At 38.9% G+C, this 118,107-nt stretch overlaps 2 protein-coding genes and 1 long non-coding RNA gene across 5 annotated transcripts; 2 read left to right on the forward strand and 1 right to left on the reverse strand.

The window, feature by feature from the left end:
• The first annotated feature begins 20,102 nt into the window (after positions 1-20,102).
• LOC128992671 (U6 snRNA-associated Sm-like protein LSm6) lies at positions 20,103-23,156 on the forward strand. The gene is made up of 3 exons (XM_054416369.1): positions 20,103-20,212; positions 21,396-21,502; positions 22,928-23,156. Exons 2-3 carry the CDS (start codon positions 21,412-21,414, stop codon positions 23,077-23,079), a joined length of 243 nt encoding a protein of 80 aa, XP_054272344.1. The 5' UTR covers positions 20,103-20,212; positions 21,396-21,411; the 3' UTR covers positions 23,080-23,156.
• Positions 23,157-55,536: 32,380 nt separating this feature from the next.
• LOC128992367 (uncharacterized) lies at positions 55,537-61,361 on the reverse strand. Of its 2 annotated transcripts, XR_008490711.1 has the most exons (4): positions 61,293-61,361; positions 60,200-60,420; positions 58,377-58,519; positions 55,537-56,016 (listed from the first exon to the last, which is right to left on the reverse strand). It is a non-coding gene; the product is annotated as an uncharacterized LOC128992367 (long non-coding RNA). The 2 variants fall into 2 exon arrangements; XR_008490710.1 differs by lacking the exon at positions 61,293-61,361 and having other exon boundaries at positions 60,200-60,579.
• Positions 61,362-63,137: 1,776 nt separating this feature from the next.
• Positions 63,138-117,253, forward strand: LOC128991564 (putative sodium-dependent multivitamin transporter). 2 transcript variants are annotated; one of them, XM_054414558.1, is made up of 14 exons: positions 63,138-63,367; positions 63,448-63,659; positions 90,066-90,510; positions 104,394-104,515; positions 107,359-107,580; positions 107,950-108,174; positions 110,123-110,238; positions 111,992-112,096; positions 113,424-113,561; positions 113,885-114,059; positions 114,396-114,620; positions 115,133-115,302; positions 115,555-115,753; positions 116,426-117,253. In XM_054414558.1, the coding sequence occupies exons 3-14, from the start codon at positions 90,066-90,068 to the stop codon at positions 116,480-116,482; spliced, it is 2,199 nt and encodes a 732-aa protein (XP_054270533.1). In that variant the 5' UTR covers positions 63,138-63,367; positions 63,448-63,659; the 3' UTR covers positions 116,483-117,253. The 2 variants fall into 2 exon arrangements, with proteins under 2 accessions (XP_054270533.1, XP_054270534.1); XM_054414559.1 differs by lacking the exon at positions 90,066-90,510 and having other exon boundaries at positions 63,138-63,659.
• Positions 117,254-118,107: the final 854 nt, after the last annotated feature.

The raw sequence follows: 118,107 nt of genomic DNA on the forward strand, positions 1-118,107 counted from the left end.
CCCGACGATGAACCAGTATCGCCGAGCCACCACTGGGACGTTGTTGCAGAGGCCTGTCTGTCCGGTGAGTGTAGTAGTTTCGGACGTTGAACCTGTCCCCACCGCGCAGATGCGTCTCCTGGATGAGGGCAACGTCAACGTCCATGTCAGTGAGGAGTTGTGTCAGCTCGTAGCGTCTGTCGGCAAGCCCGTCGGCGTTCCACGTGAGGATGCGAAGTCTACGCATGATGTTGGGTCAACTGGTCAACAAGTCGCTCGACGACGACCAACATGCTCCTCAGCGTGGAGATGAGTTGAGCCAGCTCAGACTGCTGCGACGGGCTCTTAGACGACTGGGCCGGGGTTGAGGCCGGCTCGATAGGCTGGGCAGGGCGGCTGGGCTACGGGGCAGGGCTGCTGGGCTGCGGGGCTGGGCTGCTTGGCTGCGGGGCTGTGCTGCTGGGCTGCCGGGCAGGGCCGCTGGGCTGGCGAGGTGGGACTTCCAGGCGAGGGCGGGGAGTTCGCCTCACTCGAGGGTTCGGGGTCTCGGCCGGGGCGGCGGACTGCTCCACAGGAGGGGTGGGTGTTCGGGGTCTCGGGCCGGAAGCTCTGCCGCGGTTGTCCGGGTTCCGAGGAGCTCGACGACGTCTTCTCCGCTGTGTCCGGAAGCCCTCGTCATCGACCTCGGGAGCCCTAGGCGCCTCTTCGTCCACTGGGTCAGGTCTCGGAGCCGGTGGGTCGACCCGGCGCGGTTGACGGCCCGACGGTGCCGTGGACGATTTCGCCGCAGCCGCGTACGAAGCCCGTTGCAGATTCTTGTAGCAAGCGCAGCCCCTGTAGTTGGCAGTATGGGCCTCACCACAGTTGCAGCACTTCGCCTGGGCTGCTGGCTCCTTGGGGCACTCGGTCGCTGGATGGGTGTCCCCGCAGCGGACACAGCGGACCTGGCGGTGGCACTGGCCCGATCCGTGGCCGAAGCCCTGGCAACGGTGGCATTGAATGGGTCCGTTGGGCCGCTTGTACTGCCGTACTTCCACCTTGCAGTAAAAGGCTCGCCGTATTTCATAAACAGTGGACGGCAGGGAGTATCCTTCCGTCCTGCGGATCGTGAGGAGCCAGAGACCAGTCGGCATCCCCCGGCGAGTCTTCATCATTTTGACCTCGGATATGTCGAAATCATGAAATTCCGCCATAATCTCATCTGGTGCTAGTGTCGGCGGTAGGCCCTTTACCACCACCTTGAGCAGCCGCTCGGTGCGTAGGGCGAAGGTGTGGAAAGGTACTCGCTCTTGCTGCAGATACCGCTGGACTGCGCGGAAGTGGGGCACAGTGTCCACCCTGATCCGCAGATTCTTCCCCGTGCACGAGGCGTCAAATTGGCCACCAACCAGTTGCCCGATGGCGACGGCGTGGGCAGGCCAGCTCCGCGGCATGTCCAGGAGTATAGGCGGAGGCCGCGGCTCGTTCCGCGTCGGGGCCGGATCATCCTCCATGTCCGAGTCAGCGGTGGTCTGGGAGGTGTCTTGACCGGTTTTGCGGGCCTTCCGCTCGGCAGGAGGAGTCGGAGACGCTCGCCTCTTGTTGGTGGTCTGGTGGCCTTGATAAACGCCGTTTTCTCCAGACGACGGGCAGGGGTTCGCCTGGCAACTGTTCCCTCGCCGCCAGTGAAGACGAACGGGCCTCCGCCAGGGGTGGCAGTGGCGCACCGTCGGTCGACACCCGCTCGGGTCACCGCAGCAGCGGTCTTCCCCCAGGCACTGATCTCCGTCCCCGTGAGGGGAAGTCCCGGGGGGGTGGAGTTGCTGGGCCGGGCGGCGACAGAGTTAGAGGGTCGGGCGGCGGCTAGGCCGGGGTGAGCTCCGCCGGGGGCTAGAGACATCTGGTGGCCTTTACTAAGGCCGTTTTTCTGGTCAGCGGGTGTTTGTGAAGCGAAGCTCCACACAGAAGCTGGGGGTCGGTCCGTCTCCGAAGTCGAGTCCGTGGGCGATTGCAGGGTCGTTGTCGGGCCCGACGCGCGAGGTAGGGCTGCAGAGCCAGAAGGCAAAGCAGCGGGCGCATCGGGGTGGCCTTGTAAAAGGCCGTTTTGCGGCTGGTCGCAGCTCTCGGGTTGTAAATCCGGAGGGGTCCCAGTAGTCCCGCCTGTGTCTTCCTCTTCCATCGTGTTGTCTAGAAGTTCAAACTGTTGCTGCGCTCCGAGATGTTTACTCTACGAAGGTTGGCGATCGAATGTGTGACCTGTTGGATGTTAAATTTACATTTCATAGATGTCATGTTTTATTTTATTTTATTTTATTTTTTTTTTTTTAAAAAAAAAATAAAAAAATAAATAAATAAATAAAATAAAACATGACATCTATGAAATGTAAATTTAACATCCAACAGGTCACACATTCGATCGCCAACCTTCGTAGAGTAAACATCTCGGAGCGCAGCAACAGTTTGAACTTCTAGACAACACGATGGAAGAGGAAGACACAGGCGGGACTACTGGGACCCCTCCGGATTTACAACCCGAGAGCTGCGACCAGCCGCAAAACGGCCTTTTACAAGGCCACCCCGATGCGCCCGCTGCTTTGCCTTCTGGCTCTGCAGCCCTACCTCGCGCGTCGGGCCCGACAACGACCCTGCAATCGCCCACGGACTCGACTTCGGAGACGGATCGACCCCCAGCTTCTGTGTGGAACTTCGCTTCACAAACACCCGCTGACCAGAAAAACGGCCTTAGTAAAGGCCACCAGATGTCTCTAGCCCCCGGCGGAGCTCACCCCGGCCTAGCCGCCGCCCGACCCTCTAACTCTGTCGCCGCCCGGCCCAGCAACTCCACCCCCCCGGGACTTCCCCTCACGGGGACGGAGATCAGTGCCTGGGGGAAGACCGCTGCTGCGGTGACCCGAGCGGGTGTCGACCGACGGTGCGCCACTGCCACCCCTGGCGGAGGCCCATCTGAATAATATTTCTTTCTAGTAGCTGACACTCATTCGATCGCCAACCTTCGTAGAGTAAACATCTCGGAGCGCAGCAACAGTTTGAACTTCTAGACAACACGATGGAAGAGGAAGATACAGGCGGGACTACTGGGACCCCTCCGGATTTACAACCCGTGAGCTGCGACCAGCCGCAAAACGGCCTTTTACAAGGCCACCCCGATGCGCCCGCTGCTTTGCCTTCTGGCTCTGCAGCCCTACCTCGCGCGTCGGGCCCGACAACGACCCTGCAATCGCCCACGGACTCGACTTCGGATACGGACCGACCCCCAGCTTCTGTGTGGAGCTTCGCTTCACAAACACCCGCGGACCAGAAAAACGGCCTTAGTAAAGGCCACCAGATGTCTCAAGCCCCCGGCGGAGCTCACCCCGGCCTAGCCGCCGCCCGGCCCTCAAACTCTGTCGCCGCCAGCACCAGATGAGATTATGGCGGAATTTCACGATTTCGACATATCCGAAGTGAAGATGATGAAGACTCGCCGAGGAATGCCGACTGGCCTCTGGCTCCTCACGATCCGCAGGACGGAAGGATACTCCCTGCCGTCCACTGTGTATGAAATAAGGCGAGCCTTTTACTGCAAGGTGGAGGTACGGCAGTACAAGCGGCCCAACGGACCCATTCAATGCCACCGCTGCCAGGGCTTCGGCCACGGATCGGGCCAGTGCCACCGCCAGGTCCGCTGTGTCCGCTGCGGGGACACCCATCCAGCGACCGAATGCCCCAAGGAGCCAGCAGCCCAGGCGAAGTGCTGCAACTGTGGTGAGGCCCACACTGCCAACTACAGGGGCTGCACTTGCTACAAGACTCTGCAACGGGCTTCGTACGCGGCTGCGGCGAAATCGTCCACGGCACCGTCGGGCCGTCAACCGCGCCGGGTCGACCCGCCTGCTCCGAGACCTGACCCAGTGGACGACGAGGCGCCTGGGGCTCCCGAGGTTGATGACGAGGGTTTCCGGACTCAGCGGAGAAGACGTCGTCGAGCTCCTCGGAACCCGGACAACCGCGGCAGAGCTTCCGGCCCGAGACCCCGAACACCCACCCCTCCTGTGGAGCGGTCCGCCGCCCCGGCTGAGACCCCGAACCCTCGAGTGAGGCGAACTCCCCGCCCTCGCCTGGAAGTCCCTCCTCGCCAGCCCAGCGGCCCTGCCCGGCAGCCCAGCAGCCCAGCCCCGCAGCCCAGCAGCCCAGCCCCGCAGCCCAGCAGCCCTGCCCCGCAGCCCAGCCGCCCTGCCCGGCCTATCGAGCCGGCCTCAACCCCGGCCCAGTCGTCTAAGAGCCCGTCGCAGCAGTCTGAGCTGGCTCAACTCATCTCCACGCTGAGGAGCATGTTGGTCGTCGTCGAGCGACTTGTTGACCAGTTGACCCAACATCATGCGTAGACTTCGCATCCTCACGTGGAACGCCGACGGGCTTGCCGACAGACGCTACGAGCTGACACAACTCCTCACTGACATGGACGTTGACGTTGCCCTCATCCAGGAGACGCATCTGCGCGGTGGGGACAGGTTCAACGTCCGAAACTACTACACTCACCGGACAGACAGGCCTCTGCAACAACGTCCCAGTGGTGGCTCGGCGATACTGGTTCATCGTCGGGTCACCCACAGGCCGATCGTCAGGAACCTCCCGCCTGGCATCGAAGTGACGACCATCGCCCTCCAGCATGACGGTGCAGAGCTGGAAGTCTCCTCTGCCTACAACCCCCCAGCGAGACGCCTCGACCCCGGACTCCTGGACGTGCTGCTGCCCCCCGGCACCCCGGCGCTTCTGGCAGGCGACCTCAACGCGAAGCACCTAGACTGGGGTTGCAGGAGAGGCAATTTCACTGGAGCCGCTCTCAGGCGCTACCTCACTGCCCACCCTCACATCAACGTGGTTGCCCCGGCCGACCCCACACACTACCCCCGTGCTGGATACCCGCCTGACATCCTGGACATCGGTCTGGCTGGCTCGTTCGATGGCCCAGTCGAAGTCTTCGTCGTCTCCGACCTCTCCTCCGACCACGTCCCGGTGATCATCGATCTGCCACAGGGAGGAGTCCCCGACCGCCCTCCAGTCCGCAGGAAGAGGGTGAACTGGGCGAAGTTCGCCAACCTCCTGGCCAACGCCCCTCGACCGCCTCCCCCGCCACCTGAGACGGCAGATGAGCTCGACCAGCAAGTCCTGGACCTGTCAACGCTGCTGCAGGACACTGTGGTTGCCGCCAGCTCTGACGTTGACCCGAGGGCCCCCCCACCACTTCCCCAGGGGCTGCGGGAGGAGATCACCCTGCGACGTCGCCTGAGGAGGGCGTACCAACAGTCCCGCTGCCCTCGAGCGAAGGCGGACTTCAACCGGCAGGCCAGGAGGTGCTCCCGACTGCTGGCTGAGCATCGGTCCCAGGAGTGGGAGGACTTCGTCGAGGGCCAGGCTGACACCAACGACGGGATCTGGAGGATCGCCAAGGCTCTGCGCGGCACGAAGACCCACAACAGGCCGCTGCATGGGGGACGCGGGCTCGTCTACTCGCCCGAAGACCGTGCAGAGACCTTCGCAGACTCGCTGGAAGACCAGTTTTCCCCACACCCGGACGTCTACGACGAAGACTTCTGCGAGGTTGTTGACGACTTCGTAGAGACCTACGAGCCGGACTCTGACGAAGAGGACATCCCCCACGTGACCGTCAGCGAGGTGAAGGGCCACATCGCTCGACTCCGTCCGAAGAAGGCCCCTGGACCGGACTCCCTCGGGACTCCAGCGCTGAAGAACCTGCCGGCTTGGGTGATTGTTGTCATCACCTGCCTCTTCAACTCCTGCGTGAGGCTGGCCCACTTCCCCGACACCTGGAAGCTGGCAAATGTCATACTCATCCCCAAGCCCGGCAAGGACCACATCTTCCCCGAGAACCACAGGCCGATCTCCCTCCTGCCTGTGCTCTCCAAGATGCTGGAGCGAATCGTCCTGGCGAGGTTCCCCGAGGAGTTCTTCACTTCGATCAGGACCGAGCAGTACGGCTTCAGGCGGGGCCACTCCTCCACCCTCCAGCTGCGGCGGGTCCTCAACACCATCGCTGGAGCGATGGAGCGGAAGCACCACTCGACCTCGGTCCTGATCGACGTGAGCAAAGCCTTCGACCGGGTCTGGCACGAGGGGCTTCTCTACAAGCTGGCGTCCTCCCCTCTACCCGGCTCGATCTACAGGCTCGTCAAGAGCTACCTGACCGCTCGCCGCTTCAAGGTCTCCGTTGGACGGGCGACTTCCACACCACGGCCAGTCTCTTCGGGTGTGCCACAGGGGTCGGTTCTCGGGCCGATACTCTACCTGTGGTACACCAACGACATACCCCTGGCGCCGAGAGTGCAGCTCTCGCTCTATGCAGATGACGCGCTCTTCACTGCCACCTCCGCCAACCTGAGGATGTCCAGGGTGTATGTCCAGCGACAGCTGGACCTGTTGCTGCCGTGGCTGACGAAGTGGCGAGTCAAAGTCAACGCTGACAAGAGTGAGGCCATCTCCTTCACGAGGTCGAGGAGGCAGGACGATGGTCAACACCTCCACCTGGACGGGGCCGACATCCCATGGAAGCGCCGGGTGAAGTACCTCGGCGTCCTGCTGGATCAGCGACTCACCCTGACTCCCCACGTCGAGAGGGTCTGCGACCTCGCCAGGAAAGGTCTTGGCGCCATCCGCCCGCTGCTCAAGTCACGGAAGTTGTCGACGGCTGCAAGAGTCCGACTCTACACGGCCCTGCTTCGGCCTGTCCTCACGTACGCAGCCCCTGCATGGTACCACCTCACCTGCAGAACCGCTAGACGGAGGCTGCTCGTCGTCCAGAGCAAGGCTCTTCGGCAGGCGACAGATTCACCCTGGTACGTGAGGAACTCCGTCATCAGGGACTCCACAGCAGTGACAACTCTCCGAGACTTCGTAGACGGCCTTCGAGCGAGACTTGAAGAGACGGCGGATGTTTCTCCGTGGGAACATATCAGGGACCTGGTCGCTGAGGATGTTCCGCAGCTCCGCCCCCAGATCAACGAATAACCCCCAGGAACGACGTTGACGTCTACAGGTAGCTGAGCTACCAGGGCTTGGACCCACAGCAGACCGGAAGTATATGCTCCCAGCGAGCAGGCACTTCCCCCAGACGTGGCGCTAGTCGCCACAATCATATGAACTTGGACTTGGCCCAGCCCAGCAACTCCACCCCCCCGGGACTTCCCCTCACGGGGACGGAGATCAGTGCCTGGGGGAAGACCGCTGCTGCGGTGACCCGAGCGGGTGTCGACCAACGGTGCGCCACTGCCACCCCTGGCGGAGGCCCGTTCGTCTTCACTGGCGGCGAGGGGAACAGTTGCCAGGCGAACCCCTGCCCGTCGTCTGGAGAAAACGGCGTTTCTCAAGGCCACCAGACCACCAACAAGAGGCGAGCGTCTCCGACTCCTCCTGCCGAGCGGAAGGCCCGCAAAACCGGCCAAGACACCTTCCAGGCCGCCGCTGACTCCGACATGGAGGATGATCCGGCCCCGACGCGGAACGAGCCACGGCCTCCGCCTATACTCCTGGACATGCCGCGGAGCTGGCCAGCACATGCCGTCGCCATCGGTCAACTGGTCGGCGGCCAGTTCGACGCCGCCTGCACAGGGAGGTCCCTGCGCATCAGAGTCGACAATGTACCACACTTCCGCGCCGTCCAGCGCTACCTTCAAAACGAAAAGATAGCCTTCCACACCTTCGCCCTGCGTCCAAGTGTATATGATTGTGGCGACTAGCGCCACGTCTGGGGGAAGTGCCTGCTCGCTGGGAGCATATACTTCCGGTCTGCTGTGGGTCCAAGCCCTGGTAGCTCAGCTACCTGTAGACGTCAACGTCGTTCTGGGAGTTAGTCGTCGATCCGGGGGCGAAGCTGGGGAACATCCTCAGCGACCAGGTCCCTGATGTGTTCCCACGGAGAGTCATCCGCCGTCTCTTCAAGTCTCGCTCGAAGGCCGTCGACGAAGTCTCGGAGAGTTGTCACTGCTGTGGAGTCTTGATGACGGAGTTCCTCACGTACCAGGGTGAATCTGTCGCCTGCCGCAGAGCCTTGCTCTGGACGACGAGCAGCCTCCGTCTAGCGGTTCTGCAGGTGAGGTGGTACCATGCAGGGGCTGCGTACGTGAGGACAGGTCGAAGCAGGGCCGTGTAGAGTCGGACTCTTGCAGCCGTCGACAACTTCCGTGACCTGAGCAGCGGGCGGATGGCGCCAAGACCTTTCCTGGCGAGGTCGCAGACCCTCTCGACGTGGGGAGTCAGGGTGAGTCGCTGATCCAGCAGGACGCCGAGGTACTTCACCCGGCGCTTCCATGGGATGTCGGCCCCGTCTAGGTGGAGGTGTTGACCATCGTCCTGCCTCCTCGACCTCGTGAAGGAGATGGCCTCACTCTTGTCAGCGTTGACTTTGACTCGCCACTTCGTCAGCCACGGCAGCAACAGGTCCAGCTGTCGCTGAACATACACCCTGGACATCCTCAGGTTGGCGGAGGTGGCAGTGAAGAGCGCATCATCTGCATAGAGCGAGAGTTGCACTCTCGGCGCCAGGGGCATGTCGTTGGTGTACCACAGGCAGTGTTGCCAATCCACTAAGGCCCAATTACCCCCTCCAAAGCAAAGAATTACCCGCTTTTTCTAAAAATTACCCTCAACAAACCAAAAATTCCCTTTTAACACTCTTGCCTGTCTAAAAGTAACGAATAAAAACCCTGATAAATTAGTTTTGAGTAATCCCACAAATTAAGATGTAGTAAAGAACTAAATATAGGACTTGAGACTTGTAATTAACCTTCATAATGAAATTTCCAATCTTACTGACCTTAAAAAAATAATTACATTAGTCCTACAATGATTTGGTTTTTTTATGATAGCCTATGTCATATACTTGTTTAATAATGAGTAAGTAGTGTTAAAAATTTTATTTTTTATTAGTTTTAGGGAGAAAATAGTTATTATAACCGATCAACATTATTATTCCCCTGTTTTATGTTTTTCATCGTCTTTAGAAATAGACTAGTACGGTATTTTCCTTCACCATGGTATCAGCGTTGACTGTAGTATAGTGAGAAGTGAGATCAGGATCACGGATCAGGCATTTAAGGCCAGGCAACCAAAAGTTTTTCCACTCCAATCCAAAAGAAAAGACTACAAACAACCGTACTGACTGAAACTGAACCGAACCGAACCGACTGAACGCTGTAGCCTACTCGCATTGACTTTATATCTACACTACTAGTGACTGAGTGAAAGAGAACTGAACCAAACTGATGAAGATTAAGAGAAGTAGTGTAAAACAATAAAAAGTCTGTGAAATAACTTTAATTGAAAAAAAAAACACAGGGAAATATTTTTCTTCTAGTGAAATAATATAAGTAATAATACGAAAAACAAATAATATTTGATCAGTTGTCATTTACCCGCTTTTTACCCGCATATTTGCCATTACCCGCAGCATTACCCCCAGGTAACTAAATTACCCGCTTTTCGGGTAATTACCCGCTTTTTGGCAACACTGACCACAGGTAGAGTATCGGCCCGAGAACCGACCCCTGTGGCACACCCGAAGAGACTGGCCGTGGTGTGGAAGTCGCCCGTCCAACGGAGACCTTGAAGCGGCGAGCGGTCAGGTAGCTCTTGACGAGCCTGTAGATCGAGCCGGGTAGAGGGGAGGACGCCAGCTTGTAGAGAAGCCCCTCGTGCCAGACCCGGTCGAAGGCTTTGCTCACGTCGATCAGGACTGAGGTCGAGTGGTGCTTCCGTTCCATCGCTCCAGCGATGGTGTTGAGGACCCGCCGCAGCTGGAGGGTGGTGGAGTGGCCCCGCCTGAAGCCGTACTGCTCAGTCCTGATCGAAGAGAAGAACTCCTCGGGGAATCTCGCCAGGATGATCCGCTCCAGCATCTTGGAGAGCACAGGCAGGAGGGAGATCGGCCTGTGGTTCTCGGGGAAGATGTGGTCCTTGCCGGGCTTGGGGATGAGGATGACGTTCGCCAGCTTCCAGGTGTCAGGGAAGTGGGCCAGCCTCACGCAGGAGTTGAAGAGACAGGTGATCACAACAATCACCCAAGCCGGCAGGTTCTTCAGTGCTGGAGTCCCGAGGGAGTCCGGTCCAGGGGCCTTCTTCGGACGGAGTCGAGCGACGTGGCCCTTCACCTCGCTGACGGTCACGTGGGGGATGTCCTCGTCGTCGGAGTCCGGCTCGTAGGTCTCTACGAAGTCGTCAACAACCTCGCAGAAGTCCTCGTCGTAGACGTCCGGGTGTGGGGAAAACTGGTCTTCCAGCGAGTCTGCGAAGGTCTCTGCACGGTCTTCGGGCGAGTAGACGAGCCCGCGTCCCCCATGCAGCGGCCTGTTGTGGGTCTTCGTGCCGCGCAGAGCCTTGGCGATCTTCCAGATCCCGTCGTTGGTGTCAGCTTGTCCCTCGACGAAGTCCTCCCACTCCTGGGACCGATGCTCAGCCAGCAGTCGGGAGCACCTCCTGGCCTGCCGGTTGAAGTCCGCCTTCGCTCGAGGGCAGCGGGACTGTTGGTACGCCCTCCTCAGGCGACGTCGCAGGGCGATCTCCTCCCGCAGCCCCTGGGGAAGTGGTGGGGGGGCCCTCGGGTCAACGTCAGAGCTGGCGGCAACCACAGTGTCCTGCAGCAGCGTTGACAGGTCCAGGACTTGCTGGTCGAGCTCCTCTGCCGTCTCAGGTGGCGGGGGAGGCGGTCGAGGGGCGTTGGCCAGGAGGTTGGCGAACTTCGCCCAGTTCACCCTCTTCCTGCGGACCGGAGGGCGGTCGGGGACTCCTCCCTGTGGCAGGTCGAAGATCACCGGGACGTGGTCAGAAGAGAGGTCGGAGACGATGAAGACTTCAATCGGGCCATCGAACGAGCCAGCCAGTCCGATGTCCAGGATGTCGGGCGGGTGTCCAGCACGGGAGTAGTGTGTGGGGTCGGCCGGGGCAACCACGTTGATGTGAGGGTGGGCGGTGAGGTAGCGCCTGAGAGCAGCTCCAGTGAAGATTCCTCTCCTGCAACCCCAGTCCAGGTGTTTGGCATTGAGGTCGCCTGCCAGAAGCGCCGGGGTGTCGGGGGGCAGCAGCAAGTCCAGGAGTCCGGGATCAAGGCGTCTCCCTGGGGGGTTGTAGGCAGAGGAGATTTCCAGCTCTGCACCGTCGTGCTGGAGGGCGATGGTCGTCACCTCGATGCCAGGCGGGAGGTTCCTGACGATCGGTCTGTGGGTGACCCGACGATGAACCAGTATCGCCGAGCCACCACTGGCACGTTGTTGCAGAGGCCTGTCTGTCCGGTGAGTGTAGTAGTTTCGGACGTTGAACCTGTCCCCACCGCGCAGATGCGTCTCCTGGATGAGGGCAACGTCAACGTCCATGTCAGTGAGGAGTTGTGTCAGCTCATGGCGTCTGTCGGCAAGCCCGTCGGCGTTCCACGTGAGGATGCGAAGTCTACGCATGATGTTGGGTCAACTGGTCAACAAGTCGCTCGACGACGACCAACATGCTCCTCAGCGTGGAGATGAGTTGAGCCAGCTCAGACTGCTGCGACGGGCTCTTGGACGACTGGGCCGGGGTTGAGGCCGGCTCGATAGGCTGGGCAGGGCGGCTGGGCTGCGGGGCAGGGCTGCTGGGCTGCGGGGCTGGGCTGCTGGGCTGCGGGGCTGGGCTGCTGGGCTGCCGGGCAGGGCCGCTGGGCTGGCGAGGAGGGACTTCCAGGCGAGGGCGGGGAGTTCGCCTCACTCGAGGGTTCGGGGTCTCGGCCGGGACGGCGGACCGCTCCACAGGAGGGGTGGGTGTTCGGGGTCTCGGGCCGGAAGCTCTGCCGCGGTTGTCCGGGTTCCGAGGAGCTCGACGACGTCTTCTCCGCTGAGTCCGGAAACCCTCGTCATCAACCTCGGGAGCCCCAGGCGCCTCGTCGTCCACTGGGTCAGGTCTCGGAGCAGGCGGGTCGACCCGGCGCGGTTGACGGCCCGACGGTGCCGTGGACGATTTCGCCGCAGCCGCGTACGAAGCCCGTTGCAGAGTCTTGTAGCAAGTGCAGCCCCTGTAGTTGGCAGTGTGGGCCTCACCACAGTTGCAGCACTTCGCCTGGGCTGCTGGCTCCTTGGGGCACTCGGTCGCTGGATATGTGTCCCCGCAGCGGACACAGCGGACCTGGCGGTGGCACTGGCCCGATCCGTGGCCGAAGCCCTGGCAGCGGTGGCATTGAATGGGTCCGTTGGGCCGCTTGTACTGCCGTACCTCCACCTTGCAGTAAAAGGCTCGCCTTATTTCATACACAGTGGACGGCAGGGAGTATCCTTCCGTCCTGCGGATCGTGAGGAGCCAGAGGCCAGTCGGCATTCCTCGGCGAGTCTTCATCATTTTCACTTCGGATATGTCGAAATCGTGAAATTCCGCCATAATCTCATCTGGTGCTAGCGTCGGCGGCAGGCCCTTAACCACCACCTTGAGCAGCCGCTCGGTGCGTAGGGCGAAGGTGTGGAACGGTACTCGCTCTTGCTGCAGATACCGCTGGACTGCGCGGAAGTGGGGTACAGTGTCCACCCTGATCCGCAGATTTTTCCCCGTGCATGAGGCATCGAATTGGCCACCAACGAGTTGTCCGATGGCGACGGCGTGGGCAGGCCAGCTCCGCGGCATGTCCAGGAGGATAGGCGGAGGCCGTGGTTCGTTCCGCGACGGGGCCGGATCATCCTCCATGTCGGAGTCAGCGGCGGTCTGGAAGGTGTCTTGGCCGGTTTTGCGGGCCTTCCGCTCGGCAGGAGGAGTCGGGGACGCTCGCCTCTTGTTGGTAGTCTGGTGGCCTTGATAAACGCCGTTTTCTCCAGACGACGGGCAGGGGTTCGCCTGGCAACTGTTCCCCTCGCCGCCAGTGAAGACGAACGGGCCTCCGCCAGGGGTGGCAGTGGCGCACCGTTGGTCGACACCCGCTCGGGTCACCGCAGCAGCGGTCTTCCCCCAGGCACTGATCTCCGTCCCCGTGAGGGGAAGTCCCGGGGGGGTGGAGTTGCTGGGCCGGGCGGCGACACAGTTAGAGGGCCGGGCGGCGGCTAGGCCGGGGTGGGCTCCGCCGGGGGCTGGAGACATCTGGTGGCCTTGACTAAGGCCGTTTTCCTGGTCCGCGGGTGGTTGTGAAGCGAAGCTCCACACAGAAGCTGGGGGTCGGTCCGTATCCGAAGTCGAGTCCGTGGGCGATTGCAGTGTCGTAGTCGGGCCCGACGCGCGAGGCAGGGCTGCAGAGCCAGAAGGCAAAGCAGCGGGCGCATCGGGGTGGCCTTGTAAAAGGCCGTTTTGCGGCTGGTCGCAGCTCACGGGTTGTAAGTCCGGAGGGGTCCCAGAAGTTCCGCCTGTATCTTCTTCTTCCATCATGTAGTCTAGAAGTTCAAACTATTGCTGCTCTCCGAGGTGTTGCTCCTACGAAGGTTGGCGATCGAATGGTGATCGCCCTGCGGACTGAGCGGCTGCTCAAGGTGGTAGTGAAGGGCCTCCCACCGACGCTGACCCCGGAAGAAATCATGGCCGAGTTTCACGACTTCGACATTTGCGAGGCGAAGCTCATGAAGACCCGCCGGGGGATGCCGACCGGCCTCTGGCTCCTCACGATCCGCAGGACGGAAGGTTATTCCCAACCGTCCACCGTCTACGAGATCAGGCGTGCCTTTTACTGCAAGGTGGAGGTGCGGCAGTATAAGCGGCCCAACGGTCCCATCCAATGTCACCGTTGCCAGGGCTTCGGACACGGGTCGGGGCAGTGTCACCGCCAAGTCCGCTGTGTCCGCTGCGCCGACAACCATCCAGCAACTGAGTGCCCCAAGGAGCCAGCAGCCCAGGCGAGGTGCTGCAACTGTGGAGAGGCCCATACCGCCAACTACAGGGGCTGCACCTGTTTCAAAACTCAGCAACGGGCTACGTACGCGGCTGCGGCGAAGTCGTCAACGGCACCGTCGGGCCGTCAACCGCGCCGGGTCGACCCGCCGGCTCCGAGACCTGACCCTGTGGACGAAGAGGCGCCTGGAGCTCCCGAGGTCGATGACGAGGGCTTCCGGACTCAGCGGAGAAGACGTCGTCGGGCTCCTCGAAACCCGGACAACCGTGGCGGAGCTACCGGCCCGAGACCCCGAACACCCACCCCTCCTGTGGAGCAGCCCGCCGCCCCGGCTGGGACCCAAAACCCTCGAGTGAGGCAAACTCCCCGCGCTCGCCTAGAAGTCCCTCCTCGCCAGCCCAGCGGCCCTGCCCGGCAGCCCAGCAGCCCAGCCCCGCAGCCCAGCAGCCCGGCCCCGCAGCCCAGCAGCCCTGCCCCGCAGCCCAGCAGCCCTGCCCAGCCCATCGAGCCGGCCTCAACCCCGGCCCAGTCGTCCAAGAGCCCGTCGCAGCAGTCTGAGCTGGCTCAACTCATCTCCACGCTGAGGAGCATGTTGGTCGTCGTCGAGCGACTTGTTGACCAGTTGACCCAACATCATGCGTAGACTTCGCATCCTCACGTGGAACGCCGACGGGCTTGCCGACAGACGCCATGAGCTGACACAACTCCTCACTGACATGGACGTTGACGTTGCCCTCATCCAGGAGACGCATCTGCGCGGTGGGGACAGGTTCAACGTCCGAAACTACTACACTCACCGGACAGACAGGCCTCTGCAACAACGTGCCAGTGGTGGCTCGGCGATACTGGTTCATCGTCGGGTCACCCACAGACCGATCGTCAGGAACCTCCCGCCTGGCATCGAGGTGACGACCATCGCCCTCCAGCACGACGGTGCAGAGCTGGAAATCTCCTCTGCCTACAACCCCCCAGGGAGACGCCTTGATCCCGGACTCCTGGACTTGCTGCTGCCCCCCGACACCCCGGCGCTTCTGGCAGGCGACCTCAATGCCAAACACCTGGACTGGGGTTGCAGGAGAGGAAACTTCACTGGAGCTGCTCTCAGGCGCTACCTCACCGCCCACCCTCACATCAACGTGGTTGCCCCGGCCGACCCCACACACTACTCCCGTGCTGGACACCCGCCCGACATCCTGGACATCGGACTGGCTGGCTCGTTCGATGGCCCGATTGAAGTCTTCGTCGTCTCCGACCTCTCTTCTGACCACGTCCCGGTGATCTTCGATCTGCCGCAGGGAGGAGTCCCCGACCGCCCTCCGGTCCGCAGGAAGAGGGTGAACTGGGCGAAGTTCGCCAACCTCCTGGCCAACGCCCCTCAGCCGCCTCCCCCGCCCCCTGCGACCACGGAGGAGCTCGACCAGCAAGTCCTGGGCCTGACAACGCTGCTGCAGGACACTGTGGTTGCCGCCAGCTCTGACGTTGACCCGAGGGCCCCCCCGCCACTTCCCCAGGGGCTGCGGGAGGAGATCGCCCTGCGACGTCGCCTGAGGAGGGCGTACCAACAGTCCCGCTGCCCTCGAGCGAAGGCGGACTTCAACCGGCAGGCTAGGAGGTGCTCCCGACTGCTGGCTGAGCATCGGTCCCAGGAGTGGGAGGACTTCGTCGAGGGCCAGGCAGACACCAATGACGGCATCTGGAAGATCGCCAAGGCTCTGCGCGGCACGAAGACCCACAACAGGCCGCTGCATGGGGGACGCGGGCTCGTCTACTCGCCCGAAGACCGTGCAGAGACCTTCGCAGACTCGCTAGAAGACCAATTTTCCCCACACCCAGACATCTACGACGAGGACTTCTGCGAGGTTGTGGACGACTTCGTAGAGACCTACGAGCCGGACTCCGACGAAGAAGACATCCCCCACGTGACCGTCAGCGAGGTGAAGGGCCACATCGCTCGACTCCGTCCGAAGAAGGCCCCTGGACCGGACTCCCTCGGGACTCCAGCACTGAAGAACCTGCCGGCTTGGGTGATTGTTGTCATCACCTGCCTCTTCAACTCCTGCGTGAGGCTGGCCCACTTCCCTGACACCTGGAAGTTGGCGAACGTCATCCTCATCCCCAAGCCCGGCAAGGACCACATCTTCCCCGAGAACCACAGGCCGATCTCCCTCCTGCCTGTGCTCTCCAAGATGCTGGAGCGGATCATCCTGGCGAGATTCCCCGAGGAGTTCTTCTCTTCGATCAGGACTGAGCAGTACGGCTTCAGGCGGGGCCACTCCACCACCCTCCAGCTGCGGCGGGTCCTCAACACCATCGCTGGAGCGATGGAACGGAAGCACCACTCGACCTCAGTCCTGATCGACGTGAGCAAAGCCTTCGACCGGGTCTGGCACGAGGGGCTTCTCTACAAGCTGGCGTCCTCCCCTCTACCCGGCTCGATCTACAGAATCATCAAGAGCTACCTGACCGCTCGCCGCTTCAGGGTCTCCGTTGGACGGGCGACCTCCACACCACGGCCAGTCTCTTCGGGTGTGCCACAGGGGTCGGTTCTCGGGCCGATACTCTACCTGTGGTACACCAATGACATACCCCTGGCGCCAAGAGTGCAGCTATCGCTCTACGCAGATGATGCGCTCTTCACTGCCACCTCCGCCAACCTGAGGATGTCCAGGGTGTATGTCCAGCGACAGCTGGACCTGTTGCTGCCGTGGCTGACGAAGTGGCGAGTCAAAGTCAACGCTGACAAGAGTGAGGCCATCTCCTTCACGAGGTCGAGGAGGCAGGACGATGGTCAACACCTCCACCTAGACGGGGCCGACATCCCATGGAAGCGCCGGGTGAAGTACCTCGGCGTCCTGCTGGATCAGCGACTCACCCTGACTCCCCACGTCGAGAGGGTCTGCGACCTCGCCAGGAAAGGTCTTGGCGCCATCCGCCCGCTGCTCAGGTCACGGAAGTTGTCAACGGCTGCAAGAGTCCGACTCTACACGGCCCTGCTTCGGCCTGTCCTCACGTACGCAGCCCCTGCATGGTACCACCTCACCTGCAGAACCGCTAGACGGAGGCTGCTCGTCGTCCAGAGCAAGGCTCTTCGGCAGGCGACAGATTCACCCTGGTACGTGAGGAACTCCGTCATCAGGGACTCCACAGCAGTGACAACTCTCCGAGACTTCGTCGACGGCCTTCGAGCGAGACTTGAAGAGACGGCGGATGACTCTCCGTGGGAACACATCAGGGACCTGGTCGCTGAGGATGTTCCCCAGCTTCGCCCCCGGATCGACGACTAACTCCCAGAACGACGTTGACGTCTACAGGTAGCTGAGCTACCAGGGCTTGGACCCACAGCAGACGAGAAGTATATGCTCCTAGCGAGCAGGAGCTTCCCAAGACGTGGCGCTAGTCGCCACAGCCATATACACCTGGACCTGGAGTAGCTGACTGTGTACGAGACTGTGTATGAGCCAGAGGTTCGCGGGTTCGATCCTTACCAATCACAATTACAATCTTTGCTGAGTCTTATTTACATACACCTATAATATACTGCAGTCCATTAAAATGACAAAACAAATGATAATTCACGTATCCAATGTTAAAAACAACTGAAAGAAGGCTTAAACGGAACTTTACCATTGAGCATAAAAAACGGCCTTTGTAAAGGCCACCAAAATGTTGGATGTTAAATTTACATTTCATAGATGTCATGTTTTAATTTTTTTTAATTTGGGGATGATGGGTAATCTGAATAATGTTTCTTTCTAGTGGCTGACTGTGTATGAGCCAGAGGTTCACGGGTTCAATCCTTACAAATCACAATTACAATCTTTGCTGAGTCTTATTTACATACACCTATAATATACTGCAGTCAATTACAATGACAAAACAAATGATAATTCACGTATCTAATGTTAAAAACAAGTGAAAGAAGGCTTAAACGGAACTTTACCATTGAGCATAAAAACGGCCTTTGTAAAGGCTACCAAAATGTTGAATGTTAAATTTACATTTCATAGATGCCATGTATTTTTGGGGTGATGGGTAATCTGAATAATGTTTCTTTCTAGTAGCTGACTGTGTATGAGACTATGTATGAGCCAGAGGTCCACGGGTTCGATCCTTACCAATCACCAAACGTTTTATTTCTGGTCGGGGTGAAATGTTGATTTTTGTTATGGTGATGTATCATAGCGGGAGTAGTGTTAGTCGTTGATCCAAGAGGTTCACAGGTTCAATCCTTACCAATCACATTTACAATATTTGCATTGGGAGATGAGGTTACGTTATTTGGCGGGAAAATAAAAGTGAGGTTAGAACACGTGTGAGGATAGACCACGTGGGACACCAGGGGGCATGGCTTAAGGGAAATACTGCTCTCTGATTGGCTGGGGGAATGCTGATCTCTGATTGGCTAGGGGGCGTGGCCTAGGTGGAATGCTGCTCTCTGATTGGCTAGGGGGCGTGGCCTACGGAGGGGTGGGGATGAAATGCTGCTCTCTGATTGGCGGGCCCAAGCGCTGGGTAGCCTACTGATGAGGCTCCATAAACAATGACGCTTTCAGTACCTAAGCTTAAATTTCTACAGCTACATGGCATACAATGTTGCCTCGAACACATTCATAAAGAACAAGATCAACATTAAAAAATGTATCAACATTCAACAGGACCGATACCGAGTGGCGAGAGAGTGCCGGCAAAACCAGCGAGCCTTTCAAGACCGGAAAATGCCGCGCTTCTGCGCATGCGCTAGTACTGGTGGCGTAGCAGCAGCTATTTCAGAAAGTCACAGTCACTAACCACTAACTAGCGTCGTTGTCGTAGTATTTATCTTGACTGCACTGCAACTGCAACTAGTTCCTCATAATTATTACCTATTCATATCGTTTGTTATTCTTTATGTTATGATCGAGTTATGTCTGAGTTGAAGTTGGGGTTAATGTTATTGATAGATTTTGATTGCTGCTGTGTTGCGGAGGTCATTTATTATCGATGATGTGCTCCTTCTTCAATGCGAAAATTCTGAGAAATACGAGTAATGGAAGACATCAATAACACTGGAGTACTTTGTAGTTTATGTGGAAAAGTTTATTTTTAGTTTATGGACGAGAAGTACAAGTACAGAAGGATTCCAATTAATAAGCCAGCTATGTTCAACAAGGCAAGGCCAATAAAATAATTTGTTTTATTCACTAGCGCTTTTGAATGGAAACCTAGTTTCTGAAAGCGCTAGTGAATAAAATAAATTATTATGTATTAGCGTTGTTGAACATTTAGATTTTGTTATAAATTTCATTGTAAGCAAGATTCCAATAATGAATAATTCTCAAAAAGCTTAGACCATTAAAAATGAAATGAGAATTGGGATCTTCTCTTTTGGAAAACATGTTTGGGTACAATTGAAGATAGATGAATAGATGATAACGGTAACGTAGCCCACCCAAGTTACTTAAAATTTGTTTTATAAAATAAAGGAGGTGCCAGAGGTTACAGTAAGTAAAGGAACACATACATAAACATAATCTGTAAAATTCTTCATTCAGTTACAGTAATTAAATGGTTTGGAGTTAAGCGCGGGAGAACCGTTCCAGTTTCAAGTAGATTGTTGCAAGAGTTGCAGTGAAGATACTAGTGTGATTTTCTGAAACAGCTGCAGCTGTTACAAGTGCTACGAATAACGCTTACTTGCGCATGCGCAGACGCGCGGCATTTTCCGGTCTTGAAAGGCTCGCCAAAACCATTGGCAAAACCGGTATTTACTCAGGGGAGGTATAGGGGAGGTATACGATGACAGCTGTGGGCTTCTTATTAGCTGAGGGAACGCTCAATACGGGTTGTGGACATCGGTCTCGGTGGTCTTGAGGTTAGCGTGCCGGGCTGTTGTGCTGAACGTCTTGGGTTCGAATCCCGCTGATAATATTAACTTTTTGTCTAAGATTTTTTCATTATCAGCAAGTTTGGTTGGTTTGGTTTGTTTATGACAGTTTAATTTTATTATTAAGTCATTATACAATTTTAGTTGAGCAATTTCTAGTTTTATTTAATAAACATAATTATTTTTTCTATTAGTAAACGTTTTTATATTATTTAATTATCAGCAAGTTTGAGGTTATGATAGTTTAATTTTCAAAAATTAAAAAATATAAAATTGAATTTGAGGCATTTATAATTTTATTTTATGAACAGAACTATTTTTGCGATTAGTAAACCTTCATTGCCAAAGTGCTCTCTACTACAGCGCTGTTCACGGAGGAATTTTGAGCTAATGCCTCATTTGTACCTCCCCTAAGTCAGACCCGGCAAAACCGGCATTTTAGTATTTTTATTTATTATTTTGTCATTTTGTGTGTTTTTTTACAGACGAACTGTGTGTGTAATCGAAATCGTACCGTTCGCGAAGTGAAGTTAGGTTAATTTTGACTTTATTAAAAGGTAAGTTACAATTAGTCAATTAGGGTACTGTAGTTCAAAATAAAAAAATTGTAAGTTAACAATAGTTTTTCTGTCACTAAATAAGAAAATATGGTTTAACGGGTTTTCTGATTAACTTAGTTATTATTTCGTTTTAACCACGTCAAACTTGTTTACCAAACATCGTTCTGCTGGGTTCCAGATTATTTTCCCTAGGCCTATAAGAAGTCAAGTAATAGGTATTTACCTACTGTAGCCTACTCAAAGTCTGCACTCGTCATTCTTAAAACGTTTTTATGATTAACAAACTAAAATGTAAAAGTTAGGCCTAACTTAAGTTTAGGTAAACTTAGTGGTAGGTAACTCTGAAGTTAGGCCTCCTATAGTGTAATTAAAGCGGCTTAATTTTCAACTCAAATACTGTAGTCTTTATCATTATTTTTACAAAGATGATAGGCCTAGCCTTAAAAAAACTGTTGACTAATAATACAACTAACTTAAACATTCTATCCCCATATTAAATTTGTAAGATTTTTTTAATCAAAATTGTCATAGTTGATGTGACCCTCCCTCCGACAGATTGCGTTGATCTAAATCACTAATTTCTGTTGAATACACAATCTTTATTACCAATTCAAACTAGCCTAATGGAATGACTTATTGTGAGCAACTGTTATGACCCATCAACTTTCATTATTATTTGACAACGTAAATTTAAGAATGAACGTTGCTGTTTCTTAAGTATACACGTATAGCTGCTGAGTGTGGTGAGTTAGTAAGGCAAGTCAGTAGCATGACAAACTATATTCAATTTTTATTTATGTCCATACAGTATCCTTAAGTGCTGAATCAAAAAACAATCAGTTTTTTATAGGAAAAATCTTAGTCAAGTGTCTGAAAAACAACATCAAAGTTTTAAGTTACGATCCAATGCACAATGGAATCATTCCAATACTGTAACGTTTAGGATAGGCCAGAAGATGCTTTATTAGAGGTTAGGAGATTATGAGAAGAAAATTCATTAAATCAGTACTAGGCCTAGGCTACCGGTAGGCTACCTTAAGTTAAATACAAAGGATTTTACAATGGCAGATTTCAAAACTTCAACGGAAATCTGGATTGAAATAACGTTGGAAAACAAGACAAGTAACAATGTAGTTGGTCCCTCTTCAATGTTTGTTTTAATGAAACTGACCTTTTTCAGATAAATTTGATTCAACATGAGCCGTAAAGAAGTTTTTTCTCAATTCATTCAGCAGATCCATGGAAGACCAGTTGTAGTGAAACTTAACAGTGGTGTTGATTATCGAGGTAAATAAGTAGGCATTCTTAAGTTACCTAGTGCATTAATTGTTTATTTTATTTATATTGCATAGTTTATTGATATTGTTATTGTTAAACATATGATTTTAGCCTATATTTTATGCATAGAATCATTGACCATTGATAGAACTAAACATTCTGTCACTGAGTAAAATTTTTGCTAGTTTTTAAATAAAATCTGTAGTAGTAAAATTAAGTCCCCCTACAGATACCAATATGGAATAGGCTAGAAAGTATGGCTGATTTGTGTGGTGATGCACATTTGTAGTCGTGGAGTGACTTAGATGAATTGGCTGGCTAGTAAAGGGGATTGTGGTGTTGCCTGATTATTAATCGCTGCCTTGTATTAGAGAAGTCCATGACGGAACAAATGCCAAAAGAGTCTTCAGAATTTTAAATTTGATAAGGAGGTTTTGCTGGATATAACTTATTCTATAGGTATGCTGTTTTTAAAAATATTTTTCATCTATCAAACATCTTCAGTGCCTAAAAATATCTCTTTGAATGTTTGTTTGACAATTTTACAACTTTAAACTATCTCGATCTCTAAGTTTTAACTTTTTTACGAATACCCTAAACCTAGGTTTACTTGGCACGAAAGCGGGATTCAGTTCTCCTCTGGTCATACGTAATTTTAAATGGTAATTTTTCCCTAGAATCGCAGTGGACTATGCTGAACATGCGGAAATTGCTCCTCCATGTTCCTCTGCTCCAAGAGGAATATATACCGAAACCCTACAAGGCTGACGCTAACCAAAACCCCCGGTCTGTGAGACCCCATTTGAAAACAATGGACCACGCTTAGAAAAACACAAAACAAACCCTGGGCCTGTGAGATCCCGCTTTAAAATACACTAACGCTGGGCTTCTGAGACGGTCATATTATGAACAGTTGACCTGTCAAGGTCCCGGCACCCACGCAAAATTAACAAACAATATATCAAGAGGTAGGGGAGGAAAAGGGGGAAAGGTATTGGGGGAATGGAATTCCCCAAGTATATATATATATATTATATATATACACGCAGTTACTGCATGTAATACAGTTAGTGGTAGTGCATACACATTGTGTAAGATAATTTGTCACACTAACTTATCTTAATGGTATAAAACTGCTATTTTGGAGACTTAGTTTATACCAATTTTTCCCAAACCCCCCCCCCCCCCCTTGTGACTGTTCTATATTCGCCACTGACTGCAAAGAGAAACAACTTTCTGAGTTGATCTCACCACATCTCTCCCAGTATACAAATGAGGGACTGTCTCGCTCTCCGAGATAAAGTCTGTGTCTAGGAAATCTTAACGTCGCCGATTAATCCCAATGAGTCACTTACACAGAGCCAACTTCATGTTCCACTACCGTGTCTAGGAAAACCTAGTTTGAAATATTTCAACGATGATTTTTCTTTGCAGGCGTATTGGCTTGCATCGACGGATACATGAACATTGCATTGGATCAGACGGAGGAGTATGTCAATGGCCAACTCAAAAACAAATACGGAGATGCCTTCATCAGAGGAAATAATGTCCTGTATATCAGCACGCAGAAAAGAAGAGGAGCTTAATGTCTTAACATTTTACTTTAAGAATTTCATTTTGTTACCTACAATTTATTTCCGCTAATTAAAGAATAAGATTTTTATATTTTGTTAAATTTCCTTTGTGTTGAACAGTTCTGTAATGCTTGGATTAGAATGATTTTGTTTACAATGATGCACTTTTATCATCTAATATTTAACATTTTATGTTTTCTTAAATAATTAATTTTTTTAAAAGATCAGTGATTTATTTAATTTCCGTGGAATCAAATCCATTATTGTTAAATAACAAAACAGGAGTCGGTCTGTAGCTATCTTTATGTAAAACTTTAGCACAATTAGTTCAATAATTGTTTGCATACCAATGCAAGGATTGGTCTGGCCATGGATATCATCAAGGGTCATTGCTAGGTCCGTCATTCTTCCTGTCTCTTCTAAATGTTCTTTTCCAACACCATATTACAGGAGTGTACAGATGAGGTAGTGTCTTGTGCAGATGATACTCTGTTGGGAGAAACAAAATATTAGTGAGTGGAAATATCATATGACAGATGATTAAAGTTGACATCCCATTCTCTTGTTAAAGCCAATTAATACAAACCCTTTAAGAAGCGAAATGCTTCTGGAGAATAGTCAGACTGGAATTTTGCCGCCTAAATGAGCTTCGCGTGACCGCCGCTACGATCGCTCACATGGCAGCCTCGCTACTCTATCTCTCTCTTTCTTTCTAAGCAGATTCTTTGTCTCACTCAGCTGACTTGGCCGCGGGCTCGCTATAGTCTACCTAGTGGCCGCCGCGGGAACTATAAAAAATTTAAATATTTTGACAGTGGCGCACTCGAGGAACTCGCTCAACTATAACATAAAAATTTGCTATATCTGGTACATAATATAAATGGGAGTTCTACTTAGTTTTCAAATGTCAATGAGTTTATTTCATGTGGATTCAAGACAAGTTGTTCTCAGATTGCATAGAAAATTTGAAACCCATTAAGGTTGCGCTATGGAATTTGAAAACTAACCCCATGAGAGTGAGTATCTATTAAGTCATAACTATGTCATGTAAAAAATTGACATAGCAAACATTTAATTTCACACTTTTTTATTTTAAGGCAAATTAGGCTACGTCATTTATTGAGTATTTTCAAGAAATGCATAATAGTAGATTGTAGGAAATTTTATTCTCTTTCGGAATATTGCCTTCCACTTTGGTCGATTTCCTCACCATTTAAAAGTTATTTGCAAAAACGTCAAGCAACCTCAAAATTTCTAGTGGTAAAAAAGTTGGAGATTACTACTTTTTAACTTTGTACAATTAAATCTACAGTTCTGCTGGATCGATTTAGTTAAATAATGTGCCCTTGGAAGGCATAATCTCTTTGAGTTGTTTTTTCGTTTGATGTGTATTTTATAGCGGTAAGTTTAATAGTATAAAAGTTATAAAGTGTTAAAACCGGGTCATTCATTTTGAATCACCTGGTACTATTAATTTTAACAATCATTATCATTATTAATATAATCGCAAAGTGTAGAATGGTGTGAGATGACCTGTCTGTGTGTGTAGCTTTGTTACTGACCATAAGAGTTTTTTTTTTAGTTTCAGTAGCCAGGATAGTTTTAAAAGCCCAATGATCAGGGAGAGCTGGGTCCAGATGAAAACTACAGTATCAAAAAGCTACTAACTTTTCTCTGGATCGAACCAGCATTTTTGATTGATAGGCCCAAAAATCCATTATTTTACTAACTGTACTACTATTTTGACTGTATGGGTACTAACAACAACTCACAATCACTGCTTACTGCTGTTCAATGGAGTAATCTAATCTTTTTACTTTTTTCCAGTTATTTAGTTGTTTTATATTGTCTTCCATTGTAGGTATGATCTTCCAACAATTCGTTCCAAGTTGTAGGGAAGGGGCGTTCCATGATAAATTGTTTAGTTAAATGGAGAATTTTCTTGTATCTTGAATATTTTCCAAGGCGGTTTGGTAATAATTTGTATAATTTTATACCTCATCCATATGTTGGGGTTCTGGAGTTTTTTATTTAGTTTATGTTGGGGTAGATTTAGGTCGTTTTTCCTCCTGGTGTTATGGGTTTCAAATCGTTTTGATGTAGGATCCAATTTTATTGTTGGAGTGTTATTACTTCATTAGATATAAGGATGTTACTGCAACAAAATGCTTTTAAAGCAACGTTTGTAACGTTCTTATGATAATTGAGCTTATTTATGGTTCTTATTGCTTATTTATGTAGTACGAAAATTGATTGGGAGAGGTCTGCACATTTTGTGCAGATTCCCCGGCAATAATACCTCTAAAGACATGTGTGATTCGCAATAAGAGCGTGGTAAGCAATTTTGGTTATAGCAGAGTCTTTAAAGTTGTTACTCTTCTAAGGGTGTAAATTTGGTGTAGATAATACATGCGTAATTAAATATATGGCAGTTCTATTTTAGATTGTCATCTGGATTCCTAGAAATGTAGTATGGTCTGATTTGTTTAGGTTTTATTTATCTTTTGGAGCTTTGTTTGAGTTCGGGTTGCAGAAGATTCAATCAAAATGTTTTTTTATTGTTGATTTTTATGTCCATTGAGTTGCAAAATTCTTCCATGTATTTTAGAATATTTTATATCTCCGTTTTTAAGAGTCGTCTTCACCCCTGCGAAAACAATACAAACAAGCCTTGGACGTCCCTCGCTCCAGAAGGAATTTGTGAAAATATGTTAAAATTTTTCCCCTCACAGATTTAATGCTAGTTCTAGGGCTCTCATACATGATATATCCAAGAAAATCAATACAGTAGTATTTACAAAAAATCTTAAAGTAAATAAATTGAGTCACTTTTAAACCCTGATAAAACCAATTATTTTTATTTTCAATTTTTGAGGTATAAAAAGAGCTCTAATATAACTATTCAACTACATTGATACAAAATTTCAAGAAAATCTGTTGAAAAACGGCCACCGAAACGGGGGACAAATATACGAAAGTATCATTTTTCGTCGGAGGCTACTGCGCTACTAACCTTTTACAAAACTTGTCTCGGCAGCAGGTGATTCACGGACGTGTCTTAGTACTTAGTAGTCGTGTGTTTACAATGTTTTCAGAAAGGCGCGCATAGTGACCCCGAGCTACCCTCCTGTCCTTAACTCCTTACCCCTAAAACGCAGGGTGATGAAGACTTAAAAGAAGGTCCGATCTTGAGGGATTAGTACTCTTGTCGTCATCGGCACAAATCATACAATATACAATCCATTCCTTTCTGAAGGGTTTCAAGAAAAATCGTTTTAGGCCCCCTATATTTGATAAAAAGAAGGGGTCAAGGTTGCTTCCTTGAAGTGATTCTTTTTGGGTTAAATTTTGAAGCTTTGATTTGGTTTTTTAGTTCGATGTTGTTTTTAATGTAGCATATTATTTTATTTAGTTTTTTATGTTAAAATGTTGCAACCCTACTCAATGACCATGGTCAACTGAGCTAAAATGACTGTACAACTCATAGATATGAATGAATACTCTAAAATATCTTTAGCAGCAGTGCTTTAGCGCTATAATCTATGCAGGTGCTCAGTGCTCAGTGCCAGTGCAAAAGTCAAGTCAGTCTCAGCCACTGTCTCAGCACACTCAGCCTCTGCTTAGTACTCTCACTCACTCAATCTTAGTCCGTTGAAGAAAGTTCTATCATTGATTAAGCATACTCCCTAAAGCTGGGTTTTCCTAGACGCGGAGTCGGCCAGCGGAGAGCGGACAACGGAGAGCGGAATTAAAATTAACATGGCATTCCGCTCCGCTGCTAGGAAAACAGTAACATTAAATTACCTAAGACAAGCTGAGTCCGCTCGTGGGGTCCCAGTTTATCGACATCCCAAAAGATCGACACTGAAATAGTCCCACTTTGTCGACAACTCAAAATGTCGACAGTGTCGGTAATATGGGATGTCTGTAAAGTGGGATGTCGGTTATGTGGGATGTCTGTTATGTGGGACGGTTGTGTAAATTTTCCCACTTTATCGACACGCAAAATGTCGACAAGCAAAACAGATCGAAAAAGAGCGGGAGATTCAAATTGAAGGTGAACAGCTCTTGCTGAACAGATCAGTTGAGTATAATGAGAGTCGTTCTTTTTTTAACTCCGAACGACTTCTATTCACGACGCTTGCAGTCTCCTTCAAATTTGTCAATGCTATATCAACTATCTTGTGTATATAATATGTGTTCTGCCGTTTGAAGGCTTTACAATAATTTGACATTTGTTACACTTGTATTATGATTCGTTATACTGTTTTTTTTCGTGTAAGAAGGTACCTAGTTAAAACTTGCTACCTAGGCCAAACTTAGCTTGAGGATGAATATGGTATCCATCTAAAGTGTTTTCAATCATAAATTTATTTGAAATATACAGGTGTTCATTTGAAAACTTTCCATATCTCTTGTGTGCAAAGGTAAGGCGTTTAACACTTGTTTGTTCTCATTTCCCCCTAATTTGGACATGCAAAATCCAATAAAATAATTTTTAATTTTGAAAAATGCCCCAAAGGGCCCAATTTGGGGGGTAGGGGTGCTTTTTGAGAAATTTTCAAATATAAACATGGGTTGTGTGATACATCAATTTAAAGGTCTAATCACCCCGATCATTTTTGTGCAAACAAATTTAATTATCTTTAACCGTATTTACAGGGTGGATCAAAACGTTTTACAAAAGGACTATGAAGTTAATAGCCCAGTAACTTAAGTTAAAAATCAAGGCCAACAAAGACATGAAAGATGTAAAGCTGATTTTTTGCATGGTGATAGTGTATGATAGGAAGGGTGTTTTCTGAAAGTTTCCCGAATTTCCCCCCCCCCTTGCTCCCCTTAAAACCCCCCCCTCCCCCAAAACACCAGGTTGAAAGTGTAGTGTTTTACTAAATAGCCTATATCTTTTGATGTAAACGAGCTATCAGCATAATTATTTTTTCTTTGAACTCCCCATTAAATTTACTTTAATAAAATTACCTTACATGTAGCATTATCTTTATTGGGTGGGTTTATATCTGTAATATAACAAAAAATATTATTTTTTAACATAAAATTGTAGATTAGGTCAAACCCTGGTTTTTGCAGTAGGTCGTACGTCAATGTGTTTGAAACAAAACTTTTTACCTATTTTATGAGCTTTCCAAAAATGTATAACAATATATATTTTAATTTAAGTTGTTACCGAATGAAGCTATTTAAATCCATGCTTTACTTAGCACATCATTCCAAATTGTTCAGTAAATATTACTAAACGTGAGTAACAACAAAACTTTATTTATACATTTCAAACAATTCAACATATGACTATGATTTTCAATCAAATATAAATGTTTAAAAAATAAAATGAAAGCTTTCAAACAGTGTTTCAAAAAGATCTTTAAGAAGACAGGTTTTCTACAAATAAGTATTTTATACATTATACCTCTATATTATTAATAACTCTCACAACTTAAAATCATCTAACCTCAAATATTCATTTTATTTGTTTATAATACTGATTTCAAAAGTTTTTTTATTATGTAAACATTACCAATCATTTTGTTCACATCTATTCCACAATTTTAGGAATTGAACTATTTTAATATAATTTATTTTTATTGGACCAATGAAGTAAAATGACTTTAACATTTAAAAGACAAAATGTACTAGGTGACGGCAATTGTCTTTTTAGATCTTTGAGTATATTCTTATTTCAATCTCAAAATCAGTTTAAAAAACTTAGGTTAAATACTGTCGAACATATGTATACAAACTGGAAAGAATATGAACGTTTTATCATGTATGATGACCAAACTGAGATTGATAAAGAAAAATACTGCCAGGAAATGAAAAAAGATGGTACTTATGGAACTAGTGTTGAATGTATGGTTATATCTGACTTGTTTAAAATCAACATTAACATCTTTTATCAAGCTAAACATTTTAAAACTAGAATCATCCATTTGGAAAATAAACCAACATTAATATCAAGATCCTCTCATAAAATTACAGCGGACCTACTTTTAACCGGCCGTTTGGACTGTGGACATTTTGAACTTTTAATTCCAAATGAAAGTATAGTCAGCCAAATAAATCGAAAAGATAAAATATGTGATGAGATGATTACTAATAGTAAAACTTCTAAAAGCATTTCCAGAGAAGTGAAATTTAGGACCTCAAAAGTAAAAACTAAAGCCAAACCAACTCCAATTTCCGATAATACAAATAAAGCTGTATACAATGAATGCTATGACAACGGAAGTGTTCAATTTCTTGTAACAGCAGACGATGTCAATCAAGATGATATGATTAAAGACAATTTTATGAACAAGTTATTTACCAGAGGATTCGGAGTTCCACTTCTTAACTCTGTAAGTTCTCAAGAAAACAATGAATGGCACAAACGGTGGCTTTGTGCAATGAAATTAAAAGGAAGACAATATACAATACCACAAGGTTCAATTGGAAGGCAATTTGTAGATGTTCTAGCCAAAGAGATCCAAGCAGTCCCTAATGGTATAAATTCAACCGAAAGAATATTTTTCTTATGTGCTACCATTCTTCAAAAAGATAAAATGATAAAAAATGGGTCTGACATAAGACGTTTGATGAAGAAAAGAATGGAAATGTGGGAAAATGATCAATTTGATGAATTAATACGTGAAGCTGAGAGATGTGATCGGCAAATGAAAACATCACAAGAACACCAAGAAGAAGACCAGAAAATAAGAATCTTCACAAGATTGGTATTACAAGGAAAATTGCGTGAAGCTACAAGATGGCTCACAGATCGCTCCGGCGATGGAGTACTCACACCTGACGATATCCTTCCTGATGGTCAAAATGTTTTTCAAGTTTTAAAAAATAAGCATCCACGTCAAATGGTTCCGAATGACAATACATTTCTAGCTGATGAGAACTTACCATTGATGGTAGATGTAGATATATCCAGTGACCACATAGAGAAGATGGCTAGACGTTTGCATGGAAGTGCTGGCCCTAGCGGAACAAATGCTGATCAATGGAAGAATATGTTGCTGCGCTATGGAGCACATAGCACTCGTTTAAGGGAAGCAGTTGCATCGTTAACTCGATGGATGGCAAACGGGATAGTAAACTGGAACTCGATCAGAGCTCTGTTAGCTAGAAGAGGATTAGCACTGAACAAATACCCTGGTATTCGCCCAATAGGAGTTGGAGAAGTTTTGCAGAGACTATGTGCAAAAACCATGGCTTTTGTAACAGGTGACGATGTTCAAGAAATATGTGGATCTGACCAACTCTGCGCCGGAACGAAAGCTGGAATAGAAGGTGCTATACATGCTATGACGGACCTATTCAATGAAAATAACCAAAATTGTATTTTACTTGTAGATGCTTCAAATGCGTTCAACGCCTTGAGCAGGCCTTTAACTCTGTGGAATGCTAGGGTGCTTTGGCCTCGTTGCGCTCGTTTCCTATTCAATACATACCAAGGCTATGCAACCATTATGTTTAGAGGAAGCAATAAAATCATCCTTAGTCAAGAAGGAACCACTCAGGGAGACCCTTTAGGCATGCTAATGTATGCAATTGGCATATTACCTTTGGTAAAAAAACTAAAAAGCCTAAATTGGAAGCAAAACTGGTACGCTGATGATTCTGCATGTTTCGGTGAAATACTTAAAGTTAGAGAATGGTTTAATGCTTTACGTGTTGAAGGGCCAAAATGGGGGTATTACCCAGAACCCAAGAAAAGTGTATTGATAGTAAAACCTGAATATAAAGAAAAAGCAGAAGAAATTTTCAGAGACCTACAAGTGAAAATTGTAACATCGTACAGGTTTTTAGGGGGTATTATTGGTAGCTCAGAAGAAAAGAAGGAATTCGTGAAAGAAAAGGTAAAAAATGGGTTGATTGTATAAAGAAATTTGGCATAGCTGCACATAAAAGTCCTCAAGCAGCGTATACTGCCTTTACTAAGTCATTACAAAATGAATGGGCATTTCTCCAAAGAGTAACAGAGGGATTTAGTGAAGAATACGAAGACTTAAAAACTGCCATACATCGCCATTTCACTCCCAACCTTTTCGAACAAGAGATTTCTGAACTTGAACATGACTTGTTCTCTCTCCCTACTCGTTTTGGAGGCTTAAATATTCAGGACCCGACAAAGAACGATGGTATTTCATTTAAAACATCAAAACAATGCACAGAAAAATTAATATTAGCCATTAAAAATGGACAACCATTAAAGATTAATGATCATGTATCAACACTACAAGATGTAAAAAAGAAGAGAAAACTAGAAAAAGACACGTTGGCTAAAGCAAATAATGAACGAATTATGGAATTACTTCCTGAAACTCAAAAGAAGCCAATAATTAGAATTGTAGCAGGGAATACTAGCCAATGGTTAACTGTGACACCATGTGCATCTGATCATACGGATTTGTCCCCGGATCAATTCAGAGATGCTTTGTCAATTCGCTATGGCCGCACACTAAGAAATTTACCAGTACGATGTGATGGTTGTGATCAACCTATGAATCTTACCCATGCTTTAAATTGTAAAAAAGGAGGATTGATCAAACATGGGCATGATCAACATCGAGACCACTGTGCTGCGATAGCAAATATGGCCTGGAAAGGGGTTGAAGTCGAGCCTATTATGAGAGAAGCTGACCCTGCAAACAATGTGCCTGCTTTAAAAGCTGATTTTAAAGTTAATGGTATTTGGGAGGCTGAGAGAGTAGCGTTTTTTGATAATCGCATTGTTAATGCTGACGCTCCCTCTTACGCCAACCAAGAATGGGGAACAATATCTCGAAACCATGCTGTTCAGAAACACAATAAATATGACAAAGCAGCCGAAGACATCAGAGGAAGCTTCACACCATTAATATGTTCCACGGAAGGAGTCCCCCACAAAGAATATGAAGCGTTTCAGAGGAGAACAAGCGAAGCCCTGGCTTTAAAATGGAGAAAACCATACTCCCAAATTATCGGATGGTTGAGGATCCAAAGCCAGCTTTCCATCATTCGAGCGGTTTCGCTTAGGCTACGGGGAACTAGACGAAAAATTCGTAGTATTCAATTTGAAGATGGTGCCGCAATTCCCCCATTGCTCTATTGAGCTTTCATTTTATTTTTTAAACATTTATATTTGAGTAAATATTACTAAATGATTACTTTTTATTTATTTATTGTTTACACACCCTGTGTGAATGTTTAACAAGCAAAAAAAGAACAATGAATTACAAAAATAGTAAGAAAATAAGTACTCACAAGGATTAAAAATTAAGTAATCGGTAGTTATAAGAAAAGGCAAATATATGCTCAACAGGTTTATTTAATTAGCCTACAGTTAAAAAACACTTAAGTAAGGCATAAACAATACAGTACATATCAACTTTCTTTACCCTCATCATCGTCAGTTCCTTCGTCAATGAAGGGTGGGAGTGAATTTATACAATCAATGCTTTATACAATCATTTATCCAATCAATTTAGCTGTACAAAGTTTAAAAAAAACAATTTAGTATTTTCTCACCACTTAAAATTTGTAGATCACTTAGCTTATTACCAATAACATTTAAATGGAGGGAAAATCTACCAAAGTGGGTGTGATATTCTGAAAGAGAATACAATTAACTACAAATAACTACTATGCATTTTTTGAAAATTCTTAATAAAGGCAGGCAAAAGCTGGCTACAAATAGAAACTTGAAAACAGAAACTTGAAAAAAGAAACTTTCACCACAAATATTTGATAAAATCACACTTTCATAATTATTTGCAAATCTACATGAATTAGGCTTTCCAATGACCCATTAATTAACAAAATCTAGTAGAAGTCTAGATTTAGTTGTACAAAGTTTAACGAAAATATCCCTTACTCAGTATTTTATCATTACTATAAATTCAGAGGTTGCTTAGCCTTTTAGCAAATAACTTTAAAATGGTGAGGAAATCCACGAGAGTGGAAGGTGATATTCTGAAAAAGAATAAAATTTCCTACAAATTGGTACCATGCACTTTTTGGAAATACTCAAAATAAGTAGCCAAAAGTCGCACCCAAATAAAACGTGTGAAAAACACAGTTTTCAATGTATTTCTTATGGAAAACATTTTTTTCACAAACAAAAACAAACTTTCATAATTATTTGCAAATTTACATGAATTAAGCTTTCCAACGACACAATAATTAATCAAATCGGTCCAGTAGAAATCTAGATTTAGTTGTACAAATATTTTTAAAACTGAATTATACAGGGTTAGTAAAAAGTGTGGAGACCCCCTGTTATTTTTTTTAACGGCCCATACTAGAAAAACTAAACTGGGCACACCTTGATGGCATGTTATGAAGTACTTTTTGGGCATAACCACCACTTGGTGTACATCCCAAAATGGGGGATTTTGGGGGAAACTCAAACAACCCTTTAAAAACTACATTTTAAATGTTAAGCCCCATTAAGTGGCCCCTCATTTTGAAGGTCCTGGTCAAAGAAAACTAACAACGCAAACTAGAGGTTTCTATCTCAATACAGTAAAAAATGGAAGCTGATTGAAATCTTTAGAAATCAGAAATAACTTGCAATTTAATATTAAATTGGCTGCCATATTTTACTGTGTTAAGATAGAGACCTCTAGTTTGCTAGTTTTCTATTATTATGATCTTCAAAATGAGGGGTCACTCGATGGGGCTTATCATTTAAAGTTTTTGAGTTTCCCCCAAAATCCCCCATTTTGGGTTTGGTAACCAAGTGGCTATTAGGCTTAAAAAGTGGCTATTAGGCCATAACATGCCAAAAAGGTGTGTAGAGTTTAGTTTTCCTAGTGTGAGCCATTACAAAATTTACAGGGGGTCTCCAGACTTGAAAAGCTGTAAGTTAAATTTAACTTCTGAGAATTTCAATTGGCTGCCATTTTTTACTGGATTGAGGTAGATACCTCTAATTTGCGTTGTTGGCTTTCTTTTACCAGGACCTTCAAAATGAGACGTCACTCAATGGGGCTTAAAATTTGAAATTTTGGAGTTTCCCCCAAAATCCCCCATTTTGGGGATGATCACCAAGTGGCGGTTATTCCCAAAAAGTACTTCATAACATGCCATAAAGGTGTGCCGAGTTTAATTTTTTTAGTATGGGCCGTTAAAAAAATTAACAGGGGGTCTCCACACTTTTTACTAACCCTGTATATACAGGTGTCCCGGAACTCTCTACCAATATTTTAGGGCATTGCTCCTGGGTAAGAAACATAACTAAATATAATATTTAAACTGTCCGGAAGTCCTTAGTTACTCACACAGCCGCCATTTTGTTTTTTTCAGTTATTCATTTTTTTCTAAAGAATGGTTAAACATACGAAATAGAAACTTTGCACAAACATTTATGACAACTAGACAAAGCTACCAAAAAATTATCACGATTTTTCAAATTCATAAAACAAAATGGCGGTCATTTAAAATTTTTGTAAAATCAATGGTTTTTGAGTTATTTAAGAAAGAAAATTTTAAATGGCCGCCATTTTGTTTTATGAATTTGAAAAATCATAATTTTTTTGCAGCTTTGTCTAGTTGTCATAAATGTTTGTGCAAAGTTTCTATTTCATATGTTTAACCATACTTTAGAAAAAAATTAATAACTGAAAAAAACAAAATGGCGGCTGTGTGAGTGACTAAGGACTTCCGGGCAATTTAAATATGATATTTAGGTATATTTCTTACCCAGGATCAATGCCCTAAAATATTGGTAGAGAGTTCCGGGACACCCTGTAGAATAGATATTTACTGGACAAGTTGGAATGGTGCGCTAAGTGCGCTTTGTGGCTGTTTGAAGCATGGATTTAAATGGCTTCATTCGGTAACAATTTCAATTAAAATATATATTGTTATACATTTTTGGAAAGCTCATCAAACAGGTAAAAAGTGTTGTTACATTGACGTACTACCTACTGCAAAACCGACTTTTGGCCTAATCTACAACTTCACGTTTTAAATAAAATAATATTTATTTTGTATCACATATAAAATCCCACCCAATAGAGATAATGCTACGTGTAAGGTTATTTTATTAAAGTAAATTTAACGGGGAGTTCAAAGAAAAAATAATTATGCTGATAGCTCGTTTACATCAAAAGATATAGGTGATTTAGTAAAACACTACACTTTCAACCTGGTGTTTTGGGGGAGGGGGGGGTTTTAATGGGAAGCAAGGGGGGGAAATTCGGGGAACTTTCAGAAAACACCCTTCCTATTATATACTATCACCATGCAAAAAATCAGCTTTACATCTTTCATGTCTAGGTTCTTACCTAAAGTGACTGGGCTATAACTACCGTAATACCCTAACTACTGAACGGAACAGCGCCAAATTTCTTTCCAATCTTATTCATGAGCTACTCTTTAAGATAACTTGTAGTAAGGGCATTTTCCATGTTATTTTCTAATTATAAAAAAAAATCTCGAATTTGAAGAATAAAAGAAAGCTGAAAACTCAAAACTGTTAAATAGCAAGCTAGGCCTATAACAAATCTTCTATATATATAATATCCAATGTATGTTTGTTTGTATGTATGTATGTTTGTTTGTCCTTTGTGGACTCCGAAACCGATCGACAGATTGTAATGAAACTTTCAGTTATTATTAAGCATTATTCAAGGATGGTTTGTGTGAAGTTTGGTGTAGATCCGTCAAAAGGGCTCCGCCCCAGTGGCTCTGGAGTTTCCCACGTTAACCTTATGAGTACTCATATTTAAATGGAATTAAAGATTCTTAACAGCTGGTTCAACTAAAGAATTTAATTCTATGATGTTCAATAGCATTAAGAAATTAATAGGTTTACCAACAGGGTGCAGCACTATTATTTTTTTTCAATTTATGACAACAGCTAATTTGCAACCAAAAGGTGAGTGAGCGTAGCGAACGAACTTCAACCAAGACGTGATTGAGCCATGCGAACATGCTCATCTTGAAAATGAACGAACATTTGACATAAAACCACATTAGGACAGGACGACGTCTGTCGGGCCAACTAGAAATATATAAAAGAAAGTTGTGTTAGTTACAGCGTTTATAACTAGAAAACTACTGGACCAATTGGCATGAAAATTTACAGGGATATTCCTTAGGTACTAGAATAACATAATAGCCTGTTTCCGTTTCAAAAACCCTTAAGGGTAGCGTCCTAAGGCCCTTTGCAGTTTACATGTTAATCTTATGGAAGAATGTTTTATTTTGTTTACTAAGCCATGTTTGTCATTTCTTGATTAAATTAAATTAAGGAAACAGCTGTTGTAATGATAACCTAACTTTTAAAAACAAATCTATGCATAAAAAATGAGAGCTATCAAATAGGTTTCTATTCCATTTGTTTTTTACGAATATTTGTTGTCAAATGTAACATAAAATATTACATTATGTTGTTCAATATTACATGTTGTTCCTTGGAGGCAATTCTGGAAGCAACCACCCCCTTCATACATTGCAATGTAATTACTAACGTTGATTGTTATAACTCTTATAAGCCTTGACTGAGCTCCAATATTCGCTTAAAAAGTGGAGGATAAAAGTCAACGAAAACAAGTCCAAACATATTGTTTTTACTCTGAGAACAGAGTACAATCCTCCAGTAACCATTAATAATATGTAGCCTTAACGGAGGCAGACAGTGTAAAATATTTAGGTCTAACTCTTGACAAAAAATTAAATTGGAAATCTCATATCTGGTGCAAGAGACAGCAAATGGAATTAAAAAATTTGTAAACTCAATTGGCTACTAACTAGGTACGAATTCAAAATTATCATTGGCTAACAAAATTTTACTGTATAAAATTATGATCAAACCAATTTGGATATACGGAATTCAACTTTGGGGGCTGGACAATAGTCAGTGCATTACCAGATTAAAAAGTGTTATGCATGTGCTGGACCTAAGCTACAGATTTCTGTAAATATTTATGATTGATCCAATTTTTGGCAAGACTTGTTGATGAACAGGTGCTTGCTTCCTGAGATTGTTTTGATAAATGTTTTACTTATTGTTCTCATATTTATTGTTTGACCAGATTGTAATAGTATATTTCATTACTAGGACCGAAAGTGGCATTTTCCGTCGCGCGCCCAAGTTTTTGTGTGAGACGAAGCCTACACAGGGAACCCCAATTTCACGTGCGAGGCGAAGCCGAGTAAATGAGAGCTATTTTCAGGACGGGAATAATGGAGCAAGTGCCGGATAATAACTTTCGGTACGAGTTATGAACGATACTTTTCATCACGACGCAAAAATACACAAACACAGAATAGCAGACCTCAGTATATTAAAACAATTTGATTTCTCAATTAATTTGATTGAACATCAAAATAAAATAAAATCTTCTAAAAAGAAACCTACGTATATTTCTCAATAAATTTTGTTTAAACATCAAAATAAAAGAATAACACAACTTTTAAAAATACATACAGCTGATTAAAATCATTAAATTAAACCGTAACAAAACACTGGCGCGCGTAGTGAATAAATGGAGAACTAATTGAGAGCGAGGGAAAGTAAATTTAGAGCGAGGGAAAATCAGCTGATCGATTTTCCCTCGCCCTAAATTAGAGCTAGGGAAACGACTACTTTCATTGATATCAGCTGTTATCGAAAATAGTTACTTTCGTTAAGGAGCGATGAAAAATAAATTCTGATAAAAAAATGTAACTGAAGGCAAGTGAGCGCAGCGAACGAGCTCATCTTGAAAATGAACGAGCATTTGACATAAAACCACATTAGGACAGGACGACGTCTGTCGGGCCAGGTAGTTAAATATAATGTGAAATGTCCTTTTTAAACAAACATTTTACGTATTTAAGTTTTCTTTCTATCTCTTACCGTTTCTATCTCTTACCGTAAAAATTGCAGTAGAAAAACATAATCTTCTATGGTAAAATTATAACTAGTTGTCTAATAAAACACATTGCATTTGCTCAACGATGTAGTAGGATTAATTACAAATTGATCTACTATTTTTAATTGTGTCAGTTCATCTTAGACCATTCATCCTGTCCCTTTGTCATTGGTAACTGAGAGTAACTGGAAAACTTCCTAATTTAATCATTTACAGCTATTATGACTTCAATAATCTCGTTTAAGTGACTAATTGAATGATATACGGTTTAAAGAAAAATAAAAAGTGTTTGTCAAATGACTTAGAATAGGCTATATGAGTTCCTGTTAGGAAATGTAAATTAATTAAAAGTGTTAATCTATTTCGATTATTTTATTTAAAAATCTAAAGATCAACTGTTGTATGAAACATTTGTACATATTCATAAACAGGCTGTTATTGCCGTAATGTCTTATTTGAACCGTTTACCTATTAACTTTTAAAATTATTGTAATAATCATGTGATTGCGTTTACCAAAGTTTGTTTAGTGCCTAAGCTAAGTTAGACAATAAACAACGATGAATTTTTAAATTTTAGCTAATAATCTAGCTCATAGAATACTTTTTCGATTCTCATTTTTTACTATGTTATAATTGATGATTAATGTCTCATGGCACACTCTCTTATATGTCGCTCTAAACACAGATTGTTTAAATTCCTCTTAACGCTGATGTTTTGACACTAAATACACAATTTAAGCTAGTCGGACGGTAATAACCCATTAAATTTAGTAAATAAATTAGCTTTGATGGACGAAGCAACCAACCCCTTCATACATTGCAATGTAATTACTACCGGTAACGTTGATTGTTTCAACTCTTATAATTTAAACCAAACAACTGTAATGCTATATATGATTTTAAAATATTACACCAAAACATAAGAAGTTACCGGTATGGTAAAAACATTGACGAATTTCTAGTTTTATTACAAGGTATTAAATGTAGATTTAATTGTATTATTCTAACGGAAGCATGGTTGAATCATCAGGGTGATCTTATGCATGGTTATAATACTTTCAGAACCTATAACAATCTGAATCAAAGTGACGGTATCGTTGTCTACATCGATGACTCGTTATCAGTGTCCTGCAATCAGCTGCTGCTCGCTGGCATGGCTACGAGCTCGTCCTTGACCTTCGACTGGGCCGGAGCTACATGTAACCTGCTTTGTGTATACCGTAGTCCGAATACATCTTTACAGATTTTTTAACGACAACTTGAAATAATTTTTAGAACTTAACACAATAAGTTCTCAGATAAATGTCTACGCAGGGGATTTGAATTGCGATATCATTCAAACTAATTTTAACTCACAAGAAGAGCGGTACCTCGATATCCTGTCCGACTTAGGATTCATTGCTTGCATTGATAAAGTAACACGTCCTGCTAGTAAGACATGCATTGACCATTTTTTCATAACTTTGCCACCATCTTTCACAGCTTCCTCGGCTGTGTTGGGGACAGAAATAACAGATCATTTTAAAACCTATCTGGAATTGCAAAGCACCAGGTCGAAAAATATAGAAATAAAAAATTGTACTTCAAAGACAATCAATTGGCAAAGCATTGGCGTGGAACTAAATTCATCCAATTGGAACAATAGGAATTAAATTCGGTAGACGTGGACGAAGTTTCAGAAATGTTTAATAAGATTTTAGGGCAAATTTTAGATAAATATACAATTATTGAAAATAAATCAGCCAAAGCCTCTAAACTAAAACCATGGATAACTAAAAATGGGCTCCTAAAGTCAATACCGGTACGCTATCGAGATAAGTTAAGTAAGCAGCTCCGACATCATCCTTTCACCACGCATTGCGGACAAGGTTTACTAGATACCGGAACATATTAATATAATTGATAAAGAAAGCTAAATACAGGTTATATAACACTAAAATTTATTAAGCTAACGGTGACTCAAGAAAGTTCTGGAACATTGTGAATGAGGTCGCGGGCCGCCCAAGTAGAAAGGAAAATGTCCCAGTTGAGGGTTTCTGCGCGCACGGTGACTCTGCTACAGCTGTTTTCTGTGACCTGACACAATAAAAATTGTCAGCAAAAATTTCAATAACTACTTTGCCTCAGTTGGCGCGCAACTTGCGAGTACAATTAAGACGGACGGGCCAGCCGAGGTCGTGACGCCATTTACGCCACAGATAAGGTTTTCTCCCCGAGACATGTCAGCGAGAACTCTGCGATGTTGTGAGAACTATAAAGAGGCAATTAAGCTGCCGGATGGGATGACATTCCATCGAAGCTTGTTAAATATAATATTGAAACTTTGAATAAACCACTTTTACATATACTTTCTTTATACTTTTCTTTGAAATGGCGACCAAACTACGAAGGTATTTTAAGCCAAGTATGAATGGAGATCGGAGATGAGTGTATGATGAGTGGCGCGATCTTGTAGTCTTGTTAGTGACTAAGGTCGACATATTCCTTAGACACAGCTGTTAATTAATAGCCTAAACAGCTAATGGCGACTAAGGGACCTACAGATTTATAGTGGAATCCGAACCACTTTTTTCCTTGGTATATACGAATTGGTCTAATTATCAGGATAGTACTGCGGATAGTGCGTAGTTGCCACCCGTCCCAGTCTATAGGTATATAGTAATACAGTAATAGGTACACTATAATACAGTATAATAATGGTGTTTTTGGCCTCTGGGGTAATCAAAATGAAAAAGTAGATCGGTCCCGGGCCTAGGTCTTACCATGAGACCTAAGGTAATAGCTACTTCCCTATAGGGAAATTCGCTAATATATACAAAATTCCTTATCCTGCATGCCATAAGCTATTTACATTTGGTTAACATTTTACATTTTGTTTGGAAATTCACTCATTATGCTCATGTAAAAATCTTTATCTCTTATTCTTATTACCTCCATAAACTCCCGTTCACATTCACGTATTCCAAATGTGTTGGTTCGCGGACTCATTCGTTGTAGGTTTTCACGACACGTTTGTACAAATTTCATCAAGATCGGATTATTTTTGCCATGAGACCATGAGAGATTTTTCGCATATGGTAATAGCGTATTACCTATTTGGAACAGTCACCAAAATGTTTTTTACAATATCTTTTAAAGAAACCACATTGAGAACTCAGAGCAGCCATTTTTGGCAAAGGGTATGGTATGGTAAAATGGAAAACTCTATTAAATTCATTTACATAGCTAATGTGTTTATCAAAATATATCCATTGATATTTAGTGGTATTTCTCATGGCTAAGTAGTTTATTTAATAATAATTAGTGAATCCGTTTGCTCAGAACAGTCTTCAATTTATCAAAGCTTGCCTCCTTGTATTACAAATCAAAATAAAATCAAATCAAATATCATTTAATCCATAAAAATTAAATGGTTACAGAAATTACAATAATTCTTAAAAATAATGGAAGATCCCCACATATGCAAAGCCTGTGCGTTAGGAACGAGTACATCAGTCCATCCATATTCTATAGTCGAAACATTGTTACATAGACAAGTTGCATTTACAAAAGGAGGAGAAAAATAATTTTACCAGGAAGCCACAGCGGATAACGTTAACACTATGAAAAATACCTAGCAAATTTAAATAAAAATAAAAATAAAATTAAGAAAGTGCAAGGAAGTATAGAGCTGGCAAAATCGGAAATAGGGAACATATGCTACAAGCTAAAATAGTACGATTTTATTAATGCTACAAGTTTCACAACTCCATTAACGCTCTATTATAAATACTCGAATAAATTATAGATTTGATTGGTTTAACCCATAATAAACCTAACAAATATGCATGAAACATTAAGTTTCATTCAAAAGTGTTTTAGAAATATAAGAGATTACGTTAGATTAGAACGTTAACCAGAAACGTTTACCAATTCTTGGACATGAAAGTACATACAGTAGTTGTACAAATCCATCCCTGATGTTAGGCCCCATTTGATATGGATCCATATATTATGTTCATTGCAGCAAGTGTTGCAAAAGTTGTAATACCGGTTAAGCGCATTTTGCTGCATAGTACAGTATTACATTTTGTGTAACAACAAATTTTTTTCTTTCTACCACCTAGACTACTGCATAGTTTTACCATGTTTGACAGAAAATGACCCGCCAGTCATTTATATATATGTCAACGATAAAATTATTTAAATTTATAAATACGTATGTTAAGCCTATATTGACTATAATATCGTGGTATAATTACCTTTTATATTGCCCAAATAAACAACAAAATAATAAAATACATGCATATTTTATTTCGTGCAACATGGGGTCACCACATTTGATAATTATTGAGCGAAGCGAGCGAAGCTCTTATACGTCGACTTTTATGCATTTCGTAATACGCAAACTCCTCCTAAACGGCTGAATCAATCGTTTTCAAATTTTGCATGGTGATAAAGACCATATCGGTGAGTGCCAACATCTATATGGCGTTAAAAAAGTCTCTCAGGAATCCGCCCCACTGGGTCTCAAAGTTTCAATGTAATCCTTATGGAAGCAGTTTTTGACACATAAACAAAGACATATGATCAGCTGTTGACTTTTGAATGCAGTAAATACATAAATAGCTGATAGCATTATTCCACAGATATTAGAACATAAACGGTGGTATGGATCATAAATATAATCAAATGACGACACTAGCTTGAGGTCCGTGACGTAGGAAGTGGTGAAGGAAGTAGTAAAGGTGAGCTGTCTGGAGCGTGGAAACTGTTTAAGACGATAAGATTTAGGTAGGTATCTGCATTCCTAAAATTCTATGGGAAGGGAGGAAAACGGGTCCGTTACGTAGGAAGTGGTGAAGGGAGTAGTCAAGACGAGCTGCCCGGAGTGTGGGAGCTGTTTATGACGATTCGATTAAGGTATCTGCATTCCTAAAATTCTATGGGAAGGGAAGAGGAAACAGGTTCGCGAAGTAGGAAGTGGTGAAGGAAATAGTCAAGGCGAGCTGTCCGGAGTGTGGAAACTGTTTATGACTATTAGATTAAGGTATCTAAAATCCTAAAATGCTATGGGACGGGAGGAAAACAGGTCCGCGATGTTCGAAGTGGTGAAGGAAGTAGTCAAGGCGAGCTGTCCGGAGTGTGGGAACTGTTTATGATCAATAGATTAAGGTATTTGCATTCCAATAATGCTAAGAGAAGGGAGGTAAACAGGCCCGTGACGTAGGAAGTAATGAAGAAAGCAGTAAAGAAAAGATTTTTGGAGTGTGGGAACTGTTTATGACGATTAGATTGAGGTATCTGCAATCCTAAAATGCTATGGAAGGGAGGGAAACAGGTCCGTGACGTAGGAAGTGGTGAAGGAAGTAGTACAGGCGAGTTGTCCGGAGTGTGGGATCGGTTTATGACCAATAGATTAAGGTATTTGCATTCCAATAATGGTAAGAGAAGGGAGGTAAACAGGTCCGTGACGTAGGAAGTAATGAAGGAAGCAGTAAAGAAAAGTTTTTCGGAGTGTGGGAACTGTGTATGACGATTAGATTAAGGTATTTGCAATCCAATAATGCTAAGGGAAGTGAGGTAAACAGGTCCGTGACGTAGGAAGAGATGAAGGAAGTAGTAAAGGCGAGTTTTTCGGAGTGTGGGAACTTTTTACGACGATTAGATTATGGTATCTTGGTATCTACAATCTTAAAATTCTATGGGAAGAGAGGGAAACAGATCTGCGACGTTAGAAGAGGTGAAGGAAGTAGTAAGGTGAGCAATGTGGAGTTTGGGAACTGGAAACCGTTTGTAGCAGTTAGATTAATGTATCTGCAATGCTGAAATGATATGAGAAGGGATGGAAGCATGCCCATGACATAGAAAATGGTGAAAGAAGTAGTAAAGGCTAGCAGTGTGGAGTGTGGGCAATGGTTGTGGCAATCCTATATATAATACGAGTAAAGTTTGAATACTTGTCAACTCGATCTGGGAATCGGCTCTAACAAAAACGTTTATATTTACGGAATAACTAAGTTCTGTGTCAAAAATAAGTTCTAGACCAGTGGTATAGCCAGGAAAAATCTATTTTCGCCATAATATGAGTACAAACTTTTGAAAATTTAACATGGGCCTTATGAGAAAACATTCTGCCATTATTGTTATTTTGTTTACATTTTAAGACATAACGTGACGTTCTGTACCCACGGGCACCTCAGCTTGCGCATGCACATATGGCCTATTTACAAAAGACAGTACAAAAGAAAAGGAGTCCGATGAATACCATTAAGCGTTGATTAACAATACACCGATTCGCATAATTTCTGGCGGCCTTACTGAATTATTCCAAGCAGATTATTTCGTTTAATTGTTGTTATTAGTTTTGTGGTAAATATTAGTCCGGAGTGTGGTAACTGTTTATGACGATTAGATTAAGGTATCTACAATCCTAAAATGCTATGGGAAGGGAGGGAAACAGGTCCGCGACGTAGGAAATGGTGAAGGAAGTAGTAAAGGTAAGAAGTCCGGAGTGTGGGAAATGTTTATGACGATTGGATTAAGGTATCTACAATCCTAAAATGCTATGGGAAGGGAGGAAAACAGGTCCGCGGCGTAGGAAGTGGTGAAGGAAGTAGTAAAGGCGAGTAGTCCGGAGTGTGGGAACTATTAATGACGATTAGATTAAGGTATCTGTTATCCTAAAATGCTATGGGCTGGGAGGGAAACATGGTCCGTGACGAAGGAAGCGGTGAAGGAAGTAGTAAAGGTGAGTAGTCCGGAGTGTGGGAACTGTTTATGACGATTAGATTAAGGTATCTGTTATCCTAAAATGCTATGGGAAGGGAGGGAAACAGGTCCGTGACGTAGGAAGTCGTGATGGAAGCAGTAAAGGTGAGCGGCCCGGAAGGTGGGAACTGTTTATGACGATTAGAAAAAGGTATCCACAATCTTAAAATGCTATGGGAAGGGAGGGAAATAGGTTCGCGGCGTAGGAAGTGGCGAAGGAAGTAGTAAAGGCGAGTAGTCCGGAGTGTGGGAACTGTTAACGACGACTAGATTAAGGTATCTACAATCTTAAAATGCTATGGGAAGGTAGGAAAACAGGTCCGAAACGTAGGAAGTGGTAAAGGAAGTAGTCAAGGCGAGCAGTCCGGAGTGTGGGAACTGTTTATAAGGATTAGATTAAGGTATCTGCAATCTTAAAATGCAATGGGAAGGGAGGGAAACAGGTCCGCGACGTAGGAAGAGGTGAATGAAGTAGTAAAGGCGAGCACTGTGGAGTCTGGGAACTGGAAACCAATTGTAACAGTTCGATTTCTGTACCGTATCTGAAAGTGAAATACTGAAATGCTATGAGATGGGATGGAAAGATGTCCAAGACATAGGAATTAGTAAATGCTAGCAGTGCGGAGTGTGGGAAATGTTGTTAGCAATTAGATTAATGTATTTAAAATACTAAAATGCAATGGAAAGAGATGACAACATGTCCACAACGTAGGAAGTAGTAAAGTTTAGCATCGCAGAGTGTAGGAACCGTTTGTGTCAGTTAGATTAATGAATCTCTAACGCTTAAATGCTATGAGAAGGGAGGGAAACAATGACGTAGGAAATGGTGAAGGAAGTAGTAAAGGCTGGCATCGCAGAGTGGGGGAATGATTTTCCCCGAGCAAAGCTCGGTCTCCAGGTACTTAGATTAACGTATCTAAAATACTAAAATGCTATGGAAAGTGATGAAAATAGGTCCACGATGTAGGAAGTGGCTTAGGAACTAGTAAAGTATGAACATATTGTGAGAACCATCTGTGGCAGTTAGATTAATGTATCTAATACTTCAATGCTATTTTAAGGGAAGGAAACAGGTCTATGACGTAGGAAATGGTGAAGGAAGTAGTAAGGCTTGCAGTGCAGAGTGTGGGAACTGTCTTTGGCAATTACATTAATGTATCTGCAATCCTAAAATGCTATGGGAAGAGAGGGAAACAGGTCCACGACGTAGGGGGGGTTGAAGGAAGTAGTAAAGGTGGGCAGTGTTGAGTGTGGGAATGGATTAATGTATTTGCAATGCTGAAATGCTATGGAAAGAGACTGTAGACTGCAGGTTAAAATGATATGAAGCACGAATCGTTACATATTTCGATACGTATTCAATCGTTTACAATAGAAATTTACAACTGAGTTGACAACAGCTGAGTTTTACTCCATAGAGGCTAAAAAACGAATTTTATCCCCTAAAGAGTAAAAATGCTACTTTAGACCCGCAACGCATGCATCAATGACGACTGTTTCTACTGCAGTATGACAAAGCAATATAAAATAAACCCTTGATGACTCCGCTCAATTTTGTGGATGCATCTGCGAACGCCACCTAGTATAGTTGTTAAAACGACGGATAGTTACTGAAAAATGTGGATTCCACTATAAACGGTGGGTCCCATAGTTGCCATTGGCTGTATGGGCTATTAATCAACAGCTGTCTCTTTAGGAACTGTTGTGAGAACAGTTTATTCCATAACACCTGTTAAATTCTGTTAATTATAATCATATGTTTTTTCGTTATTCTATGTTTTGAAAAAAGGTAAATAAAGTTAGTTACATGATATGACTATTTATTTTCCCAAGATTTTTCACTGGGGAGATTCTTGGTCAAAAGATTTACTTATATTATGCATTTTACTAATTGTTCACAGTTGTACTGAACAGATTGTAAAATAAAATAAAGTTAAAAAAAGAGTTTAAGTTATGACATAAAACAGTGCATCCACTTAATTCTTAGTAAAATATGGAGGTACATGAACAAGTCGGCATTTTAGTCATTGACAAGACTACGAGATCGCGCCACTTCCTACACTCATATTTCGGTTAAATTAAAATACGCACAGCGACTTCCTCGTCTTAAATAATTGATCATCGATAATTGATAATTAAAGTTAGAATGTGCTTCAGCTTCACTGACCACTAAATGTGTATAGTTTTTTTAAACTTCTATCTTTACAAGTATAGTTAGTTAAATCTTCCCCATAATTTGAGCCGGACTTCCAATTATAATCAAAACAGTCAGCGTTTTGTCATCGCATTGGAAGCCGGGCTCGAACGGGAAATTTCGTTCCAACATACTGACTACATCACTGCATTTACCTAGCAGTGTAGCCATGCTGCGGGAGGAAAGTTGAAATCAGGGGCGTAGTCTCGCTGAATTGAATTTAAAATCATTATTTAGCCTTAGCCAATCCATTACCGTCATCGTCCTACCGTCATTATAATCATCGTACCAAAGCTTACAAAAAAGGTTTCCACTCATTGACGGTGCTTCAAGGACAGTTGTGTAAAGTGCAAAGTAAAAAAATCACAACTGCAGTGGGTGATCGTAGATGTTGCTGCGATCTTGGAAGATCTTTCTGATTTCGCTGTGGTCGTAGCTAAACTCGCTTTTCCAATGTGTCACTTTGGTTTCTACTTACGGTACTTACATTTCGACAACGATATCGGTACTTTTCCTACTGAAGAAGTAAAACTACAAACGTCCAAACCCCCAGATTTGTGCGTTTTTTGTCACATTTCCTCCGAATATTTGCTAGATATATGTACCGATTATCGTTTGGAGATTACATAATCTTTTAAATGAGAAACCTTTGTTTGGATAAAGGTGGTTTCTTCAAACTGTCATTAATATGTTAACATTAAAAGTTGCTTACAAATAATGCTATTAATGGAAAATAACTTTGATTTTCGAAAACTAAAAAAAAATTCATATTAATAACTTTGGTACTGCACCATATTAAGTGAACAGAGTGAGCAAACCATAGTGAGTTAAAGCTTTACATTGTTAACGTTACATGTTACATGTTTTGTGGCCTGTGTATTTATTTATTTGCCAACGGATTACCACCTATAATACAGTTTGATTAGAAGGACAGTTTGAATTGGTTGTAAGTACTAGCCTATAGTTCTTTTCTTAAATGTAAACGTTGGTTTTTGTACTGCTACTTTTCCTTAGAACCGGTGGTAGCATTAAGAATCATTTTTACGTACAAACACATCACTATTTTCAACTATAGTTATCGTTTGTGCTGCACCTTATTTCTTATTAAATTTAATTGATGTCTTACTGTATAATTTTTGCATTTTCTGTCTGGACCCCAAAATGTTAGTTTATGCTATGAAAATGATAAAACACTAGTGAAAGATTTGTTTTAGCAAACCATCATGAATTTAACGTATCAATGTTTTGTGGACTGTGTATTTATTTACTTATTTATATATTTGCCAACGGATTTACACACCAATTTTACAGTTTGATTAGGCCTAAAGACGATTATCATAAAATTTGATGACACTATCAAACATTTCAAATAATTATTTTGTTTGTAATTTGCTTTGGTTAAAGCGTAGCAAATCCCCTAATTCAATTTTGTATTTGTGTGTGTCTATTGGTAACGCATTAATGTCCTTATTTCTCAGTGTTTCGTGGAAAAGACAAGAAAATTTCAACCCGAATAAAGTGAGTCGGTGGCTCAGTCGGTAGCGTCGCTGACTTCGGGCCCAAGGCAGCGATGTCGTAGGTTCGGGTTCAGATCCTGGTCACTGCCACTAAAATTTATCAGTACAGTCCACCTTTGTACTGTACTACCTTGCTTTGCTGTAAACGTTCCAAGCACGGGCGGTTAGTCTATGTGGACGAGCAAATGCAAGGTTAAAAGAGGCCGCCAACCTCTTTCTCTTTTTAAAAAGTAAAGTAAAGTGTGCAGTAGTGAGGTTGAGGTAGTATTTTAACTACTTTTAGCCAGTGTCAAAAGTAACTTTCAATTACAGGCCTACCTTAGGGCTATGCCTCATAGATCTATAAAGCAATTCCTTTTGTCATTAGATATATATTTTCTATATATATTTTCTTGTTGTCTTTGTTATATTTAAGTTTAGTGAAGATTCCATGTTATAGACCATGTTATACTATCTAGAATCTATGGCCCTTTTTTTGTTAACGAGGTCTATTGTAACATATGTTATTTAATGACCAATAAAGATTTATGATTTATGATTTATATGGACTAACACGATCGGGTGACATTTAATTGCGAAGCATTCGTTTTGGCTTTGAAACTGTCAGATATTGTATTTGCGAAGGTTTAAAGGTATTCCTATACAGTAATAGTTTTGCCAGCATATCTGAAAAAAATGCACACTAAATATGCAAACCAACTCCTGTTCTGAATATAAGGTTTCAAAGATTCCCGTACGTAGAACGGGCAAACAGCTAGTTTATAATATTTAGTAAGATTATTTATATCATTTGCTCTTTGTATTATTGTTCAACTTGAACAGATTGTAAATTAAGTAATAGCTATTTACCTTACAAGTGTAGTAAGAGCGTTTTTACATCACGCAGGTGTCTGTTGTGCAACGAGCGGAAGCGAGTTGCATAATTCACCTAAGAGATGTAAACACGCTCTTGCGTAACGTGTAACGTACAAGATTTTACCTGACCCGACAATATACATGGGGTTACGTACAATATTTTTCATTATCCATTTCACTCATCGTCTAACAGTAACGTTCTTTTACAAACAAAAGCAAGGTTAGGAAAATACTTTAAAGCATAACAATAACATTCAAGCGCACAGCTGGTTTTTAGCGTTGAACGTCGATGCCTCCATAGAGGTATATTTTTTAAGTTAAGCTCTCAATGTTATTTAAATGGGTTTCATTACATCACCGAGTGAGTTTTTTTCAACTTTACATCACTCGAGAAGTAAGGAAGTTGTATACATCACGCTTGGGATAGGGAAGTTTAACATGGCGGGTTAGGTAAAGTAAAAAACTGCATATGGGCCATAATATGGTTTGCCGTGCTGGTGACGAAATAACAACGAAATATAATCAGAAAATCAAAACAAATGGAAGAAATTCCAATCGAATGTTTTATTTACAGTGCGGGTGGAAATATAGAACTCTGTACCTTATAGATTATTTTGGTCGAGTTTTTGGCCACTGAACGACCTCTCTCGTATATGGTATACATTATATGGTAGGATAGTTGTAAAGTTGAATTAACGTAACACCATCGACTATTTAACACTTAAGTTTTACTCAAATTATATTCATATATTACGCGTTTTTCACAAAGGCCATTCAACTTATAGTTCTTGGACCAGAAGAAAAATTAGAAAGAAGCTCTCTGTTTACGTACGCCTGTATGTGGAGTCTGTGACTTACCCAAAATTCCCTGATGAAGGCCTTATTCAACCAAAAGGCCTTCAATTTTAATAAGGATAGGTACTAATTTTAATATTAGTTCATCTATGGCTATAGTTCGCTGACGCAGAATTTCCAGACATGTGTATAAGCTTGGTGTGTATTTGGCGAGAAGCAATTTAGGTTCTATGTATTTTTCATGCAATGTATAATCAACCTTGACAATGTTTGTTATTTAACAAATAAACAAAGTTTTACCGCGTTGGATAATTTAAATACCGTACTTAAAGATTAAAAGTATGCAAACATTAGTATTAACGGGTACCCCAAAAAAGGGCTGTCGGTGCAATCGTAGGTACTAATCCCTGACCATAGGTGCAATCGGACAACTACAGGAGGAATAGTACACTTACTATATTGTTAAATGAAAGCAATACAGATTACGCTAACTGCGTGTTTTATTGATTTGGCGAATAAACCCATCCTGACCTTTTTACTGACACAATTCTTTATATGGAGCTTTAATTATATGTTGTAATTGATAATTGATAATAATAATTGTATTGCTGTATTTTAAATGTACAATTATTAAGGGGTTTCGAAATTATATCACTCTTCTTTTCGTTGGACAAAATATTTCATATTGTAGGGTGTAATATTAAATTTGTTCTTTACTGAAGTAGAGTTATTATTTCGACGCCACCATATGTGAGTATTTTAAGGAAAAGATAAGGGAACAACTATATATATACAATACAATTGACTAGTCAATGACAATACATGCTCATATCCTGCGTACAGTCGGGAAACGGTCCTTACTAGACCTAGACAATTTGAATAGTACAGTACTGAATATACATAATATACTGAATAGTACAGAAAAGTACCAGTACGCCGTTGGGAGGCTCGCGCTCACATCGTTGGGTGAGCTTTTATGATATCAATGGTATTTCCGTTCGGGCATTGTATAGTGCTGGAGAGATAGACAGCAATTGAGATAAGGCTTGTTTGAGTTGTTTCGGCTTCTCTAATGTATAAAATGTAAAAATAATCAAAAATATATAATTCTGAGCAATGTACAGACTAAACTCTAATTTTATTTATGAAGATTTATTGTTTGTTTGTTTAGGCCTACTCTATTACCTTTGACTCACGATATTTAACAGTGCTTTGAAATAATAATTATTAGAAAAATCTTTATTGTTTCAATATTACATAGAACTGTACAATTCAGAAATATTACAGTACACGAAACAATAACCACCAAGGTTAATCAACCTGATTTGGTGGATTTGCACAATCTACTTTGATACAATAAACTCAAAGAGTAATGGTGGGCGGCACACGGTCAAATATTATTCTATTTATTTATAAACACACAAAAAAAAACATGAAAACTTCTGCACATTATCTGATTTTTTAAACATAAACACTATTGTAAACATTTCCAAGATTTATAAATATTTCTATCTACATATTATTAAAACTATTTATTCTATTAGGTCCTACACAACAGAGTAAAAGAAATAATCAATATTTTCTATTTCTAAAAGATAATTCCATAAATCGCCAATAAGCTTGTTTTTGTTTTCACATTTTTTAAGTCTTGTAGGCAAACTATTAAAAAAATTCGGGGCTAAGTACAAGTAAAACTTTTTAAAATGAGTTAAATTTGGTCTGGGGATTGCTATGTCATAACGGTTTCGTAAATTCACAGATCTATAAGTTTCCTGAATAAGCGCTTCTTGTAAAAATATTTTAGCATTTTTTGGACCCGGCCTTATTTTTTTGTGTTTTCCACAAATGTTTCCCGAATTATTAAAGCTGTTACCAGTAAACATTTCTTGCGCGTATTTATTTGATCTGACTTTAGGTAGGTTTACTAAAGATTACCTTGGTGACAGATTGTTACCACTGTGACAACATGATGTGTATATTCTTCATGGTTTTTTTTTAGTTGCTTAATATATCTGGCAAAAATGATTCATCTCCCGAAGTATGATTGTGTACCTGGATTTACTGTGAGACCAGGCATCTCCTCTACTCATCTAATACGTATAATATTTCCTATTAATTGTCTCCTCCTCCTGTTTTCAATATTTCTCCTTTAAACTCCAAAAATTTTCTGTTCTTCCAGCAAAACTGATTGACTGTTTAGATTCGTCTATAACCGCAATCAAGAATCAAGAACTTTTATTTCCACAAAATGGCATTTTGAAAATGCAGTTATATTACTGGAAAACGTCAGTACAACTACAGCTAAAATAAAACTAAAATAAGAGAATGGTACAAGGTTTCTTACCAATATCCTATCCTAATGAACAATGTTTGCTTGTATGTATGTATGCATGTATGCTTGCACCAAGATGTCAAAAACGGCTCCGACGATTTTCTTCAAATGTTGTAAATAGTTTATTACTGGCCTAAAAACGAGTTTACTGCAGTTAGAACTACCAACAAAAATCTAACTACGTAGAAAAATGAAACTGAAAGTCACATTTTTTTAACATTAGTCTTATGGGTTGCTTAGTAACCATCTTGGCTGAATTAAATAACAAGGAAAAAGTAAACAAAAGACTTGTAAGTAGTCTATCCACGGGTCTGACTTAGGGGAGGTACGAATGAGGATTTAGTTCAAAATTCCTCCGTGAACAGCGCTGTAGTAGAGAGCACTTTGGCAATGAAGGTTTACTAATCGAAAAAATAGTTCTGTTCATAAAATAAAATTATAAATGCCTCAAATTCAATTTTATTATTTTTTAATTATAAAATTAAACTATCATAACCTAACCGAACTAACCAAACTTGCTGATAATGAAATAATATAACAAAAGTTTAGTCATAGAAAAAATAATTCTGTTTATTAAATAAAACTAGAAATTGCTCAATTAAAATTTTATAATGACTTAATAATAAAATTAAACTGTCATAACCGAACCAAACTTGCTGATAATAAAAAAATCTTGGACAAAAAGTAAATGCTACCAGTGGGATTCGAACCCGAGACCTTCAGCATATCAGCACGGCACGCTAACCACTAGACCACCGAGGCCGCTGGCTACAATTTGTTTTGTTACGGTAATGGCGTTCCCTCAGCTAATAAGAAGCCCACAGCTGTCATCGTATCCTCTTCTATACCTCCCCTGAGTAAATACCGTCTATCCACAGTACTAGCAATTACAAAATACAGTAAAAAAGGAAAAAACATCAGTTGTTACTATTAAGCAAAGATTATACGATACATTGTAGTCAAGGGTAGCAGTGTGGAGTGTGAGATCTATTTATGACGATTAGATTGCGGTATCTGCAATCATTAAATGCTATGGAAAGGGAGGGAAACAGGTCAGCGACTAGGAAGTGGTGAAGGAAATAGTAAAGGCGAGCAGTCCGGAGTGTGGGAACTGTTTATGACGATTAGATTAAGGTATCTTCAATCCTCAAATGCTATGGTAAGGGAGGGAAACAGGTCCGCGACGTAGGAAGTGGTGAAGGAAGTAGTCTAGGTGAGCAGTCCGGAGTGTGGGAACCGTTTATGACGATTATATTAAGGTATCTGCAATCCTAAAATGCTATGTAGAAAAGGTGAGCAGCGTGGAGTGTGGGAACTGGAAACAGTTTGTAGCAGTTAGAATAATGTATTTGCAATACTGAAATGCTATGAGAAGGGATGGAAACATGTCCACGACACAGGAAATGGTGAACGAATTAGTGGCTAGCAGTGCAGAGTGTCTGGGAATGGATTCATATCTGCAATACTAAGACTGCTTTTAGAGTAAACTAATGATTTTCCCCGAGCGGTCTCCAACAAATATTCTTCACATTTTAAGTAATTCAATCAGCTGATTTATTTATAAGGATTCTTCTAAACAAACTGGAAGTGTGGAGAATCTTCTTTTGTAAAGTAGCTCATGAGTAATATTTATAAAATTTATATATTACTATTCCATATTATTCTATAGACTACTAGCTGTTGTACGTTGTACCCGTGCTTTGCAACGGGAAGAGGATACAGAACAGAAACATTTTAATCTTTACATCTGTTGCATATAATAGTTACACATCCCCCAACGCTTTTAGAAACAAAATTCAACGTTTAGAAACATTTAAGTTATGACTTTTAAATCTGGTAAGTAGTGGATACCACCATTATTTTGGTTTTGATTAATTTTAAATCTTGTGTTGGCTGATATGCGGAAAACTGACCAAATCCTCAAATAAAACGTTGACATACATTATTTACCTTCATCTCCCTATAGTTACATATATCTTTCAATTTATTATTGACATTTTCAATTTCAACTTTGAAGTTGCAAAAAAACTAATTATTAGATTTAAATGACAATTTTTTAAAATTTAACTCTTCTTTATATTAAATCACAAATCCTTCCATCTTCAGTTTCTTCTCTCACAATAAATCATTAGCAGAACTAAGTAAGCTGTTATAAACTTTAGAAATATTGCTGTGCCTTATCAATACAGTCTTTTGAAATATTAAAGAAACTATATATATAGGTACTATAAAAAATGTTAAACAAATAATTTAGTGTTAAAGACAGCAGACAAATTAATATGATTATCAAAGCATCAAGGACTAAAAAATGTAATAGCAAATACAGTATATGTTTCATTGCATCTCTGATTCTACTCTAAAAATATCAAAAACCAACTTAATATACAAACCAGTTCCATCATCCATTGCCTTTACATTTTCACACTTACCATTAAGTAAACATAGTAACAGATATTTCATAGATTTTTAGAAAAAAAAGAATACTGTGTACTGCAGTTTTATAATACCGGTATTTTCCTTGGTTTAATTTAATCAGTGTTGTTGCAAAACACTAATAATAAATGTATCAAATAAAGTAAATATGAGCTGAAAGCTATGCTAAGATAAAATAAGAGTATGTTGTATTATTAAATTCAAATTGTAAATATTTCATTTCAACCAAGTCAGCAAATATTTGTAGCAAACTGTTTTATTAGCAAACTTATTGACTGTTTACAATTAACCTATGCTCTTCTTCTCACTTTTGATTTCTGACAACAGCTGGAGTTTCATAACAATTTTTGTTTCCCATGTTAATCTTATGGAGAAATAAGAAACTTTAAAGGGCTACAGGGCCTCACTCTCTCATTATTTCCCTAAAAAGAAAGTTTCCTGCACAACTTCACGCTACGCTCTTTCCAATGACACCAAAATCATGACAATCGGTTCAGTAGTTTCGGAGGAGTAATTGTCACAAAAGACCTGCTTGCGTATTAAATAAGTAATAAGATATAGATAGACTTTAAAAAATTAGGAACATCAATCTCCTTAAAACCAAATCACCACAAATCCTTCAACCACTCAAAAGTCACAATACAATAAATCATTAATAAAAACACAAACATCAGCTGTTATAAACTTTAGAATATTGTTATGCCTTATCAATAGTGTTTCATCAGAATATATAAAAAAACAACATTTAATTTCATATAATTTTATTCATTTCAGTACATCAATACAGAAATAGCGATCTATACTATATAAAGTTGGAAATGATTAATTTACCAAATATCGAAATATAAGAAGGTTTCAACTGACTTATACGATCCCCGCCCATAGATAGAACAGGCACCCTGCTAGTTAAATATCAAGATATCTCTTTTCACCCAAGACAAGGTCCATTAGTGGAAGTAATCATTTTAACAAACATAATAAACAGTTTTGTTTTTTACCAGACAGAAGTACAAACAGATATTAAAAATTTAAGAAAACATCTTTATAACATTTTCTTAATTAAATAATCTAAATGAGAAAAAAAATGTAAATAAAAGTATACTGGTATTCAAAATAAATATTAAACTAATCATTATAATGAATCTAAACTGATTTGTCTTCACTTCTTCAGCCTTCTCTCCCCCAACCTCCATGCCTCCATCGCCATCCACCCTGTCATCAGGCCTGGAATATAACAGAACAAAAATTAATACAATCTAACCTTGATATAATGAACCTCGATATAACGAATTCCTTGATATAACGATTTTTTTTTAAATCCCCTATAGAACTCTCCATAAGACACAATGTATATTTTACCTCTACATAACGAACAAACCATAACAACGACAACGATTTTGATGAAATTTGGTACAAACGTGTAAACCTACGTTTATTTGAACGAGTTCGCGATCCAGCATGATCGGACCATGGGAACGGGGGTTTTTATGGGGTAAGAATAGGTTTTTCCCATTTTTTACCCAAAAAACATAAAATTTAGCAATTTCTTTCCAAACCATTTTGTAGAGCTTAAAAAAAAGAAATAATTTAGTATATTGAAGCGTTATTATGCGCCTAATGGTTACGGAGAAAATTCCAAAAAATTGTAAATTTAAAATTCCCATGTTATTCTTATGGAGAATAAGTAAACTGTTGTAGTTTGCTTGTTTATGAACATACTTTTATCAAATTTGGAAAATGTTTTTATTTTTTACTAACTATTAACGTTTTACAAAAAAACAGTTTTACCCTCCCTGATGCAGCAAACCTAAGTACTTGTTAAACTAATTCTATTTAAATCGGGAATAAATGTTATATTTGTAAGTAGACATTTCAGTGTAAATCAAATCAGTCAAATGGAAATTCGCTTAGTCTGCAGGTTTGCTGCGGTGGGGGTATTTTATTGTTGTTTTTAAATTGAAATATTTGTATATCAGCTTAGAATTAGGAAATTTAAAGTCATCAAACAATGTTTATGTTGAGGGTAGGTTAAGTTAAGAGGAACTTGGTTGAAAATATACATATCATGACCATGAAACGCTCATAAAAAGTTATTCATTGAATAGAATGTGAAATCTACAGAAAGTGTCAAAAGTTATAATATAGATAGGTAGTAGCTACCTCTGGATTAGAAAACATCATAACTAATCTATGGGTAGTAATATGAAATTAGGATTTAAAAATTTGTGAAAAGGCAAATGGTGTAAACAATATTTCTCTCAAAATTGCAAAAATATACAATTAATTATCTCCTTGAGAAAAAGTTTCAATTTTTAAGGTGTGTACCCTACTCTTAACACATGTTAATTGTTCCAAAATTTTAAAATGATTCAAGTAAATGTGAACTTTATAATTTCACTATTTTTTACACCAAAATCTTTCAATACAATTATTCACATTAGCGAAATTTTTAATAATTAATCAGGGTTAGATACAACAACAGATATACAATCTCACTTATTTCATAAAATCAATAATCAATGAACCATCAAATATAAGAATAAATAAACATGTCACATTTTATTTATATCCCTTACAGACAGTTAATGAATCTAATCAAAAGAATAGTCCCTGCTCGTATTGATTCATTGTACTTGTTAACTGCCGATGAAATAACCAATATTTATACAATCAATATTCAAAAGTAGGCCTAAAAAGCAGATATTCTAAAATGTCTTTGAATATTAGCTTTGTATTCTACAAGCAGAAAGACAACAATTAACGTGCGGGATACTACCTGACCGAGGGTAGAACGAAACTTGTTCGCAAACGGGACTCCTTCCCAGGTACCTCACCCCACAGCCAAAAATTTGTTTGCAAACGGGACTGTTCGCAAATGGGACTGTTCGCAAATGGGACGACACCATTCCCACCACCCTCCAACACTCACTCGCTTGACAGGGTGGCAAAGAAACCCGTCAAATAATTTTGTTTGTCAAACGCCCTGAATGACCTTTTTTATTTCTTAAGATAACAAATTGGCCTGGTGGGCAACGTTTTATGTCAAATGATGAGGTCATCACTGAAACAGAAGAGTATTTTTGAAGGCTTTTCATGTTTGTAGGGTGCTATTTATTTGGACAGCATTTGAAGGAGGTTTTGCGAAACTTTAAGATAAGAGTATAGAGCTAAATAAAAGGAGATTATAACAAAATAAATCGAATTTATCACAAAAAATTGTGTTATTATATATTTTTCTAAGGTCTTATTGAACCACGCTTGTACTAAATACCTTATTGATGTATGAGAATTTTTTGTTTCAACTGCTTCTGTTGACAGGGGCTTTTCCATTTGTCTTAAAATGATTGTTGTTTCAGTACTTACCAAATGTAAAAACTATGACATATTCAGAAAAATTATAATTATGGTGTCAAAAAATATAGCCTACATTTCCTAAAAAACAAAAGCAAATTTTTGGGCACCTCTCGAGTTAAAATGCTGGTTAAATACTAGTAATTCAGGAGGGTTATGCGACATAGGCTTGGGGGCAATGGACACGGCCCTGGATTTATAAGTATTAAATTTAAGTAAATGGCAAAACTTACCATTAGTTAGTTCTCTTCAATCTTAGTCTTTACTTCGCCCCATCCTCGATCTCCTCTTCCTCTGACACCTCTCCCCTGTATTCTCCAATGTTGGAGGATATTAATTACAACGCCCCCATTTTACTTACTGGTAGGCTTCAGTTCTGTACAGAAATATTGCAAAAAATAGTGTTATACAAATAATTTTAGTCCAACAAATAATACAAGTGTGTACACTCCTTTCTATATTTGCGATATTCAAATAGGTACAGCTAATAGGAAAATGTTTGAGAAAATCTGGGTCAAGTTAGTACAAATATTAGAATTTGTAACAATAATTAGGTTTAGACAAAATAAATTGGTTTAACTTGTTCGCTACCACAATTATATGGAATTTACGTTCGCATAGACCACCGACGCATATTTGCGTCAGCTGATCACATTGAAATAGACTAACGATGCACACTTGCGTCTGTGTTCGATGTTATTAATCAGCGTATTTCTTAGCAACGGTCTATTTTAAAGCCCTGATTTTATCGTATCGGTCTAGAGGGATATCTGCCGCAAATGTGCGTCGCTTGGTCTGTGGATATGACGATTGGTTACGTCACACAACAGTTGGCAACATTGTTGTTTACATCGTGCATTCCGCGACATCTCAGAACAGATGTAAACGTTATAACCTTTGCAGTTTTGGCGAGTGGTGGAGTTTCTTTATTTGTTTGTGTAAAAGCTTGAAACAACCAAATTTACAACGACGCTTAAACGTGTGTCGCCTGGTCTATTGAAACGAAAATGTAGGTAATCTTTTTATCTAGATTTCATTAAATAAACTGACCGACGCATATATGCAGCGTTTTAAAAGTTGCTCCAAACGATAATTAAAAACAATATTTATTGCTTACTAATTCACTTAAGGTTAATATGAAGTCAATTCGTCCATTTAAACGATATTTCTCTTTTGGTCTGTTGGCAATGTTATTCCTATATCACTTGGTCTGTAAGCAACGTCATGATCATTCCTTTTGGTCTGTAGGAGTGACCGGACCAACGCATATGTGCGTCGCTCGGTAGCGAAGGTGTTAAACATTAATTATTTGTTATTTCCCAATTTGCAAAAATGCAAGCTCTAGCCTAATTAAGACATTTCCAAACAACATGTTTCGAGATGTATCCAAATACATTTTAAGTAGGGGCCTAGTTTTAAATTTTTATAAAAAAACTATAAATTTGCATAAAGATTATAATTAATTATCCTTATGTTCCACCAAAAACTATTAATAATAGTTTATTTGTGTAGGTAACTAGTGGGCGAAGTGGCACTTTGCTACACATAAGAGAAATGTTTACGCACGAGCCGTAGGCTAGTGTGGAAAGTTTCTCGAGTGCAGCAAAGGCAGTTTGCACTTGTGTTATACATTATATTTTCCCTAAAGTTACCATAAAACATATAAATAATTAGTTGTTCAAACTCTGTTCAACACTAAATGCAAATGATTCAGTTTGGATCAGTTTCTATGGTTGTCGATAATATGGAACCCGGACCCAAATATGGACAGTAGGCCTAGGACATAAAAATGTTCTTTCCATTTATGATAACCCAACCTAACATAACCGCCGCAAAGCGCTGTATAGCCTATCTGTAGCCTCCGGATAATACTTACCAAAGTACCGATTTGAACATTGAATAACTTAGTTAACAAACATAGCCTATAGTCCTCGCCACCCTAAGTTGAGGCAGCCCAAGGCTGCACAGCGTATATCTAGTGCGGTCTTTGGCTGCCTCAACTTAGGGTGGCGAGGACTATAGAATGTATCACAAAGGGGAAAGAATGTTGACTCACCTCACTTAAGTTATGGTTAGACCAAGTAACATTATCACGGCAAAATGGTAATTGCCTCCAGGGTCCACAACTCTGGTCTCTCTTTCTCTCTCATCTGCAGTGATGTCGATGGCAATGTCGTCCAGAAAGGTTAGTCCTCTTAACTTATTGGTTCAAGACAATATTTAAAATAGAGACCAATTTGGGTTCAGGTCAAATTACAGCCTTTGCTCCAGGATCATCTATAAAATTAACATTGATGTCATCAGCAATGAATTATATAATCCAAGTCTAGTCTTACACCAAATACAAACAGCTCTAGAATATTTGACAGCACATAATTTTACGTCCTACACTCATTCCAATGAATATATTTCTTTAATACTTTCTTACTTATTACTTGGCGACCATACAAAGTAGGTACCATATTTTAAGCCAAGTATGAATGGAAATGAGTGTAGGATCAGGATGAGTGGTGCGATCTTGTAGTCTTGTTAGTGAATAAGGCCGACATTCCTTAGACACAGCTGTTAATTAATAGCCCATACAGCTAATGGCAACTAAGGGACCTACGGTTTATTGTGGAATCCGAACCACATTATTGCCTTGGTATATACGAATTGGTCTAATTATCAGGATAGTACTGCGGATAGTCGTAGTACTCACTCGTGCGGACGTTAATCCACACCAGGGAGTATCGCATCCACATTGCATGCCTATAAATATCCACAATTTGTGACCTCCTACTAGCTGGATTACAGGACGACGCCACCCGTCCCAGTCATATTGATTATTTCATTCAATAAACTTAGGCCTATATCAATTTTGGGTAATGTTAGGGTAAAACTTAACCTAACTAACGGAATGAAATATTCAAAATATTAAATAGTCTTGTATTAATATCTTTCATTTGAATGAATGTAGGACATAAACTAAAGTGCAGCCAAATATTTTTACATAGCCTAAACAAATTCTTAAAGTTGACACTGGGTCAGTGTGAAAAAGAGACAATCCTAATAGCCTAGGGATAATGCCTATTCAAACATTTGCTACAATATTGCTTGATGGTCCAGAATTAGCCTACGAATATCTTAGGTTCTTGTTGGTGACTTACCTAAGTTAGTGTCTGGTAGGACTACTTAATGTTATTAAGTAATCATGTGGATTACGTTTTTTATCCTATAAAAATTAACTTATTTCACATTATTCCTTAAAAACTATTGTTTGTAACACTCGAGTCATCTATTTTCTTGTAAACAAGGAAAGAAATAAGAAAGATAAATATTTACAATATAAAAGTTTATGGCCAGCTTGAAGATGTCCGTCGGAATTCGGAATCAAATATTGCGACTCGTGAGTTGAGGAACTGAACGATGAATTAGAACAACTCCTTTTCAAGAGTAGCTCCGAAGAACGGGTGCTTGTCGATATACTGGGACTATTTCAGTGTCGACAAAATGAAACTATTTCATTGTCGACAATATGGGATGTCGACAATTTGTGGTGTCGATCATTTGCGACGTCGGTTATTTGGGATGTCGGTTAAGTGGGAATATTCCAGTGTCGACAAACTGGGAATAATTCAGTTTCGATCAATTTCTACGGTTGTCGATATTATGGAACCCACCCAGTCCGCTCTCCGTTGTCCGCTCTCCGCTGGCCGACTCCGCGTCTAGGAAAACCCAGCTTAATACCCTATGGTTCAATGCTACGACCTTCTAGTCGAAGGGGGAGGTGCAGATGTCGCGCATGCGCACAAGCTGTCACTGTTGTTATTTTCAAAGTAGCAGTAGCAGTTTTGAGAACCTATTGCGTTACTTCCCGTTCCCGGTCACTACACCTTGTAACGTTGTAACCGTTAACGGAATTGCCACGCATACTCACTCAGTTTGACAGATATTATTTTGGTTTGTTTGTTTTGTTTCCTTTCACAACCTCGAACTTCGAGTTAAGTTTAAAGGTACTAACTTAGACCAAGGATGTGGATGAGTTATGTTAACTTCGATTAATTTTTAATATTGAATGTAAAACTTGTAATTAATGTAACTACTTTCTTCGGCGTAATTTTAGATTATCATATTTACTAAAAGCCATTTAGAAATAGAGAGATTTGAATGATGACAAAGCTGTCCGTAATACTAAAGGGCTATAACAGTGTGTAGGAGAGTGGCTGGGTATAACAGCTAGTGTGGTACGGTTACGGTAATACACATCTATAAAGCACAAAAACTTTTAAATAGGCTAAGTTAAATGCTGCCTTTTTGCCAACGATAATCGAGCCTAGTATTTTAGTTTGTATTTTAAATCTTATTTGTGTAGGTAGGCCTATGTACCTACTCTTACTTTACTTTAGATGAGAATGCGGATCTCATAGCCATAATTTCTAGCCTAGTTTTTGGCTAGGCCTCTATTTGACCTAGGCCTACATTTTAACATTCTCACAGATTAGCGGATAGCTTTGAGGATTTAAGCTATAAAGGGTGTAAAAATGTAAACCAACACATCCTAATTACTATTAGCAAGTAATATCATAGACAAAAAGAATTCTTTTTGTCTATGGTAATATAGGCCTAAACGAAAATAATAATAAAATCCACCACTTGGTTAGCAATATAATTCTAGCCTAGCCCTAGCTAGAAAGAGACCTATGCTTCACGGCTTTAGTGCCAGCCTCATAGCCTGTGGTTTGGAGCACTTTACAAACCTGCAAACAGCTATAACGGTTACACGGTGGCCGTGGAACGGAACCAAAAGTTTACTATTGCTAACAATGCTAACTGTGCAAATAACAGTGACAGCATAGCAGTGCTTGTGCGCATGCGCGACAGCTGCACCTCCCCCTTCGACTAGAAGGTCGTTCAATGCTCTGTCATTCGGTTCTTCAGTCAGTTCAGTTCTCACTCTCTCTCAGTTCTCAGAGTGTTGTCGTTGTTGATGTTGTTGGCTAATTTGTTGTTTGTTGGGTTTGGTTGGAAACAGAACATAACATAATAATAGAGAATAATATCAGAAAGATGGCAAGAAGTTAAAGGTTACAATTAATTGTTTTGTGTAGTTATAGATTAATGTAATATCTCCTAAACTTAATAGTTAGCCTTGATCAAATCAGTTATCTCACAAGTACAACTTGGAAAGTTGAAAGTGAAATACAACTAACCTTAACTAAACAAACATTGAAGTTACTACTTGGTGAATAGTCAATCTATAGGACTACAAATCAGATTAACTTTATAGAAGTAATCAAACTTTAAGAAGATTACCTTGCTCAGCTTGACATGATTTATGAAGGATAACTTACAACTTGGACATTTATATTTGTTGTCACGATAAAATAGGCATAGGCCTAGGTCTAGGCCTAACTTAAGGCCAAATATTGGAAATCCCTTTAATGACAGCGTAGGCCTATAAAGTGAGATTTCAGATTGAAGGAAGTTAAGGTGTTAGAGAAACCAACTTGTGAAAAATTAAATCTTCTAAAAAGGTAAGTCGAAAACCCAACACTGAAATTGAAGTTCAAATTTGGTTAGTTAGGTTAACCGGACCTAACTAACTGAATTAAATAATCGATAGGACTAAGTTATATCATATCGCATAGTCAATAGTATGATAAGTTATTTTCATTCGGTTGTTTTTGGCCCCACTTAGGAAAGTCTACTCCCTATGCCTAATTTAACTTAGGCCTAAGTTTATGTTTCTTATTATCATATTATCTATAATTTGTACCAGTATATTATTTATTATCTTATCATATTATCAGTTGGACCTTGGGAACAACGGGTTGTACAACAATACCATTTTTGCTTGTGAAAATACCTAATTAAATAGAAGTAGCCTACGGTAGTAAGAAAAGTAGATTAACATCATCTAGGTCTCACCAGTTAAGTGAGGCAACCAAAATTTACTTGCACAGCTGCACACCCGTTACCGCTTGTCCCTTGTGACTTTTTTTAGCAAAACTTTCGTGAACGCCTTATTTTAAAAGTACCTACGGTAACATCAAATAATATTATGACTAGCCGCCAATACTTTCCCGTGTCTCGCAACGGGAAGAAAACACTAAAGAGAGTAGCCTAACTTAAGTTTAATCATTCTTTAAAGATCTTCTGTAGGCAATAAAAATGTAAGTTAATCAGACCTAACTCATAAATAAATGTCCACAATTTGGATAAAGTACCAACAGAACTACGTGTCTTATATAAATTTAAGTTAAGCAATCATATTATTAAAAGTAAGCTTATTAAAAATAACATGTAGAGACTTCACAAGCTGTCAGGGCCCTAGAAGTGTCTAGCCTATTCAAATAAAAAAATTACTATAAAATCCATTACAGTAAGCTAATTGTGATACATTGGCTCTATTCATGGACAAATAATTTATAAATAAAAACAACTTTTTATAATTCCCTCGTTTTTTAACGAACTAAAAAGTATAAAATTATTTATAAAAGTGTGGAGAGAATAAAAAAAATTTGGGGTTCATGCAATAGCTAATTTACGACAACTGAAATCTTCACCAATTGAAATATTATCTATGTGAAAAATTCTCTCCACATATTTATAAATTATTTTCTACTTTTTAATTCGTTTAACCCTAGCAGTGGCCAACGATCGTAATACGCTCGTTTGCAGTGACGCCCATCGATGTATAATAACTCTCGATGGTGACGCCTAGAATGGCCACCAGCGTAATACAATAGTATGGGCCAAATTTTTTCAACGGCCAAAAACTGCTTATAATCAACTCTGATGTGAACAATATACCGTACCATTCAAAAGATCACATTCTGAACTTTCATTTTATTATATAAACAAACCCTGTAGCAGGTATATAACAATGTTACTACTATTAGAAATGAAATGAATTTTTGGCGCGGCACGACTTTTGCAGCTGACATTTGGGAACTGTCAAAACACGACTTGTTTGGCATTACCCTGCTCTGGTAATTTTCGTCTTGGGATGTTGCGGGTAGTACCACTGGATAGCCATTGATTCTATCTTAACTGTGGTACTGTATTGATATTTAGAACGAAATATTGATTGCACAACAGGTACGGTTTTATAAAAACCGCTGTTTTTGAAATTTATAACAAATAGGCAACCATCGTTATACGCTAGTACGGAAAATACAAATTACATGTACAGTGTACAGTAAGTTAGTCATATAATATGTCATTTTGAAGAGGAAGAAATTAGCTTGTGATAGTGGCAGCACTGCGCTCAGGGTTATTTCCGTTTTCTCTCAGGAAGATGACGAAAGTGCGTCACTCCTGTCAAGGTCTCATACACAAAGTGCCTTGTATTCGCCATTGCGTGTTGTTGCCGGTGAGTTTTCGCTGTATAAATATAAATATATTAGTATAAATATACAACACAAACTAACACTGTACGGTTTTCAATTTTTCCGGTTCCGGTTCTCCGTTTGTTATTAAATGTTACGCCCACAAAACTTACAAAGAAGAATTATTTTCCCAACATGTTATATATTTCTATGTAGGAAATTAGATTGTCGACTAAATCTATATAATTAATTCCCATCAAAAAATCTGTAAAAAAAATTTTACCCAGACTGCTTTTGAAATTTCAAAAAGAAAATTCTAAATTTATATTTATTCTTTTCACTTTACTGAAAAAAAACTTTCTAAATCATTATTAGCCTATATTACTAGCCTAGCCTATTTCTAGAATCTCCTGTTCTTTCCAAACAATTAAGGAATATGAGGTTGTTGGCTAAGTTTACTCCTACGGTTGAATTTTTACGAATTTTCAATTCGTTTTCAATTCGGCTTCTCTGTTATCTCAGATATTATTTTTGGGGATGACAAACATACAAACACAATACTGTACATTTTTATAAACATTAAAAAGAGGCAGTTAGCTTAATAAGTTGGTTAATTGTGCACTTAAAAATAAAATCTTGTCCTATTGTTTGAATATCAAAAATTTTATTTGAACTTCCTTTGATGTTTTCTCAAATACAGTATATTTGACTTACCTCAAACACAATTGATGTGTTCGTAAATAAACATAACTGTTCCAAAATAAAATTGGAAAAGGTAGGCCTATAGATTTAGCATTTACTTTAGATATTGCATTGCAAGAAGACATCTTATTCATGTGAACCGTACCGTACCATTAACTTTGGATACTGCAAGTATTCATCCCATTGACCCAAACCAGATGTACAATACCATTGACTTCAGATGCTAAAAGTAGACATTCCATTTACTTGAACCAAACGTAGGCCTACCATTGACTATGGATACTGCAAGTAGACATCTAATTAATGTGTACGTACCACGTGTACCATTGACTTAGATACTGCAAGGAGACATCTCATTTACATGAACTGTATTTAGCATTGACTCAATTGAATATTGGATTAATAAGGTTGCTCCGCTCAATATTGCAAGCAGACAGCTGCCTTGTACACCTAGTAATATTATTACATTTTAGTATGATATACTACCTACATTTCCTTTCATTACATATCTATTTGTATAAAATTTCAATAAAGCAACTTGAAACTTTAATTCACTTTAATCTTAAGGGTCATCAACTAGCGCTTTTTGTAAAATTAAACTCAGTAGGATTTAGAAGATACACTTTTTGATTGATATAATTTCGTTGTACAAAAAAATAACATACCATACCTTATTGGCTTTCATAAGTTGGTATGATTTGAACCAACAGTAAGCTAATTAACATATGTCATTATTTTCCAAGTTGTGCCCATGTTTATTATTAATTTAATAATAAACAACATATTCCTTACAACAAAATTTAGGTATCCGTTGAGTTGTTCAGTGAGTTTTGAATCTTCTATCAAACCTAAAAACTTAATTTTACTTTTTCAAATTACAATGTTTGGATTCAATACAAAAGAGATATTTCAACAAAAGATTACTGATTTGGTCCATGTTTTATTTGCTAGTTATATGATTGGTATGGCACTGTTCTACGTCATTAAATGGATTCACCCACATATAAAGAAGCGTGCTGATGCTTATTATAAACAAAAATCTAACGTTAAGCCTAGCTCAAAATACTCCATCGTTTTCAACGAGAGGTGTAAAAATGAGAAAAAAAGAGTGACTTTGAACAGCAAAATTGAAGATGAAATGGTTGGAGATGGAATTTGGAATGAGTTTGAACATTTGAAAACACTTCTGGGAATGGCAGATAATCCCCCAAGGGCTGTTTTTGATTCACTTAGCGAAATGAAAATTAATATGATGAGCGACTCTGAGTTTGAAAATGCACTGAATCTGGGAAACTTCCTTAGGAAACTGAACAAAAGAAATTCTTCCTGTGAAGTGCAAACGAATATAACTATCAATCCAAAAATGAAAATAGACTATTCTTGTCCTGAATTGTTATCTTTTGATCTGATACCAGAAAAAGTCATCAAAACGACAAATTCTTCAGACAGTTTCAAATCTGTAAGCTCCAAGAAGTCGGAAACCCTCAAATCGGAGCTTGAACAAATCATCAGTGAACTTGAGGGCAATGATGATTCACTCCAAAGCCAAATTGATGAGGACAAGATCATACAAAAACTGCAAAACTATTTAAAAAGCAGTCTTGCGAATAGCGATGTCTCCAGCTCTTTTGAACAATCTACAAATCAGGCTCAAGAAAGTAGGTTATTAGAAGTGGCTATAGCAGAGTTTGAAAAAGAACTGAAGCCAATTAAAGAACAGATACAGATTTTAAAAGAGTATTTCAGTGGTGAACTTGCATGTAAACAACCAAACTCAATTGGCCCGTTTAGCGATCTAACTTCATCCTTCACCGAAAGCGGAACATTGTTAGAAAGTGTATCAGGAACTACAACTAGTAGCACTGGCTCGCACAGTTTTTTCTCTTCTTATCATATTATTTCAGCCACTAGTTTTGGATCCGTGGATAAAAATTCGAAGTGTGACATTAAATTAGAAAAAACTACTCCAACAACTTTTAGAAACATACATAAAACTAAGCAATACCATAAACTATCCTCATTTAAAGGAACTTCAAATTTGAAAGAAATTCCCAAATCTCCTGAAAAACACAAGTCCAAGAAAAGATCTCCGATAGCAGAAATGTACGTTAAACTTTCTCAATGCAAATCTCAGACTTCATCCATGGTTAGAAATAAAAGAGAGAAAGTAACATCCAATGATGCTGGAGTTACATACCGCATTGATTTGAATGTTAACTTGACTGGAGCTAATACTTCAAAATGTCAAAAGTCAAAACCACTGAAGGAAAGAACAATACAACCATTGACTTCTGATCCAGATGAAATCCTGGGGAAACCATCCGATACACATATTTGTCTGCGACCAACAATCAAATAAATTAGGCGTGTCAAACCTATGCTTTACTTTTAAAACTTTTTGAAAATTCTGACCGTAGGCCTACCTATTGGTTTAAAATCATATTTTGTAGGGTTTGAAAAGGCTTCATATTGGTACATTGTAATTTTAAACTTTATGAATAAAGTAACATTGGTATTTCACATTTTAAAATGAGGTTATATATTATTTTTTTACTATTTTTACCTGTTACTTGGTCTAAGTTCTACCAGTTTGAGATTTCTGTCAGAGGTTGACAAAATTTGATTACAACTCTAACTCATATTTTATCCTGGAAATTGAGACCACTCCTTTTATTCAGTGAGTTAGCAAAGTACTGTACTAGCAAAAGGTACCCTTTGCTGGTCCGAACATTCAGCCTGTACCTATCTCATTTAGATTCAATACACCCTTCCCCCGACTCCACCTAGTCTACTCACTAATTTTACTAACTAAAATCCCTACTTTCAAATTAATTAGGCCTTAGTTAAAATTCACCTTAATCCGATGCACATGATGTGGATTTCCTGTAGCCTATTCCCGTTGGAAATTTCTTCACCAATCACCTTATTATCACCCATCTCCCAATAGGACGAGATACTATTTTCTTTTTCAACTTATCAGAGTGTGTGTCTAATGTTCATCTAAAAACTAAAATTCCTTTTTTGGATAACCAGAGAGAAAATGAGTAAAAAAGTTCTAATGATTTGATAAGCTAACCAAGATGAAATCTAATGGTAGGCATGAACCAAAATAATAAGCACATTGTATTTCAATTTCTAGTTTAAAGACCTTGGCACTATTAAAAATTAGATTAAATATAAAACAAAAATTATCTTAAAAATAATGTTATTATAGTAAACCTTCAATAGTTGAACATTCGATAGTTTGACACTCCTTGTAGTTCGACACGGGCTGATCTATTTCGTCAAGTGATATTTAATGGTTACTATTGTGATGTGGGCTGACTTGAACATTAATTTGTCATTTATTGTTGACTTGAGACTTATCTAATGAACAGTGAAATTGTGGGGGTGGCGGATTTTTATCACCCTGGAATTTTACCCCCTGGGCGAACATTACGTCACAAACCAGGGGGTAAAATTCTGGCTGCAAACTTTTGAGTTTCGCGACATCAGTTTGATGGATTAAACGTATATTTTCACGGTTGTGAATTTAATCAGAACACATCAAATTATAAAAACCTAGAGTGTACGGGCCGTAATTTTACCCCCGGACTTTTACCTCCTTCATGAGGTAAGCTCAAAATGTACAGCCCGGATTTTTACCCCTGTAATTTTACCCCCGTAATTTTACCCACTGGATTTTTACCCCCGGAATTTTACCTCCTGGCCAGATATATAAATGAGTGAAAATGGTTAGTTATCTTCATTCAGTTTTTATTTAATAGTAAACGTTTCATTATTAAGTAGCCTAACATCAACTAATGAAAGAGGTTTTTAATTTTAATTTTGAGATTCAAGTATCAGGATTCGACCTTTGAAGCTAACTTTTGGTTAATATGACCTATAAACAAACATCAGAATCGTAATTGATTCGAAGACTTCTTTAACGTTTTATTATACAACCGTCGTGAACAATGTTTTTTGTTTGTATTGTAACAATAACAAAATATGCCTTGTTGTTTCTTTACGAAGAAATGTTCGCCCAATTATCATTTAAATAAGATACTCAGTTTATTTTACATACTTATTAACCAACAGTTGGCCTCAAACGCAAATCCCGAACATCAAAATTAAACAGCGAATTCTGTTTATTTAGAAGAGGTTACAAAATAAATAAATAAAGATAGGCTACTTAATAATAAAATGTTTACAAACAGAAATAGGAAAATCAATCATTCCTCATAACTTTTATATCCGGCCAGGGGGTAAAATTCCGGTGGGTAAAATTCCAGGCGTATAAATCCGGCCCGTACATCATCAGTTGTCTAAACGCTAGTTATATGGACAGGGGGTAAAATTCAGGTTTTTATTGCTAACGCTCCATTTTCTTCCAAATCCGCAGGGGTGAAATTCCGCCCGCGAACAAACTTTTGAGCACTCTGGTTACTACGTCATTGTGACGTCAGCATTGCCAGGGGGTAAAATTCCATGGGGATAAAATTCCAGCAACCCAAATTATGAAGCTTTTTAGTACTTTATAAATTTGGGTAATTTCTGTAGCCTATGAGACTTGTGTTTTTACTTTCCTGTATAACTCCATTTACTCCCTATAGTTCGACATTTCGATAGTTAGACATCCACAAAGTGTCGAACTATCAAGGTTCTACTGTAACTATTCAGTTTGATTGTTAGGAAAGTAGCTGATACAGGTGTTGTCAACAATCTTGACATTTTGAAGATTGATTAACTTATCTTTACAATAGGTTGTTACGTTTGAAGTGCAAATTGTTTTATCCTTTTATAACCGACTTCTTACTGATAGTAAATTATCTGCCTCTCGAAGGAGTATAAAGTGATACTATCTTGGTGAAAGTATGTGTTAAAAAATATTTATAAGTAGCCAAGTTTATTTTCGTGTTTGAATCGGGTTGACGCTCGCCAGATTTTATGTAAGTGCCGATTCTATTACAATCAGGATAATATTACAATCTAATCTATAACCATCCAAAAATGAGCCCACCTATGAATTTTTTCCTTTCTTTGTTTTGACCTGTCGTGCTCTGTGTTTTCATTGACTTAATAATGCCTACATGAATCATTCTCTTATTTCAAAAACAGCAGAATCAAAAATTTTTAAACAAGGTTTGGGTAGGGGCATACACAGTAACATAAGGCGAGGTAAAAAGTAGGAAAGTGCATTATTTAAGGTTTGACTATCAAAGAATCCACCTATCTCGCCAACTATCATCAGAGAGGTTTAATGTTGTACTATTGTACTAGTGTACATGTTGCTCGAATTCGAGCAATTGCAAAGTATTACAGAAGTTATTTCAAAACAAATAACAGTCATATTTACAATGAGTTTAAAAGAGTCAACTTAAAGATTACCGGTGTATAACTCAGACCATGTTTATCTTAGTTATTGATAAACCTAAAGCAATCCGTCCGGTTTTCTCCTTCTCAAAATGCCTCGCTGTACAGGCAACACAGGTCATTGATAGAGGGCCAATTATTGACAACGAAAAGTCGGTTTAGGATAGTGTTAGGGCGCATTTGTAGCGTAATAGTTGAGATTGTCCAGGGTCAGGTGCTGACTGTGATGAGTTAAGTCTATTACGCGCCCCTGTTCTGTAGCTGCGGTCGTTATCACGATTACGCCTCCTGTCTATGTTTCGTTGTAGTCGCGTCGGAGGCATTTAAAAGAAAAAAACAACAAATAAACAAATTATTGCTACACAAAACAACGATAAATGCACAAATTTATGTTACCATCATGCTAACACGATCCGTCATAGCGACTCAAAACAACGATAAATACACAAATTTAAGATACAACCATACTAAACTAACACGATCCGTATTAGAGGTTATGTTTACACAAACTCAAATAATAAATAAATTTACTCAATGCGTTTCATTGAATTTAAAAATAAATAACAGCAATTAAATTATACAGCTGATCAAAATGTAAACAATTATGTTCTTCATAAGGATAACATGGGAACTTTCAAAGCCACTGGGGCAGAGCCCAAGGGACTTTTTCAAAAATGTAAGGCCAGTTTGCAAATCTACGCAACACGCTCTTTCCAATGAGACGTCAATGGATAAAATCGGTTAAGAAATGGCGGAGGAGTTCAACCGACAAAATTTCATGTAGCGTATTAATTATATAGATTAGGTGTGTCTCTACCACAAAACTGAGTTACCAGAGGGATGGATTCCTCATGTGTTGCACTTAGCGGTGAACTAAGTGGTGCTATAGGATTTAAACCCTCAATTTATAGTGCTGGCCTCGGACCGCTTGATCAGTCACTTAACAGCAAACAGTCTATAGCACTAACTGGTAAAAAAAAACCAGAAGCTTAGTAGTTTAAAATCTGATTGACTTGGTTGCAAAGCATGTTAGTATAACTTCTTGTGTTTTATTGAGTCTTACTCTGATATAAAGATCCATGTAGGTTTAGTTATCAATAACCCCAGGGTGTGAAAAGTACAAAAAGAAAAAGAAATACCCCCGCCGCAGCAAACCTGCCGTCTAAGCGAATTTCCATTTGGCTGAATTGATTTTCAATTGGTCTATTTAAATCACATTAGGTTTAACGAGTACCTAGGTTTGCTGCTACAAGGAAACTAATAAATAGTGTGTTTTAAGTAAAATAATTATTGCTTAGTATAAAATGAATATATTTGCCAAGTTTGATCAAAAGATATCCATAAACAAGCAAACTACAACATTTTACAATATTCTCCATAAGAATAACATGGGAATTTTAAATTTAAATTTTGTTTAGTTTTCTCCGTAACCAATAACCGTACAAAAACACTTTGATATACTGAATTGTTTGTTTTTTTAAGCTCTTTAAGAAGGTTTAGAGAAAAATTGGAAAGTTTTGTGTTTTGAGGGTCAAAAGTGAGAAAAACCAATTTTTACCCCATAAAATCCTGTTCCCATGGTCCGATCATGCTGGATTGCGAACTCATTCAAGTTTATCCCGCCTTACACCTTCAAACCAAATTTCATCAAAATCGGATTAAAATTACTCAAGTTATCGTGTTCACGGACACATATATATATATAAATCTATATATATATATACATATATAAAAATTTGAACGAATGGTGTTTTTGGCCTCTGGGGACATCAAAATGAAAAAGTAAATCGGTCCCGGGCCTAAGTCTTACCATGAGACCTACGGTAATAGCTACTTCCCTATAGGGAAATTCGCTAAAAGTAATCATTAACCAGGCATAAATTATTCTCCTTATGTTGTCAGAAGGAGAAGGTAAAATGAGCTCCTTATCAGCATTTTGAGTTTATGGAAAATCAACAGCGACTATAAACAAAGTATTATGGGTCAAAAGAATCAAAAAAATATTTGAGTAATAATAATATCATACAAATCTGCATTTGAAATGGCGAGTTCTAAGTCTCACTTGAATCAACATCTTTCTGGTAGTCTATATCATTTTAAGATCCGGGACTCCTTTTACCATCGGATTGGACCGTTAATACCCTCTAACATTGAACAAAGTATGCCCAACTTTATATATACGATGTAAACACAGCTGTTACTCACAGAATGGGTCAAAGATTCGTGAAATGCGACCAACTGCTGATGTGTGATTTACATGTAAGTATTTATGTATCTATTCCATACAACAAATGTAATGAAAAAAAAAAACAACGAATACAGGAATATACTTGAACAAATTATCTCCATATCATAAGTAGCTGCTTCTTAGGTAATCAGCATTGCACAGTTCGTATAAGCCTACTATTTATTTTTCAAATCTATATAATTAATACGCTACATGAAACTTTGTCGGTTAAACTCCTCCGCCATTTCTTAACCGATTTTATCCATTGACGTCTCATTGGAAATGTGTCCAGTTTCGTCGTGTCGTGCAACGCCAACACTGGACAACTTAAAACGTGTCCAGGTTCGTCGTTTGCGTTCAACGTTAAACTTGGACACATTTGAATGTGTCCAGGTTCATTGTTGTCTGATTGAGGCGGTGTCTGTTTTTATCCTAGTCCACGTTTAACGTTGTCCAACTTCGACATCGTCCCCTTCACAGTCAGCACCTGACCCTGGACAATCTCAACTATTAGGTTACAAATGCACCCTAACACTACCCCAAAACGACTTTTCGTTCTCAATTGGCCCTCTATCAATGACCTGTGTTGCCTGTACAGAGAGGCATTTTGAGAAGGAGAAAACCGGCCGGAATGCTTTAGGTTTATCAATAACGAAGATAAACATGGTCTGAGTTACACACCGGTAATCTTTGAGTTGACTCTCTTAAACTCATTGTAACTATGACTGTTATTCGCTTTGAAATAACTCCTGTAATACTTTGCAACATGTACACTCGTGAAACTCGAATTAATATTAACCAATCATTTGGTTAAACTAATATATCGGTTTGATTAACATAAAATAGTTTATACAGGCAAACTATCAGTTCTTTTTAATGTAAAAAATTAAGCAGCCCCTAAATAAAATACAAAGATAAACAGTAGGCTATTTGTTAATTATTATGTCTTTTATTGCTGACAATATTCCCTTGGCAGAGCACGGGCGGTTAACTAGTCAAATATAAAAACATACGACTTTAATAAAAATAATAGTCACATGCTTCCTTTGAATATACAGATCATGAGTGAAAGTCCACCAGGTTTTACCATTTTAGGTACCCAACCGATATATTGACCTTTGCCCAACTTTCAATGTTCTCATAGTTGTCAATTTCTAAAAAGTTTATTAAATCAAAAATTTCTGACGTAGCTGATAGTCTAGGTAAAAGCTCGGGTCACACTAAGCTAGCATCAGCGGCAAACTGAAAGAAGCCGCTACTGTCAGCTTAATGGGACCACAACATTCGCAGCTGACATTGCCAGCCAGCGAGTATTTGTCAGCGGCTGGCAAAGTCGGACATGTTCAACTTTTGGTAGTGAGGCGGCGGCGACTAGAGTTCACGTGATCACTCGCACTCGCTGTGCCAGTCAGCAGCGTAGTCTGACCACCTCTAGAAGCGTGCCAGCGGCAACCAAAGATAATTTTCAACTTGATTTTATACAAAAGCACCAGTTTGTGTGTGTGTTTTTTGTTTTTTAATTCGAGGTTTAAATAGTTCTAGCAATTCTTGGAATGTATGTGGTGACATTCGTAAAACATTTTTATAGGCCTATGTTTCTGATTCCTCTTTTTATTTTTTGCAACCGGCATGCAGAAGCTCCTAACTGCTCTTTTTTTTGTATGCAAGGCTTGGTCCACTAAAGCCTCTTCTCCCGGTTAACATTTTTAAATAAAGTTCTTTCTCTTTCACACACATCCTCAAAAATCGATTAAGTACTGGTTTATGAGGACCCAAGCACGAAATGGCGACAAGAACTTAGCTTTAAACTAGGCGATTAAAAGTAGAAATTTGTAGCGTAGAAATGACTGAGCTTAAGTGGTCGGGAAGCAGGTTACTGATTTCTTAAATTTATTACAAAACTATGCCTGCTTGTGGGACGTTTCATAATAGTAGTAGGAACGTCAAGAAGCAGCTTACAGTTGAGTTGTTGCATTTTCAAAACCAGTTCTCACATATCCTCAATAATCACTTAAGTATTCATTACGAGGTCCCACGGACGCTGGTCATTAGCGGCTGACAAGCAGCCTAGTGTGACACGTGCTTAAGAGCATGGACAAAAGAAATAAATATAGACTGTCAGCCATGCTGCAGTTACCATGGTTACCATAGGTTCCGGCGCACACGGTTTGGAGAATACAATTACAGTTGTATTGTTAAATTCTTTTATCAAACATGTTACAAATAACATGGACACTTAACTGTGATAGTATCTTTAAAAACTGTTGCTATTAAGCTAATCTAAATTGTTCATAGTACAATTATCGATTCCTACGATTTACATTTTACTCCCAACTAGTAAATAATTCTAGAAATATTTTGTTCCTGTAATGTAAATGAACTCCATAAGGCAAACAATCCTGATTAAAAGGCCTCACACATGTTGGTGGCCAGAATTTCATCCTTCAGCATCTGTTTATAGTGACACTAACATGGAAGAATCAGGATAAAATACACGGAGTAGTTGTAATACACGTCAGATCTATTCCCGATTTAAATAACATTAGGGGGTGTTGCTAGCTTAGTGGTTGGATTTTGGTGCTGGAGGGTCGGGTTCGATTCCCGGCACGTCCACAATACATATGATCGGTTTAGACAGCTTCCCATAGAAGCGTTATTTGAGTATACTGTACATTGCCTCTCCTGTAAAAATACATTGCCTCTGCTTTTACCGCTAAAGCCAGCTGATCAAGGGTCAATTTATACCCATACAAGTTGCGGTTTCGTCGCACCCTATCCTGATATTGGGGTTGAGCTAATGTGGTCTGCATCTTTAGTTCTCTTTACAACTTTTTCTTTTGCCTTTTGTAACCCTGCCTTTCTGGCCCACAGTGGGAACTCACAGCTTGCAAGGCCCTGTCAATAGTGGACATTCAAGAAATCGAGGCAGCTTAGCATTAAGACCTCATAAATTGCACCTTTTTGAAAAGAAACCCAAATACGCCGATACAAAATTCCTTAACAAACTTCCGAAGGACATACAAGCAGAATTAAATATCAAAAGATTTAAAAACAAAACTATTTAATTCATTTGATGAATTGTAATTTACTTCTCTTTCCCTACTGATCAAAGTATATATTCTAAATTTATTGAGCAGAGCGATGCGAAGCTCTTGTACTACACTCCTGCTTTTTGTTTTACAACGGCTGAAGCGATCTGCACAAAATTTAACACAGTCACATTACCCAACACGGGAAGGTATAGATCTGAAATGATACAAATCGGACCACAAAGCTTTTCCCTACATGGATTTAAACTTTTAGAAATTTAACATGGGCCTTATGAATTAATTGGTCATCATGACATTATTTGCGAGATAACAATAAAAAGGTAAACAACAAGAGTCGAAACATATGTTAGTCAACGAATCATCTAAAATAGCACATTATAAATGCCAAAGAGAGAAAAAGAGAAGAACAATTGGATTAATATCATTGAGCATAGTTTACTACAAAATGAATAACCAATAATAAGGGTCCCCGTAACTAGGCTGATGTACCATTGACTTCAAATACTTCAAATAGCCATTCCATTTATGTGGACCAAATATAGACCTACCACTGAGTTTGGATACTGCAAGTAGACTTTCCATTTACGTGAATAAAAAAAATTAACCATTGACTTATGATACTGAAAGTATATATCTCATTTATGCATTTATGTGAAGCAGGTGTACCATTGATTTAGGATACTGCAAGTAAACAACTCATTTACGTGAACCAATTGTACGATTAAGTTTGGATACTGCAAGGAAACAATTCACTTACGTGAATCAAACTCATTGACTTTAGAACCTGTAAATAGACATTCCATTTAAGTGAACCAGGCGTACCATTGACTTTGGATACTGCAAATAGGCATTCTATTTATGCGAACCAAAAATCACTGACATTCGATAATGCAAGTAGACAATTCATTTACGTGAACCAGACTTATGATTGATTTTGGATAATGCAAATAGAAATTCCATTTATGTGAATCAAATATACCATTGACATTGAATACTGCAAGTATATATCTCATTTACAAGAAACAGATGTAGCATTTACTTTAGAAAATTATTGGATTAATATGCTTTACTTTAATACTTTTCAATGAAATGGTGACCTTACAAAGTAAGTATTTTAAGCCAAGTATGAATGGAGATGAGTGTAATATGAGTGGCGCGATCTTGTAGTCTTGTTAGTGACTAAGGCCGTCATATTCTACTAACTACTAACTACCTCAATTACTGATACTGTCAATTGGTTTAATTCAAATAGCTTGTATTTAAATGAAAGTAAAACATGTAATTTGCAAATTTCTTTTAGGGATGTAGATTTAGAAAACTGTTCACCTGTTAAGTTACTAGGTATTACTATTGATAGTAGGCTCTCTTGGAAAGTTCATATTGAAAATGTATGTAAACAATTGTCCAGAGTAATTTACCTTCTGATAAACCTAAAAAAACTTGTATCAGATAAGTACTTAAAAATGTCATATTATGCCTTTTTTGAAAGTTTGCTTAGGTATGGTCTTATAGTGTGGGGTAATGGTGTTGGAATCGAACATGTTCTTTTAGTACAGAAAAAAGCTATCCGAATTTTATCAGGTGCAGATAGCCTAGATCACTGTAGACCATTATTTTTACAAACTGGGATTCTGACAGTGATAAATTTATACATCTATGAGGTTCTGATTTTGATAAAAAAGAATGTTAATTTATTGGTCAAAAGAAATGAAATTCATAAACACAACACTAGAAATAAATGCAAACTGGAAATTCCAAAAAAATAGGTTAAGTCTAACTAATAACTATCATAACTCATTGGGAATCAAATTGTTCAACAAACTGCCCTTGGAACTTCAAAGTATTTCTGACAATGCATTTAACAGTAAATTATATGTTTGGCTTCAAAGTAGGCCATTATACCACATCAATGAATTTTTTGATTTAGATATAAGAGGCTGTGATTTTTAAATTAGGTAGATATTATTATTTATGACTCTTGTGTATTATGACTACTTATTGTTTAAACTTGACGAAGTCTATTGTAATTATAGTGTAATTACTGAATGACCAATAAATCTATTCTATTCTATTCTATTCTATTCCTTACACACAGCTGTTAATTAATAGCCCACACAGCTAAGGGACCTACAGTTTTTAGTGGAATCCGAACCACATTTTTGCCTTGGTATTAAAAAATGGGTCTTAATATCAGGATAGTGCTGCAGATAGTCGTAGTACTCACTAGTGTGGACGTTAATCCACTCAGGGAGTATCGCATCCACAGTGCATGCCTATAAAAACCCACAATTTGTGACCTAGTAGCTGGATTACAGGACGTTGCCACCGTCCTAGTCTCCGCTAGCTCTGCTCAATATTACAAGCAGACAACTGCATTGTAGATAATTTTAATTGAATTGAATTTTGGTATGTTTCAGATATTTAAAATTATGCCTTTTAAATACATTTTGCCTGTAAGCGATGTGTAGTAGAGTAACTTACCCTCTCCAAAGCAAACCTGCAGACTAGGTGAATTTCAATTCTGGTTGGATTTTAACTCATATACTTCCATAATCAAGTCATATTATTTATTCCCTATTTAAATAACATTAGACCAGTGCTTATATTATGTTAACCGGTGCTTAGGATTGCTGTTACGGGGAAGGAAAAAGTGTTTTTTATAACTTGTATATACTTATAGAGCAAACGCCCACGACTGCCAGACCTTCGTTATTTTATAAAACCTGAAAGTTTTTCAGCAAATGCTCCCAGTTCAGTTAAGAATGATCGGCAACTATGACATTTGGATTTTGGTTACTTTGGTAACAAAAAGGTAACAAAGGTCTGAAATTTGCAAATAACCATCGTTATAGTATAAAGCTTGGTTCTTTCATATTTTCTTCAGAGGAATGTTAGAAATCATTTCCCCCATTGCCAGACACTTTGTGCGGTTTAAACCCTCTGCCAGACACCCTTAAAAACTAGGTATGACGAAGATTAATTTTCGTCATTTTATAAAAGCTGAAATTGATATATGTTATTTGGGGAGCTATCAAAAGAAGTTTTCTCAAAAGCCAGACACTTTCGTTGGTAACTTCATCTAGCCAGACACTTTAAAGTCTGCCGTAATAAGCTTAACTGTTACATGCAAACAGTGACTTCAGTTCCAGTATAGAACTGGTTTCTTCACCAAATGTAACAGGGTGAAATCACAACTTATTTGTAATCTTAATTCCGTTAATTTACATAATAGTATAAAAGCTGAATTTGATGTATGTTACTTGGGAAGCTATGAAGGACATTTCCTCAAGAGCCAGACACTTTCGTTGGTTATTTCATCTAGCCAGACACTTTAAAAGTCTGTTGTAATATAATAGGTAGTTGTGGGCTTAACTGCTACACACAGTTTGGAATATTTACAGTTTGGTATAGTTTTCTGTGCCCAATGGTTTTAGAACATAATTACATATTTTCAAAACACTGCAGGAATAAACAAACAATGAAATGCAAATATAACATATGATTACATCAAACATATGGTTTATTATAAAAACAGACTGTGAGGAAGAAAGTAAGTAATTTAACCGTTTACATTTGGCACAGAAACCTGTTCCAAACTGGAACTGAATTCACTGTTTGCAGGTAACAGTTAAGCTCATTACGGCAGACTTTAAAGTGTCTGGCTAGATGAAGTTACCAACGAAAGTGTCTGGCTTTTGAGAAAACGTCTTCTGATAGCTCCCCAAATAACATATATAAATTTCAGCTTTTATAAAATGATGAAAATTAATCTTCGGAGCTGAAAACTTCGAGCTTCAGTGCAGCAAGACAAGTCACCAGCAGTGTGAAGTGCAAAAGCAGAGCATAGTGTCATGTGAAATTATAAGATCACCAAATGTGAATCCCTCTACACCACAACACATTACACTCAACCGACACTCTACCCCAACTACCCAAAGTGTTCTTAGTTTAGATAATAGCATAATACAGTATGTAAATAATGAAGATCATGTAACTACTAAAAGTAGTTTTTTAGAAGCACAAACATGGCCCTGGTTGCCAAAAAGTAATTAAGCCTTTAAAACAAATTCCATTTAACATTACAAAATTAAAAACTAACATTTTAAATATATTTCATCAAAACATCCAACATCTCAAATCTAAAATTGACTCTTTAATACAGTAGGACCTCTTTAATCCGAACCCCTGTAATCCGAACGTCCACTAATCCGAACGCCACATTGCTGTACTCTATATACAGAACAGTAGTTTTTTATTGTATACTTTATTTATTGATATACACACCATAATTATTTCTATTGTAATGTACAGTAGAATACTGTTTATTCCCTATGTCCATTACTGTATTAAATAAACACTGTATTTTACTTTGTAAAGCATTTTTCACTTTTCCCTAGCTATTGTTATATAAAAACAACAATATGTTCTGTAATCTGAACTATTCACTAGTCCGAACTACCCCCGGTCCCAATTAGTTCGGATTAAAGAGGTTCTACTGTAATAACAATTGAAGAAATAAAACCGGAAGTAATTATATTAACTGAGCACAAATTAAAAATGCATGAAATTGAAAAATTGAAAATACCGGGTTATATAGTAGCTAGTTGTTATGCCAGAACAGATTACAATGGTGGAGGGGTAATTATTCTTCTATCAGAAAAAATTTCATTTAAAAATTTAAATTGCCAATCCATTAAAAACATTAATCTAGATAAAATATTTGAGTCTTCATTAATTGAAATAAAAACAGGGAAGGAAAAACTAATAATTGCTGGGGTATATAGAACACCATCAGAAAATATTGATGACTTTCTACAGAAATTAAACCTGTTATTGGATATGATGGACAGAAAAAAGACAAACTTTGTAATGGGTGGGGACTTAAATATTGATGTTTTAAAAGAGGGTAAAAAGAAAAGTGATTTTATGAATATTTTAAAAATGCATGGTCTTCATTATACAATTAATATTCCCACTAGAACTACTCAAAAATGTGAATCAGCAATAGATAATTTTGTAACTAACATAAATAGTAAAAGTTACGGAGTAGAATGCTTTATCACTGGTCTGTCAGATCATGATGGGCAACTGTTTAAGTTAATAGTAACTAAGGGTAGCAATGATAAGAAGTGTAAAATAAATTTGGAGAGTAGAAAGTTCAGCCAGGATAGTATAAACATGTTTATTAAAGATCTAGCTAATGAAGATTGGACCCAGCTGTACACTAGACCAGTAGATGAAAAATTTACCTATTTTTACGATATTCTGAAATATTATTTCAATTTGCATTTTCCAAAAGCCAAAACAGTAAAACATAATAATCACAACCAATGGATTGATGATGAAGTCATTTTTAAGAGAAGAAACATAATTGATCAGTACCATGTGTATAGAAACAACAAAAGTAATATAGTATTAAAAAACCTTATTAAAGAACAAAAGAAGCAGTATAACCTAATGATTCAAACAAAGAAAAAAAATATGTTTAGTAATAAAATTAAAAATTCTGCTAATGTTAACAAAACGGTATGGAGAATGGTGAACAACGAAATACGAAGTAAAAGAGAAAAGCAATTTTCTAATATTGTTCTAAAGCACAATGGAATTAAAATTAAAAACCCTGATATTGTTTCAAATGTTTTAAATGATTACTTTGCTGATGTGGTGGAAAATCAGGTCATACCCAAAATTAACCTTAATAAAAACGTGTTACCAGTTGGTATAAACGCTTACTCTACAGAAACAAGATTCAATTGCAAAACCATTGACGAGAAAATACTAAATAATATGATTGATTCTCTGAAACCAAAGTGGTCATCCGGATATGACGAAATTCCAACTAAAATTCTAAAAGAAGCCAAATCAGTTCTATTAAAGCCATTGGTTCACGTTATAAACTCTTCCCTTATAACTGGTGTTTACCCGGCACAGCTAAAAATTTCCAAGATAATTCCTGTTCATAAAAAGGGGACACTTGAGGAGGTTTCTAATTATAGACCATTAGCAATACAACCATCTCTTTCCAAACTCTTTGAGAAAAGTATACTGTACCAATTAATAGATTATTATGAAAAAAACGATATGTTAGACTCAGAACAACACGGCTCCACATCAGCATTGATATCTTTTATTGAAGATATTTTAGATAATTTAGATAAAGACAATTGTGTTGTTGGTGCTTTTTTAGATATGACTAAAGCTTTTGATAGTGTTCACCATCCCAAATTAATCAATAGGCTTGAAAGTAATGGTATTTCTGGTAAAGAGTTAAACTGGATTAAGTCATACTTAGAAGGGAGGAAACAGTATGTTAACATTAAATTTGTAGACAACAAAAATGAATATGATGTTAAATCTAAGTTAAGACAGGTTAAATACTCGGTACCTCAAGGATCTGTTTTAGGGCCGTTCTTATTCTTGTGTTATCTGGGAGGTATGCAGGAACTTTTGACAAATAAAATTGATAATATTAGACTATGTCTGTATGCAGATGACATTAGCATGGCAATCCATGACAAAGACAAAACTGAAGCAGAACAAAAAATGAAAGAGGCCATAACAGTAGTAAACACTTTCTTCCTCACAGTCTGTTTTTATAATAAACCATATGTTTGATGTAATCATATGTTATATTTGCATTTCATTGTTTGTTTATTCCTGCAGTGTTTTGAAAATATGTAATTATGTTCTAAAACCATTGGGCACAGAAAACTATACCAAACTGTAAATATTCCAAACTGTGTGTAGCAGTTAAGCCCACAACTACCTATTATATTACAACATACTTTTAAAGTGTCTGGCTAGATGAAATAACCAACGAAAGTGTCTGGCTCTTGAGGAAATGTCCTTCATAGCTTCCCAAGTAACATACATCAAATTCAGCTTTTATACTATTATGTAAATTAACGGAATTAAGATTACAAATAAGTTGTGATTTCACCCTGTTACATTTGGTGAAGAAACCAGTTCTATACTGGAACTGAAGTCACTGTTTGCATGTAACAGTTAAGCTTATTACGGCAGACTTTAAAGTGTCTGGCTAGATGAAGTTACCATCGAAAGTGTCTGGCTTTTGAGAAAACTTCTTTTGATAGCTCCCCAAATAACATATATCAATTTCAGCTTTTATAAAATGACGAAAATTAATCTTCGTCATACCTAGTTTTTAAGGGTGTCTGGCAGAGGGTTTAAACCGCACAAAGTGTCTGGCAATGGGGGAAATGATTTCTAACATTCCTCTGAAGAAAGAACCAAGCTTTATACTATAACGATGATTATTTGCAAATTTCAGACCTTTGTTACCTTTTTGTTGCCAAAGTAACCAAAATCCAAATATCATAGTTGCCGATCTTTTTTAACTGAACTGGGAGCATTTGCTGAGAAACTTTAAGCTTTTATAAATTGACGAATGTCTGGCAGTCATGGGCTCTTGGGCTATTAGATGAAATAAATAAATTTGATGAAAATATTTCCAATAACAAGCAAATCATATCAGTTTTCTTTTTCCTCTTAAGAATTACATGGAAACAGTTTTCTTTTTCTTCTTAAGAATTTCATAAACAATTTTAAATGTAGCTTACAGTTTTTGAAAATTTCTGTATAACAAATTTAATTGTACAACAATGATATATTATACAAAATTGCTCATTAGCTGTAATAGAAATTTGACATTTCCATGTTTTGAGGGTAAAAGTTTGAAAAAACCAATTTTTGAGAAACTTAAAAACTCCATAACGCCTCATTTCCATGGCCCATTAGACTTGGCAGTTTGCAAACTAAGTTTTTCCAGCCCTACACATTCATGCAGAATTTCATCAAAATCGGACCAAAATTACTCGAGCTATTGTGTTTATCGACACACACACACATATCCTATACTCTTATATGAGCAATATTTGCTTTTACATGTATGTATGCTTGTATACTTGCAAAGAAATCTCAATAACGGCTTCGACGATTTCCTTCAAATGCTGTAAATAATTTGTTTCTGGCCTTAAAACGTGATTTTAGACAGCCACTACCTCAGGAAAATTTGAATTTCGCTACACAACTCATTTGAAAATTTAAAATTTTAATATTGGCCATGTTACTATGTTGGTTGATCAAAATAAAAAAAAGTTAACATAAGACTTTTAACATGTGTTTATAAAAGGCCTTCCAATTCTATCCAAATCTATTCATCCTCCCATCTTGAATTGCAGATGAGTGGAGCGGATAAAGCGGTTTGTTACATCTGTGGCAAGGAGTTAATGAACATAAAGTGCTGTAACCGTCATATAAAACGCATTCACAACGTTAACACCATTGGCGAGCCTGTGGAACCAGCAGAGAAGGTAACTTGTGTTACATGTGGAAAACAGTACAGTCAGAAAAGCTCTCTACAACGGCACAATGACGCTGTTCATAATGTAAACAGCAAGAAATCCTTGCTCAAGTTGAAATGTGATACGTGCGATTATGAAACTATTTTCAAATCTAATTTGCGACGTCATTTAATGAAGACACACCAAAACAAAAATCCGAAAAGACTTAGAAAATTTATATGTTCAATGTGCCCTTCCAATTTTAGTAATCTGAGGTCCCTCAAGTACCATGAAAAAACTAAGCATATGCTCGGGACAAAAAAGTATCCCAAGAGGAAATGTCCATTGTGTGATTATGTTTCATATGAAATAAGAAAATCAGTAATTTACAAACATTTTGAGACAAAGCACAACATAGTGATGAATTGGCAAACACACAATTTTAACTCTCAGGAGGATTTCAAGCTGTGGAAGAGGAGTGTTGAACAAGAGAATGCTGTGTATTACATGGCAAAATTTCGGTCTGAGAAGGATTTATACTACACTTGTAACAGAAGTGGAAACTTTGTTAGTAAAAGTTCTAATATCAGGAAACTGAAGTCTTCAGGTTCATGTAAAATAAATGGTTTCTGTCCATCCGCTATGTTTGTAAATCAAGAAAGTGACAGTGTTGTTGTTAAATATTTACCAGTACATGTGGGTCACGAAAAAGATCCAATGTACTTGAGAATATCCCTAGGAGGTCTCGGATGTGGTAGAAAGTACAAACGAGCGATGAGAGAAAGAAGAGAAAGAGAAAAGTCAAAAATAAAAGAAACACATGTTGAAGAGAATGCTTTTATAGTTGCAGTAATTGGAGACAATGACATAATCTCAAATGAAGTGGTGATAGAAGAAAATGAAGTGGTGATAGAAGAAAATAAAGTGGTGATAGAAGAAGGCATCGTTCAAGAAATCAACGGAGAAGCAGATATACAAAATGTTTCCTCTGAACCTCACAGTTACACTGAAGATCACGATACAACGCTGTATTTAAAAAAAGTTAAGTTGTTCCAGGAGTTTCGTGAATTTGAGGGGTTCTTACAGAAAAATTTAACATCGATCGAACAGATTGAATATGTGAGACGAGAAATAGTCAAGATAGTAACGGATATTAAGGTGTCAAACTCAGCAGTACATATTAAATAAAAAGGTAATTGTCGGAGATTAAAATTGCTAATATGGAGTTTGGTTTTTGTGTCATATTTATTGCTAATATTTGATGTCTGCCTTAAAACTACAATAAAATCAAACTCAAATCTAGGCCTTGTTAAACTAATACCTCACGATGTTTGTTCTTTTGCTTTTTCGTACTCATGGATACTTATTTTCTCTTTCTACTTTGTCACACTTGCTTTAATCTCTCTTTTTTAAATACATTTTTTTGTTTACATGTTTACAAATTTTCCACAACATTCAAGTAAATTATATCTTAGATATAATTTTGTGTCTTTCAATCTTTCCTCATCTTTCCTACCCAAAGCTGTAAATAAGTCTCAAAAAAGTTGAACTATATTTACATATTAAACATAACCTCAAAACCCTTTAAGCCCCAAATGCTAATGTGTCAGATTCCATAAATCTTGCAGTGAGACGTGCGGTGGGGCACACGGAAGATTTCTCAGGTGCCGTTTGACGTCACTAACTGCTGACGTCACTAACTGCTGCGTCTAAAGAAACAGACAATTTTATAATTTTCTATTATTAAATTAAACTGTCATAACCTAACCAAACTAACCAAACGTGCTGATAATGGAAAAATCGAATAAAGGTTTACTAATCTAAAAAATAAAAAATAGTTTTGTTCATAAAATAAAATTATAATTGCCTAAAATTCAATTTTATAATTTTTTTATTATAAAATTAAACTGTCATAACCTAACCAAACCAACCAAACTTGCTAATATGAAAAAAATGTTGATAAAAAGTTAATGCCGCCGGCGGGATTCGAACCCGGATCATTCGGATTATTAGCCCGCAACGCAATCCACTGCACCACCGAGGCCGATGGCTCTAACCGTATCGTTGCTGTATGTGTGTTCCCTCAAAGTGACGTCAGCAGTTAGTGACGTCAAACGGCACCTGAGAAATCTTCCGTGTGCCGTTTCGGTGAGACGTGTACTTAAACTATTTTTAACCTACATGACCTTTTTAATACAATCTGGTAGTAGATAAGAAGAACTACAAACAAGTTAAAAACAACTTGGGGCTTGTTGTTAAGCAGTGTTGTTACAGTTTGTATAATGAAACCTATCTCTTAACTGGGTCTATCTGGGACTAACCTTGGCCTTAAACCATTTCCAAGTCCCTAGGCAGTCAGAGGGTTCAATATGTCTACCTGGCCAAGCAGTCTTAAAGGTTTTAATCCTGTCTTGGTCTGATCTAGTGTATCTAACTTATGAGGAGTTCAGGCCTACATACCTGAGGAGGTGGCCTTCCTTTAAACAAATGTGGTCAGCTAGGGTGGAAGTTGATACAAGGTGCCTTTATATTGCACTTTTAAATACAATTTTAGTTAAAGGATATAGTTCTCGTACAACAACCTCCATGTTCAAAATGCTTTAGTATTTAATATATCTTGAGTGTTATAAGCCAATTTCCCATATAGGGAATAAGCTATTACCGTAGGTCTCATGGTAACACCTGTGCCCGGGACCGATTTAGTTTTTTTTTTTTTTTTTTTTTTTTTTTTTTTTTTTTTTTTTTTGGGTCCCCAGAAGCAAACCTGTGTCCGTTAGCACGATAACTCAAGCAAAAATTATCCGACTTTGATGAAATTTGGTGTTAAGGTGTAAACCTACATGTATTCAAACAAGTTTGCGAACCAGCATGATTGAACTATGGGAACAGGGGTTTATGGGGGGTTTTATGGAGCAAAAATGGAATTTCTTCATTTTTCACCCTGAAAACATAAAATTTTGCAATTTCTTTGCAAACTATTTTGTTGAACTAAAAAAAAACAAATAATTTAGTATATTGAATCATTTTTGTATGCCTAATGGTTACGGGAAAGATCCCAAAAAAGTGTCAATTTAAAATTACTATGTTATTCTTTATGGAGAATAGGCTAAATAAACTGTTATAGCTTGCTTGTCTATGGACTTATTTTAAAGACATTTTGAAATTTTGTTTACTTTGTACTAAGCTATCAGTATTTCAATAAAAACCCCTATTTTCTTCCCTGTAGCAGCAAAACCTATGTACTCATTAAAATTAATGATATTTAAATAGGAAATAAATCTGACAATTTTAAGGGAATAATTTAGTGGAATTCCAGGCAGGTAGATGGAAATTCACTTAGTCTGCAGGTTTGCTGCGGCGGGGGTATATAACCATTGATTTTAATAATGAAGTAGACATCCTATTTGTCAAACCAGCTGTACCAGTTTACTCGTAAAAAAAGAATAACTGAGTATGTCTCGACTTTGGGCCCTTTTACCTGTGTTAGTTCTGTAGGGAAAGGGGAACTGACTTAATATTTCCCTAACCAAAGGTGGCAACCCTCTATAGAAGTTTAATGTCTTCTTTCAGTTTTCCACACTGTGATTTAGACATAAAAGAAGTCATCGTTCACAATAACATATCTTTCAGTTGGTGTTTTTGAAAAATTTGTGTATAAGAAAAGAAATAATATTTTATAGCAGTAAACTCGGTCACTGGCTCATCCAAACCAATTTATTCTAAAACTAAGTCAAACATTTGAATGGGATAGACCCAGTTAGGTATCTACAGAGATACATTTAAAATTATGCCTTTTAAATACATTTTGCCTGTGAGTGATGTGTAGTAACTTACCCTCGCCACAGCAAACCTGCAGACTAGGTAAGTTTAAATTCTGATTTGATTTGAATTAAAATACTTGCCATAAACAAGTCATATTATTTATTCCATATTAGCAGGTTCAGTTCCAGCCGTCACACTCCTCTGTATGTAAAGTCTCTCTCCACACGGGAGTGAGTGTGTTAAATAACATTAGACCAGTGCTTATGATATATGATTTGGTTAAGGAGTTTATGTTAATCTGTGCTTAGGATTGCTGTTACGGGGAAGGAAAAAAGTGTTCTTTGATCAAATGTATATACTTGGATGAAATAAATAAATTTGATCAAAATATATCCATAAACAAGAAAACTACCTATAACAGTTGTTTTTCTTCTTAAGAATGACATGGAAAATTTTAAATGTAGCTTACAGTTTTTGAAATTTTCTGCACAACAATGCTATAATATACAATATTGCTCAACGGATGTGATAGAAATTTGACATTTACATGTTTTGAGGGTAAAAGTTTGAAAAAACCAACTTTTGAGAAACTTCAAAACTCCATAACACCTCGTTCCCATGACCCATTCTTGGTAGTTTGCAAACTCATCTAGGTTTTTCCAGCTCTATACACATTCATGCAGTATTTAATCAAAATCAGACCAAAATTACTCAAGCTATTGTATTTATTGACACACACACACATATCCTATACTCTTAACTTGTATGAGCAATATTTGCTTGTACATGTATGCTTGTGTGCTTGTAAAGACATCTTGAAAACGGCCTCGACGATTTCCGTCAAATGTTGTAAACAATTTATTTCTGGCCAAAAAACACAATTGAAGACAGCGACTACTTCAGGAAAATTTGTATTTTGCTACACAACTCATTTGAAAATTAAAAATTTTGACATTGGCCGTAAGGGTTGCCATGTAACTATGTTGGTTGAACAAAATAAAAAGGAATAAATAAATGAGACTTTTAACATGTGTTCATAACAGGCCTTCCAATTTTTCTCTTTCCCTATAGGTAATTTCGCTAAAAAAAAGGGAAGTGATGTGAATAATTCTGCACTGTAAATCATATTCTTCTCAGTTTTGTTGATGAAACGTAGCATTTTGTTTTACTTGCGTATAAAACTTATTCATCTTCTCATCTTGGGTTGCAGATGAGTGGAGCGGGTAAAGCAGTTTGTTACATCTGTGGCAAGGATTTTATGAACCAAAAGTACTGTAACCGTCATATAAAACGCATTCACAACGTTCACACTATTGGCGAGCCTGCGGAACCAGCAGAGAAGGTAATTTGTGTTACATGTGGAAAACAGTACAATCAGAAAAGCTCTCTACAACGGCACAATGACGTTGTTCACAATGTAGACAGCAATAAATCCTTGCCCAAGTTGAAATGTGATCAGTGCGATTACGAAACTTTTTACAAAAGTAATTTGCAACGTCATTTAATGAAGAAACACCAAAACGAAAATCCGAATAGACAATTTAAATGTTCAATGTGTTCTTCCAAATTTAGTCACCTGAAGTCCCTCAAGTACCATGAAAAAACTAAGCATATGCTGGGGACGAAAAAGTATACCAAGAGGAAATGTCCGTTGTGTGAGTATATTTCATATGAAAATAGGAGATCAGTAATTTACAAACATTTTGAGACAAAGCACAACATAGTGATGAATTGGCAAACACACACTTTTAACTCTCAGGAGGATTTCAAGCTGTGGAAAAGGAGTGTTGAACAAGAGAATGCTGTGTATTACATGCCAAAATGTAAGTCTGAGAAGGATTTTTACCGGTTCTACATTTGTAACAGAAGTGGAAACTATGTTAGTAAAGGTTCTAATGTCAGGAAAACTAAGTCTTTAGGTTCATGTAAAATAAATGGTTTCTGTCCATCCGCTATGTTAGTAAATCAAGAAAGTGACAGTGTTGTTGTTAAATATTTACCAGTACATGTGGGTCACGAAAAAGATCCAAAGTACTTGAGAATATCCCTTGGAGGTCTCGGATGTGGTAAAAAGTACAAACGAGCGATGAGAGAAAGAAGAGAAAGAGAAAAATCAAAAATAAAAGAAACACATGTTGAAGAGAACGCTTTTATAGTTGCAGTAATTGGAGACAATGACATAATCTCAAATGAAGTGGTGATAGAAGAAAATGAAGTGGTGATAGAAGAAGGCATCGTTCAAGAAATCAACGGAGAAGCAGATATAGATAATGTTGCCTCTGAACCTCACAGTTACACCGAAGATCATGATACAACGCTGTATTTAGAAAAAGTAAAGTTGGTCCAGGAGTTTCGTGAATTTGAGGGGTTCTTACAGAATAATTTAACATCGATCGAACAGATTGAATATGTGAGAAGAGAAATAGTCAAGATAGTAACGGATATTAAAGTGTCAAATTCAGCAGTAAATATTAAATAAAAAGGCAATTGTCTGAGATTCAGAATGCTAATATGGAGTTTGGTTTTTGTGTCATATTTATTGCTAATATTTTATGTCTGCCTTAAAACTACAATAAATTCAAACTCAAATCTAGGCCTTGTTAAACTAATACCTCACGATGTTTGTTCTTTTGCTTTTTCGTACTCATGGATACTTATTTTCTCTTTCTACTTTGTCACACTTGCTTTAATCTCTCTTTTTTAAATACATTTTTTTCTTTACATGTTTACAAATTTTCCACAACATTCAAGTAAATTATATCTTAGATATAATTTTGTGTCTTTCAATCTTTCCTCATTTTTCCTACCCAAAGCTGTAATTAAGTCTCAAAAAAGTTTAACTATATTTACATATTAAACATAAACTCAAAACCCTTTAAGCCCCAAATGCTAATGTGTCAGATTCCATAAATCTTGCAGTGAGACGTGTACTTAAACTATTTTTAACCTACATGACCTTTTTGATACAATCTGGTAGTAGAAGAACTACAAACAAGTTAAAAACAACTTGGGGCTTGTTGTTAAGCAGTGTTGTTACAGTTTGTATAATGAAACCTGTCTCTTAACTGGGTCTATCTGGGACTAACCTTGGCCTTAAACCATTTCCAAGTCCCTAGGCAGTCAGAGGGTTCAATAGGTCTACCTGGCCAAGCAGTCTTAAAGGTTTTAATCCTGTCTTGGTCTGATCTAGTGTATCTAACTTATGAGGAGTTCAGGCCTACATACCTGAGGAGGTGGCCTTCCTAAACAAATGTGGTCAGCTAGGGTGGAAGTTGATACAAGGTGCCTTTATAGAGTTGCACTTTTAAATACAATTTTAGTTAAAGGATTTAGTTCTCGTACAACAACCTCCATGTTCAAAATGCTTTAGTATTTAATATATCTTGAGTGTTATAAGCCAATTTCTCATATAGGGAATAAGCTATTACCGTAGGTCTCATGGTAAGACCTGTGCCCAGGACCGATTTAGTTTTTTTTTTTTTTTTTTTTTTTTTTTGGGCAAACATGTGTCTGTTAGCACGATAACTCAAGCAAAAATTATCCGACTTTGATGAAATTTGGTGTTAACCCTTTCAGTGCTATGAAACGATATATCGTTGTTTTAAAAAAACCCTAAGGGATATAGAGAGGAAGGTTATTTTAAAAAAAATAGCAAAACGGCCATTGGTGACCTGCATGTTCATAGGATACACTACCAACCACTTAGCTAAAAGATTCGCCCAATCCGATGATTTCGAGGTGTATGTCTAAACCAAGGATTATGAACACCTCACTATGCCCCAGTGGTTGTAGTATATCGCTACAAACACACAGGTCACCAATTATTTGCCACACAGGACGGGATTCGAACCCGAGCAGACGAATGCCACTGGCCAAGTGACACACGCCCTAGCCTTCTCGGCTATCTGTGCTTGAAGACTGGGGAGTCAAAACCCGGTATTTAAGCTGTCGCCACCGATTGCGAACAGATGGCGCTGCAGATAGTTGTTCAATGCGTTACTAGGTAGCAGCACCAGCTAGTCACGGACTATTTAGATGCAATCTTTTAGTTTTAGTAGTAGTAAATGTGTTCCTGAGACTTTGCTGCAAAACATTAGTTTCCCTAAAATTGATATATTACAATAACCTCGTCCAACTAAATCAGGGTTAAATTCAATATTACATTGTAAACTATATGTCTTTTGATTTTGTGAGATTTCGGTTTCAAATAATGCTATCAGAACATAAAAATTTATAGGAAAACCAGGAAAATTACAACAAAAACTAAGTTTTATTTGATGTTTACTACAAATACCAATTTATCTTTCTTATATATTTTCTTATTGTGTTATTATTCAAAATTAGCCTAATTAATAAAACAGTGACAGCATGACAGTTAAAATTCAACAACGGGTAATGGAATTAAAAGGCAAACAAAAAAGTCTTATAAAATATGAATTATTGGCCTAGCACTGAAAGGGTTAAGGTGTAAACCTACATGTATTCAAACAAGTTTGCGAACCAGCATGATTGAACTATGGGAACAGGGGTTTATGGGGGGTTTTATGGAGTAAAAATGGGGTTTCTTCATTTTTCACCCTGAAAACATAAAATTTTGCAATTTCTTTCCAAACTATTTTGTAGAACTAAAAAAAAAACAAATAATTTAGTATATTGAATCATTGTTGTATGCCTAATGGTTACGGGAAAGATCCCAAAAAAGTGTCAATTTAAAATTACTATGTTATTCTTTATTAAGAATAGGCTAAATAAACTGTTAAAGCTTTTTGTAAAGAAAAATAAAAAGTTCTTTACTTATATTCTTTTGTAAGGAAAACAACTACTTTATTTCCTTACTTAATTGATCATTCCATCAAATAAAATCACCTCACACCTTTATGTAATACAATTTAGGTATTCCATACAGGAGTGAGTATTATAAAAAGTTGCCCCCTGGTGGGGGTTTGAAAATGATATTTAATTAATTTAATCAGACAACTGAGGACTAATCACAGAGCTGGCAGTGGAAGTAAGATGTTGTATTGAGCCCTGGTAATTATATATCCCAGAAATCCGATTTATGGACCGTGAGAGGTCTGATATGTCCTCCTGAAAATACATTCAATGATCTTAAATTTAACACTTCTTAAAATGTAATAAAATGTATACCAATACTCTGAATGCAAAATGTACTCTTGTTGAAATTCTATTAAAATATGGCAATGATTCTGTATTACTGAAATATCAATACCAAACACTGATTAAACCAATATGTAATAATTTGTATAATAATATTCAATTTACTGATATTGTATTTTATTGCAATTGTTCGGTTAAACCTTGACAAGATCAACACAGGAGAATTAATAAAATTGTTGAAAGAATAAGCTTTGTATATTGTAACTGAAATATCTACAAATGTTACAAATCTCAATCATAATCTAAGGTTTTTGCTCTATTGACACTTATATTGATCAAGGGGAGAGTATTGATTGTGATTTATTTGACCTTCTTTTGTTTTCTGAGATACTAATAGCAGAGCCTCGGGAACCTAGGTTTGATTTATTTAATCTATTTTTAGGCTATCAGGCTTCCCAAATTAGTGTATTTATTAACAACTGGCCAGTCGACTTTAATATGCAAAAGGGGCTATTCGTAGTTCTGTGTATAACACATTTTATTGCTCAGTGGCAAAATGGGCCGAATCAACTACTGAGTCGATTGTTTAATTTAGTTAATAAAATGACTTTAATGGCGTTAATGGAAGCCTATCCTTAAAGCCTGTATTGAAACCTACCCTTCAACCGAGACAATGCTTTGAGTTAAAACTGAATTGATACACAATCAAACACTCTCAGAGATCTCTATGTATTTTAGAAGTGATTTTAAATCCAAATATTTAAGTAAGAACAAATTGTAACAGTTTTACATGACAGACAGATGATAATGATATTATGAATTGAATTTAAATATAAAAATTACAATACAAATTTGATTGATGTGGAAGTTTACCCAAATTATTAATCTAGTAATATCTACAAATGCATCACAATATATATTTAAAATAAGTAAATGGCACTAACGTTGAAACAATGTGACTGAATTACGTACTAGGACATGAAACCTGCAAGAAAAATGATCAGACAAATATGAATATGGACAGATTGGCTCGTACTACACAATATAAATACAAATTACACAGAACATTTACTTACATACACAGAAGACAATTTTGACGACACTTAAACATATAATTACGACACTGTACTTGGGGATGACTCTGCGAAAATGGTCAAATTTGACGAATTTTGCCGGTCGACGTCGAACTTAAAGACTCGATTTGTTTGTTCAATTCGTAATTTAGCAAACGCTGTTTCGTGATTCAAATACCAATGCACCCCGGATATCGAACAATTGATTTGGTTGCCGATATTCACGTTACGATTTCCAAAAGTGAGTTTTTGCGAATTGAAAGGAGAATTCAAAGATTTCCGAACATCACGGCTCAACGTCTCGTCCCCAAGTAAGCGACCGTTGGGAAGACATCCACTACGTTAACAAGTTCGTATCACTCCGCGCTCACGTGATTGGCCGTTGTTGGGTCCTTGCTTTTGCGCGTTTTCTGTTTGATTTGAATTTTAATCGGTACAAGATGGAAATTCACTTAGTCTGCAGGTTTGCTGCGGCGGGGGTATATAACCATTGATTTTAATAATGAAGTAGACATCCTATCTGTCAAACCAGCTGTAACCAGTTTACTCGTAAAAAAAGAATAACTGAGTATGTCTCAACTTTGGGCCCTTTTACCTGTGTTAGTTCTGTAGGGAAAGGGGAACTGACTTAATATTTCCCTAACCAATGGTGGCAACCCTCTATAGAAGTTTAATGTCTTCTTTCAGTTTTCCACACTGTGATTTAGACATAAAAGAAGTCATCGTTCACAATAACATATCTTTCAGTTGGTGTTGTTGAAAAATTTGTGTATAAGAAAAGAAATAATATTTTATAGCAGTAAACTCGGTCACTGGCTCATCCAAACCAATTTATTCTAAAACTAAATCAAACATTTGAATGGGACAAACCCAGTTAGGTATCTACAGAGATACATTTAAAATTATGCCTTTTAACACGTTGACTGCGCGCGCCGACTTTACAGGCGCTCCTCAGTGGCGGGTGAAGCCCCGGCGCGCAACCGAATCAGCGAACGCAATTGGCATTCAAATATTTCAGTCTGACGAATCACAAAAGAGCAGTGGTGACTGTGCTGCGTTACCCCGAGAGTGGATGTAGTTCACTGAAACACCCAAAGGTAGCAGCACTGCATGGATCCGTATCTAGTGTCTTTGTAATGTGGGTTGAAGAGAAAAAATCCCCGAAACCGGGACAAAAGCATTGCCGGACAGGATTTTACGTGAAATTTTAGTACCAACCTACACCAAAGTAAAGCTCGCATTCTAAGCTGGCAGGCTGGCAACGATTATAACGTCTCCGTCTAAGGCTAAGCTCACACTGACTCAATATATTTCTGTTGGTCTGGTGCCGACTTTAGTCGGCGCGCGCCACCTGGGAGCGCTGGCGACGCCGACTAAAGTCGGCACGCGCAGTCAACGTGTTAAATACATTTTGCCTGTGAGTGATGTGTAGTAACTTACCCTCGCCACAGCAAACCTGCAGACTAGGTAAGTTTAAATTCTGATTGGATTTGAATTAAAATACTTGCCATAAACAAGTCATATTATTTATTCCATATTAGCAGGTTCAGTTCCAGCCGTCACACTCCTCTGTATGTAAAGTCTCTCTCCACACGGGAGTGAGTGTGTTAAATAACATTAGACCAGTGCTTATGATATATGATTTGGTTAAGGAGTTTATGTTAATCGGTACTTAGGATTGCTGTTACGGGGAAGGAAAAAAGTGTTCTTTGATCAAATGTATATACTTGGATGAAATAAATAAATTTGATCAAAATATATCCTTAAACAAGAAAACTATAACAGTTGTTTTTCTTCTTAAGAATGACATGGCAAATTTTAAATGTAGCTTACAGTTTTTGAAATTTCCTCATAACAATGCTATAATATACAATATTGCTCAACGGATGTGATGGAAATTTGACATTTACATGTTTTGAGGGTAAAAGTTTGAAAAAAAACAACTTTTGAGAAACTTCAAAACTCCATAACACCTCGTTCCCATGACCCATTCTTGGTAGTTTGCAAACTCATCTAGGTTTTTCCAGCTCTATACACATTCATGCAGTATTTAATCAAAATCAGACCAAAATTACTCAAGCTATTGCATTTATTGACACACACACACACATATCCTATACTCTTAACTTGTATGAGCAATATTTGCTTGTACATGTATGCTTGTGTGCTTGTAAAGACATCTTGAAAACGGCCTCGACGATTTCCGTCAAATGTTGTAAATAATTTATTTCTGGCCAAAAAACACAATTGAAGACAGCGACTACTTCAGGAAAATTTGTATTTTGCTACACAACTCATTTGAAAATTAAAAATTTTGACATTGGCCGTAAGGGTTGCCATGTAACTATGTTGGTTGAACAAAATAAAAAGGAATAAATAAATGAGACTTTTAACATGTGCTCATAACAGGCCTTCCAATTTTTCTCTTTCCCTATAGGTAATTTCGCTAAAATAAAGGGAAGTGATGTGAATAATTCTGCACTGTAAATCATATTCTTCTCAGTTTTGTTGATGAAACGTAGCATTTTGTTTTACTTGCGTATAAAACTTATTCATCTTCTCATCTTGGGTTGCAGATGAGTGGAGCGGGTAAAGCAGTTTGTTACATCTGTGGCAAGGATTTTATGAACCAAAAGTACTGTAACCGTCATATAAAACGCATTCACAACGTTCACACTATTGGCGAGCCTGCGGAACCAGCAGAGAAGGTAATTTGTGTTACATGTGGAAAACAGTACAGTCAGAAAAGCTCTCTACAACGGCACAATGACGCTGTTCATAATGTAAACAGCAAGAAATCCTTGCCCAAGTTGAAATGTGATACGTGCGATTATGAAACTATTTTCAAATCTAATTTGCGACGTCATTTAATGAAGACACACCAAAACAAAAATCCGAAAAGACTTAGAAAATTTATATGTTCAATGTGTCCTTCCAATTTTAGTAATCTGAGGTCCCTCAAGTACCATGAAAAAACTAAGCATATGCTCGGGACAAAAAAGTATCCCAAGAGGAAATGTCCGTTGTGTGATTATGTTTCATATGAAATAAGAAAATCAGTAATTTACAAACATTTTGAGACAAAGCACAACATAGTGATGAATTGGCAAACACACAATTTTAACTCTCAGGAGGATTTCAAGCTGTGGAAGAGGAGTGTTGAACAAGAGAATGCTGTGTATTACATGGCAAAATTTCGGTCTGAGAAGGATTTATACTACACTTGTAACAGAAGTGGAAACTTTGTTAGTAAAAGTTCTAATATCAGGAAACTGAAGTCTTCAGGTTCATGTAAAATAAATGGTTTCTGTCCATCCGCTATGTTAGTAAATCAAGAAAGTGACAGTGTTGTTGTTAAATATTTAAATATACATGTGGGTCACGAAAAAGATCCAAAGTACTTGAGAATATCGCTAGGAGGTCTCGGTCGTGGTAAAAAGTACAGACGAGCGATGAGAGAGAGAAGAGAAAGAGAAAAATCAAAAATAAAAGAAACACATGTTGAAGAGAACGCTTTTATAGTTGCAGTAATTGGAGACAATGACATAATCTCAAATGAAGTGGTGATAGAAGAAAATGAAGTGGTGATAGAAGAAGGCATCATTCAAGAAATCAACGGAGAAGCAGATAAAGATAATGTTGCCGCTGAACCTCACAGTTACACCGAAGATCACAATACAACGCTGTATTTAGAAAAAGTAAAGTTGCTCCAGGAGTTTTGTGAATTTGAGGGGTTCTTACAGAATAATTTAACATCAATCGAACAGATTGAATATGTGAGAAGAGAAATAGTCAAGATAGTAACGGATATTAAAGTGTCAAATTCAGCAGTAAATATTAAATAAAAAGGCAATTGTCTGAGATTCAGAATGCTAATATGGAGTTTGGTTTTTGTGTCATCCTTTGTTGCTAATATTTGATGTCTGCCTTAAAACTACAATAAAATAAATAAATAAACTAAAATCTAGGCCTTGTTAAACTAATACTTCATGTTTGTTCTTTTGCTTTTTCATACTCATGGATACTTATTTCCACTTTCTACTTTGTAACACTTGCTTCAATACTTGTGGTTTCATAGATTCTGTATTTGATATTTTATTTTTTATTTGTGGTATCAAAAGCATTCTCTCTTTTTTAAATACATTTTTTATTTACAAGTTTTTCAAATTGTTCACAACATTCATAAGTATTGGTAAATTATATCTAAATATATAAAAGGCAAAGCCCTCACTGACTGACTCACTCACTCACTCACTCACTCACTCATCACTAATTCTCCCACTTCCCATTTACCTAGGAGGCTGAAATTCGGTACACCGATTCTTTGGGCATTAAATAGGAAAACTAAGTAGTTTTTATTCTGATCGGGCTTTCGGGCTCCGCCCCAGTGGCTCTGGAGTTTCCCATGTTAACCTTATGATTTTTCATATTTAAAAGGAATTAATGAATCTTAACAGCTGTTTCAATTAAACAAGTTGGTTCTGTTCTATGATGTTCAATAGCATTAAAGTTAAAAGGATTACCAACAGGGTGCAGCACTATTATTATTTTTTAAATTTATGACTACAGCCAATTTGCAACCAAAAGGTTAGTGAGCGTAGCAAACGAACTTCAACGTGGAAGCGAGTTAGCGTAGCTAACGAGCTAACCTGAAGGCAAGTGAGCGGAGCGAACAAGCTCCAACCTAAAGGTGAGTGAGCGTAGCGAACGAACTTCAACCAGGACGTGACTGAGCCATGCGAACGAGCTCACTTGTGAAGTTAAACGGGGCAAAGCCCGCGGGTACAGCTAGTCTTAGATATAATTTTGTGACTTTCAATCTTTCCTTATTTTTCCTATCCAAAGGTACGGTAATTAAGGTACGGGTCTTGCTTCCGCTAGTTGCACAACATTCACCTGCGTGATGTAAAAACGCTCTTACTACACTTGTAAGGTAAATAGCTATTAATTAATTATTGTATTTTAATAAAAAATATGATACAACTAGCAGAGTACCCGTCCTTCGTACGGGGTTAGCATATAAATATAAAATGCTTATTGCAGTTATACTCAACTAAAGCTTTGTGTTTGCAATTAGAATGGACTCATTTTAATAAAATTTGCTTCTTTAAATTTACGGTTCACTATAGTATTAAACATCTACCATAGCCATGTTCCACTACTTCACCTAAACAATAGAGAAAAATAAATTATTAAAAATTCACAAAATATCAAAAAGCATTCATAAAATTAAAAATATAAACATAATTGTAAACAATCCTACTTTGACAGTTCTTATTGCATATCACAGTTTTTTTGTTGCTGCTTACCTAGTTAAAATTAGCTGTTTTCATAAATGCAACAAAAAAAACTATAGTGCTGCACCCTGTTGGTAAATCTTTTAACCTTTAATGCTTTTGCATATCATAGAACCAACTTTTTTAGTTGAAACAGCTGACTAAATTTTTTAATTCCCTTTGAGTATGAATACTCATAAGGTTAACATGGGAAACTACAGAGCCACTGTGGCGGAGCCCGAAAGGATTTTTGAGATAAGAATATGCCTATATGTTAATCGGGAATGTGAGCTATCATCATGCCAAATTTCAGCCCAATCCGTCCAGTAGTTTATGCGTGAACTTCAAACAAACAAACACACAAACTTTAACATTTATAATATTAGTAAGATAAGATAATTGTAGCAGGTGACCTCAATATTAGTGTTTTAGTATCGGATAGCAGACATAGATTGTTACAACAGATGTTAGAAAGAAAAAGTATGAGGTACCTTGTCGAGTTCGAAGACAGCAATAGATAACTTTTTGATAAAAATATTAAATTATCTAACTTAAATGGTTGAAGGTCTGGTTACTTTCTTATCTGACCATGATGGACAGCTATTAAAAGTAAAATGCCAAAATTCTATGAAAACTGTAAATTTGCCAATTAAAAAAGAGTTACGTAAATTTTCTCTAGAAGACACTAATCTTTTTACACAATTGCTTTCCAATGAATCTTGGTTCGATGTCTATAATTCCAGCGTGGAAACAAAGTATGATGTCTTTTTTTAAATTTTTTCTATCTATTTTGATCAGGCTTTTCCAAAAAAATTTGTTACAAAGAGAAATAAAAAACGTACATGGATAACTAAAGAAGATGAAACAACAGCATATTATTCAACTGACTAAGGAATATTGTAGTAAAAAAAGTATTTGTTTAAAAGATTGTTTACACCAGGAAAATATTACTTATAAAAGAGAATTAAATAAGGCTAAACACAGATATTTCGAAAAAAAATTGGAAATTCCCAGAACATTCAAAAAAATGTCTGGAACATAATCAACTCTGAAGTTGGGGAAATAGTTACAAAATATGGTTGATCATTCAATGAATAAATAATATTTCCCTTACCTTTTTTTCTATTGGATTTATTATTACTACTTTAACTGGTTTCTCTTCTTTTGGATGAACCTTTAAATATTATTAAAATCGTATTGGTGGATTTTTTGTGGTAAATACTTCCGCAATTTCATCATTGTAATACAAATTAAATCTACGCTTTTCTTTTGAGGAAAAATATCTGTGTTTTGAGGCGGTGCGTAAGAACGTAAAATGTAGTAAGAACTTCAAAGGGAGTTTCCTTCATCACTTCAGTCATCATAGCGTACTTGAGTGAAAATTTAAAAACGTACGTTTTCAGGAAAAGCACTTTGCAAATTTTTTCCCCCTTTTTTTCAAAACTTTTATTATTATTTTTATTTCATTAACATTTGAAGTTTCATAAAATGTCCATGGTAACGCAATATTTTTGGTAGTTTTCTTTTTAAAGAGCATCTTTAGTAGAAAAACACAAAATCCTGTCACGACCATAACGGACGTTTAAATGAATATTTAAAATAGTTAATATTATTTTTATAACTATGTTTTGCTATAAACTAGTTTACTTTTATGACCATTATACAATAAAAAGGTCACTGAGCTTTTGGTATATTTGGTCTTTCTAGAAAAAAATAAAACAAACTCAAAAAATAGAAAAAAGCCAATAAAATCTTTTTAAGTTTGTATTACTCCGAAAAAACTTACCTGAGACCCGAAAAATCGTTATGTTTGTATAGAGGTGTGCTTCTTTTGTGTATAAAACATTTAAATATGACGATATTTTAATTTTTGAAATTTTTATGATAGAAATCATAGACGTGATGGTCAGGGACAAGCGGTACGGTCGTGAATTGTCTGGAATAATCTAAATCTTTCCAAACAATCCTTCAATTATACTGTTAGTTAAATAAAAAAACTATGTGTTTCAATTGAACTAAACTGTTCAATTTACAATTATACTAAAGTTATTGTCACGACCAAACACACTATAATCCATAAGGCTGGATTGGTCGTGAAAAAAACCGCGATGGTCGTGAAACTTTGGTCGTGAAATTACGTGTTATTTGGCTCTGTTCTGGCGGTAGCCCTGCACCTCATGTTCGAGGATACAAAGTGGACTTCTAGGTTAATCTAGCAATTGAAATATCTTATAAACAAAAATTAACACCATGTCTACTTCATCGAATGGCTACGTACGGTCATGGACACACCAAAATTACAAAAAACACAATCTTTCCTTTATTAATCTTGTAATTCCTCCTTTCAACTCAAAACGACCGGCACTACAATCCTGACGTACACCCCGAACTAGTCTCTAAAACCAACTGACTCCATCGACGCCAGGCTTGCCACTGTCGTGCTCCAAAGTTGAAAATTTTTCCCAAATGGTCGTGACGCCAAATCGAGGGACAGACTTATTTTGTCATGGTAGTCAGTCTGCAATGACAATAAAATTATAATATGCTCCTTTTTTGTAAGTTTAATAACCATTGATGACATAAAAATATGGCTTTATATATTTCGACATGAATAATTAGTCTAAAAACAGCGTGAAAGTTGGAAAATGTACCCTAGGGACACGTCATGGTCGTGAATTTCGAGACTTTAAAAATACGAAAAAAATACCTAGAACCTATTTAAAACCAAATAAATGTGTGTAACATGTTGCCCCCGTCCCAAAAAATATTAAAACACATAATAATAAACTACAAATCCAGTATCTACGAAGTAAAAGGCCAGGGACATAAAAACGTACGTTTTTAAATTTTCACTCACTTCTGTGCCAATGAAAATCCCTCAATGCATAGTTTAAAAAAAATGGTCGAAGAGTGGGGCCTTCAATTAATTTTAATGAGTACCTAGGTTTGCTGCTACAAGGAAGGTATTGAGGTGAGTTTTTATTGAAATGTTGATAGCTTAGTATGAAATAAACAAAATTGCCAAATTTGATTAAAATGCATCTATAAATAAGTAAACTACAACAGCTTAATAATTCTCCGTAAGAATAACATGGGCATTTTGAATTTAACGTTTTTTTTTAATTATCTCCGCAATCGTTAGGTATACAACAACACTTCAGTATACAACTTTTTTTTTTAAGCTCTACGAAATGGTCTGGAAAGAAGTTATAAAATTTTATGTTTTAAGAGTCAAAAATGGGAAAAACCCTATTTTTACCCCATAACCCCATATTGATTTTTAGATTCAATATAAAATAACTAAAAAAAACCAACAAAGATACGAACTTCAACATTTTTAAAGATCATAGCTTTATGAGTAAATTGACGTTCAATGCAATGTTCTACCTAGAATAGTTCTCGAGTTATAGGCGTTTTAGTAAACAGTGCCCCCCGCCATATTGCCCTCCTCCCCCATGGGATGTCAACCACGCTGGGGGGCGACAACATGCGTTTTCGTGATCACTATAGTGCCTATAACAACAATCAGAAATAAAATTGTGTCAGCCTTTCCATGCATACTCAAGCCCCTTCAGATCCTGGACTAATTATTTGTGTTGTTTAAAATACAATTTAAATATTTGTAGCTGTTTCATTAAAAAGTATTGAAAAATTATCCATATGGCCATAATTTTAACAAACCTGGGGAGGGAACTTTAAAGGTCACTGGGTCAGAGCCCCAAAGGGGATTTACGTTGTTTTTCATTTGATGGCTCATTTAAAGACCAAGACCTTTATTTAGACACCTCTACCAAGCTTCTACACTCAACCGTTCTCTCAAATTAGCCGAGACAAAGTTTCCAATTAAATAAATAGATTCCTCCATATTAACCTTATGGGAGAAAACCCAAATTTGACGAGGATCCTGCCCAAACTAATAAAGATTTCAAAAAATGAAAACCACTTTGCAAAAGTACAAATCAGGGCAATTTTTTTGCTACTTGATTGTCTAAATCGGACTAAAAATGTGGGAGGAGTTCTGTTCACAAAAATCTGCCAGTGTATTATATATATATAGATGGCTTTTTGCAGGTATTATGGAGCCTAAGACACTGGGTTGGGCAGATTATGTTGTCTTGGCCATTACTCTGTCCGTGTCTGCCTCTATTGGGATCTATTTTAGACTGACGGGTGGCCGGCAAAAAACAAACAAGGTAAAGAATAATACACTTATTGGACAAAACAAAGTCAAGTCCTCAGTATCAGATTTAAAAAATGTCATGCAAAATCTTTGTTAATAAAAGGCTTTTTATTACATTAAAAAATCTGATTCTTGTACCACGGATTTATTTTATTGATAGTTTTTTATAAACTATATTCCAACCAGTGGCTTGTAGGGGCAATAGCCCCTATATTCTAGTCATTATTTTCTACAAATTATCCAAAGAAAAGCAGACCCATGTTAAGAGTACTTCTTGATCAGCCTATGATGAAAAAAATCTTGAATGGCGTATAAGTAGGGATCAGATATTTTCTGATCTGCATATTCATTCATGACATAAAGAGATCTCCATATTCATTGTCAAAATCCTTTTTCTTTAGTTTGCTAATGATATAAAACTTTTGGAATTTTCATCCCTCTATGCAGGTACCTAGTCGTTAATGATGTTCTCAGCTAAGTTTTGTCCTAAGTCTAAAGATAATATGATGTTAATTCCACCAAGAATAAGTTGGTGAGAGAGGTCATGCACAAAGAGGGTGTCCACAGGGTGGCGTCTTCTCACCTAATCTGTGGAACCTGGTGGTCGACAATCTCCTGTGCGAGCTCAATGCAAGAAGACCATAAAGGTACCATTTACAAGGAAGAGAAATGTTGATATCGCTAGAGTACAAACTTTCTTTGGTAATCAGATCCAGGTTAAGAGGGAGTTCAAGTACCTAGGAATAAGGCTGGACGACAAGCTCACCTGGAACAGCCATTTGGCACATATAACGCAGCGCTCTCAGACCACACTTATGATGCTGAGACAAGCTGTTGGGAAGACCTGGGGTCTAAGCCCACAAATGACTAACTGGCTATACACTAGGGTTGCAAGACCGATGTCGATGGTGTATGGCTCGGTGGTCTGGTGGACCAAGGTAATGCAAACTACCGCTGTAAAGAGACTAGAAAAGATCCAGCGAGTGGCATGCCTTAGCACTACAGGAGCCATGAGAGGCACTCCAACTGCAGTCCTGGAAGTATTGCTAAGCCTGCCACCTCTCGGCATTATTATGAAAGGAGAGGCAAGGATGGCAGCCTACAGAATGGCTTGCAGTGGCAACTGGAAGTATAATGCCTCCAGTGAGCACAAAAGAATTGTGGACAAGGTGTAGATGAACACCTTGGAAATGCTACCAGACAGGATGGTGAAGATCACAGATCTAGAAAAACGAAGTTGACAGGTATGCCTGGGACAAGAGTGAACCTGAATACATGAAAAGGGGGATCACTTGGTATACGAATGGCTCAAAAAAGCCAACGGGCACGGGGGCTGGAATATATAGAGTCAGGCCCAAGTCTCAGTTTTGCGTAAGCCTCGGAAGAATGGCTACAGTATTCCAGGCAGAAGTTGTTGCCCTGTCTGAGTGTGCAAGAGTGTGTTTGAAGCGTGGTCTTACAGGCCACACTGTAGGCCTATACATGAACTCGTACAGCAAAGCAGCACTATTGGCACTTGACAGTTTTGACTTTACCTCCAAGGCTGTATGGGACTGTCATCAGGCCATGAAAGCCCTGGGAATGAGCAACAGGATCATCCTTAGTTGGGTTCCAGGGCACAAAGGGGTTTTGCTGGCAATGAGGGAGCTGACAAGTGGGCAAACAAAGGAGCTGAAAGCCCGCTCATGGGTCCAGAGCCGACGTGTGGCATTACTTACAGCACAGTGTTATGTAATATGATTTCTATTGTACTGTCAAATATTTCTTCAGCTGTTTTATTTAAGACTATTTTTGTTTGTATGTAATGTTTACAGTTTTGTATTAATTCTCTCATTTCAAATGTAGCTGATTTAAGTTGAATAAAACCATATAAATTTGGTTTCTAAACATTTCTTTTCATAACAATTTATTCAACTTAATCTTTTAATTATATTATTACAAGTTCTTCTATACAAGTTCTATTCTATCTTTTCTATTCAAGTTTATTCCATGAATTCTAAATGGATAAATTCTTCAAGCCGGAGTGCCTATCTTTGGACACTAATGACCCAAGATTATCCCAAGATTATTTATTATGTCCATTCTGATTGTCAGTGGAAACATTGGAAAACCACTTTCAAGAATTTCATGGAAGAAATATGTGCTGCAGAAGATGACCAACTAAAACTTCTAACTAATTTTGTGGACTACAACATATATGAAATAATCTCAGAGGCTGATTCTTATACCGAGGCTATATCTTTTCTTGACAAACTTTTTATAAAGCCTACTAATGAGGTATATTCACGTAATCAGCTGGCAACAAGAATACAGGAATCTGGAGAAAATCATTACGATTTTTATTAGCAGTGGTTCAATAGTTTAAAGTTGCATGCTTTACTAAGTTCTTTGAGTTTTCGAAGATACTGACATCTCCCTTGGAGTATCAGCAGAGATTTAAATGTACAGAACTCTTTTCTTCGTCCATTAACTTTATGTATTTTACACATGTTTTTTGTACTTGTCCAGGAGTATCTGTTAGGAGGCCAGGACCAAGGTATGTTACAAGTGGCCTTCTCTCTGATGGCCAGTTTCATGTCCTCAATTTCCTTACTGGGAGTATCAGCAGAGATTTAAATGTACAGAACTCTTTTCTTCATCCATTAACTTAACATATTTTACACATGTTTCTTGTACTTGTCCAGGAGTATCTGTTAGGAGGCGAGGACCAAGGTATGTTACAAGTGGCCTTCTCTCTGATGGCCAGTTTCATGTCCTCAATTTCCTTACTGGGAGTATCAGCAGAGATTTAAATGTACTGAACTCATTTCTTCATCCATTAACTTAATTTTACACATGTTTCTTGTACTTGTCCAGGAGTATCTGTTAGGAGGCCAGGACCAAGGTATGTTACCAGTGGCCTTCTCTTTGATGGCTAGTTTCATGTCTTCCATCTCCCTGTTAGGAGTGTCAGCAGAAATCTACATGTACAGCACTCTCTTCTTTATCATCAACTTTGCCTACCTCCTGTGGACTCCAGTAGCCGCCTACCTCTACCTCCCAGTCTTCTATAAGCTGCAAGCCACCTCCGCTTATGAGGTATGACTTGTTTTTGTTTGGTTTGTGTTTTATTTTATTTACCAAATCCAGAAATATTAGATATGGTCCTTTATCGTGATCATTTTAATTGTTTCGGTAGTCGAGTGGAGTGGTTTCAGTACTTGATGGTTTGATACTAAGCAATTGTTACCAGACATAGAAGCCAATTGTCATTGGGCCATCAAATGATGCTAAGAAAAGTTCAACGTTGGATGGAAACCTAGACCAGATTCTTGACATTTCCATTGCAAAATTGTAAAAAATGCTAATAGTGTAGTAAACCACACAAAATTAAATCAACAAAATATATCTAGTTCGCTACAGGTAGTGCAATCAATAGTAAAAATGAGTTTGATTGCTGTTTTGCAGTACTTGTACCTGAGGTTTGGCAGCAAGGCTCGTACCTGTGCCTCGCTCATGTACTCACTACAGATGGTACTGTACATGGGTATTGTGGTGTATGCTCCAGCCATTGCATTAGAAGCGCTCACTGGACTCAATCAGAACATCTCCATCGTACTGGTGGGAGCTGTGTGTATGTTCTACTGCACACTGGGAGGAATGAAGGCTGTCATATGGACAGATGTATTTCAGGTACGGTTTTAGATTTGTTAAAAAACATTTGACTTAAAAATACCCACATACAGAATAACATTTTTACTTTTAGACTGCTAAATAATAAAAACAGCTGATTTAAGTAATAGAAATATAATAATGTCAACACTAGCTTGCTGAGTGGACAAATGGAGAACTGATTGAGAGCTATTGAAAACTGAAAGAAAATTTGGAGCTAGAGAAAATTGGCTTATAGTTTTCCCTGGTTCTAAATTAGAGTGTGAGAATTAATTATATAGTTTACTAGCTGTAACCCGCGGGCTTTGCCCCGTTTAACTTCTTAATTTTCAAGATTATCTCGTTCGCATGGCTCAATCACGTCCTGGTTGAAGTTTGTTCGCTACGCTCACTCACCTTTAGGTTGGAGCTCGTTCGCTACGCTCACTCACCTTTAGGTTGGAGCTTGTTCGCTACGCTCACTCACCTTTAGTTTGAGCTCGTTCGCTGCGCTCACTTGCCTTCAGGTTAGCTCGTTCGCTACGCTAACTCGCCTCCAGGTTGAAGTTCGTTCGCTACGCTCACTCACCTTTTGGTTGCAAATTAGCTGTTGTCATAAATGTAAAAGAAATAATAGTGCTGCACCCTGTTAGTAATTTTTGTAACTTTAATGCTATTGAACATCACAGAACAGAACCAACTTGTTTAATTGAAACAGCTGTTAAGATTCAATAATTTCATTTCTCATAAGGTTAACATGGGAAACTCCAGAGCCACTGGGGCGGAGCCCGAAAGGATTTTTGAAATAAGAATATGCCTATATGTTAATCGGGAATGTGAGCTATCATCATGCCAAATTTCAGCCCAATCCGACCAGTATTTTTCGCGTTCACTTGTCACAAACATACATCCATACATCCATACATCTAAACTTTCTCATTTATAATATTAGTAGGATATCCGCTGTCATCAAATGTAGCTACTACTTTCTGTACGAGCGATGAACAGTCAATCTGACATAAATCACTTGACAATGAAATCTGCAAAAAATGAAATTTGTGTTTGCCAGCTGGCTTACAATAGGAAAATATTTTTTTCCTACAGTTACCTAACAATGTACATGTTCTCTCACTAATTTGAGAAAGCAAAGTGGCCAATTCGCTCATCAGCGAGACAATGTTAACATTGTCTCACTCTAAATTACTTTGTCTCACTCACTCCAGATTTGCAACGTGAAGGCACGAAATAGTGAGCACGTAACATGCAGACGAGGTCTCATGCGCGCGAAATACGTTGGCAGCACTGGTTGTAAATCAGCTGGTCAGCTGGTTGTACTGTTGTATCATTAAATGTAATATTAAAAGTTCACTTCTGTGTACAAAATATTTCTTTACCAATTTATTTGTTTTATGGTAACTGTAGGAAAAATATAATGTGCAACTCGAGTGCAAAGTGCAATTGCCTCACTCGAGAAATTATTCCTCATTCGCCTACGGCTCGTGAGTAAGTATTTCTCTCGAGTGAGTCAATTGCTCCCTTTGCTCACTAGTTGCACAAATAACTATTATATACAGTAGAACCTCTTTAATCCGCACCCCCGTAGTCCGAACGTCCACTAAGCCGAACGCCTCATTGCTGTACTTTATACACAGTACAGTAGTTCTTTATTGTATACTGTATTTTTTTATATACACAACGTAATTGTTTCTTTTAATGTACAGTACTGTTTATTCACTATGTTTACTACTGTATTAAATAAACACTGTATTTTACTTTATAAAGCATTTTTCACTTTTCCCGAAACAATTACGATCCATTTTAGCTATTGTTATGCAAGAACAACAATATGTTCTGTAATCCAAACTATTCACTACTCCGAACAACCCCCAGTCCCAATTAGTTCGGATTAAAGAAGTTCTACTGTATGTGTTTTCAGCATTGCCATACTTGTGAAACTGAACTGATGATTATTGATGTGATAATGTTTCAGTCGCTGCTAATGTTCGCAGCAGTGATCAGCATAATCTTCACAGCAGCAAAGCAGAAAGGAGGTCTCAGTCAGATATGGGAGATTGCTGAGAAGGGAGACCGAATACAGTTTTTCAAGTAAGCATCAGCGCCCAAATTTTTTTTGTTCTTTTAAGTTTTTGTTTTTTATGAGAAATGTTTGTTGCTTATTAGATTAGTTTATATCAGCTGATTATAATAACATAATAATATGGTATAGAGAAGAAATAGAAATTCAGAGCAGACTCACAGCAGCAGAAAGATCATACTGGAGTTTAATAAAATTATTCAAAAGCAAACTGCTATCAAAAACCACTAAAATAAGAATGTATAAAACTATAGTGCAACCTGTATTGCTATACGGGTCAGAAACTTGGTCTTTTACCAAAAAATCCCAGAAGCGACTTATTACTTTTGAAAACAAAATTTTGAGAAGAATTTTTGGACCAGTAAAAGAAGGAAATGCATGGAGGATAAGGAAAAATAGAGAGTTAAAAGAATTATATGGTGAACCAGATATTGTGGGAATAGTTAAGAGTAGGAGGTTGAGATGGATGGGCCATATTAACCGTAGAAGTGAGAGAGAGATGGTAAAGATGGTACTCAGAGGTATACCAGAAGGAAGGAGACCATTAGGTAGACTAAGAATGCGATGGGTTGATGAGGTGACGAAGGACTTGAGAGGAATGGGAGCAGACTTGGAGCTGGCAGAGGATAGAAGAGATTGGAGGCACATGGTTGGCGAGGCCAAAAACCACCTAGGTTTCCAATGGCCACAGGAGTAAGTAAGTAAGAAATAATATGGTTTAAATACCTGATTCTGGCCAACTAGTTTCGACCTGCTAAGAGGTAATCTTGTTTCATATCAGCATAATAATTACAGCAGCGTTAATGAAAACTTGGAAATTGTACATAGGTTACGAGATAATTTAAAATTAACACCCTGGAAGAATTCGAGATATATAGAGCCTTCAAATCTAAAATCAGATAAGGATAATGTTTTTAACGACCAACTTTATTTTAATTCAAACATTACCTACAACACCGCAATAGAAATACTGGTGAGGGGAGGGGAGGGCAGAGACAATGTATCCTAAATTCCTACAGTCTAGACTCAACTTCCGCATTACCAACACCGGTCCGCTCTTCGTTTTAATTTTTCATTTTTTGTTTGTGTATGTGTGTAAAAAATTTTTAATCCTGATGACCTTCATACGAAGTCATCATCCTTGTACGCACCTGATGATGACCTCCTAGGTTGAAACTAGTTGTGGAATACAACAATTGGATTGCCAGGATCAGAAACCCCTATCATTAGTTATTCTTTGCAATCCGGAGTTTTCCCATACGACAATGATTATATTTATAATAGTTAAAATCAAGCAGAGGTAACTGGATGAACTGTAAATTTTAAAAACCTTCACTCTGAAATTCGTTTGTTGCTCAAATAATCAGGAAAGTTATTGAAATGATCAGGGTACATCCAGGGTGTTCAATATCTTACCAACCTCCGAAGAAGTCTGAAGATGAAATATTGGTGTTGTGGTATACATATACGCCTGTGAACTTGTGGATTTCCACAGGTGAGCTAATTGAACTCAATACCTTAGACTGGTGAGTTGGTGGCTCAGTCTGTAGTGTAATGACTACTAATCCAAGATAGCAAAGTCATGGGCTTACATCTCAACGCCTACATAAATACATAGTTAATTCTTGTACCTTAGCAGCTCACCCCTTGATACGTTCAGCACACAAGTCCCATGTGGTCAGGCAAATCCAAGATACTACATAGATAAAATAATTGTTTTTGTAAGATAGTCTAGAGTCCAGTCTAACGTAGCCGATGTTTCAGCATCAACCCAGACCCTACCGTGAGGCTCACGTACTTCTCTCTGCTGATTGGCGGAGGCTTCACCTTCTTGTCTCTCTACGCTGTCAATCAGACGCAAGTACAGAGGTGAGTCAAGTACTGAAAAGAAGACATTAGATGGATATTTGTAGCAAGTATTTTTGTTAATAACAATCAGTTATTTCATTGTATATAATTATAGAGGAGTTGAACTTTAAAATATAAACAAATCACTTTGAAGTTGATTTAAAAATAAATTTTGCATTTGCTCATGCAAGAGGGGACCTAGCCATATTATTTGACCAGAGATTACAAGAATGCTGATAGATATGTATCCCAATATACATCCTGATGTATATTGGGAACTTCCAAAACCACATTAATCTTGCATCTGTATCTGATATTCCATTCTCTGGCATCAAGCTAAAGAGACTATTAAGACTGGCCAAAGTCAAAAGAATGGATACACAACTAACTTATCCAAGAAAATATTAACAGTCAGTTGATAACCTTTGACTATTGATACAACTAGACAACCCATCTCCATGTTAAAAGTTGTTGCCAGCTTTTTTATCAAAATTGTCGTAGTTGATATGAGCCACCAACAGATTGTGTTGATCTAAATTATTATTTTCTATCCAATACACAAACCTTTTTTTTTACCAAGTCAAACTAATGAATTATGTGAGCTATAGAACTTTTATGACCGATCAACTTGGTCTGAAACAAAAAATAAGATGTAAATAGGATGTTAAACATTAGCTAGATTCTCTGACTGGCTCACAGATTTATGTTCAATCAGAAATTGACGACAGCTCCATATAGATGCTATGTTTACTTCAGTTTCCAATAGTCAATGATATTACACAAATACAAAAACACAATTTATTTTATATGTAGCCCCACAAGGGTGTTTCTGCAGAAGGAGTAGAATGTTAGTAAAAAAAACTTTGAATCAATTGTTCACCTGTTCTATAATATTCTATAATGACTATTTAGAGGTTACTCCAAAAATCTGGCAGAGCAGAAATCCTGTTGACAAATTTGCAAATTAGTTGACAAAATGGGGGGGGGGGGGCAATTGAAGTACAGCTAAAAAGAAGAAAATAGAAATGGGTAGGGCACACCTTGCGGAATGGAAATGGAGACGTAGCAAAGGAGGCATTGGAGTGGAACCCCCCTGGAAGCAGGAGAGTGGGAAGACCCAGAAACACTTGGAAGAGGACGTTGGTTGAAGAGTTGAAGGATAAAGGAAAAACCTGGGAAGGGATCAAGAGGGAAGCAACCAACAGGGTCCGGTGAAGAGGAACAGTCGAGGCCCTATGCTCCAGGAGGAGTCAACAGGATTAAGATAAGATAGTTGACAAAATAGAATCCACTGTACTGACTAATGTATTTTTTACCTCGTTATATATTTGCTTGCTTCTCACTTCAGATACATGACCATGAAGGACTACAAGACGGCAGTGAGGTCCCTGTGGATCTCTACTCCAATACTCATCCTGTTGTCCGGATGCACTGCATTCTCTGGCCTGGCCATATACTCAAAGTACTACAACTGTGATCCTGTACTGTAAGTGGACGATCTTGCTTAGCTTCTGTTCTGTAAGGATTTATAACATATTATCAAGAATAATCAAAAGATTGCTGGTTTTATCCTAAGCATAAGAAATTAGACAATAATCGTTAATAGTAATTTTGAATTACACGAACATTAAGTCAGTAAGTTGGCAAAAGCATTAAAAAAGAAGATAATGCATATTATGTACAGTTCAAAAACATCTTTCAGCTTTCTTCTTAAATCAGTTATATTATTAAACCAGAGAAGGGTCTCCTTCGAGAAAAACTGTTATTTGGAAAGTGCACAACAGTAAAGCATGCAAACTTTTTTTGCAGTTCAGGCCGCATCAGTAGCAGGGATCAGCTGATGCCGCTGTTTGTTGTGGAGACTATGGGAGATGTGACGGGACTGTCTGGTCTATTTGTGGCTGGTATCTTCTCTGCAGCTCTCAGCACAGTGTCTGCATGTCTCAACTCTTTGGCAGCCGTCACTCTAGAGGACTATATCAAGGTGAGTGGGTTATTTTTAATTTTTAACAGTCCAATTCAGGTTTTTATGCGACCTTCTTTAACTTTTTAAATACATTGCATTTATCTTTTAACAAAAAAAGTACAAGTGTGTTAAGTGTGGATAATATTCAGGTGAGAATACGGAATATCACAATGTTTTGAAGTGTTTTCAATTTCATTTCACGGGATAATCTCTTGCATGTAAAGAGTTAAATATCAGATTTGAGGATTGATTCCTAAAACTCAAATTTTGAATTCATCTTAATGTTGGGTTTCGACACATCACTAAAAGGAACAATTCTACTTCTGCTGCTGTCTCATGTCAGGTATGTTCCAGCCTCTCTACTTGTTGTGGTCAGGCCAAGAAGTACCAGCAGCCTATAGCGCTCAGTTGTCCAAGATGTTGGCTCTCACCTACGGAGTGATATGCATAGCAGTCGCGTTCCTCTCTCGTCTGCTGGGCGGAGTGCTGCAAGCATCCTTGTCCATCTTTGGCATGGTGGGAGGACCACTTCTGGCAATCTTCACACTCGGCATGTTCTGTCCTTGTGCTAATGAACCGGTAAGTGTTCTTGAGAGCAATGTTTGCAATCTTATGCAGTGTTGGTCTTTAGTATGCCCAAAGACTTTTCATGCTTTCACAAACCAGGTATAATTGACCTAAACACATGTTATTGATGTGAAGTTATCGTTGTAGTTTCAACAAGAAATTTGAAAGGTTGAATCCAATTTGAACAAGTTGATGAGAAATTTTGGTGGACTGGTTGGCAGCAAATGGCAGGTGCTGATGTCCATTGTCCACTCCGTTCTTCATTTCGGATGTGAGACACAAGCAGAGGTCCTCTGAAAGAAACAATTCAGAGGAATGATGGCAGCGGTATGAATAGAGGAATGGGACTCTTCAGATTGCTTCGATGTACTGCAATGTCAAAACCAGCTGAGTTTCTCGTTAGGAGTTAGATTCACACTAGAGCAAATTACACATGGACCCTGACAGTGCATGATGCATTCCAAAATTGTAAACTCATTTATGTTCTACTCACCTCATAATCTACTGTGTCTCTGATGTTGCAGGGTGCAGTCCTAGGTCTACTGGTAGGTTTAGTCTCTTCTCTACTCTTAGGGTTTGGAGGTCCGAAGCCTCCTCTACATACACTACCTCTCAGCACTGCTGGGTGTTCTACTAACCTCACCATCTACGCTGCATCTCCCGTGTTAGCTGCCACAGTCACCCCCACAAGCCAGTAAGTTTAATCTTTATCTCTTTTAATCACCAAAGGCCATGCGGTTGATTAAGAGTTTGTTTCAAGAGAGGGAAATTTGAGTCCAGGGGCTAGTCAAATTTATAACCTAAATTAAAAGAAACAAATTGCCAATATTGGGTCAAACCTCATAGGACAATTTGGTGATGCCACCTACTCTAATACCCCAATGAATAAAATCAGTTGAGTATTTATTTTTACATCCACACTTACCATGATTTTTCAATGTTTTAGGCCAACGGAATACTTCTACCTGTACCGAGTGAGCTACTTGTACTACATTGTGATAAGTTTTGGTGTTGCAATGGTGGTAGGACTGGTAGTCAGCTGGTTAGCCTCAGCCTGTGGAAGACCCCCTGGGGAATTGAACCCTGATCTTTTTGTACCTCCTGTCGCAAAATACCTCAGACGCAAAAAACTTGAAAAAGACATGGTAAGGCTCCTTGAGAATTTTTCTGTTGTTTTAATGTGTTAAATTGTTAAAGTTTGGTCAATATTTTATACTAACAAGCAGCGCTCGATTGGTGAAAAATGAGGCGCGGAACTGTAACCTATTTATTGTGATTTGTACCTGATATGTACCTTTTAATGCTAATATTTTTATCTTCCCGATAGAGAGGTACTGGAACTCCGTTTCACCGCATTCCCCCACAAATCGAGTACTGCTAACAAGTGTATTCAAGACAATACTGTTATTGCTTCAAGTTAAAACGTATCAAAAATCTTCTGGCAGTCACGACGAAATCAAGGTCATTTTCCATTATCTTGGTGAAAAGTCAATGTTGCTATTATCAAACTTTATAGGGGGCAAGCTGGTCTAGTGGTAGAGCACAGGACTTGGTCCCCAAGGTCCCAAGCTCAAATCTAGCCATTCCATTCAATAATGTTCTCAGTGATAATGCCCCTACTCTCTAGCACTAGCTTGAAGTCATGTGTACAACACTTTTGTGCTAGAGCCTACTGTAAGATGAATATGGGCTAATAAAAAAGTAAAAGATGTACATGATTTTGGTAAACATTATATGCGGAGTGTAAAAATTGTTAATAAAACATTCCCTTTTACCCCTACCTTAACACTATGTTTTCAAAAGTGTTATTTTTTCAGAAATCAAACAGAGAAGAGAAGAAGGAAGCAGAATATACATTCTCTGTGCATTTATGATCACATGATTCACCTGTTCATCAAGTCATTCTAAGATGTCTTCCATTTCTTTAGTTATACGACATGGTTGTGGTAGGGGGATTGTAGGATGAGAGAATTACAAAAGTTCAGAGTATGTGATTTATACTCCATTTGCTCAGAGTGCGGCTGGAGCTCTGCCCTACGTCCATGAGTGTGAGTAAGGCCGTACTTTGTATTTCTATCCTGTAACAGTTTTACTAATCTATGATCTAAAAAATTGTTCCGAACATAAGGGCTATTGATATTGGTTCTGGTATTACCGTAACTCATGTGCAATTAGTGGCAGTGTTGTGGTAATGGAATGAATTTAGTAATTTATTTTATTTTAATAATGACACAGTTGAAATGAAAGTTGTTGATTGACCTGAAGTTGATTGAATGGGTAATTTAATTTGCAATATTGATGAAATTGTGTGATTGTGGCTCAATTGAAACGAGAAATTAGATAAGGTAATTTATGAATTTCCCATTGAACATGTAAAGTTTATTTGTACAAATGCATTTTTAAACTATTGGTCTTAGGTTATTGAGCTGAATACTGTTAATTTTAGTTAAATGTATTTATAGAAATGTAACTGTGTAATTCTTAGGTTATGTAAACTATTTTTAAGGAGTAGGTTTTTGTGTTATTGTTGTTACACAAATGTACTTAAATGAACAAAGGAACTTTAGTATTTTATTCACAACAACATGAAAGGGCATCTATGCACAAGTATTTTATAGGCTAACATTGTAAATTTTTTTATTTTGTTATCAATGCATTTGAGTTTATAATAAATATATATTTTCGTACATCTCGTTATGAATTATAATCCATGCCTTTCCCTTATCACACAGATAAATTACTCGTATTACGATTACTTTTATACATAGAGTGGAGAAAACATTATTTTTGTTAACATTTTTTAGTTTTGAGTGAAAATATCCATTTTGGTTCCCCCTGAAACCGAAAAGATGGTTTTCAAAGGGACGTCTGTGTGTGGATGTGTACAGGAATTTTGACTAAACCTGTCCGAGTTTTATGAAACTTGGCTTATGAGTTGAGTACTAATGCATAATATATCCAGGCTATTATAATTATTTTAAATTTTAATTTTGTATGGTGATTTTTCCCAAAAGAACCCTTAAAAAATAAAAAGTTCAATTTTTATAAAAAAGGCTAGAAAGATTTTGATTAAAATTTAGTATGTTATGGTAATTTGAACTCTAAACAGAATGGTACACACCCCATTTTGGTGCAAAAGTTATTGCAATTTTGTGATTTTCCCCATAAAAACCCATGTTACTCCCTCTGGTTGCCGATTATAAAGTTTTTCCTATTACAACTAATTAGAAAGATGTTCAATTTTAACATCAGACTAATGGGAGAAAGAATGCGTTAGTTCGCTGATACAGGTTTTTGTTTTGCATATTCACTTATTCCCAACCACTCTTTATACTAACTAAAAACTTTCCCCTAATATCACCTAAACAAGTGAAAATTTTACAAGAATTTTGCAACATAATATTCAAAGATTTTCAAACTAGTGAGTGTTATTGCAAATAAACAAGATCATGTAAAATTCTTCAGGAAATGCAGACTTTCTTGTTAAAAAAACAAAAGA

This window comes from Macrosteles quadrilineatus, unplaced genomic scaffold (assembly GCF_028750875.1).
Source record: "Macrosteles quadrilineatus isolate MER2022 unplaced genomic scaffold, UCM_ALF_1.0 Scaffold_4__1_contigs__length_99947679, whole genome shotgun sequence".
NCBI classification, from domain to species: Eukaryota; Metazoa; Arthropoda; class Insecta; order Hemiptera; family Cicadellidae; genus Macrosteles; species Macrosteles quadrilineatus.

What these genes read in the sequence shown, in the direction of transcription:
- LOC128992671 (XM_054416369.1), top strand. Translation starts at nt 21,412, where the DNA reads ATGAGCCGTAAAGAAGTTTTTTCTCAATTCATTCAGCAGATCCATGGA. An exon ending in CAGTGGTGTTGATTATCGAG is followed by an intron (nt 21,503 to 22,927) that starts GTAAATAAGTAG and finishes TTTTCTTTGCAG; the next exon opens with GCGTATTGGCTTGCATCGAC.
- LOC128991564 (XM_054414558.1), top strand. Translation starts at nt 90,066, where the DNA reads ATGAGTGGAGCGGGTAAAGCAGTTTGTTACATCTGTGGCAAGGATTTT. An exon ending in GCCGGCAAAAAACAAACAAG is followed by an intron (nt 104,516 to 107,358) that starts GTAAAGAATAAT and finishes GTACTTGTCCAG; the next exon opens with GAGTATCTGTTAGGAGGCCA. An exon ending in GACCGAATACAGTTTTTCAA is followed by an intron (nt 110,239 to 111,991) that starts GTAAGCATCAGC and finishes CCGATGTTTCAG; the next exon opens with CATCAACCCAGACCCTACCG.